The sequence below is a fragment of the Pantherophis guttatus genome, chromosome 7 (genome assembly GCF_059756535.1).
Source record: "Pantherophis guttatus breed Tessera chromosome 7, ASM5975653v1, whole genome shotgun sequence".
In the NCBI taxonomy this organism is placed as follows: domain Eukaryota; kingdom Metazoa; phylum Chordata; class Lepidosauria; order Squamata; family Colubridae; genus Pantherophis; species Pantherophis guttatus.
Window position 1 is genome coordinate 5919643 of NC_142069.1, and position 124037 is coordinate 6043679.

The window sequence follows — 124037 nt, forward strand, 5'->3', positions numbered from 1 at the left end:
CTGCCGTTTGCAATTGACTTAATGGTGAAATTGTCAACGCCCGATGATGTTCCAAGAGTTGAAGTCCCCAAGTATTAAAGCTGCCCCGTTTGAAGACCTCTGTTCCTAGGGAAGATCCAATTGCTTTAGGATTGCACCCAAGGCACCCATTACTATTGGTACCACTTTTTATTACTATTGAGTTGTTTTTTTTAATTTGATTTATATGCCGCCCTTCTCCGGAGACTCAGGGCGGCATACAATGCGTTAAGCAATAGCCTTCATACTTCTGTATATTTTATACAAAGTCAGCTTATTGCCCCCACAAACTGGGTCCTCATTTCACCTCCCTTAGAAAGGATGGAAGGCTGAGTCAACCTTGAGCCTGGCGAGATTCGAACTTACTTTAATCGCAGACAGCTGGTGTTAAATTGCAGTGCCTTGTCTGCAGAGCTATCCAGGCTCCTTGGAGTTGCGTTTCTTCCTTTCTTCCCTTCCTCCAATGCACAATCCTCGCCTTGCAGAAAGCTCGACCTGCAGCACCTCTGCCTTGCGCGGAGAAAGCAAGGCAGGGAGGAGAGGAAAAAGGCTCCCCGAGCCTGCGAGCATTTGGGCGGGGCGGAGGCGCAAAGCCCCGCGCGCGCTCTCGCCGCGATCCAAAGCGGGGACGCGCCCAAGAAAGAATGCGCTCCGGTTCTTATCTAGGCGGGTTGCGCAAAAAAAAAAAAGGGGGGGAACGGCCGGTTAGGATTCCAGCGGCGTCCACGAAGGGCCAAAGAGCACCGGTGGGGCTCCACGCGCGACGCTTTTAGCCATGCCTTTCCGGAAAGGTAAGGCTCTCACCTGGGCAAGTGGTTTGGGGGGGGGGCGCTTCTCTGCTCGGGTTGGCAGGGAAGAGGAGGGGGAGGAGGAGAGGGAGAGGAGGAGGGGGGCTGTTTTCCCGGCAAGGAGTGAAATGAACCCCGAGTTTGGACGGCTTTTGACTTCGCTCTTCGGGTTCCCCAATCCCTGTCAAAAGCGGTTGGGCTTCCCTCCCTCCCTCCCTCCCTTTGCGCGGCGTCCCTGTGGATTTGGAGCTGCGGCGGGGGCGGGCAGCGGCGAAGGCTGACCCGCTTTCTCCGAAGCGAAAGCGAAAGTTCCTTCCTTCCTTCCTTCTTTCCTTCTTTCCTTCTTGAAACCCCAAAACAAGACGTCACTGCCCTAGGCTGTAAAACTTCCTTCCCTCCCTCTCTTCCTCCTTTCTCTCTCTCTCTCTCCCTTCCTCTTTCTCTCTCTCTCTCTTCCTTCCACTTTCTCTTCCTCCTTTTTCTCTGTCTCTCTCTCCCTTCTCCCTTTTCTCTCTCTTGTCCTCTTTTCTTCCTCTTCCTCCCTCTCTCTTCCTTCTTTCTCTCTCTTCCTCCTTTCTTTCTCTCTCTCTCTCTCTTCCACTTTCTCTTCCTCCTTTCTCTTTCTCTCTCTCTCTTCCTCCTTTCTATCTCTCTCTCTTCCTTCCTCTTTTTTTCTCTTCCTCCTTTTTCTTGTCTCGCTCTTCCTTCTTCTCTCTTTTCCTTTCTCTCTCTCTCTTCCTCATTTCTCTCTCTTCCTCCTTTCTCTCTCTCTCTCCCTTCCTCTTTCTCTCTCTCTTTCTTCCACTTTCTCTTCCTCCTTTCTCTCTCTCTCTTTTCCTTCCTCTTTCTCTCTCTCTCTTCCTTCCACTTTTTTTCCTCTTCCTCCTTTTTCTTGTCTCGCTCTTCCTTCTTCTCTCTTTTCCTTTCTCTCTCTCTCTTCCTCATTTCTCTCTCTCTCTCTCTTCCTTCCTCTTTCTCTCTCTCTCTTCCTTCCACTTTTTCTTCCTCCTTTGTCTCTGTCTCTCTCTTCTCTCTTTTCTCTCTCTTGTCCTCTTTTCTTCCTCTTTCTCTCTCTCTTCCTCCTTTCTCTCTCTTCCTTCCTCTTTCTCTCTCTCTCTCTTCCTTCCACTTTTTTTCTCTTCCTCCTTTTTCTTGTCTCGCTCTTCCTTCTCTCTTTTCCTCTCTCTCTCTCTTCCTCATTTCTCTCTCTTCCTCCTTTCTCTCTCTCTCTCCCTTCCTCTTTCTCTCTTTCTTCCACTTTCTCTTCCTCCTTTCTCTCTCTCTCTCTCTTCCTTCCTCTTTCTCTCTCTCTCTTCCTTCCACTTTCTCTTCCTCCTTTGTCTCTGTCTCTCTCTCTTCTCTCTTTTCTCTCTCTTGTCCTCTTTTCTTCCTCTTTCTCTCTCTCTCTTCCTCCTTTCTCTCTCTTCCTTCCTCTTTCTCTCTCTCTCTTCCTTCCACTTTTTCTTTCTCTTCCTCCTTTTTCTTATCTCTCTCTTCTTCCTTCTCTCTTTTCCTTTCTCTCCTCCTTTCTCTTCCTTCCACTTTTTGTTTCTCTTCCTCCTTTTTCTGTCTCTCTTCCTTCACCATTTTCTCTTTCTCTCTTCCTTCTTCTCTCTTCCTTTCTCCCTTTTTTCTCTCTTCCTCCTTTTTCTCTGTCTCTGTTTCTTGCTCTTTCTCTCTCTCCCCCTCTCGCTCCCTCTCTCTCTTTCTTCCTCCTTTTCTCTCTTTCTCTCTCTTCCTCATTTCTTTCCCTCTTCCTCCTTTCTCTCTCTTTCTTCCTCTTTCTCTCTCTCTCTTTCCTTCCACTTTCTCTTCCTCCTTTTTCTCTCTTCCTTCGCCCTTTTCTTTCTCTCTCTTCCTCATTTTTGTCTCTCTTCTTCTCTCTCTCCCTTGCTTTTTCTCTTCCTCTTTCTCTCTCTCTTCCTCCTTTTTTCTGTCTCTTGCTCACTCGCTCTCTCCCTCTCTCTTCCTTCCTCCTTTTCTTTTTCTCTTCCTCCTTTCTCTCTCTCGTCTTTCCTCTTTCTCTCTCTCTCTCTTCCTTCTTCTCTCTTCCTTTCTCTCTTTCTCTCTCTTCCTTTCTCTCTCTTCCTCCTTTTTCTCTGTCTCTGTCTCTCTCTCTGTCTCTCCCGCCCGCCTCCGCTTCAGATAGAAAGTCCATTCAGAGAATGGTTAAGACAGCCAAGAACATTAGGGTTCATCTCAATCAGGATACTGCTTATAAGCGCTATGTGCTTAGATCTCAAAGCCTTGTTAGAGACCCCACACACCCACTTGTGGTTTGTTTCTGTTGCTTCCCTCTGGAAGGAAGTTTCCAAGTATTTCTAGCAGGACTCCCAGATTCTGTAACAGCTTTGTTTCCTAGGCCATCCATCTGGTAAACTCGCAAGATTCGTTTTTCTCGCCATGTACATGTATACATCCAAACTAGACCGTGTTCTTTCTCCATGCCATATAATGTATGTCGGTCTATGCATAATTTTGTATTTATTTATTTTGTCATGTTTAAGTAGTGTATATTGGAGGTGGTGAGCCTTTGAGAGCCGTATACAACATAATTTCATTTTAACGTATGCCGATTAGTGTACATTCAAAGGGACAATAAAGCTATTCTATTCTTTCTCTTTCCTTCTCTTTTTCCTTTCTTTCTCCTATCCATCCACCTATCCAATCATCCATCTTTTCTATCTATTGCAGCTAGATTTCTAGATTGCAGCTAGATTTCTAGATGCAATTTTGTCAAATGCAGGTAGTCCTTGAGAGACAACCGCCGTTGATCTCCAAATTTACGTTGCTAAGTGAAAACATTGGTTAAGTGAGTTTTCCCCGTTTTACGGCTTTTCTTGCCATCGTTGTTCAGTGCATTGGTCAAGTTAGTAACAGGCTTAGGAAGCGAATTTGGATTCCGCACTGACTTTGGTGCTTGTCAGAAGGTCGCAAAAGCGGATCACGTGACCCCGGGACTCTGCAACCGTCATAAATATGAGTCAGTTGCCGAGCGTTTGAATTTTGATCATGTGACCGTGGGAATCCTGCAAAGGACGTATGTATGAAAGTCATAAATCCTGTTTTTCAGTGCCATTGTAACTTTGAATGGTCACTGAATGAACTGTTATAAGTTGAGGACTACCTGTAACTCTGTTGACCTTTTCCTGCAATTGGGAGGGGAATGTTGATAGTAAAGTTAGAGGCTCCTGATTCCTTGCGTGGAGTAGAATAGTGTTTTTTTAATCCTGTGTGAACTTACTTAAAGATCTTTTTCAGCCTCTGTAGTTTTATCTTTAACCCGGAAATAAAAAGGAGCGTTTATTTTCACAAATGCAAGCTTTTTTTTTTTTCTTCAGTGCCTCTGAAACCGTAACAGGAAGCCATATGTCCACGCCCCAAATTCCTTCTGCATTCGGTTCTCGCTCTTGCTGTTCGAAACAAACAAACAAAAATCATTTAATTATCGGTTAACTGAATATTGTTTAATGTAAATTAGCCTTTTATAATTGCAAAAATGGTATTACATTTTCCTGAAAAAAAATACGAACTGCAATGAATATGGACAGGTATTCCTTGATGTATAATCACAACCGGAAACGGAATTTCCGTTATTTTTAAAACTTGGAGGCTCGCTTTTATACCTGGGCTTATCTCCCATCGCCTGGGGTCAGTTCAGACTTCTGGTTTTGACTTCCTTAAAGTAAAACAAGTTGGGATCTTTTTTCCCCCCTGCCAGTTGCTGGAGAACATAATTAGATAATTAAGGGGATTTAAAAAGTGTAGTGGAGTCCTTGGTGCTCTCTGAGCTTGGTCATTTTTCTTGCAGACGTTTCATTACCAAAGTAGGTTATATCATCAGTGTGTTTGTCCCAATTTGGAAACCTTTCTTCCAAAACAATAGGAGGAAAAAAAGTTTTTTTTTTGCTTACTGTTTTTCTGTCGCATACAACCTCTCTTCCTCCCACACACTCACACTTTTTGGTGCAATAGCTAATCAGAAGCACTGTTGGAAGTTTCTTTAGCTTTCCCATTGCTTGACTCACGCTTGCTGGGATTCCCTGTTCAGACAAGCCTTCTGTAATGTTGACAAACACACTCTTTTGGTATGTGCTAATACTAGATGTGAGAAAGGAGTTCGGCAAGGCTGTATACTGTCGCCCTGCCTATTTAACTGATATGCACAGCACATCATGAGAAAGGCAGGGCTAGATGAATCATAAGTTGGAATTAAGATTGCCGGGAGAAATATCAACAACCTCAGTTATGCAGGTGATACCACTCTAATGGCAGAAAGCGAAGAGGAACTAAAGAGCCTCTTGATGTGGGTGAAGGAGGAGAGTGCAAAAGCTGGCTTGAAACTCAACATTAAGAAAACTAAGATCATGGCACCCAGCCCTCTCAATTCCTGGCAAATAGATGGGGAAGAAATGGAGGGAGTGACAGATTTTAAATCCTGGGCTCCAAGACCACCGCAGATGGGGACTACAGCCAAGAAATTAAAAGACGCTTGCTCCTGGGGAGAAAAGCTATGGCAAATCTAGACAGCATACTAAAAAGCAGAGACATCATCCTGCCAACAAAAATGTGTATAGTCAAGGCTCTGGTTTTCCCAGTTGCAATGGATGGTTGTGAAAGTTGGACCATAAGGAAGGCGGGGCACCAAAGAATGGAGGCCTTTGAACTCTGGTGCTGGAGAAGACTCCTGCGAGTCAATGGGGAAGCCAAGATTCATTTCATTTTCATTTTCATTTGATTTGATTTATATAACGCCCTACTCCCGAAGGACTCAGGGTGGTGAACAGGCGCAAGATAAAACACATAGAATACAAAAATTTAAGAGCAGAAGTAAAATCGAATTAAATCGATTTAGCCCAAGACAAATTTAAAACCCCAGGTTAAGAACAAATTAAAATTTACATTAAAATTTACATTAAAAAGAGAATGGGAGAGGTTAGGCCAGACCAGCCTGGTGAAATAAAAAGGTCTTGAGAGCGCGGCGGAAGGTGCGTAGATCCGGGATCCTCCGTATCTCCGGGGGGAGTTCGTTCCAGATAGATTCACTTAACAACCGTGTTACTTATTTAACAACTGCAGCGGTTCACTTAACAATTGTGGCAAGAAAAGGTCGTAAAATGGGGCAAAACTCCCCACGGTGGAGAATTGTTCATTTCTGAGATGTGGACTTAACCTAAGTTAACTTTAAGATGTTGTGCACTTTGGCTTCCAGAATTCTGAAAGTTTGGCTGGGGAATTCTGGGAGTTGAAGTCCAGTGGTGGGTTGCTCCCAGTTCGCACCGGTTCGCAAGAACCGGTAATAAAATTTTTTTTAGTAGTTCGGAGAACCAGTAATAAGATTGGCTGGCCACGCCCCTGAACCGGTCCCCGGCCCAGTCGCCGCTCGCTTACCCCGCCCACCTCATCAGTGGCTTTGTGTTTTTTTCCTTTTAAAAGCATTTTTTCTACAACCTCTTTGACTGAAAAAATGCTTTTAAAAGTTAAAAAGAAAGCCACTCTTGATACTAGGAGGGAAATAGAATAGAATAGAATTTTTTATTGGCCAAGTGTGATTGGACACACAAGGAATTTGCCTTGGTGCATACGCTCTCAGTGTATATAAAATAAAAGATATGTTCATTAAGAATCCAAAAAAACCCAGGCAAATAAAATCTAAGGCTTAAAGCCAGCTTTAAATATAACACCAAGCCCCAATCCATCATTCTTTTTTTTTTTTAATTAAAATTTAATTTAATACATCAGTCATTCCTTCCCTGTGACATCTCGGTGTTGTCTCCAATTGTTCCTTTTTTTGTTATTTCTTCTGTCTTCCTTCTCATCGAATCAATTACAACAATTCATCACTAATAAAATATTCTAATTATAACATTTTTATACATAACTATCTCTTTTCTAACCAATAGTAAAATTGATTCCATATCTTAAAGTATTCTGAATCATCTCTTTCTTTAATCATCAATCTATTCATTTCTGCACAACCTAAACTTTTTTTTTGTAATTTTTTTTTTAAAAAAAATTATAAAAAAAATAAACATTTAAAACATCAATCATCCCTCTCCTGTTACATCTCGGTGTTGACTTCTACTTTTCTTTTTGTTCTTCTTGTTCCAACAGTTTCTTCTATCTTAATCGTCATCCAATCCACTGTAAAAGTTCATTCCTGTAGTCATATTCTTACTATCAAATTTTTATACATAGTTATAAAATTAATCATTTATATCTCTTTTCCAACCAACAATAAAAATAATTCCATGTTCTAAAATATTCTGATTCTTCCCTATCTTTAATCAAGGTTAAAAAAAAATCTAAACTTTTTTTTAATTACTTCTCCTTCCAAAGGAATTTTCCCTGCTTTCCAATGTTGTGCATAAACAATCCTTGCAGCTGTTATTACATGTATAATCAAATAAATATTTTCTTTGCTAATTTTTTTCTGGTAGGATACCCAATAGCAGGGTGGATTTGATTTAAATCAAGGTGATTTAAATCACAATTTAAATCATGATTTAAATCACTAGTAAAAAGGCTTGATTTAAATCAACTCAATTTAAATCATAATTTTTAAAGAGCAACTGTCATCTCTGCTACTCCTTTGACCCACTGTTGACTCACCAACAGTCCCAATATTGCAGAATTGCAGCCTCCTGCTACATAACTAAGCTCCATTTCATGCTGAATAAACTAAATTATTTATGTATCTTAAATAGAAAACTATCTTACGATAGTTTTTTACCCCAAAAGTTTTTTTATTAAAATAAATTCGATAAAAATCAAAAAAATCCGATTTAAATCAAAAAAATCCGATTTTTTTGATTTTTTTAAAAAAAATCATTGATTTTTATCGACCCTGCCCAATAGGAACAGTTCTGGTTTTAAATCAATACATTGTTGTATCATTTCTTCCAGCCGTATCTTAAATTTTATTCCAATAATTTTTAGCTTCTGGATCCAATCCATCATTCAAAGGCCCCATTTATGCCACCTGTTGCAAGGGCCGGCCGAATGGAGAACACTAAGATCTTTTTGGCCGGAGTTTGCTCTCCAAGCTTGTTTCAATTTAGTTTCTGAACGTCGCGTTACCGGAACTTGGGAACGTCATCATCCGGATTTTCTGGTCCTATTCTTCTTAGTTTATAAAGGTCTTGCGTGCCAGTTAGGTCAGTTGGCCGTGTGATGGATTGTTCGTTTGGAGCTATATTTAAAATTCGCACCGAGAACTGCCTCGCAGGGGCTGTCGCAACCACAAAAACCACCTGCTGCGCCATTCCAGCCCGGGCACCCTCTCCCCTGCATGACGCAGTCCCTGTACAGTACTTTTGCAAACCAAATCAACAGCTGTGCGAGGAAAAGAATCTGTTAGCTGGCATTGCAGGCGAGGGAAGCCCTTACTGGGGCGGGAGCCGCCACTAGGGGGCGGCAAAGGAGAAACCAGAACGCCGCCCTCTAGTGGCCGCCGTCAGATTGCAGCCCAGATCTGCAGGATTTTGCAGCGCTTGGCCGCTAGGTTACAACGGTGCGTGGACTTCTGCGGGGCATCGCTGGCCGGAGGGGATTCTGGGAGTTGAAGTCCGCACATCTGCAAGCTGCCGTAAGGAGGAGAAAATCTTGCTTTATTTCTATTGCAGCCTTAGGGTCTGTAGAGATTCTTAGTCATCCAGAGTTGTCCCAAAGGTGCTTTTTCAGGAGGCAACTATACTTTCTTGTTTTTTCTTTTCTTTTGAAGATGTTTCACTTCCACATCCAAGAAGCTTCTTCAGTTCTGGTGAGGAACGGAGGGATTGATATTCCTTGCGGACAGCTGGTCATTTTTTATTTATTTATTTATTTAATTTGATTTATATGCCGCCCTTCTCCGGAGACTCAGGGCGGCTTACAATGTGTTAAGCAATAGCCTTCATCCTTTTGTATATTTTTACAAAGTCAGCTTATTGCCCCCACAAACTGGGTCCTCATTTCACCTGCCTTAGAAAGGATGGAAGGCTGAGTCAACCTTGAGCCTGGCAAGATTCAAACCTGTAGTAATTGCAGGCAGCTGTGTTAATAACAGGGTGCTTTAGACCACTGTACTACCAAGGCTCAAGATTTGCATCCTTTTAAGAGGGTTGTTGAAGCCCTTGGAGGTTTATCTGTGTCCTCTGGGTCACCCGACCTGGTCTACCCAATTACCGGACGGAGCATACCGCTTCCGGCTTAGAGGTTAATACATCTACCCAATATGCAAGTAGCCTGGGTTCGAATCCCAGAATGGTATGGCTAGCTAGCTGATGAGAGCTCAATAGCTTGAAATAGATCTATACTAATCTCCTTTTTCAGTTTAAACATAAATTCAGCATTCCAAGGGTGTCCATCCCAAATTATAGAGCTAAAAGTCTGTAGAGATTCTCAGTCCTCCAGGTCGTGGTTGTCCCAAACCCAAAGGTGCTTTTTTCAGATGGCAGCTGGACTTCCTTGCTCTTTTCTTTATAGAAGATGTTTCGCTTCTTATCCAAGAAGCTTCTTCATCTTCTTTCCCCTCCATCCAGTCAGAGCTGAAGAAGCGTCTTGGATGAGAAGCGAAATGTCTTCAAAGAAAAACCTGAAAGTCCAGTTGCCTCTTGGGAAAAAAAGCACCTTTGGGAGAGCCCGGAATAGTTCTTCCCTGATGGTTCTCCCTCTCTCCCCCAGCGTGCAAACCTGGGGAGGGGAGGTGCCGACCCCTTCCTCAAATGCAACCCCTCAAACCCTTTTAAAGGCATATTTGTATGGAGAGAGAGAAAGAAAGAGAGGGGGAGGGAGAAAGAGAGAAAGAGGGAGAGAGAGAGAAAGAGGGAGAGAGAGAGAGAAAGAAAGAGGGTGAGAGAGAAAAAGAGAGGGAGAGAAAGAGAAAAAAAGAAAGGAAGAGAAAAAGAAAAAGGGAGAGAGAAAGAGAAAGAGGAAGAAAGGGAGGGAGAGAGAAAGAAAGAGGGAGAGAGAGAAAGAGAGAGGGAGGGGGGAGAGAGAATGAAAGGGAGAGAGAGAGAAAGGGAGAGAGAGAAAAAAGAGGGTGAGAGAGAAAAAGAGGGAGAGAAAGAGAAAAAAAGAAAGGAAGAGAAAAAGAAAAAGGGAGAGAGAAAGAAAAAGAGGGAGAAAGGGAGGGAGAGAGAAAGAAAGAGAGGGGGAGGGGGAGAGAGAATGAAAGGGAGAGAGAGAGAAAGAGGGGGAGAGAGAGAAAAAAAGAGAGAGAGAGAAAGAAAGGGAGGGAGGGAGGGAGAAAAAGGGAGAGAGAAAGAAAGAGGGAGAGGGGGGAGGGAGAGAAAGAGAGAGGGAGAGAAAGGGAGAAAGAGGAAGAGAAAAAGAGGGAGAGAGAGAAAGGGAGAGAGAAAGAGGGAGAGAAAAAGAGGGAGAGAGAGAGAAAGAGAAAGAGGGAGGGAGAAAGAAAAAGAGGGAGAGAGAAAAAGAGGGAGAGAGAGAGGGAGAGAGAAAAAAGAGGGAGGGAGGAAGGGAGAGAGAAAAAGGGGGAGAGAAAGAGGGAGGGAAAGAAAGAGGGAGAGAGAGGGAGAGAGAAAGTGAAAAAGGGAGAGAGAAAGAGGGAGAGAGAGAAAGAAAGAGGGAGAGAGAGAAAAAGAGGGAGAGAGAAAGAGAGAGGGAGGGAGAGAGAGAAAAAGAGAGGGAGAGAGAGAGAAAGGGAGAGGGAGAGAAAAAGAGAGGGAGAGGGAGAGAAAGAGAGAAAGAGAGAGAGAGGGGGAGAGAGAAAAAGAGAAAAAAGAGAGGGAGAGAGAAAGAGAAAAAGAGAGAGGGAGAGAGAGAAGGAGACAGCTTCCCCGCCTCCGGTACACGGGAGAGGCGGATGCTCGCCCACTCGCTGCCTCCGTGCCTGCCAGGGGAGCGTGCACGCGTCCGCTGCATGGCCCGGCGAGCACGTGAAAAAAGCGTGCTCCCCGGAGAGCCCTTCGCGTGTCTCCTCCGTGCCCGGAGGGTGATTTTTTTTTTTTTTTCATTTTCCGAGAACCCTGCGGAACACGCGGAGCTGATCAACAAGGCGAGCGAGGGAGCGAGCGCGGGGCGTGGAGCGCTTGCAGAGAGCAAAAACATATTTTGCAAAAAAAAAAAAAAAGTGTTTATATTTGCAGCTGCCGGCTGTCTGCTTGCCTGTCTGTCTGTCTGTCTGTCTGTCTGGTGTTTTGTGTGCGTGTGTGTTTTTTAAAACCACTCCGGTCGGTCGAAAAAAAAAAAAATCTTTTGCATCGCGTTTGGGGACTTTGCAAGCGGGTTGCAAAATGCAATAAATCTATTTCATAAACTGGCAATAAATCTATTTCATAAACTGGCAATAAATCTATTTCATAAACTGGCAATAAATCTATTTCATAAACTGGCCGGAGGAACGCCACGTACAGTGCTGTCTACACCCAGCCTTTCGCAGTGTTGGTTTTTTTTCCCGGACGGGGTTGAAAAAGCCAAACCTGCGTTGAGAAAAAGGGAAAAGGGGGGGTGAGAAAGGAACTTGGGGTGTTGCAAAAAACCAGGAAAAGTGGGGTCTGTGTCTTCTCTAACCCTGGAAAAGCCAACAGGTGCAAATCAAGTCTCTCCATTTTTCATACTCCCTTCTTGTTATCATTTTTTGGGGTGCATTTTAAAATTCTCAGGACCCCCCCAAAACCAGGATGGGAGGCTTTGCCTTCCTAGTTTTGTGCCTAGTTTTGATCCACTGCAGTGATTCGCTTAACAACTGTGGCAAGAAAGGTCATAAAATGGGGCGAAACGCGCTTAACGAAGGTCTCGCTTAGCAGCAGAAAATTTTGGGCTTGGCTTTTAGTCGTAACTTGAGGACTATCTGTATTTTGGGGTGAGAAAGGAATTTGGGATATTGCAAAAACCAGGAAAAAAGGGGGGGCATCTTCTCTAACCCTGGGAAAACCACAGGTGCAAATCAAGTCTTTTTTTTTTTAATTTTTTTTTTATTATTATTTGAACATTTCATCTTCCATTAAACTGTGTCATCTGGGTACAGGTATCTCTGTGCAATTAGACTTTACAATATTCATTACATTGATATTAATTCTCTAATCTTCAATAATAATAAGCATAATAAACCTATTCATTTCTCCCTCTTAACGTATCTTCTAATAAGAATCAGGGTGGATAAAAATCAATGGGTTTTTTTAAAAAAATAAAAAAAAATCACATTTTTTTAATTTAAATCGGATTTTTTTGATTTTTATCGAATTTATTTTAATAAAAAACTTTTGGGGTAAAAATCTATCGTAAGATAGTTTTCTATTTAAGATAAATAATTTAGTTTATTCCGCATGAAATGGAGCTTAGTTATGTAGCATGAGGCTGTATATTCTGCAACACTGGGACTATCGGTGAGTCAACAGTGGGTCAAAGGAGTAGCAGAGATGACAGTTGCTCTTTAAATATTATGATTTAAATCGAGTTGATTTAAATCAAGCCTTTTTACTAGTGATTTAAATCGTGATTTAAATCAACTCGATTTAAATCAAATCCACCCTGATTGTTACCAAGTGATTGGCCAACTCACAGGTATGAAGGACAAATTTTTTAAACTTTAAAACAGATCCCAACCTGGAATAAGCGGCTAATTGGCGTTTTGGAATTCAAAGTGAAGGGAAAAAAATAAAGTGGCTCACATTTATGACGGTTGCAGTGTCCTGGGGTCATATGATCCCCTTTTGCAACCATCTGACAAGCAAAGGGGTTGCACAAACTGTAATAATTTTAAATATGGTTTTTAAGGGGTTTTTAACTTGTTTTATTATTTTGTGATTTGTATTATTGATTGTTGTTGTAAGCCGCCCTGAGTCCTTTGGGAGAATGGCGGCATATAAATCACAAAAATAAATAAATAAATAAAGTCAATGGGAAAGACAGATTCACTTAACAGATGTGTTACTCGCTTAACAGTTGCAGCGATTCACTTAACAACAGTGGCAAGAAAGGTCGTAAAATACAGCAAAACGGGGCTGTCTAGTCTTTCCTTAAAAACCTCCAGCAATGGAACCCCTACGACCATAAATTCAGGAGAAACTTCCTGACAGTAAGAACAATCAACCAGTGGAACAGTTGCCTTCAGAAGTTGTGAATACTCCAACACTGGAGGTTTTTAAGAAGAAATAAGACCGCCATTTGTCTGTAATGGTAAAGGGTCTCCTACTTGAGCAGAGGGTTGGACTAGAAGACCTTGAAGGTCCCAAGCCGATTATTATTTTTTTAATTTGATTTATATGCCGCCCTTCTCCGGAAACTCAGGGCGGCATACAATGCGTTAAGCAATAGCCTTCATACTTTTGTATATTTTATACAAAGTCAGCTTATTGCCGCCACAAACTGGGTCCTCATTTAACCTACCTTAGAAAGGATGGAAGGCTGAGTCGACCTTGAGCCTGGTAAGATTCGAACCTGCAGTAATTGCAGGCAGCTGTGTTAATAACAGGGTGCTTTAAACCACTGTACTACCAAGGCTCTTATCCTGTTATATATACCCCAGGGGTGGGTTCTAAATTTTTTTACTACTGGTTCTGTGGGCGTGGCTTATTTTGTGGGTGTGGCTTGATGGTCATGTGACACAATTCTGTAGGATTTAGCAGAGGTACTGGTCTACCAGGTTTTTAACTGCTTGCAGAGCCGTACCGGTCTACCCATTTGTTTTTGGAGCGCACTGGTCTACCACCACACTACCTTTTACCGCTGATCAGCTGTAGAGTGGCCCTTTGAAGTGCCGCGGCAAGAATTTAAACAGTTTTTTCCCACTCTGCCATCACCGAGAGCATCGGAAACCGCTTTCAGGCAGCTTGGCCTCAATTGCCAATCTACCACCACCGAGTGGTTTACAAGGAGTGGATCGGTTCTAGCCGATCAGTTGGGAGGCTTCTTGGCTTCTCAATTTAAAGCTACGGTGTCTTGTTGTTGTTTTTTTCCTCTTCTTTGTCAAGTGAGCCCTGATTTTTTTCCTTCTAGCCGATCAGCTGGGAATCGGGAGGCAATGAATAGATTGGGGGTGGGGCCAGGCAGAGGTGGTATTTACCGGTTCTCCGAACTACTCAAAATTTCCACTACCGGTTCGCAAGAACCGGGGAGAACCAGTAGCAACCCACCACTGATATACCCAGACGAGAAATATTCCTGAGGCTGAACTTCTACAACTGGTTCTTCGGGTTGAAAAACAACAAGGCCGAATTAAAATATTCTTAAATAAACTTTAAAAAAAAATTAGTGAATTGAGAGGGATTTACATTTGCCACATGCAGTCATGTGGATAGATTTGTATTGCCATTCGGGAACTCCCGAGTACAAGAAAACAGAGGCGTTCATTCCCTCCAATTAGCATTTTAAAAAGTATTTATGGTTGCTGGATGACTAAGACTGCCACAGAGCTAAAAGACACACACAAAAGGAGAAAACAATACAATCTTGAGAAATGCGCACGCATGGAAACACACGTTTTTTTTTAAGGCTTCTGTAAAGCCAGAGGGCCTGAGTCACTTATGACATCACCAGGCTTGTGTAAAGTGGCTGGGCCGGTTGCCGTGGCAACGGGAGCCTTGATGATGTCATTGGAGCCTTATGAAGTCAGAGCCTTTGGTGGGCAGTTGATTCAGTTAATGGCAGCCGGGGGTGTCATCAGGCATGGATCCAGCAGAAGTGAGCAGGCTCAAGAGTCTGGTTGAGAGCTGACCCTAGAAAACCTAATCAGATCGAACCTGGTTAGTACAGGCAGTCCTCGACTTAAAACAATTCGTTTAGTGACCGTTTGAAGTCACAGCGGCACGGAAAATAGGGATTTAGCACCGTTTTTCACACTTAACGACCGTTAACGGCATCCCCACGGCCACGGGCTCAAAATTTAGACGCTTGGCAACTGGCTCGTATTTATGACAGCTGCAGCATCCTGAAGTTGTGTGACGCGTTCATACGTATGACCGTTGCTGTGTCCCGGGGTCATGTGATCCCCTTTTGCGACCTGGGGAAGCTGTGTTGCAACTGTGTTACTAACTTCACAACCACAGTGCTTCGCTTCACAAGGGTGGCAAGTAAAGGCGTAAAAATGGGGCGAAGTTGTCTCACTTAGCAACTCTAGTTCCCAACTCTAGGGGGCGGTGCTCATCTCCGTTTCAAAGCCAAAGAGCCAGCGCTGTCTGAAGACGTCTCCATGGTCATGTGGCCGGCATGACTCAATGCCAAAGGCGCACGGAACGCTGTTATCTTCCCACCAAAGGTGGTCCCTATTTTTCTACTTGCATTTTTTTACATGCTTTCAAACTGCTAGGTTGGCAAAAGCTGAGACAAGTATCGGGAACTCACCCCCTTACGCAGCGCTAGGGATTCGAACCGCTGAACTGCTGACCTTTCAATCAACAAGCTCAGCATCTTAGCCACTGAGCCACCACTTCCCGCTTAGACTACTACACTATCCCAATTTGGTGTCCTCCAGCTGCATGGGAATACAGTTCCCAGAATTCCCCCCAATGAAAACATCTGGAAAACGTGAGGTTGGGAACAGACTCCCCAAGATGGAGACGGCCTTAGACCAAGTCAGATCATTGGTTTCTGTTGATTAGCAGCCGTTCTGTAGATTCAAGCAAAAGTCTATCGTAGTTTTGCTGAGATTTCAAATGTTGGGTTGTAGGTTTTCTCATTAAGGTTTTTTCGGAAGAATTTCTTGAACTATGGAAGGTGCTGGGTCATAGAGACGTAAACAGCTAGACACACCGATTTTGGAAAATAAAAATAACTTTCTTCCTTACCAGGAACCTGGAATCCCATTTCCTGGACCAACTAGAAAAGTATTTTAAGAAAGGGCTGTTTCTTGGCATCTGCTTTGTTTTTCCTTCTTATGAACTGGGTCAATTGTTTAAAAATTCAAAATTCATTGCCTAAAACCCTTTGCACGCTTTTCCAAGAGGAAAAAGCCCCTGAGGTTCATATTTTTTTTTCCTAACAGAACGCAACTTCCTTTGAAATAATCACATGTGGTCAAATAATAATAATAATAATAATAATTTTATTTCTATACCGCCCTTCTCCCGAAGGATTCAGGGCGGTGTACAGCCAATTTAAAAACACAAGACACAACAATAATTAAAAATTAAAATAATTAAATAGATTTGGCCGATTTAAAACCCCAAAAATTAAAATACCCCAATTTAAAATTATTATATTGACAGCCCTGCCTGGCGGAACAACAGGGTCTTCAAAAGAGTTCAGAATACCACGAGAAGGTCAGTTGCTTTGGTGGCCGAGGGAATTGGTCCACTGAGTGACTTGGTTCATTGGAGAAACCGCAAGCACATATATGAAGACGGGTTGCAAGGATGTTTCCCTCCAGCCTTAAATCACCGGACACCCAATATTTTATTTGCTTGATGGGTGGTTCTTTCCCAACAGCGGAGAATATTGGTAGCTCAGGGTGGAAATGAGCGGTCCTTGATACTCTCTGAGCTTGGCTGTTTTCTTGCAGACGTTTCATTACCCAAGTAGGTAACTTCATCAGGGATAGTAGGGAATGGGGTTTGCTCTCGTTCTATAGTCCAGTAGCTTGCCCTGTCCATGTTGTTGGGAGTGATCTTGATGGCTTTTGTTGGTTCAGCTGTTTACTGTTAGCTTGTTATTTATCCTATTTGATTGTTGCCTGTATAAGGGATCAAGATCAAGTGAGGTGCTAATACCACTCTACAAAGCCTTAGTAAGACCACACCTAGAATACTGCATCCAGTTTTGGTCACCACACTATAAAAAAGATGTTGAGACTCTAGAAAAAGTGCAGAGAAGAGCAACCAGGATGATGAGGGGACTGGAGACTAAAACATACGAAGAACGGTTGCAGGAACTGGGCACAACTAGTCTAGTGAAGAGAAGGACCAGGGGAGACATGATGGCAGCCTTCCAATATTTGAGGGGCTGCCACAGAGAGAATGGGGTCAAGCTGTTTTCCAAAGCACTTGAAGATCAGACAAGGAATAATGGATGGAAACTGACCAAGGAGAGATTCAGCCTAGAACTAAGGAGGAATTTTCTGACAGTGAGAACAATCAACCCATGGAACAGAAGTTGCCTTCGGAAGTTGTGGGAGCTTCATCACTTTAGATTTTCAAGAAAAGATTGGACTCTCAGAAATGGTATAGGGTTTCCTGCTTGAGCGGAGGGTTGGACTAGTTGACCTATAAGGTCACTTCCAACTTTGTTAAAGGGGGTGAGAAACAGGTATCTGGGTATATATAACGTACTAATGACCCATTGGGATCCCCATATCAAACCAACTTACCTTATGTGCAGCCAGAATCTGAAAATATCATTCAACACAGCACACTACTTAAGCAGAATGGTTCGGTTGAGATTGGCATATGTGGGACTCATTGGGGTAGATTGTAGGGATGATATAGAAGTATAATTTTATCATATTTTATTTTGTTGTTGTTGTTAGTTGCGAAGTCGTGTCTGACCCATCACAACCCCATGGACAACATTCCTCCAGGCCTTCCTGTCCTCTACCATCCTCTGGAGTCCATTTAAGCTCACACCGACTGCTTCAGTGACTCCATCCAGCCACCTCCTTCTCTGTTGTCCCCTTCTTCTTTTGCCCTCCATCGTTCCCAGCATTAGGCTCTTCTCCAGGGAGTCCTTCCTTCTCATTAGGTGGCCAAAGGATTTGAGTTTCCTCTTCAGGATCTGGCCTTCTCAAGAGCAGTCAGAGTTGTAGGACTGACCGGTTGGATCGCCTTGCAGTCCAAGGGACTCGCAGGAATCTATTTTATATATTATTTATCTATATATTAAATTATTGTATTTTATTCTAATTTCATTTTAAACTGTATTTTATTCCCATTTCATTTTAAATTGCATTTGATCCAATTCCATTTTATATTGTTTTTATCAAATTTTTGTAATAATTTGGGTCTGGAACTCTGCACTTTGACATTTTTATTTATTTGTTATTTATTTATTTGTTTTTATTTGTTTTAATTTGTATACCGCCCTTCTCCAGCAGGACTCAGGGCGGTGAACAGCCAGAATAAAACAGTACACACAAAATTTAAAAACAGTTTAAAAATAATTAAATATTTTTGGCCGCAATTTAAAACACCCAATTAAAATCAATTAAAATTAACCAAAGCTGTGGGATCAAGCCAGCCCGGCTAAGTGAAATAAATAAGTTTTCAGGGCCCAACGAAAAGACATGGCCCAAGGGCTAATCAATAAAGTAAACTCTTACATTGTTTGACAGTTCCTTGATTGGGGCATTGTTTATTTCTTGATTGCTATGTTAATCTTGATGTTAATCTATATTCATCTGGGAATTGATTTCCTGGTGGTTTATATAGAAGATTTTAGTAACTGAACCAGGTTTCAATTGCTTATGGGATTGCTTTCCTAGACATGACCAACACTTCTACAACTCTAATGTTATTTCAAAACACAATAGTAGTAGGAGGAAGAAGCAATCAAAATGTTCCATCAGCATTGTTGCATTGTTTGGAAATAAAGAGGAAGGAAGACAATTTAATCATCAAAGCTCTTTAGCTACAGGAAGATTTCAAAACTTGGGCGCTCAATGTTTCTAGTTCTCAGCCTTATGGAGCCCCATCTACTTTTCCTTCTGATGGTCTGGAGATGCCTACAGCTAGTCCTCGACATACGACCACAATTGAGCCCAGAATTTTCTGTCACTAAGTGAGACATTTGCTGAGTGAACTTTGCCCCATTTTATGACCTTTCTAGCCACTGTGGTCCAACGAATTTCTGCACTTATTAAATTAGTAACACAAATTGTTAAGTGAATCTGGCTTCCCAATCTGACTTTGTTTGTCAGAAAGTCGTAAAAAGGAGATCACATGATCCCGGGACACTGCAACCGTCATAAATAGGAGTCAGTTGCCAAACATCTGAATTTTGATCACCTGACCATGGGGGATGCTGTAATGGTCGTAACTGTGAAAAACGGTCCTAAGCAGGGGTGAAATTCAGCCGGTTGTATCCGGCTTGGTAGCGGATAGAACCGGTAGCGGCAGCTGCGGGAGGATTCGCGTGGACGTCATGACGTCACTTTTTTGCGACATTTTAGGCCTCTGTGCATGTGCGGATGATGGCGCGCGAGAGTGAAGCGCTCACATTCGCGAACCGGTAGGGAAGGTAAGTGAATTTTCACCCCTGGTCCCAAGTCACTTTTTTTCAGTGATGATGTAATTTCCAACGGTCACTAAGTGAATTGTTGTAAGTCGAGACTACCTGTATAAACACCCAGTAAAGCTTAGATTGCATCATTTTGGCTGCATGTCAGATTTTTTTGACCATGTCCTAGGAATAGTCTGGGTTAAGCATATAATTAAATTAATTAACTTAACCAAGGGAACTAAGGAGAAGAAGACCACGATATGGATTTTATAGGATGGGTGTGTGCTTTCTAAGGATTCCATCAGAATTTTAAGCAAACAGAAACTGTTTCCTCTGTGCAATGATTATTTTCTCCTGATTTCCTGTCCCTCACCCCTTCCCACACATAACCCCTTCCCCCCCCACCCCAAGTGATTTTCCTCTGGAAGATTACTCATCCCTTGAAATTGTAGTGGTGATTTTCAGCACCCAAATCATATGGTTGAGCTTCTATTCTGAGCCAGTTACAAAAGAGGTCCTGGTGTAACATGTAGTTTGGCCCACACAGGTTAAGGTCACAGAACACCATTAAGCTTGCTTTTTGAATTATTAACCCAAATTCTCCTGCTATATAGTAACCAGATGATAAATATCCAAAGATTACAACTAAGCACATTTATTTATTTATTTATTTATTTATTTATTTATTTATTTATTTATTTATTTATTATTTATTATTTTATTTTATTTTATTTCTATACCACCCTTCTCCCGAAAGACTCAGGGCGGTGTACAGCCTGATTAAAAGCACAAAGACAGACAAAACTTAAAAATAATTAAAATTATTAAATGATAGGCTCAATTTAAAACCCCAAATTTAAAATCCCATTTTAAATTTAACATCCTTAATAAAGTTTTAATTTCTAGTTTAATGAAGAGAAGGACTAAGGGGGACATGATAGCAGTATTCCAGTATTTGAGGGGCTGCCCCAAAGAACAGGGAGTTAAGCTATTCTCCAAAGCACCTGAGGGCAGGACAAGAAGCAAGGGATGGAAAGTAATCAAGGATGGTGGCGCAGCAGACTAAAGCACTGTTATTAACATCAGCTGCCTGCAATTACTACAAGTTCAAATCTCACCAGGCTCAAGAGTTGACTCAGCCTTCCATCCTTTCTAAGGTAGGTAAAATGAGGACCCGGACATATTTTCTATATATTTTCATACAAAAGTATGAAGGCTATTGATTAACACATTGTAAGCCGCCCTGAGTCTCCGGAGAAGGGCGGCATATAAATCAAATTAAAAAAAAAAAAGAGAGAGAAGCAACCTAGAACAGTGTGAACAATTAACCAGTGGACAACTTGCCTCCAGAGGTTGTAAATGCTCCAACACTGGAAATTGTTAAGAAGAGATTGGACAACCATTTGTCTGAAATGATATAGGGCCGTGATGGCGAACCTATGGCACTCGTGCCCAAAGTGGCACATGAAACCATGTCACCCGGCCTGCATGGCCTTGCCTGCTTGTCTTCCGGGTTTCTGGTGTGCATGCGCCCGCGACGATCAGCTGTCCGTGCGCGGGGCAGTGCTGAAAACCGTTGTGCGCTTGTGTGCCGGCCAGCTGATTGTCAAGTGCGCATACGTGCCACAACCCGGAAGTTTGGCTTCTCCACAGCGCGATCCCTTCGCCCATGTGGCAGTGCCAAAAACCGGTGTGCTCATGCACGCCGGCCAGCTGGTAGTCGAGCACACATGCACGCTAGAAACCGGAAGTTCAGCTTTTCCGGAGCGTGGCCCTGACGAGCGCACACGATGTTTCCGCGCGACCTTTTGGGCACTTGGTGCCGAAAAGGTTTGCCATCACTGGTATAGGGTCTCCTGTTTCAGCAAGGGGTTGGACTAGAAGACCTCCAAGGTCCCTTCCAACTCTGTGTATTCTATTCTATTCTATTCTATTCTATTCTATTCTATTCTATTCTATTCTATTCTATTCTATTCTATTCTAATGAAGAACGGTTGCAGAATTTGGGTTTGGCTAGTCTAGAGAAAAGAAGGACTAAGGGGGACATGATAGCAGTATTCCAGGATTTGAGAGGCTGCCACAAGGAAGAGGGGGTGGGGGGTTCAACTTATTTTCCAAAGCCCCTGAAGGCAGGACAAGACACAACGGATGGAAACTAATCAGGGAGAGAAGTAACCTGGAATTGAGGAGAAATTTCCTAACAGGGAGGACCAGTGGGTTTCTACTGGTTCAGCCCGGTTCGGGAAAACCAGTAGTGCCGGCAGTCAGAGGCTCCGCCCACCCATCCAGATGTCATCACAGACGCTCTGCGCATGCATAGAAGCGCCGTGCGTGCGCAAATCAAGCACACACACACACACGGACGCTCCTGATTCCGAAACGTTAGGGAAGGTAAGTGGAACCCACTACTGGTGAGGACAATTAACCAGTGGAAGGACTTACCACTAGAGGTTTTTAAGAAGAGACTGGACAGCCGTTTTTCTGAAATGGTGTAGGATCTCCTGCTCGAGCAGTGGGTTGGACTAGATGACCTCCAAGGTCCCTTCCAGCTCTATTCTGATTCTGAACGTCTTTGCAGAACTGTCCAGCCGGAGAAAAGAACAAAGGTTTCTAAGCATTTGGCAGATTTCCATCAAGTCAGGAGCTTTGGAAATCTTCCTGAATATTCAGTTCTGGGGACCAGACGTAAGAGAAGCTTCCTTCACACTCACTCTCTCCTTTGACACCTCCAGATTTCAGGCTTTTTCAAACAAGGTTGTAGAGCCATCGACTCCAGCAAGGTGACACCCCCCCCCACTTCTCTGCCTCGGGCACCCACACAACGTTGTCGCTAAGCTTGTGTAAATCCGACGGAACATTGTGCTAGTGTCAGCTTTTTCCGTGCATGGATAAATTGCTCTTTCTCAGCATGGAATGTTGCTGGAGAGTCAAAATGCTTTGACTTGCTTTCACGTCTGAGAAAATGTTGGAGGAATTGCTTAGCATGTCCCACTTTCCAGCTACGATTTCGGGAGCATTGGCAGACAGGCCCAAAAGGCAGGCCGAATGTGGGCAAGAACGTTCTAACACCATATTATTATCCAAAGGAGGAGACATGACCCCGCCCCGCCTGTTTAATTCTTATCCTGGACCGTTCTTATGCTGCACTGATGGTATTACCTCGTGTGGTAATGAGACGTATGTAAGAAAACAACCAAGCTCAGAACGCAAGCCCCCCCTCCCTTCTAGCATTGATGAAGTTACCTACTTTAGAAATGAAAATTGTCTGCAAGAAAACCAGCAAGCTCAGAGAAAAACATCCTCACTCCTTCTAACACGGATGATGTTACCTAGTTTGGTAATTAAAGGTCTGCAAGGAATCAACCAAGCTCAGGGAGCAGCCCACTCAATTGAAGTTGTAAATCAAGGACGACCTGTATTTCAACTTATGGGGGTGCTGCAGTGGTGGGATTCACCGGTTATAACAACCAGTTCTCTTCGCATGCCCTCCGGAGGCTGGAAATGGGCCTGTTTCCGTACTTCCGGTAGGCCCGGTTTCGCCGTCCCCAGGCCCCAGGAGGCTTTCCGGGAGCCTCCAGGAGGGGAGGCCGTTTTCGCCCTCCTGGAGGCTCCCGGAAAGCCTCCTGGGGCCTGGGGACGGCGAAACCGGGCCTACCGGAAGTACGGAAACAGGCCCATTTCCAGACTTCTGGTAGGCCCGTTTTTTGCCCTCCCGGAGCCTCCACATGTGCCCTGCACTTTCCTAGCATCCAAAACGGGCCACGTAGAGACTCCGGGGAGGGGAGGGGAGGAGTGGGCGGGGTCAGCCAGTCCTTGGAACAACCAGTTCACCGAACCAGATTAAAATTTAACCTCGGTTCTCCCGAACCGGCTGAATCCCATCCCTGGTGTACTGTTTCTTCCCTCAGTCTCTTTGTAAGGCAGGCCGGAAGGCTGACTCTTATTCTGATTTGAAACAAGTGACAAATCCAGGCTAAAGCCGGGAATGGCGAATGAAACTTGGATTCGAGCAGCAGTTCACGCTGAGCACAGCTGATGCTTTGGCAGAAGTCCCAGGTAGCTGGCCTAGGTACCAACTGAAGGTGCCCTTTGCGTCAATTGGTAGAGACGTCTCTACAGGTGCGTAAGAGTTACACTAAGCAAATGGGTTGCACTGAGCAAACCTTTGTAAATAATCATTTTAAAAGCCCTGTGCTTTTTACTTAAACTAACAAAAGAGGTTTAAAGAGCTCACCTTCCTTCTCGTTATCCCAAAGGTGTCTTTTTCAGGAGGCAACTGGACTTCCTTGTTTTATTTTTTTTTTCTTTTGAAGACGTTTCGCTTCTCATCTAAGAAGCTTCTTCAGCTCTGAGTGGACAGTGGGGAATGGAAGGATTGACACTGTCCTGTCAGAACTGAAGAAGCCTCTTGGATGAGAAGTGAAATGTCTTCAAAAGAAAAAAAAAAACGAGGAAGTCCAGTTGCCTCCTGAAAAAGCACCTTTGGGATAATCCTGACCTGGAGGACTGAGAATCTCTACAGACTTCCTTCTCATTACCACAGTAGGTCACATCATCAATGCCAGAAAGGAGCGGGGTGCCTCCGATCTTGGTTGTTGCCTCGTAGACGTTTCATTACCAAACTTGGTAATACCATCCATGCTAGATGGGAATGGGTTTTGCTTTCTGAGTTTGGTTGAATTACCTTCACAAGAGGGATTTGTGTAACAGAATAACGGCGTTGGAAGGGACCTAGTCTAGTCCAACCCCCTGTTCACGCAGGAGACCTGTAGTAGGGATTCGAACCATCGAACTGCTGACCTTTCTGATCGACAAGCTCAGTGTCTTAGCCACTGAGCCACCTACCTGTACCAGAGATGGTATTCAGCAGGTTCTGACCAGTTCTGCAGAACCGGTAGCGGAAATTTTGAGTAGTTCAGAGAACCGGTAAATACCACCTCTGACTGGCCCCGCCCCCATCTATTCTCTGCCTCCCGAGTCCCAGCTGATCGGGAAGAAATGGGGATTTTGCAGTAACCTTCCCCTGCCACGCCCACACCAAGCCACACCCACCATGCCATGCCCGCAGAACCAGTAGTAAAATTGTTTAAAATCCCACCACTGACTTGTCCCTGTATTTATGATGGTTACGGCATCCCAGGGACATGTGATTGCCCTGACATCTTGATCCGACAAGCGAAGTCAGTGCGGGAAGCCGGATTGATGCAACGACCAGGCGACTCGCTTAAGGACTGCCGTGATTCACTTAACAACCGTGGCAAAATAGGGGGTGAAACTGCACACAACTCAATAACCACCTCGCTTAGCCATGGAAATCCTCATCCCCAGGTGTGCTCGTAAGTCGAGGACTACCTGCAGAGAAATTCACTGGAAAATACCGGTTGGCTGAAAATAATCATGATTACTTGTGGTCGGCTGCAGTTCAGATGCCCAGCAACACACAAGCCAGAACCAGTTAGGACTAAACTGTTTTTCACCTCCTACCTCTATCAACTTCCTCCTAAATATAGCTGCGGGGTGTGTAAATTACATGTTATTCCAGCACAGTCTCTTCATTAGCAGACTCCTGTCTTCCTTTGCTTTCTTTTTTCTTTTTAGCTGTGCCCCAACTCTGTTTTTTTCCGAGTTTAATTGTGCCTGATATTTAACGCCAACCTGGTGCTGTAAAAAGTTTGTTTACAAGGGTGATTTCCCACTGGCAGGCAAGAGAGAGTTCCTTATTGCAACAAAAACATATTTATGGGTAAGAGACAAAGTCCCCGGAATGGCTGTTACTCCTGTTTCCAGGAATTGGATTCCTAACATTTCCTGGTCAGAATTCGAAATACAGACTGTCCCCGACTTACAACAGTGACCGTTCGAAGTTACAATGGCACTAAAAAAGGGGGGGGACTTAAAGACTGTTTTTCACACTTAATGACCGTTGCGGCGTCCCCATGATCGCGTGATCAAAATTCGGACGCTTGGCAACTGGCATGGATTTGTGACGGTTGCAGTGTTCTGGGTAGAGGTGGTATTCAGCCGGTTCGTACCGGTTTGAGCGAATCTGTAGCGGAGATCACAGGTGGGCCTGCCCACCCACCCTGGCTCTATGCCGTCCTATTTAGGCGTATTTTTGAGGCTGGGCGCATGCGCAGAAGGAAACCTGTTGTGGTCCGCCAGTAGCCTGCGGAGCTGGCAGCGGAGTCGGACAGTGAGGAGGCTGAGGAAAAACATGGGCCAGTCCCGGAGGCTGGGGAAGGCCCGGATGAGAGCTCTGCGTCAGAGGCAGAGATGGGGCCAGGGCCATCAGGGAGTGATGTGCGGACTTCGGAGCCTCCAGAGGCTGACAGCAGAGAGGCAGAGGAACAGGAGGAGCCTGTTCCTAGTGCGCGCATGAGAAGAGCTGCCAGAAGGCAGGAGCAGCTAAAGCAGAGAGGACGACTCAGGAGTAAGGCCAAGAGATGATTGGCCCCTCCCATAAGGCTTAAAAGACCAGCCTCTTTGTCGGAAAACAACGCTGATAGATTTGTTTCTTGTCTTGCTGCATTTATTTCTTGTCGGTGTCTTCTGCTCCTGAACTTTTGCCAAGAAAAGCCTTTGGCAGGTTGCCTAATTATAACCAGGTTGGTGATTAGACTGAGGAATTTGTGTTATGAAGAATTTGTTTTGATTTAGTTTGGACTACGCTGAGAATGGGTTAATTCTCAGCTGTTCTAGTAAATTCTGTTTGTTTTCGAAATGTTTGTATTTAATACTAACTACTTGGGCCTGGGTCACAACAAAACCCACCGCTGGTCCTTGAGTTATGTGATCCCCTTTTGTGACTTTTGGACAAGTAAAGTCAACAACCCTGTTACTAGCTTAACAACTGGTGTGATTCGTTTAACAACGGCAAGCAAGACAGATCGCAAAATGGGGCAAAACTCAGCTCTCCCGCTTGGCAACATAAATTTTGGGCTCCATTGTGGTCATAAGTCAAGGACTATCTGTACTCTCTGCTTGTTCTTAATTTATTTTTTGCGCTTCAGTGAGTACCTTGTTTTCTTTCTAATTGCTAAGATTTCTACAGATACTTAAAAAAGAAGTCACATTTTTCTTTCTCTCCTTCCAACTTGCCTTTTTTAAAATCTTAGCTCTCCTTGTCCTGGATATTTTTTCCAGCTCTCTGGCAAGTCTTTCTTTCTTTCTTTCTTTCTTTCTTTCTTTCTTTCTTTCTTTCTTTCTTTCTTTCTTTCTTTCTTTCTTTCTTTCTTTCTCTCGCCTGAGGCTATTCAGAAACATAGGATGTTTGGCACTTCCTCTGGCCCGTACCAGGCAATTTTAGAAAAGAAATCCAGGCCGGCTGACCTCCACGTCTTATCTCCCCCTCGGGAAGGCGAAAGAACATTTATTCGGTGCCCTCTGAAGAACCGTGTCCAAGTCAACCGTGCTGGGCAAGCTGTGAGCCGCGACCCAAAATTGGCGCATCAAAACTCTTTTCAGCTTTTCATTTTCCCATCGGCGTCAGCTGCTTTCGAGGGCTTTGCAAAGCAAACTTTCGGTCTGGTTGGAATGAACGAAAGCTTGGCCCCCTCTGCTTTTCAGGAGAGTCTCTTAGGCATCGGGAAGGGCTCCAGCAATCAACCCTTGTAGGAATCCCAGCCAGATGGGAGGGTAACGTTCAGACAATGACACTGAAAAATACATTCTGGAGCTTCACGAACTTCTCCTGAAAGAGCAGGTTTAAAGTTTAAAGGTAAAGGTTCCCCTCGCACATATGTGCTAGTCGTTCCCGACTCTAGGGGGCGCTGCTCATCTCCGTTTCAAAGCCAAAGAGCCAGCGCTGTCCAAAGACGTCTCCGTGGTCATGTGGCCGGCATGACTAAACGCCAAAGGCGCATGGAACGCTGTTGCCTTCCCATCAAAGGTGGTCCCTATTTTTCTACTTGCATTTTTTACATGCTTTCGAACTGCTAGGTTGGCAGAAGCTGAGACAAGGAACGGGAGCTCACCCCGTTACGCGGCACTAGGGATTCGAACCGCTGAACTGCCGACCTTTCGATCGACAAGCTCAGCGTCTTAGCCACTGAGCCACCGCGTCCCTTCTTAAAGTTCAGGACATCTTTTTAACAGAACAGAATATTGAACAGAAATAACCGAGTTGGAAGGGACCTTGGAGGTCTTCTAGTCCAACCCCCTGATCAACCCCCACACCATTTCAGACAAAGAATTGTCCAATCTCTTCTTGAAACACCTCCAATTGTGGAGCACCCACAATTTCTGAAGTCAAGCTGTGTTCCACTGATTGATTGTTCCCCCACTGTTAGGAAATTTCTCCTCAGTTCTAGGTTGCGTCTCTCCTGTGGTTAATTTCCAACCACTAAATGAACGGTTGTAACTCTCTTTGTTCAGTTTCCATCCATTGCTTCTTGTCTTGCCTTCTTGTGCTTTGGAAAATACCGTATTTTTCAGAGTATAAGACGCACCTTGCAAATTTAGTTTGTGAAAATTTAGGTGAGTCTTATACACCGAATGTAGCCCCACCCACCCACTGGCCCCCACCCTTTGGCCTCTTCCTCCCAGCAGTTACCTCTTTGTAGCAAGCAGCAAGAAGAAACAGCTCGTTTCAGCTTCAGCATAGTCTAATTAGCACAAGTTGTTTTTTTTTTCAATTTGATTTATATGCCGCCCTTCTCCGGAGACTCAGGGCGGCTTACAATGCGTTAAGCAATAGCCTTCATACTTTTGTATATTTATACAAAGTCAGCTTATTGCCCCCACAATTTACCTACCTTAGAAAGGATGGAAGGCTGAGTCAACCTTGAGCCTGGCGAGATTCGAACTTGCAGTAATTGCAGGCAGCTGAATGTTAATAACAGGCTATTAGTCTGCTGCGCCACCAGGCTCTTTGTTGATTGGATCGGCCTTCCGACTCTCAGCTGTTTTGCTCTCGGCTGTTTTGCGGGGTCCTCTGCTGCTTGCTGCATTGAGGTAAATTGCTGGGAGCAGATTTTTTTTTCTCTTGTGCTAATCAAGCTATGCTGAAAACGAAAATGAAAGCAAAGCAGGCTGTTTGCTGCAAGGAGGCAAGATTGCTGGGAGGCAGGGGCAGATTTCTTTTTCTTGTTTTCCTCACCAAAAAGGTACGTGCGTCTTATAGTCTGCTGTGACTTATACTCCAAAAAATACAGTAGTTTGACCCCCCCTCTTCTTTGTGGTAGCCCCTCAAATGTTGGAAGATGCTATCACGTCACTTTAGACCTCCTTTTCATTAAACTAGATATACCCAGTTCCGGCAACTGTCCTTCCTATGTTTTAGCCTCCAGTCCCCTCATCATCTTTGTTGCTCTTCTCTGCACTCTTTCTAGAGTCTCCACATCTTTTTTACATCGTGGCGACCAAAACTGGCTGCCATATTCCAAGTGTGGCCTTACCAAAGCATTAGAAAGTGGTATTAACACCTCACGTGATCTTGAGTCTATCCCTCTGTTAATGCAACCTAGGATTGCGTTGGCTTTTGTGACAGCTGCAGTACATCATCTTCCTCACTTCAAGATGCTCAACGTAGAATAACAAGGTTGAAAGGGACTGTTGACTTTGCTTTTCAGAAGGTCGCAAAAGAGGATGACTGCTGCCGGTTCAGACTGGTTCTGGCGAACCGGTAGTTCTGGTGATCAGGTGGCCCCGCCCACGCACCCCTGCTCTACCCTGCCCTATATTTCCTTCTTTCTGGCTCAGCTGATTTGCGCGGCACAGCTGATTTCCGTGCCTCCGCTGTTCTACTTACCGGGGCTGCCTTAGAAGGTAAGGAGCTGAGCTTCAAATTGCTGTATTTTGAATGTTGTGCGCAAATGTGTTAGGTATGCGCGCACTCACAGAACTGGTTGCAGCCCGCCACTGGACATGACCCCGGGACCCTGCAACCGTCATAAAGATGAGTCAGTTGCCAAGCCCCCAAATTTTGATCACGTGACCTTTTGGGATGGCTGCAACTATCTCAAGTGTGAAAAATGTCATAAGCCACTTTTTTTTCAGTGCCGTTTGAATAGTCACTGAACGAATGGTTGTAAGTTTAGGATTACCTGAGTAAAAAGAGCCTTGGTAGTACAGGGGTTTAAGGCACCCTGTTATTAAGCTGGTTATTAAGACCAGCTGCCTGCAATTACTGCAGGGTTCGAATCTCGCCAAGGCTCAAGGTTGACTCAGCCTTCCATCCTTTCTAAGGTAGGTGAAATGAGGACCCAGTTTGTGGGGGCAATAAGCTGACTTTGTATGAATATACAAAAAAAGGATGAAGGCTATTGCTGAGCACATTGTAAGCCGCCCTGAGTCTTCGGAGAAGGGCGGCATATAAATCAAATTAAAAAAAAAAAAAACCCGAAAGGGGGTCTTTACTGCTTTTAAACTCTTCTGGTCCAAATCTCTTGCCCCTTCTGATCATCCTGGAAAGTTAAAAAAAAAAAAAAGTTAGACTCCTTCTTCATGTGATTCTGGAGTCAATTCACTGCTTCCATTCACATGTAAATGCCTACCGCTTTAATTAATCAGCGGAAATCTCACGCGTTCCGTCCGCCGAGCACCCGTGTTTAAGGAAGAATTATTCCCTCTTTAACATGCATACGGCAAAATCAGAAAGCCACGAAGCGCCTTTAAGATTCACCCAGCATTTAAGCTGCTGAATTTATTTATTTTTTTATTTTTTTTAAAAATCAATTAAATAGGCATCTCAGAGACTTTTATTCCTCAAAAACATATTCTTTTGGGCGCTTTCATTGTTCAGATGCTGTTGGCAACTTGCATTCAGTTTTTGAGGGTACTTTGCTCAAGCCTGCCAGCTCCCAATGCCCTTGCCATGGAAATGGAAATCTGGGTTGGTTTTTTTCCCATATTCTTCTGCCCATTGATTGAGATACAAAGAGTTCTGTGCAGTTTCATATTCTGCTTTTTAAAAAAAAAAAAGAATCTGGATTTCCTGCTGAAGTGAAAAAGGAGCTCTGGAGTTGTTGAATCACACAATTGTGCCTTTACAGGCCACACTCACAAAATCCGCTTGCCCAGCTTCATGAAAGACCTAATAGCTACATTTGCACAACCTGTGAAGTGTGTGTGTGTTTTTGCCTTAGTGTAGGAGTAGACAACTATGGCTCCTTTACGACCTGTGGACTTCAAGTCCCAGAATTCCACAGGTCGTAAAGGGACCAGGAATTCTGGGAGTTGGTCCACAAGTTGTAAAGGGGCCAGGAATGCTGGGATTTCAAGTCCACAGGTCATAAAGGGGCTGAGAATTCTGGGAGTTGAAGTCCACAGGTCATAAAGGGGCCAGGAATGCTGGGAGTTGGAGTCCACAGGTTGTAAACGAGCCAGGAATTCTGGGAGTTGAAGTCCACAGGCTGTAAAGGAGCCAGGAATGCTGGGAGTTGGAGTCCACAGGTTGTAAAGGGGCCAGGAATTCTGGGAGTTGAAGTCCACAGGCCGTAAAGGGGCTGGGAATTCTGGGAGTTGAAGTCCACAGGTCATAAAGGGGCTGGGAATTCTGGGAGTTGAAGTCCACAGGTCATAAAGGGGCTGGGAATTCTGGGAGTTGAAGTCCACAGGTCGTAAAGGGGCTGGGAATTCTGGGAGTTGAAGTCCACAGGTCGTAAAGGGGCCAGGAATTCTGGGAGTTGAAGTCCACCGGTTGTAAAGGGCCAGGAATGCTGGAGTTGAAGTCCACCAGTCGTAAAGAGGCCAGGAATTCTGGGAGTTGAAGTCCACAGGTCATAAAGGGGCTGGGAATTCTGGGAGTTAAAGTCCACAGGTCATAAAGGGACCAGGAATTCTGGGAGTTGAAGTCCACAGGTCATAAAGGGGCTGGGAATTCTGGGAGTTGAAGTCCACAGGTCATAAAGGGGCTGGGAATTCTGGGAGTTGAAGTCCACAGGTCATAAAGGGGCTGGGAATTCTGGGAGTTGAAGTCCACAGGTCGTAAAGGAGCTGGGAATTCTGGGAGTTGAAGTCCACAGGTCGTAAAGGGGCTGGGAATTCTGGGAGTTGAAGTCCACCGGTTGTAAAGGGCCAGGAATGCTGGGAGTTGAAGTCCACAGGCCGTAAAGGGGCCAGGAATGCTGGGAGTTGAAGTCCACAGGTCGTAAAGGGGCTGGGAATTCTGGGAGTTGAAGTCCACAGGCCGTAAAGGAGCCAGGAATTCTGGGAGTTGAACTCCACAGGCTGTAAAGGGGTTAGTGTGGTTGTTCATTTATCCATGGACTATTTGATTACAGTTCTAATGATCCTCTGAAGTCCGTGTCTGTCTTGTTGGGTTGCAGAACCAAACCAGACAGTTATAGAGGTGCAGATGACAGACTCCATAATTCCTCTGTAGAACTGGATCAGCAGCTCCTTGGGCAGTTGGAGCTTCCTGAGTTGGCGCAGAAAGAACATTCTTTGTTGTGCTTTTTTTGATGACGTTTTTGATGTTAGGTAGAATAGAATAACAGAGTTGGAAGGGACCTTGGAGGTCTTCTAGTCCAACCTCCTGCTTAGGCAGGAAACCCTACACCACTTCAGACAAATGGTTATCCAACATCATCTTAAAAACTTCCAGTGTTGGAGCATCCACAACTTCTGGAGGCAAGTCGTTCCACTGATTAATTCTTCTAACTGTCAGGAAATTTCTCCTTAGTTCTAGGTTGATTCTCTCCTTGATGAGTTTCCACCCATTGCTTCTTGTTCTATCCTCAGGTGCTTCGGAGAATAGCTTGACTCCCTCTTCTTTGGGGCAGCCCCTGAGATACTGGAAGACTGCTATCATGTCTCCCTTAGTCCTTCTTTTCATTAAACTAGACATACCCAGTTCCTGCAACCCTTCTTCAAATGTTTTAGCGTCCAGTCCCCTATTGCTCTTCTCTGCACTCTTTCTAGAGTCTCCACATCTTTTTTACATCATGGCGACCAAAACTGAATGCCGTATGTGTCCATTTCAGTGTCCATGTTAGATCTGGAGATAATAGAGCCTAGAAATTTGAAGGTTCATACCAATCTGAAAAGAATAAGCATTTAGAGTTTGGGTCAGTGATAATTGGCTCACAAGCTAACTGGATCCATACAGGCTAAAACGATATTGACTCTTTTGTGGCTGAGTGTGCGATGGGAATTCAACCATGGCTTAGCGTGAAGTCATGCGGTGTTAATCCTATTAAGCCATCATACCATCATTCTTTTTGGGGGGAGAATTCCATCTCCTGCAAACTTCAAGACTTCTGTGTGGTTAACACAGGTGTGTGAGCTTTTAGCGAGTTGTGTGAATAGAGCTACAAAGCAAGGGGGGGGAGGCGCATTTGTTCACTACAGGTAGTCCTCGATTTACAACAGTTTATTTAGTGACCGTTCAGAGTTACGACGACATTGGAAAAAAAGTGACCGATGACTGTTTTTCAGATTTACGACCGGAGGTGGGTTGCAGATATTCTTACCATTGGTTCGCTATGCGAACGCATGCTTGCTTCATGCGCCCCCCCCGTGCATGCACTTTGCTCATGCGCTCGCCTTCCATGCATGTGCCCAGCCCTCAAAAACGTGGCTAAATAGGATGGTATTACACTGGGGTGGGGGGAGGAGCGGGCCAACCCGCAGTCGCCGCTACCAGTTCGGTATTCAGTCCGAACCGGCTGAATACCATGAACTGCTTACGACCCTTGCAACATCCCTATGGTCACGTGATCAAAATTCGGACGCTTGGCAACTGCTTCATATTTGCGACGGTTGCAGTGTCACGTGAGTCAACGTGATCCCCTTTTGCGACCTTCCGACAAGCCGAGTTAATGGGGAAGCCAGATTCCCTTAACAACCACGTCACTAACTTAACACAGGCAGTGATTCACTTAACAGCTGTGGCAAGAAAGGTCGTAAAATGGAGCAAAACTGGCTTAGCAAATGTTTCACGTAGCCACGTAAATTTTGGGCTCAGTTGTGGCCGTAACTCAAGGACTACCCGTAATCAATTTCACCAGTGTGAAATTTGTAAGGCTGTTGTCCCCAGTTTAATGATCTCCCGGAATTTCCCAGAACACCCTGGCAATGCCTGGGAATTCTGGGAGAGGGGAAAAAGTACAGTTGGTCACAGGCTTACAACCTTAATTTGAATTCAGAATTATGGTGGTATGTCATGGCGATTTTAACTGAGTTACCATGTGATTATGCCTGATTTTATGATCATTTTTGCAGGGGTGGTTAATGCCTCAGTTGTTAAACAAGCCCGTTTTCTACTATGGGCACTTTTTTTTTTTTTGCCGGAAATCGGAAGTTTGCAGAAACTGGCAAAAAAACACCAAAAATTGAATCACGTGAGTGCTGGGCACTGAAAACAGCTGTAAATTGGTGAGCTGGTTGGCAACTGTCCAGAATGCGATCATGTGACCACAGAGGGTATGTACCACCATTGGAACTCCAGAACCAGGTTATAGACATATTTTGGGGGCTCCGTCGTAGCTTCAAACAGCTGCCAAACAAAGACTACCTATAGCTAGTTCACGGTTTCTGAACCATGGCAACTTGAAGACATGTTGACTTCAACTCCCAGAATTCCTATGCTTAAAGCAAGCCAGATGGGGAATTCTGGGAGCTGAAGTCCATCCATCTTAAAGCAAGCCAGCTGGGGAATTCTGGGAATTGAAGTCCATCCATCTTAAAGCATGCCAGCTGGGGAATTCTGGGAATTGAAGTTCACCCATCTTAAAGCAAGCCAGCTGGGGAATTCTGGGAGCTGAAGTCCACCCATCGTAAAACATGCCAGCTGGGGAATTCTGGGAGCTGAAGTCCACCCATCTTAAAGCATGCTGCCTGAGGAATTCTGGGAATTGAAGTCCATCCATCTTAAAGCATGCCAGCTGGGGAATTCTGGGAATTGAAGTCCACCCATCTTAAAGCATGCTGCCTGAGGAATTCTGGGAATTGAAGTCCATCCATCTTAAAGCATGCCAGCTGGGGAATTCTAGGAATTGAAGTCCACCCATCTTAAAGCATGCTGCCTGAGGAATTCTGGGAATTGAAGTCCATCCATCTTAAAGCAAGCCAGCTGGGGAATTCTGGGAGCTGAAGTCCACCCATCTTAAAGCATGCTGCCTGAGGAATTCTGGGAATTGAAGTCCATCCATCTTAAAGCAAGCCAGCTGGGGAATTCTGGGAGCTGAAGTCCACCCATCGTAAAACATGCCAGCTGGGGAATTCTGGGAGCTGAAGTCCACCCATCTTAAAGCATGCTGCCTGAGGAATTCTGGGAATTGAAGTCCATCCATCTTAAAGCATGCCAGCTGGGGAATTCTGGGAGCTGAAGTCCACCCATCTTAAAGCAAGCCAGCTGGGGAATTCTGGGAATTGAAGTCCACCCATCTTAAAGCATGCTGCCTGAGGAATTCTGGGAGCTGAAGTCCACCCATCTTAAAGCTGCCAAGATTTGGAAACCCTGAGCTAGCTTAACTCTGTGCACTTCCTTGATTTCCCCCTGCCTCAAGTCCAGAGTGATCCTCTCCTGTGAGACGTGCACTTCAAAATGAAACTGCTTTTCTCTTCCATTGCAGCATTTACCTTAAGTGACACAATTAACGGGCAGGACCCGCACTGAGTGACGGCCTCTTGCCGGAGGCTCTGAGTAAGACTCATCGAGGGGAAGTTCCCTTTGAGGAAATGAACTAATCAAACAGCGTGTGACCTGGGGGCAGAACGGGGACAGAAGAAGATGGCTCAGCTCCTTCTAGCCAATCTCACAGAATAACAAGAGTTGGAAGGGACCTCGGAGGTCTTCTAGTCCAGCCCCCTGCTCAAGCAGAAGACCATATACCATTTCAGACAGGTGGCTGTCCAGTCTCATCTTAAAAACCTCCTATGATGGAGCGCCCACAACTTCTGGTGGCAAGCTGTTCCACTGGTTAATTGTCCTCAATGTTACGAAGTTTCTCCTTAATTCCAGGTTGCTTCTCTCCTTGATTAGTTTCCATCCATTGCTTCATTTCCTGCCTTCAGGTACTTTGGAGAATAGGTTGACCCCCTCTTCTTTGTGGCAGCCCCTCAAATATTGGAAGACTGCTATATGTCATCTCTAGTTCTTCTTTTCGCTAGATTAGCCATACCAAATTCCTGCAATTGTTCTTCATATGTTTTAGCCTCCAGGCCCCTAATCATCTCTTTTCAGATGGGTCCTAAACTCCCGTCTCTTCTATATACACTTTTCTGTCCCGGGGTCGTTACTTCACAGTGACAAAAAACTTTCCCGGGGCGGTGATGCTTTTGGTCTCCGCTTCCTCGGCCCCCTGTTTCATTTCGTGTAAATCGGTTTCTAGGAAAGAGATGCTTGTTAAAAAAAATAACAGATTATTTCTAAAAGCTTGTCGTTTCCTGGTTTAAAAGCCCCTGAAAAGTCACCTCATTGTTCTGATCTGGATTGTGACAGAGATGCTTTCCCCCTTTTCCCCTATTCTGTCTGCGTTCGCACAACACTCTCGACCAGGGGTCTCCAAACTAGGAAACTTTAAGACTTGTGGACTTCAACTCCCAGAATTCCCAAGTTGCACGGCTGGGGAATTCTGGGAGTCGAAGTCCACAAGTTTTAAAGTTGCCTGGCTGAGGAATTCTGGGAGTTGAAGTCCACAAGTCTTAAAGTTGCCTGGCTGAGGAATTCTGGGAGTTGAAGTCCACAAGTTTTAAAGTTGCCTGGCTGAGGAATTCTGGGAGTTGAAGTCCACAAGTCTTAAAATTGCCTGTCTGGGGAATTCTGGGAGTCGAAGTCCATAAGTCTTAAAGTTTCCTGTCTGGGGAATTCTGGGAGTCGAAGTCCACAAGTCTTAAAGTTGCCTGTCTGGGGAATTCTGGGAGTCGAAGTCCACAAGTCTTAAAGTTTCCTGTCTGGGGAATTCTGGGAGTTGAAGTCCACAGGTCGTAATATTACTATAATTGCCCACTCCTGGCTTAGAGGATCTTTGGGGCTGAAAAATGTAGGTTAGGTCCAGAAAGCTCAAATCTCACTGGCCCTCTGGAAGATCATCTTTGAACCTTTAAAATCCTAACTCGCTCATATCATTGTAGACTTTTTATGAACAGGAAGCAAGCGGCTTGTATGATAACTAATCGACTAGGGCAATTCAAAATTCAAAGTGAGGAAATGCTTCCCCTGTCAGCACTGAATCACACTCGTGGAATATACTGTGGGGAAAACCCCTTTCAGACACTTGGACGCAAGACGTACAGCGTGATAGCATAAAACTATATGACACAGGGAAATGTCATCCACAGTGTCTTAATTATTCAGCTCAATCATCCACCCCATCCTTTAGAAATGGCCATTATTATTTTTTTTCCCCCAAAAAAGAAACTCAACAACTCACTAGGCCCTCCGTTGAACCGTTGCTGTTGTTAAGACGTTTCTCCTAAAATTTCTTGAAATGTCCTTCCCCCGACCTCAGGACCGTTATTTCACCAAGGAACAGGTGGTTTTAACAGGTGTCACGGAGGGGTGGTTTCAGAGGTGGGTTTCAGCAGGTTCTGACCAGTTCTGGAGAACCGGTAGTGGAAATTTTGAGTAGTTCGGAGAACCAGTAGTAAAAATTCTGACTGGCCCCGCTCCCATCGATTCTCTGCCTCCCGAGTCCCAGCTGATCGGGAGGAAATGGGGATTTTGCAGTAACCTTCCCTTGGAGTGGGGTGAGAATGGAGATTTTACAGTATCCTCCCCTGCCACGCCCACCAAGCCAAACCCACAGAACTGGTAGTAAAAAATTTTGAAACCCACCACTGAGTGGGTTCCATTTACCTTTACTACCGGTTCACAACGGAAGCTTCTGCGTATGTGCAGATTACCCATGATGACGACGTGGCGGGTGGGCAGAGTTTTACTACCGGTTCTATAGAACCGGACCGAACCGGAAGCAACCCACCACTGGTGTCACATCAGAAGTGGGATTCATATAATTTACCTACCGGTTCGCCCAGCACTGAAAATGTGAGCGTGCATGCACCCGACCTTCCGTGCATGCACTTTGCTCACTGGTGTGCCTTCCGCGTATGCACCCGGCCTCAAAAACATGTCTAAATAAGACAGCATAGGGCCGGGTGGTTGGACCACCCGCGATTTCTGCTACCAGTTTGCCTGAACTGGTCCGAACCGGCTGAATACCACCTCTGTGTCACATCAGGGGTGAAATCTACTTACCTTCCCCACCAGTTTGGAAGTGCACATGCCACGCGCGGGGACCCGCTCTGCTCACACGCGTGCGGGGCACATGTACACACAGACCGTCTACACATGTGCAAACCCTTCTGTGTATGTGCAGAGGGTAAAAGACAGTTTACTTCCTGGTTAAAACCAGGAAGTAATTGTGATCGGGCGGTTGGGCGGAGCCTCGCACTGCCGTCGCTACCGGTTCTCCGAACCACCTGCTACCATCGCTATCGGTTCAGGCGAACCGGTCCGAACTGGTAGCATTTCACCCCTGTGTCACATCGTTTGCTAAAAAAAAATAAAAAGTGATACAGGTAGTCCTGAACTTACAAACTTTCATTCGTTTAGTGACCGTTCGAAGTTACAGCAGCAGTGAAAAAAGTAACCCATAATCATTTTTCACACTTACGTACGGCCTTTGCAGCATCCCCATGATCATGTGATTGAAATGTGGACGTATGGCAACTGGCTCATATTTATGATATTTATGATTTTTTTTTTTTAATTTGATTTATATGCCGCCCTTCTCCGGAGACTCAGGGCGGCTTACAATGCGTTAAGCAATAGCCTTCATACTTTTGTATATTTATACAAAGTCAGCTTATTGCCCCCACAAACTGGGTCCTCATTTTACCTACCTTAGAAAGGATGGAAGGCTGAGTCAACCTTGAGCCTTGGAGAGATTCGAACCAGCAGTAAATTGCAGGCAGCTGTGTTAATAACAGGGTGTGTAACCACTGTACCATCAAGGCTCTATCTTGCTTCCCCATGGACTTTGCTCGTCTGAAATGGTATAGAGTCTCCTGCCTGAGCAGGTGGTTGGACTAGAAGACCTCCAAAGTCTCGTCTCTTCTCTTCTCTTCTCTTCCCTTCCCTTCCCTTTTCTCTTCTCTCTTCTCTTCTTCTCTTCTCTTCTCTTCTCTTCTCTTCTCTTCTCTTCTCTTCTCTTCTCTTCTCTCCTCTCCTCTCCTCTCCTCTTCTCTTCTTCCTATTCCTATTCCTATTCCATGACTGTAATTTTGTTGCTTGTATCCTTACAATCAGTGGTGGGATTCAGCCAGTTCGCACCCCTTCGGGAGAACCGGTTGTTAACTTTCTGAGCAGTTTGGCAAACTAGTTATTGGAAGAAATCATTAGGGCAGAGAACCGGTTGTTAAATTACTTGAATCCCACCATTGCTTATGATTTATATTGATATTGGTTGTTTCCTAGTATGATTTGATTGCTTATTTGTGCCCTATGACTATCATTAAATGTTCTACCTTAGGATTCTTGACAAATGTATCTTGTCTTTTTATGTACACTTGAGAGCATATGCATCAAAGACAAATTCCTTGTGTGTCCAATCACACTTGGCCAATAAAGAATTCTATTCTATTCTATTCTATTCTATTCTATTCTATTCTATTCTATTCTATTCTATTCTATTCTATTCTATTCTAATTCTGTTCTATTCTATTCTATTCTATTCTATTCTATTCTATTCTATTCTATTCTATTCTATTCTATTCTACAAAATAAGGCACAAGAAGATGTTTTACCCAGACACAAACATTAAGGAAAATATGAATTTTGGAAAGATATTTTCTTTTGCAAAAACTAAGAATAGTAGGTGCAGGGTTGAGACTGCTTTCCTTTGGAGCAGAAATAAAGAGAGGAGAGACCCATCTACTCTAGGTGGGTTGAGTCCTCCCTGTTTGTTTTTCTAATTTGCACCTTTTCACCCCGGAGGCATTGGATGATCTCCTGTTTGGCTGAAGCAGCTTAAGGTGTTGCCGTTTCAGCAACATCAGTTTATTTTGAGCTCCGCCGGGTGAGTCATAGGAGGTCTCTGGACGCTTTGCCAAGGTATGTCTGCTACTCCCAGCCGAAGGCGGCTTCTACGCATGAGAGGGACGCATGGTTGCATGGTGATCAGATTGAGAATGGCTGCCTGTTTGCCGACGGATGTCTGTGTGTTTCTGCAACTCGAGATGAATGCCAAGGAGGCCGGGGGAACGTGCCACAGGCACAGAGGAGAGCAGCTGATAGCTTAAACCTTTCCTCTTTTGCTGGCCTCTTCCTTCTTCAAGGTTTAACTGCTGGGGTATTTTCACCAGGCAAACACCACTCAGAGTTCGGTAGTCCAACTGGACTAGAAGAAATTCTGCAGAATGTACTGCTAAGCCAAACGCAGTCCTAGGCTGCAAAAACAGAGGGATGGAATCAGTGGTGGGTTTCAAATTTTTTTACTACCGGTTCGGTGGGAGTGGCTTTGTGGGCGTGGCAGGGGAAGGATCCTTTAAATTTTCACTCCCCCCCCCCACTCCAGGGGAAGGATCCTGTAAAATCCCCATTCCCTCCCCAATCCAGGGGAAGGATCCTGCAAAATCCCCATTTCCTCCTGATAAACTGGGATTTAGGAGGCAGAGAATAGATGGGGGCAGGGCCAGTCAGATTTTTTACTACGGGTTCTCCGAACTACTCAAAATTTCCGCTACCGGTTCTCCAGAATGGGTCAGAACCTGCTGAAACCCCACCTCTAGCTGGAATCAAGATCACGTGAAGTGTTAATACCACTTTATAATGCCTTGGTCAGGCCACACTTGGAATCCTGCATCCAGTTTTAGTCGCCACGACGTAAAAAAGATGTGGAGACTCTAGAAAGAGTGCAGAGAAAAGCAACAGTGATGGTTAGGGGTATTGGAGGCTAAAACATATGAAGAACAGTTGCAATAATTGGGTTATATTTGGTTTAATGAAAAGAAGGACTAGGGGTGACATGATAGCGGTCTTCCAATATTAGAGGGGCTTCCACAAAGATGAGGAGGTCAATCTATTCTCCAAAGCATCTGAAGGCAGGAACAATGGATGGAAACTAATCAAGGAGAGAATCAACCTAGAACTAAGGAGAAATTTCCTGACAGTGAGAACAATTCATCAGTGGAACGACTTGCCTCCAGAAGTTATGGGTGCTGCTCCATCACTGGTGGTTTTTAAAAAGAGATTGGGCAACTGTTTGTCTGAAATGATACAGGGCAGGGGTCAGCAACCTGCGGCTCTGGAGCCGCATGTGGCTCTTTCACCCCTCTGCTGTGGCTCCCTGCCACTCAAAATATGCGTCACAACCGCCAATGTGCGACACCCACCGGTGCGCAATTTATTGAGCTTTTCAACCCCCGGTAGGCCAACCATGGATAAATCCAAGAAAAGAAAAGTTTCAGAAGAAAACAAAGCGTTTAATTCAACTACATATGCTAGTTTTGGGGCCACTCAAGAAATAGTCAGGCACGGGAAGGGTTTTGTGGCTCCCGGTGTTTTCTTTTCTGTGGGAAAGGAGTCCAAATGGCTCTTTGAGTGTTTAAGGTTGCAGACCTCTGGTATAGAGTTTCCTGCCTAAGCCGGGGGTTGGACTAGAAGAGAATAGAATAGAAGTCTACTATTTTGTATATCTTTATGTGAAAAAGGGTACAAGACGTACCCTGGTTCCCCCATTACAGTATTAGTATTAGTATACACAAGATGTCACAATCCTAGGATTTTAGACTATGCGACATGTACAGCTGGATATTTTTTTTTTTTTTTGCTGACGAATTGATGTGAGTCCTGTTGCTCTTTAGATACTTCATACTGAGCCATCAACACACACTGTGGGTTTTTTTAAAAAATAGGAAGCTGAGATTGGCCTCTGCTGCCAAGAAATTATTTTCGACTGCAATCCGAGGAGTGTGTTGAAATCCTCCCATCGAGTCAATTGTGCAAGATGAAGTTGTGGTTTTTTTTTTCCAAATGCTATAACCACTTTGTTCTGGTGGAAAAGGTGGTTAACTTTCTGATTTCGGGCAAGCGGTTGTGTTCTTGGCCGTATTTGGTGTCTGAGGGGATGGTGGGGATTGAAGATTTGTATGTGGAGTTCCACCATTTTCTATTCACCGACCGGTTTTTATTTCCCAGAATGCTTTAGGACAAGGGTGGACAAATGGGGCTCTTTTACAACCTGTGGACTTCAACTCCCAGAATTCCTGAGACAGCCAGGCTGTCTCAGGAATTCTGGGAGTTGAAGTCCACAGGTTGTTAAAAGGGCCACATCTGCCCACCCCTGCTCTAGGGTGATAAAATACTGGGGGCATGATGGGAGATTTTAGATCAGCAGCTGGATCGGTGGCCATACTTAGGTTACAGGGTTGGGGGAAAGACACAGGAAGGGACCCCTAGTACGTGAGGCCCCAGCTAAGGTGTGTGTCTTAATAGCCACTATGATAGCAAAGCACAACTATTAAATAATCCTTCCTTCCTTCCTTCCTTCCTTCCTTCCTTCCTTCCTTCCTTCCTTCCTTCCTTCCTTCCTTCCTTCCTTCCTTCCTTCCTTCCATTTGTCCATGACTGCATGGACAAATCTGTTCAGGTTTTTGGAAGTGGTTTGCCACTTGCCTTCTTTCCTTGGGTTGAGAGAGAGTGATTGGCCCAAGGTCACCCAACTAGCTTTGAACCTAAGGCGGAGCTAGAACGCAGTCTCCTGGTGATCGGCCCAATGTCAGCCAGCTGGCTTTGATGTCTAAGGCGGGACTTGAACTCACAATCTCTGGTGATTGGCCCAATGTCAGCCAGCTGGCTTTGATGTCTAAGACGGGACTAGAACTCACCGCCTCCTGGTGATTGGCCCAATGTCAACCACAGCCTCCTGGTGATTGGCCCAATGTCAACCAGTGATTGGCCCAATGTCAACCACCACCTCCTGGTGATTGGCCCAATGTCAACCAGTGATTGGCCCAATGTCAACCAGCTGATGTTTAAGGCGGGATTAGAACTCACCATCTCCTGGTAATTGGCCCAATGTCAGCCAGCTGGCTTTGATGTCTAAGACAGGACTAGAACTCACCGCCTCCTGGTGATTGGCCCAATGTCAACCAGTGATTGGCCCAATGTCAACCAGATGATGCTTAAGGTGGGACTAGAACTCACCGTCTCCTAGTGATTGGCCCAATGTCAGCCACCGGCTTTGATACCTAAGGCGGGACTAGAACTCACCGTCTCCTGGTGATTGGCCCAATGTCACCCAGCTGGCCTTGATGTCTAAGACAGGACTAGAACTCACCATCTCCCAATTTCTAGCCCGATGCCTTAACCACTGCACCAAACTGGCTGTCATGTTTTGCAGTCCCAGTGCAAAACGTTACCCTGGAAAACCACTAGCTAAGCCAGGTGACTTGCATGCCTCCTGTCTGCCCCAACCTGTCTCAAGCGTCCCCCGCCCTCCCGCCCACTGAGTCCCAAAGCTCCAAAAATGGATTTTTTCAAGTGTCTTGAGATGCAAGGTTGGACTAACATCTCATGCATATGGAATTAGCTCCAGGCATTCCCTGTCCAGTTATATGACCTCTCTGGGCGATCTTAGGATCCCACCAGCCAGGGTGACATCACTTGGAAGTTCTTGAAAATTTCCCACCCTGTAATTTCTCTGGTCTAAAAGTTGCATCAGGTTTCTTGAAAGCCCCCTGGGGGGTTTGCCATCCGCAGCACTGAAAACTTTCCGAAAGCAGCCTGCATTTCAGTACCAAAAATGTGGGGTTTTTTTTCCTCCCTCTTGCCATGCCCATTTATCTTAAGCGTATCTTATCCAAAACCAAGGAGCCTTGGTGGAGCAGCGGACTAAAGCGCTCTTAAATAGCACTTAGCTGCCAGCTGCCTGCAATTACTGCGAGTTCAAATCTCACCAGGCTCAAGGTTGACTCAGCCTTCCATCCTTCCGAGGGAGGTAAAATGAGGACCCGGATTGTGGGGGCAATAAGGTGACTTTGTATAAAAAAGAACACAACTTAGGGGGGCCCGAAAGCCCTACTAAGCAGGTATATACAAAAGTATGAAAGCCATTGCTTAACGCATAGTAAGCCGCCCTGAGTCTCCGGAGAAGGGCGGCATATAAATCGAACCAATAAATAAATAGATAAATAAATAAAATCATTTCCTTAGTTTTTGATTCACAGCCCTTTTCTTCTAGTTTCTTGAGCAAAAAAAAAACGCTGACTTTTGAGAGGAGAAAAATAAATAATCTTGTTTTCTCTCTTCTCAAATTTCCCATGTTCGCTTTTTCAGACTGTTTTTCCCTCCCCTGTCTTTGTGGAAAGAGATAAGTTTTGATTTAAGGGAGCCAAAAATCCCTCAAATTTATGTTCCATCTAAAATAGTTTGTACAGAAATCCCTTTTCCTGAATTCAGTGTTCTTATTTCCTAGAAAACACTAATGTTGGCAGGGAACTATTTCCAGGCTCACATGATGTGAAATTCCAATTTGTTTACCCCACAAGCTTGTTGAATAAGCTATTGTTGGTCAGATTCTCACAACCCACCAGGCCATAAAGTGGGCCTGAAAAATATGATGAGCAGTTTGCCAAGATATTATAGAACGGGTAGTCCTTGACTTATAACCACAACAGAATCCCAAATTTCCATCGCTAAGCAAGACAGTTAAGTGAATTTTGTCCTGCTTGACAGCCTTTCATGCCAAAAATTCTTAAGTCAATCACTGCAGTTGTTAAGTTAGTCAAATGTTTGTTGAGTGAATCTGGCTTCTCCATGGATTTAGCTTATTGAAAGATCACACACGGTGATCAATGACCCCATGTCATAAATACGGTACATGCCAGTTGGCCAAATATCTGAATTTTGATCATGTGTGACCACGGGGATGGATGCTGCAATGGTCATGATTGTGAAAAACGGTTATAAGTCAGGGTTTTTTTCATTGCTGTAATTGCAGGCAGCATTTAACATCCAGCTGCCTGCAATTACTGCGAGTTCAATTCTCACCAGGCTCAAGGTCGACTCAGCCTTCCATCCTTTCTAAGGTGGGTAAAATGAGGACCCGGTTTGTGGGGGCAATAAGCTGACTTTGTATAAAATATACAAAAGTATGAAGGCTATTGCTTAACGCATTGTAAGCCGCCCTGAGTCTCCGGAGAAGGGCGGCATATAAAAATAAATAAAAATAAAATTTAAAAATTTTAAAAAAAAAATTGCTGTTGTAACTTTGGTCACTAAACAAATGATTGTAAGTCGAGGACTATCTGTATAGCATCCTGTGTGAACTTGGTTATTTGCGGCATAAAGTTAGATGCTCGCCAAAATGCCACTGTCTAGGCATTCCCTCTGTATGTGGACTGTCCTATTTCTGTAAGTTTCTCATGATTTCCTTATTTCACTGATGGGTGTGGTGTGGTGTGGTGGGGAGTGGTGCGGTGGCCTAGAGGTGGAGCTCTCGCCTCACAATCAGGAGGCTGTGAGTTCGATCCGAGGTAGAGGCAGATATTTCTCTCTCTGGGCACAATGAGAATATATCTGCTGAACAAAACTCCACATTGGCGAACAGGAAGGGCATCCGGCCAATAAAACGAGCCTTGATAGCACAGGGGTTTAGTGCACCCTGTAATTAACACAGCTGCCTGCAATTTCTGCTGGTTCGAATCTCTCCAAGGCTCAAGGTTGACTCAGCCTTCCATCCTTTCTAAGGTAGGTGAAATGAGGACCCAGTTTGTGGGGGCAATAAGCTGACTTTGTATAAACATACAAAAGAATGAAGGCTATTGCTTAACGCATTGTAAGCCGCCCTGAGTCTCCGGAGAAAGGCGGCATATAAATCAAATTAAAAAAAAAAAAAAAAAACACTCTGCCAGCTCCATTCAGTTGCCCCGACTCTACCTGGCAAGGGATTATCAGGTCATTAAAAGAAGATGACTCATGGTTACCACATAAGCATGAAAGTTCATTAAATTATAATGCAGTTTATTGCATTTTTTGTATCCATAAATGCAGCCAGGTGTCTGTCCATTGACTGAAACACCTTGACCTGGACAGGTGAACAGTATTGGGAGAAACATTGATTTAGGGGCAGTATTTCTGTTTTGCAGCACCTCAGGTCATTAATTTACAATTGCAATTGGGACCAGAATTTCCAGGGCTAAACAAGGGGGGATTGCTAAGCGAGTGGCGTCGGATTTTACGACCTTGTTTGCCGCGGTTGTTAACCAAACCACTGCAGTTGTTAAGTGAATCAAGTTGTCGCTAAACGAACCCACCTTCCCCCATTGACTTTGCTTCTGGGAAAATGAGATTGCAAAGGGGGATCAGATGGCCCCGGGATTCAGCAGTGGCCAAGTATCCAAATTCTGATCATGTACTCGTGTGATGGTCATAAGTGTGAGGACCGGACATAAGTTGTTTTTCCAATGCCTTTGTAACTTCAATTAGTCGTTGAATGAATGGTTATAAATCGAGGGCTATTTAATCCTAATTAAGTCCTTAGGGATGCTAGATGAAGGAGATCAGGCAGCAGGTAATGCAAAAACGTTTTGCTGGAGATCTGGAGAATGGCAAATCCAGAGGAGACAAAAAGGAAGTGACTTGATCTAAGGCAGCTCCCTGGGATCCCTAAGATCCTGCAGTGTGTTCCCTTTGAAATACAAGTAGTCCTTGAGTTACGACCACAATCGAGCCCAAAATTTATGTTGCTAAGCAAAACATTTTGAGTTTTGCCTCTTTTATGACTTTTCTTGCCACAGTTGTTATGTGAATCATTTAGTAACACAGTTCTTAAGCAAGTTTGGCTTCCCCCCATTGACTCTGCTTGTCAGAAGGTCGCAAAAGGGGATCACGTGACCCCAGGGACACTGCGACCGTCATAAATATGAACCAGTGGTCAAGCATCTAGACTTTGAACACATGACCACGGGGGAATGCTGCAATGGTCGTAAGTGTGGGAAACGGTCATAAGTCCCTTTTTTCAGTGCCTTGGTAACTTTGAACAGTCACTAAATGAACTGTTGTAAGTCGAGGACTACCTGTATGTGGAGAATGGATCAAAAATTGGCTTCTTAGCCTGGCCAGAAAGGAGGTTATGTGGCTTTATTCTAGAATCCCATATATACTGTAGACTTTCTGAGAGAATTCAAGCTGGGGAGGATGGTTCCTGCTTCCTGAGGAGTGGGGGAGAGAAAGAGAGAAAAAGAGGGAGGAAGAGAGAGAGAGAGGAAGAAAGAGAAAGAGAGAAAAAAGGAAGGAAGAGAAAGAGAAAAAGGAAGGGAGAAAAGGAGGGAGAGAAAGAAAGAGAGGGAGAGAGAAAAGAGAAGGAGGGAGAGGAAGGAAGAGAAAGAGAAAAGGAGAGAGAAAGAGAGAAAAGAGAGAAAGAGAAAAGGAAGAGAGAGAGAGAGAAAAGGAGGAAGAGAGCCAGAAAGAGAAAGAAAAAGAGGGAGGAAGAGAGAGAAAGGAGAGAGAAAAGGAGGAAGAGAGTGGGAAAGAAAGAGAAAGAGAAAAGGGAAGGGAGAAAGAAAGAGAAAAAAGGAGGAAGAGAGAGAAAGGAAAAGAGCAAGGGAGAAAGAAAGAGAAAGAGGGAGAAAGAGAAAGAAAAGGAGAGAGAGAGGAAGGGAGACAGAAAAGGAGGAAGAGAGAGAGAAAAGGAGGAAGAGAGAAAGAAAAAGGGAGAAAGAAAAGAGAGAAAGAGAAAAGGTGGAAGAGAGAGAGAAAGGGAAAAAGAAAGAGAAAAAGACAAAGAGAAAGAGGAAGGAGGAGAAAGAAAAAAGGGAGGAAGGGAGAGAAAAGGGGGAAGAGAGAAAGAGAAAAGGAGGAAGAGAGAGAAAGAGAAAAACAGGGAGAAAGAGAGAGAAAAGAGAGAAAGAGAAAAGGTGGAATAGAGAGAAAGGGAAAAAGAGAGAGAGAGAAAAAGAGGAAGAGAGAAAAAGAGGAAGGAGAAAGAAAAAAGGGAGGGAGGGAGAGAAAAAAAGAGGGAGAGAGAAAAAGAGGAAGAGACAGAAAGAGAAGGAAGAAGAGACAGAGAAAAAGAGGAAGGAGGAAAGAGAGAGAAAGAAAAAAGAGAGAGAAAGAAAGAGAAAGAGCGCCCGCGGGCGCACCTCCCTTCAGCCAGGCGCCTGGCGGGGGCAGCAGCGGGAAACGAAAGAAGAATCCCGCCGCCCCTCCCAGCGGTTGCGGCGGCGGGGGGGGGGAAGGAGGGGAAGGTCGGTGGGGGGGGAGGAAAAGAAAGCAGGGCGGGGCCACCCCCGTGACGTCACAGTGCCGGCCGGCTCCTAGAAAAGAGCAGCGCAAGGGCGGCCGCGCTTCATTTCTCCAGCCACGCCGACCCAGTTCAGTTCAAGGTCCGCCGTCCGATCTCAGCCCCCCCTCCCCACCTCCTCCAAGAGACTGAAGCCGTTGCGAGGCTTCCTTCGGCCCGAGCAAGGGGACCTGTTGAGGATCCCGGATTCTAAGGGTCGATTTTGGGGGCTTCCCCCCCTCCGACGCCCCTTCCATTTCTTGCAAAAAGGATAAAGCAGACGGGGGAAGCCCCCTCCCCAATAAATCACCCACCCCCCCAAAAAAAACCCACCCGATCGACCGATCACCCCCCCCTTTTTTTTTTGGTGCCCCTCCTTCCCTCCCTCTCCCCCTTTCCTCGCCCCGCATCCGCAACGAAGGTGGAGTCGGAGCGCGGCGACACCTTGCTCGCCAAGATGCCCATGGAGCTGACGCAGAGCCGGATCCAGAAGATTTGGCTGCCGCCCGACAATCACCCCACGTTGCCGCGCCGATGTGAGTAAGAAGGGGTGGCTGGTGGGAGGGGGGGGAGGAAAAGGAGGACGGAGGGTCCCGGCCGGATTTGATGGACGGAGGGGGGGAAAAAAAAAGAGAGAGAGATGCCGGCTTTGCAGCCAAGCCAAACCAAGAGAGGAAGGGTGGAGAGAAGAAGAAAAGAAAAAGAAAAAAAAACACCCCAAAGCCGGGAAGAGGCATTTAAGTGCCGGGAATCATCAACGCCGATCCCCGGGGAAAAGGAGAGCAGATCGGGTGGGAGAGGCCGATCTTCCGAAGCGGGAGAGAGATCCAAGCGGGGATCAGCGGCATCATCTCGGGGCGGACGGACTGAGCCGCTGCAGCGTCTCCAGCGGCCGCTTCCTTTCTTTTTTTGGTAGCGCTTTGCAGGCGAGCCGAGCTGCTGCTTGTTGCACGAAGCGTGCTTGGGGTTTTATCTTTTTTTTTTTTTCCCCCGTTGCAAGAGCTCCGTAATCGCCGCCGCATCATCATCATCCTCCTCCTCCTTTTTTTTTTTGCGGACGTTGCATGCAAGCTCCGGGCGGATCTGGCTGGCGGAGCTCGGTCTCTCCAGCATCCCGGCTGCGGAGCGCTGGTTGGTTGTTTGGATGGCTTGGCTGGCTGGCTGGCGGTGGTGGTTAGTGGTGGCGATGCCGGGCATGGCACGCAGCGCATGGCGGAGGGAAGGGCGGGTCGTCGCCAGCCCTGTCTGCCGCACGCGGAGGGGGTGGGGGCGGTGCTGCCTCCCGGGCTTCCCCAACCGGCGCCCTCCCTCCCAAGCCCCTCGCGCTGGAGCGCTTAATCTCCGGGTTGAAAATGAGAGGGGGTCCCTCCGCGGGCTCTGAGCTTTGGTGGTTTTCTTGCAGGCGTTTGGTGGCCCAACTAGGTACCATCATCAGTATTAGGAGGGAATATGGTTGAAGGAAGAGAAGAAGGAGGAAGGAAGGAAGGAAGAGAATCATCATGAGGGTTAGGAGGGAATATGGTTGAAGGAAGAGAAGAAGGAAGGAAAGCAGAGAACCATCATCAGTATTAGGAGGGAATATGATTGAAGGAAGAGAAGAAGAAGAAGAACCATCAGTATTAGGAGGGAATATGGTTGAAGGAAGAGAAGAAGGAGAAGGAGAACCATCATGAGGGTTAGGAGGGAATATGGTTGAAGGAAGAGAAGAAGGAGGAAGGAAAGCAGAGAACCATCATCAGTATTAGGAGGGAATATGGTTGAAGGAAGAGAAGAAGGAGAAGGAGAACCATCATCAGTATTAGGGAATATGGTTGAAGGAAGAGAAGAAGGAGAAGGAGAACCATCATCAGTATTAGGAGGGAATATGGTTGAAGGAAGAGAAGAAGAAGAAGGAGAACCATCATCAGTGTTGGGAGGGAATATGGTTGAAGGAAGAGAAGAAGAAGGAGAACTATCATCAGTATTAGGAGGGAATATGGTTGAAAGAAGAGAAGAAGGAAGAAGGAGAACCATCATCAGGGTTAGGAGGGAATATGGTTGAAGGAAGAGAAGAAGGAGGAAGGAAGAAGGAGAACCAGTGTTAGGAGGGAATATGGTAGAAGGAGGAGAGGAAGGAAGAAGGAATGAAGGGGACGGAGGAGGAGAGGAAGGAGCTGTGGGGTCCTCGGTGCTCTCTGAGTTTGGTGGTTTTCTTGTAGATGTTTTCTGGCCTAACTAGGTACCGTCATCAGGGTTAGGAGGGAATATGGTTCAAGGAAATGAAGAAGAAGAGGAAAGAAGAAGGAGAAGGAATGAAGGGGAAGAAGGAAAAGGAGAACCATCATCAGTGTTAGGGAATATGGTTGAAGGAAGAGAAGAAAGAGGAAGGAAGGAAGAGAACCATCATCGGTGTTAGGAGGGAATATGATTGAAGGAAGAGAAGAAGGAGGAAGGAAGAAGGAGAACCATCATCAGGGTTAGGAGGGAATATGGTTGAAGGAAGAGAAGAAGGAGGAAGGAAAAAGGAGAACCATCATCAGTGTTAGGAGGGAATATGGTTGAAGGAAGAGAAGGAGGAGAGGAAGGGAGAAGGAAGAAAGAATGAAGGGGACGGAGGTGGAGAGGAAGGAGCTGTGAGGTCCTCGGTGCTCTCTGAGTTTGGTGGTTTTCTTGTAGATGTTTTGTGGCCTAACTAGGTACCGTCATCAGGGTTAGAAGAGAATATAGTTTAAGGAAGAGAAGGGGGACGAGAAGAAGAGGAAGGAAGAAGGGAAAGGAATGAAGGGGAAGAAGGAAAAAGAGAAAGAAACTGAGGAGAAGAACTGTGTGGTCCTTGGTGCTCTCTCAGCTTCTTGGTTTCCTTGCAGGCCGTTTCATGGCCCAACTAAGTACCATCATCAGTGTTAGGAGGGAATATGGTTTAAGGAAGAGAAGGAGGAGGAAGGAAGAAGGAGAACCGTCATCAGGGTTAGGAGGGAATATGGTTTAAGGAAGAGAAGGAGGAAAAGAAGGAGAAGGAATGAACGGGGACGGAGGAGATGGGGAACAACTGTGGGGTCCTTAGTGCTCTCTGAGCTTGGTGGTTTCCCTGTAAACATTTCATGACCTAACTAGGTAACATCATCAGTGCTAGTGATGGGACTAGCTTGGGTTTGCAAGAAAACCACAAGGTTCAGAGAGCACCAAGGAAGCGCTTCTGGTCCCTGGGTGAGGTTGTGTGGCCCGTTGATGCTTTCAGATTGAGTGATCCGCTGCAGCTGTGGAGGGTCCCACCCACCCAAACTATCCCGGAGACGTCTGTGGGGAGGCCAGGAAAAAGTACACTCGGTCTCCGGGATGCTCAAGTTGGGAAAATGCCCTGCAGCCTGCAAGAGTGGGGCGAAGGGTGGGTTGCCTTGCCTACGTTGCCCCTCCTTCCCTTCTCCCCTCCCCACTTGTTTGATTCTGCGCCCCTTGACTACAAGTAGTCCTTCCCTTGTGACCGCAATTGAGGCTCAAATCTTCTGCTCCTAAGCGAGGTGAGGGGCGAAGTGAGTTTTGGCTCGTTTGAAGACCTTTTTGCCATGGTTGTTAAGCGGATCGCTGCGTGGTTGTTAAGCGATTCATACGTTGGTGAAGTGAATCCTCCAGCTTCCCCCCCTTGGGCTTTGTCAGACGCCGTCTGGGAAGTGTACAAATTGGCAATCACACGATCCCAGGAAGCTGCAGTTTGGATCACTGATTGCATTGCAATGGGCAAAAGCGTCAAAATGTCACTTTTCCCAGTATCTCCGGTCACTAAACGAACGGTTTTAAGTCAAGAACTACTTGTTGGGGAAAGGGTACAGATTAGACCCCTAGGTCCTCCCCGCTTCCCCTCCAGTGACTGCTTTGTGATTTGGGGTGCCACTTTTTCTGCTGTTTGGCCAGCCCCTGGGCCTTTTAAGAATCTCCTGGCCGCAATGAAGGTGAGCCAAGTAAATGAACCTTTGCTGTCGGGTGATAAGGGCCACTTATTTGTTTTCTTGGATCCAAGCTGTTGTGAAAGGTACGAGCAGGATTAGATTACACTTGGCTACGGTCCTGCACTGTGTAGTGCTGATTAAAGGACACGGATGCTCGGCTGACATGGCTTAATTTATCCTACCTTTGCCCAGACTTTTATCTGCAGAGGAGAAACGATAATTTTTTTTGCAGTTATTTTATATTCTGGGAGATTGCCAAATACAGTTAGTCCTCAACTTACAATCACAGCTGAGCCCCAACTTTCAGTTGCTAAGTAAGTCACTCGTTCACCGAGTTTTGCCCCGTTTTTGCGACTTTTCTTGCCGCAGTTTTTAAGCGAATCACTGCAGTTGTTGAGTTAGTAACACAGTTGTTGAGTGAAATCTGGCTTTCCTCATTGATTTTGCTGGTCAGAAGGTCGCAAAAGGGGAATCGCGTGATCCTGGGGCACTGCAACCGTCATAAGTCCATGCCAGTTGCCAAGCGTCTGGAATTTTGATCACGTGACCATGGGGAGGCTGCGACGGTCGTTAAGTGTGGAAAATGATGTGTCTCTTTTTTCAATGGTGTAACTTTGAACAGTCCCTAAACAAATGTAAAGTCAAGGAGTTGCTGTAATCTTATATTGTGCAGAAAGTATATTCACTTCTTGGATTTGATGTATAAGCATATATATGTATGTGTATATATAATATATTTGTGTGTATATGTATATGTGTGTGTGTATGTATGTATATATGTGTATGTGTGTGTGTACATATATGTATCTGTGTATATGTATATGCATGTATATGTATGGTACTATGTGTATATATGTATGTGTGTGTATGTGAGTATATGAGGGTGTATGTATGTATATGCATGTATATGTGTGTGTGTGTGTGTGTATATATATATATATACACACGTATATATGTGTGTATGTATATGCATGTATATGTATAGTACTATGTGTGTATATGTGAGTATAAGTATGTATATATGTGTATGTATGTATGTATATATGTGTGTATATGTGTATGTATATGTGTGTATGTGTGTATATATGTATGTATATATCTCTCTCTGTGTGTGTGTGTGTGTGTGTGTGTGTGTGTGTGTGTGTGTGTGTGTGTATGTATAAAGAAAGAAGCAGACATCCTGCGAGCTCCGGAACTTAATTATTTTAAAATTTTAAGTTCCGGAGCTCGCAGGATGTCTGCTTCTTTCTTTACTAATATACTTGGAACTCGTATTTTTAGAATAGTTTGTAATATGTATGTATGTATGTATGTATGTATGTATATGTATGTATGTATGTATCTATATGTGTATGTATGCATGTATATGTATGGTACTGTGTGTGTGTGTGTATCCCTTGTGTGTGAGTTATTAACTAATTATGTAAGTACCCTTTTGGATGGGCCGCAAAGCTGTGTGAATGGGTATAACTGCACATTGCTGCTGGTGAAAGGCTGGGTTGCAGCTGCAATCCTCGAAAGCCGCCTGTCGAATCAGGAGCCGGTCCTGCCAGGTGACTCGGGACTGGAAAGTGAAGCCCCAGAGATGGAGGCACCTCCCAGAAGACCTTACTTCGCTCAGTGTGAAAGTTGTGTTTGTCTCGAACCAAGCAGCCCAACCTTTTTCATCAGCTCTTATCCAAACAGTTGTGAACTTAGCTCCTGTTTTCACACAGGACCTTGAATCATAACCAGACGTAGTGCGTTGGGTTGGCCCAGACCTGAGGCCACCCTAAAAGTTTTGTCAAGTTTGTTGTTGAAAGACCAGGATAGGGATAGATCATCATGAAAAAAAAATTATGTGGTCATTAAGAATTAACAACTGTGAGGTCCTTGGTGCTCTCTAAGATTGGTTGTTTGCTGTCTGCAGACGTTTCATTACCAAACTAGGTAATATCATCAATGCTAGAAGGGAGTGAGATTTGCAGAGTGGAGGAAGAGCAAAACACCTGTGGGGTCCTTGGTGCTCTCTGAGCTTGGTGGTTTTCTGAAAACATTTCATTAACCAAACTAGGGAACATCATCAGTTCTAGAAGGGGAGTAGAGTTTCTGAGAGGGAGGAGGGGAGGAGAAGGAGGAAAAGGGCGGGGTGGGGTCGTTGGAACTGGTTGTTTTCTTGCAGACGTTTTATTACCAAACTGGGTAACATCATCAGTGCATCATCCGTCTAGCACTGTTGATAATTACCTAGTTTGGTAATGAAACATTTGCAAGAAAGATAATTCTCTTCTATCCATTATACACTTCCAACTTTTTAAAAAAAGAGCCAGGGATGAGATGCAACAGACCCTAATACAAATTTTATGATGCTGCTGTCTTAATTGCGTTTCTAGGATTTCTCTTCTGGTTTCCTGTCCTAATATGTACCTGGGCAGGCGGGGAAACAATACTTAACACTGTGTTAATCCATTTATTTCTCCATTTCCTCCTTCCCTTTATTGTCCTTAAAGGCCACCAAGGGAGAGGCAGATGTCACCAGCAGTTCTGCCCAGTATCTTATCTTGGAAGGGCTCACAATTGTGTGGGTGTGTGGGTGAAATACTTGTTGGAATGATGCAAACTCTTGATTGGAGGCAACTTCTTGATTTAACTTTGGATAGCCTTAGATGGGGAAAGTCAAAAGACCTTTTCAAATCCTTCCTGGCCACCATCCGTCTCTTGAAACTAATTTCTGCAGTGGCTCAGGGAAGGCGAAGAAGAAATAATAGGTTGTAAATTCTCCTTTGTTCTCCTCTTCCTCCTCCTCTGAATTATTTGTGAAAAGATGCGCTCAAAGAAAACTGCCAGGGGAATCCCTATGGACCTTTCTCCTATTATGCTTGGAAGAAATCACTTGGGGTTGTTGCAGGCTTTTGTCATTCATCAAAGAACTTGAAAAGACCGATAAATCTCCAGAAATCTGGGCCCATCTAGCTAGAATGGACTTCATTTCTAGATTTGCTAATTTTGTAAATCATCACAGTTGTGTTCATTAAGAGAACAATGGTTTATTGTGTGAAGCACGTTTTATTTGGGTTCAGAAGCGTGCCAAACTGGGCTTTAGAAATACCTGGGTTGGTTTGTTTTTATTTTAAAATCAATTTCCAGTCTTTTACTTTGCTGCAAAAAACATAATCTCTTCATCCCGACTAAATACACCAAGATATCCCCTCCGTTTAATCCTAATCAGGGTGGATTTGATTTAAATCGAGTTGATTTAAATCATGATTTAAATCACTAGTAAAAAGGCTTGATTTAAATCAACTCGATTTAAATCATAATTTTTAAAGAGCAACCATCATCTCTGCTACTCCTTTGACCCACTGTTGACTCACCGATAGTCCCAGTGTTGCAGAATATACAGCCTCATGCTACATAACTAAGCTCCATTTCATGCTGAATAAACTAAACTATTTATGTATCTTAAATAGAAAACTATCTTACGATAGATTTTTACCCCAAAAGTTTTTTATTAAAATAAATTCGATAAAAATAAAAAAAATCCGATTTAAATTTAAAAAAATCTGATTTTTTTAAAAAAAATCATTGATTTTTATCCACCCTGATCCTAATACTGTATTCCTCTCTACCACCTTCCGTAAGAAAACTCTGCTTTTTGGTGAACGCAACATAATAGTTTTATGCCTATTTTCTGCAAAGGCAGCAGAATTAAGAGATAGCAATTGGGCAGGCCAAGGAGATTCCTGTTTGTGTTGTGTTATCTGAAGGGTGTGAATTCTTTTGTGGCTCAGATCCTCTCTTCCCTTTTAGGAGGTGTCAATCCAGGGCCATTGACAGGAGAGGCCAAATCATAGAATTGTGGAGTTAAAATGGGACCACAAATGTCCTCTAATCCAGCCTTCTGAAATATGCGGAAGGACCAATTAAACCATCTTTGATAAGTCTAGCTTCTTAAAACTCTGAAGTTTAAAGCGGTTGCCTTTTTTTTTTTTAAAGGGTTGATATCTTTTGTTTTACAGGTCAGGTCATTCTGATAAGATTAATGCATTTGTCTGGTATTGGCTTAATATGTTGTGTGAAAACAGTTTGAGCCATGACTTTTGCAAATTAATAGAGAAAAATCCCTACTGGGTTTATTTAAATATCAACCTAACATGGATTAGTAGTAGTAACACCTCCTCCTCCTCCTCCTCCTCCTCCTCCTTCTTCTTCTTCTTCTTCTTCTCCTCCTCCTCCTCCTCCTCCTCCTCCTCCTCCTCCTCCTCCTCCTCCTCCTCCTCGAAAATTGCCTTGAGCTACTCAGATAATCTCTTTGTAAGTGGGTTTTGGGTGGGGGGGGGACTTTTGAGGACAGAAGGAAAAGTGGAAGAGCTGAAGATCGTAGAGACTTTATTTTAAAAGAATGAGTTTTCTAACTAGAGTCTTTCATCAGATTCGTTAGGCATTCAGAACCACCACGAAAGCAAGTTATTTAAAAACAATCTCGGATCCCTTGTAGAAGTGTTGTATTCTTGTCCGAATGCAAAAAAAAAAAAAAAAATTGTCCTTTTTTCTCTGGAGGGTTTTGTTAAATCTATAGCCTCAGCTCGGAAGCCAATCTCACCAATATTTTTTTGCAAATTGGGGCTGTCTCAGACACTTAAGCCCCGGGGGCCTTAATCACAAAGGAAATTCTTTCTTTTGTGTCTTTAAATCATCCTTCCAGGATCCACTACCCTGATGCTTCTTTTGTGTATTTCAGTTCTCTGGGTTTGATTTTTTTTTTTTCTGAATGGGTAGCCAACTAAGCGAAATTCTACTCAGCTTTGCAGGAGGAGCACATATCTGCTGCTTTAAATTAAAAAAGAAGAAGAAGAAGAAGGGGAGGGGGAGTTGCAAATAGCTATCTTGGATGCAAATAGCTGCCTTGGCGTGCGTGCATTTGTGTGCATCTCCAATGCAAATAAGAATGGAAAACCCACAAGGGGGCGGGTGCGTGGCTTCTCTCCTTTTCCAAGCACCCCGAAGCTGGCCTTGGATGCCTTTGGATTCGTGAGTGTGTTTTGCATGCCACCTCCTCACCCTCTGGCTCCTCCTCCAGGGAAGAGGTGGGCCCCGGCTGCAAAGGGATGCTTCAGCTAGGATTCCGAAGGGCGATCCATTCGTTTTCTGCCAGATGGCACGTCCACCACGTAAGAGTCTCTGGAGCTTACATTAGGGCTGGCTGAGGATGGAGTTAGGGAAAAGTGGCAGCGTGAGTCTCTGCACGCAGGGTTGGGCGAAAGCTTTGCACGGTTTCTAATGCATAGACACTTCCCTTTATCTTCCTGAGTCTGAGTTGAGCAATTGCAATAATGTCTTCATATATAGATATAGTTATAGATATAGATATAGATATAGATATAGATATAGATATAGATATAGATATATGCATTACTGTTCTAGCCAGGGTTTTTCCTACGTAAATCAAGATGTTTGTATTGCCATAGTTAAGCGACATCCCAAATCACTATTTTCTAGGCTTTATCAGACATTTAAGTAGCATTATGTTGTCTGCTGTAAGACTTGAGGTAATGCTACTTAAATGTCTGATAAAGCCTAGAAAATAGTGATATGGGATGTCACTTAACTATGGCAATACAAACATCTTGATTTATGTAGGAAAAACCCTGGCTAGAACAGTAATGCACATATAGACCTACGAAAAAGAACTATATATATATATATATATATATATCTTTGGTTATTCGGGTTTTCTCCCGCGTAAAATTGGAAGTGTCTTGGCGATGTTTCGACGAAGTCTCATTCGTCACACCAGCCTGAAGATGACGAATGACGAATGAGACTTCGTCGAAACATCACCAAGACACTTCCAATTTTACGTGGGAGAAAACCCGAATAACCAAACACCTACCTACCTACCTACCTACATACATACATACATACCCTTACGATCTCTCAAATGTTGATATTTTCTCTTGTCTCGTTTGTAGGGTGTAAACTTTGAGGGTGTTTTAATCCGCTCCGTTAGTCACAAAAGGGGTCTGTCTACCTCTGAACTTCATAATCTACCGTAAAGGGGACAAAATACATTTCGTACAGGATTGTTGGGGTTTTTTGTTTTTTTTTTAAATTACTATTTGATGCAAAGATTCAAGATGCTTTCTGTGAAACCGGCGGTTTTGGATGCTTTCAGGTTTTTTCTTCTTCCTAACCTTGTTATAAAAGGATTTGCTCCCAAATAAAGCTGCTTGTTTGTTTAAGCGCGACTGCTGGTTTGTAAAATAGCTGCATTTTGGAAGGAGCAAAAGTCCAGAGGGTTTAAAGCCTGCACATATTCAGGTTTTATTCAAATTCCAAGCAAATCTCCTACTGGTTGCAGCAGGTTTCTTGCTAAAATGGAAGAAAGTGTTCTTATTTTGGAGACCGGCACTAAATGTGCGTATAACTCTTGTCTTGAAATTATTTAAAGTGCCAAGGAGAAAATCTTGATATCAATAACCACTGTTTATTCATGATTGTTTTGCCACCGATAAATCATTCACCGAATGATTTATCATTCACTACTACACTTAGTAGTGTAGCCTTCGATTACCATGTGGAAAACAGGGTTCCATTCCATGCGCTTTTCGTGTTATTTATTATACTAATCCAACAATATTTATAGCATTGACTCAAGAATAGTAAATGCCATTCCTGATCTTTTAAAGTTTTAGATGCAGCCATGCGAGGAATACTTATTCACGTCACTCCTTTTCACTCTGTTTCTTGCCCGCCTTCTCCACAGGCCAGGTTTGTTAGGTCTGCAACAGAATTTACTGCAAGCCATGAATCGTGGTTTATAAAGCACATTATGGCTTAGCGTGATGCATGAAAGCAAATTGTGCAGTCCCAACGTTCCTTGTGTGATTCAGCTTCACTTTGCCATTGCCGTATCAAAAATCTGACAGCAATGAACATATTTAGCAGTCTTGACACATTCATTTGTCATTCAAGAAACAGGAGCCAAAATACCATATTTTTCAGAATGGATGGCTGAACTGGACACAGAAGCTTTTGGATGGAGTGAGAATGTAAATCACAGGCCCACATTTGATTCGAAGGCTGTTCTGGGTTTAGCAAAGCCATTAATCTAGATTTATAAGACAGCAAGTATAGACTTAAGGTAGTCAGGGTAAGATTTAATTGCAAGTTACTCTTTTTTTTCCCTTAACCTAAAAGATTTTTTTAAAAATCTTAACTTTTCCAAAAAGATCAGTTTTTAAGTCCAGTGGTCTAGAGAATGATAGGGTGGGCCTTTAAATGCCATGTGGGTATGTTGTGTGGTGCTTTAGAGATCCCAAGAATATTTTAAGACGAGTCTCGGCCAGGGGTATTCAAACTTGGCAACTTTAAGACTTGTGGACTTCAGCTCCCAGAATTCCCCAGCCAGGCAACTTTTAAGACTTGTGGACTTCAGCTCCCAGAATTCCCCAGCCAGGCAACTTTTAAGACTTGTGGACTAGCTTTGCTGGCTAGGGAATTCTGGGAGTTGAAGTCCACAAGTCTTAAAGTTGCCAAGTTTGGAGACCCTTGGTCTAAGCCACACTGATTGCTGGCATATTACAACAGCCATCCTGGCTGAGCTTGATGGGAGTTGTAGTCCAATGCATCGTGCCTGGAAAGTTTATTTTAGGACAATTGCCTCAGCTTTGCGATGCTGAAGCCTAAAAACTTAACCTTGTGGAGAAGAATGATAAGATATCCAGGCAGTTGTCATTTCTGGTGTATGTTTTATCGCCGAGGTGCATTGTGGTTTGTTGCATTTTAAAGAGGGAGGAGGAAAGGATGTGGTTTGACCAGCTTCCTTGACCAAGGCTCTCGGATCAAGATTCTCCGGGCCGCAAAACAGCATTTTGCATTTCGATTTTGACTAAGTGGAGCGAATTTGATTAGGAGAGGGGAGAAGGTTAAAATTGGGGAATCCCGTGATTCGTGCGGTTAAATGTAGGTCCTTCCTTGATGGTACTCACAATGTGCCTTTTATTTATTTTTTTAAAATTTGTCGGTTGCCCATCTTCTCCACAAGGCAATAATTCTTTTTGCCAGATCTAACAGGTGCTTGCTGTTTATCAACCTGGTCTGTATTATTTGTGGCATTAGCCCCATTCTGTGGATAAGGAAGACTGAGGCTGTGAACCTGTGGCATTATTTACAGCCAGGGTGGATAAAAATCAATGATTTTTTTTTAAAAAATCAAAAAAAATCAGATTTTTTTTATTTAAATCGGATTTTTTTTATTTTTATCGAATTTATTTTAATAAAAAACTTTGGGGGTAAAAATCTATCGTAACACAGTTTTCTATTTAAAATACATAAATAATTTAGCTTATTCAGCATGAAATGGAGCTTAGTTATGTAGCAGGAGGCTGTATATTCTGCAACACTGGGACTATCGGTCAGTCAACAGTGGGTCAAAGGAGTAGCAGAGATGACAGTTGTTCTTTAAAAATTATGATTTAAATCGAGTTGATTTAAATCAAGCCTTTTTACTAGTTTTTTAAATTATGATTTAAATTGTGATTTAAATCAACTCAATTTAAATCAAATCCACCCTGTTTACAGCTGTTCACCAAGATGAAGAGTTTGGATTTTATAGTAGTAGCCTTGTCCATTTGCAAGTTATTGCTTAACGCACTGTAAGCCGCCCTGAGTCTCCGGAGAAGGGCGGCATATAAATCAAAATTAAAAAAAAAAAAAAAAAAGTGAGCCTTTTAGATCATTTCAGCTCACCAAACTTCCTCTTTTTTTTTGCTATTTAATTATGTTTGGGTATGTATATATTCGACATTCATCATTATCATCATCATTTAACGATGACATTCATCCTCATCATAATCTTTTAATGACCCCTAAAATCCCTTGCGGGGTTGAGTCTGGGCAACTGAATGGAGCTAGCAGATTGTGTACTGGCCGGATGCCTTCCCTATCGCCAGTGCGGAATTTTGTTCAGCAGATATATCCTCATTGTGCCCAGAGAGAGAAATACCTGCCTCTACCTAGGATCGAACTCACAGCCTCCTGATTGTGAGGCGAGAGTGCCACTTCTAGACCACCGCACCACTCCTTATGTATATATTCGACATTAATGTGGAATATCAAACCCATCTCTCCCCAAAAAAGTTTTTTAACTATCTTTTTTTCTTTCTTTCTGCCTTTCTTCCTGCAGTATGTGGTCCGCAGCTCACCAATTCCCCCACCGTAATCGTGATGGTTGGACTGCCGGCTCGCGGGAAAACCTACATTTCCAAAAAACTAACCCGCTACCTCAACTGGATTGGCGTGCCGACGAAAGGTGAGCTCTGAGGCGAATCGTTTTTTTTTAAATGGGTGGTGCGAAATCAAAATGCTTGTGAGCGTCAGGTTGGAGGCCTTCAACCTGAGGGGATACAGGTAGTCCTCGAGTTATGACCAGCGTTGAGCTCAACATTTCGATTCTTAGGTGAGACCATCGGGGAGTTTTGCCCCATTTTACGACCTTTCTCGCCACAGTTGTTAAGTGAATCGCTGCTATTATTAGCTAAGTCACACGGTTGTTAAGTGAATCTGGCTTCCCCAGTGACTTAGCTTGTTGGAAGGCCGCAAAAGGGGATCACGTGACCACGGGACACTCCAACCGTCATAAGTGTGAGTCGGTTCCTAAGCGTCTGAATTTTGATCATGTGATTATGGGGATGCTGCAGTGGTCGTAAGTGTGTGAAAAACGGTCATAAGGGACTTTTTTCAGTTCCATTGCAATTTTGAACAGTCCCTAAACCAGAGGTCTTCAAACTTGGCAGCTTTAAGACTTGTGGACTTCAACTCCCAGAATTCTCCAGCCAGCATAGCTGGCTGGAGAATTCTGGGAGTTGAAGCCCACAAGTCTTAAAGCTGCCAAGTTTGAAGACCTCTGCCCTAAACCAACCGTTGTAAGTCGAGGACTACCTGCCTATGTATGGAATATGTGTGGCGACAGTTATTGAAGTGGGGTGCTCTTAATGTCCAAGAGTGGATTCTGTGGGTGTATAAACCATGATCTCAGCTTGGCTGCAGCATCTAGCAGGCCTTGGTGGTCTCTGGATCAGGCCAGGCAGGATCAAATCTGGATGGGGAACCACCCCCAGGAATTCTGAAGAGGGCACAACAAGTTTTATAAGAAGCTTGATTGACGTCTTCATCTGCTTTGGCAGTGTTTAATGTGGGCGAGTATCGCCGGGAGGCTGTGAAACATTACAGCTCTTACAACTTCTTCCGTCCTGACAACGAGGAGGCCATGAAAGTCCGCAAGTAAGTCTCAAATTTTCTTGAGTTGGTCTGTCTTTCTTTCTTTCTTTCTTTCTTTCTTTCTTTCTTTCTTTCTTTCTTTCTTTCTTTCTTTCTTTTTCTTTCTTTCTTTCCTTCCTTCCTTCCTTCCTTCCCTCCCTCCCTCCCTTTCTTTCCTTTTTCTTTTCTTTCTTCTCTCCCTTCTCTCTTTTCCTTCCTTTCCTTCATTCCTGTCCTTTCTCCTCTCCCTCCCTCCCTCTCCCTCTCTTTTTTCTTTCCTTTCATTTCCCTTTTTCCCTCTTTTCTTTTCTTTCTCTTTCTTCCTTTTCTTCCTTTCCTTTCCTTTCTTTTCTCCCTCCCTCCCTCTCCCTCTCTTTTTTCCATCCTTCCATTTCCCCTTTTCCCTCTCTTTTCTTTCTCTTTCTCTTTCTTTCCTTCCTTCCTTTCCCTCCCTCCTTTCCTTTCCTTTCTTCTCTCTCCCTTCTTTTTCTTTCCTTCCTTTCCTTCATTCCTGTCCTTTCTTCTCTCCCTCCCTTCCTCTCCCTCTCTTTTTTCCTTTCTTCCATTTCCCTCTTTCTTTCTTTCTTTCTTTCTTTCTTTCTTTCTTTCTTTCTTTCTTTCTTTCTTTCTTTCTTTTCCTTCTTTCCTTTTCTTTCCTTACCTTACCTTACCTTAAGCAGAGGTGCATTTGAAAGCTTAACAGACTAGATTTGAATGGGAGGCCACCAGGAAATAATAGGATTATGAAGTTGGGGGGGGGGGAACTACAGGTAGTCTTTGAGTTACAACCATAATGGAGCCTGCCCATCATAATTTTTATTACCTTTTTTTTTTTTTTTTTTTTGCTGCGGTCATAAAGTGAACATGGCAGTCATAAAGCAAACATGACGGTCCTTAAGCAAACCCATTGCTTCCTATGGCACGGTTCTGATGAAAACCAGAAGTCCCAGTTTCGGGCAAAACTGTTGTAAAACACGATCATATCACCACGGGATGCTGCAAATGTGGCTTTATTGCCAAATGCCCAAAATGCGATCACGTGACTGCGAGGGGGGGGCAGGTGGAACTTTGGACCCAGATGAGATAAGTCCCTTTTCCCAGGATGGTCGTAACTTTGAACTTCGACACTAAGCGAGGACTACCTGTATGGTGGGTAGAATGTTTCCAAGCATGTGAAAAGGCCTTTTAAAGATCTTAAAAAGATCTTTAATCTTCCTGCTTTCGGCACTTGAGAGAGGCTGTCCTTTTGAAAAATCCGCAGACGTATTCTTAAATTCGTAAATGGGGACTTTGTCCTTTGTTGACTGTTCCAGCCGGCTGTTTGAACAAGACACAATCGCCTCCTTCTCCTAAGGAGCTGGATTGGCACCCAAACGCAGGTTTTGTGGCATACAAGCCCACAACAGATTCCATGCAACCCCATGGCCTAAAATCTTTGCCTTCGCCGGGCAAAGAGAAAGCAATTTCTTTGCAGGAGTCAATCTACCAGCAACCTCAGCTGCAGTGATAAAAGAATTTTTTTTTAAAATTGCTAACGGACTCATCGCCTTTCCAAAATCGAGGCTAAGATTGCTTTATGTGTGCGAGCTCCTACCTATGTATCAATTAAGGTGCTAGTCCTCAGGGCTATGGATGAAGCTACACCTACACATACCTCTACAGATAGTCCTGAACTTACAACCGTTCGTTTAGTGTCCATTTTGAAGTTACAACGGACAGCCCTACTAAAATAGCTGGAGGCTTGCTTCTAAACTCTTGTGTGATCTAAACAGGCTTTAATCGGCGTTTTTGTGCTTTCCTTACAGACAGTGTGCCTTAAGTGCCTTGAGAGACGTCAAACTCTACCTGTCTGAGGAAGGTGGACAGATTGCAGTAAGTGACATTCCTTGAAGCACCTCAGAGAAGACATCTTGTGAAAGGTGTCCTTGTTCGGGAGAGCCCAGCCTGGTCTAATTTAAATTGTCTTAACGAACCTCCTCCAGATCTATCCTGTGGTTTTTAAATTTGCAGGAATCCTTAAAGATCTCTGAGTCCAAGCTTAATGATTCCAATAAAGGAGAATATTTGTGACTCAGCGTTGACATGAGGGGTTCCTTGGTGGTCCCTGAGTTTGGTTCAGGGGTGAAATTCAGCAGGTTCTGACAGGTTCTGGAGAACCGGTAGCGGAAATTTTGAGTAGTTCGGAGAACCGGCAAATACCAACTCTTGACTGGCCCCAGATTGTATCCTTCCCCTGGAGTGGAGTGGGAATGGAGATTTTGCAATATCCTTCCCCTGGAGTGGGGTGGGAATGGAGATTTTGCAGTATCCTTCCCCTAGAGTGGGGTGGGAATGGAGATTTTGCAGTATCCTTCCCCCAGGAGTGGGGAGGGAATGGAGATTGTGCAGTATCCTTCCCCCAGGAGTGGGGAGAGAATGGAGATTTTGCAGTATCCTTCCTCTGGAGTGGGGTGGGAATGGAGATTTTGCAGTATCCTTCTCCTGCCACGCCCACAGAATTTGAATTTCACCACTGGTTTGGTTGTATTCTTACAGACGTTTCATAACCCAACTAAGTAACATCATCAGTTCCCGTTACTTAGTTTGGGTAATGAAATTCTGCAAGAAAACAACCAATCTCAGAGAGCACCAAGGACCTCTCAAATTTATAATTCTTAGCATCTTGATAGCTAAAAATATGTGGGATGGTAGTCTGGCTTTTCTGAAGAGGAGAAGAGATAAACATTGCCCTGGGGACCTTAAGGATGTGTCCCATCTTAAAAAAACCAAAACTCTTAATTATTCCACGCATCCATCCCATGTCCACGCTGGAGGAATTGCTTTCAATTATGGAAAGCAGAACAATTGTGCTCATCTTAATTTAAAGATGGTTGGGAAAAGTTTATCTCTTTCTTGAAAACCAACCGACAAAAATGAGCTGTCTGATGTCTTTTTTTTTATCTTTCTTCCCTTCCCAGGTTTTTGACGCCACCAACACAACCCGCGAGCGAAGATCCATAGTCTTGCATTTTGCCAAAGAAAACGGATATAAAGTGAGTGACATTCTTGAACCAAAAACGTGAGGGGATTTTAAGACTTGGCCTACTGCTGTTTGTACAGGTTCCCTCCCTCTGGACGTAGCCGGCACCTTGCCCAGACTCAGATCTTTCCCCAACCCAATTCCCTACAGGTAGGGCTGGCTTACAACTGCCATAATTCCCAGCAGGGTAAGGTGTCAGCACTTCGACCTGCATTTACTCTAGTGCTGACGTAAGAAGGAGAAGAGGGGGTAGCTGGCAAGAGGACGCTTGACTTTTCACCTATTTACTTTCCCTGAAGATAATATCCCCTAGGAGATGAGATGGGAGGGGGGGGACATTCCTGGGAGCTGAAGTAGTAGATATGGGGAGAGTGATTTGGAAGATGGCCAATGAGACGCAGAGAATTGGGGAACGGAAAGGGAAGGTTTGGGGTCAGGAAGTCAGTGTTGGCTACGACATAATCGGGGACAGATGGTCGTGCTTAATAAATGAAAGATTTCACCAAAGACTATTTGTTTGGAAATGCAATTTATTTTATTTGAGACGACATCGAAACCTGACATAAGGTTTTTGGGCCTTTCCGCCCAGCACATTTAATAGGAACCCTTTGGAGAACATTGGTGTAGCTGTAGGTCTGCTTCTCGGGACAAACGGGTAGTTCTCGTTTTACAACCATTCGCTTAGTGTGGTGCGGTGGCTAGAGGTGGAGCTCTCGCCTCACAATCAGGAGGCTGTGAGTTCGATCCTAGGTAGAGGCAGATATTTCTCTCTCTATCTGGGCACAATGAGAATTTATCTGCTGAATAAAACTCCGCATTGGTGACAGGAAGGGCATCCGGCCAGTAAACACTGCTCCATTCAGTTGCCCAGACTCTACCCCGGTGCAAGGGATTATGAGGTCGTTAAAAGGAGATGATGTTTACTGTCCATTCAAAGTTATAACAGCAGCCCAGAATTTCATTCATAAGTCACTAGCTGGTAGTGACTTACGACCGTTTTTCACACGACTGTTGTAGCATCACCCCCCAAAATTCAGACGCTCGGCAACTGGCTCGTATTTATGACGGTTGCAGTATCCCGGGATCACGTGATCCTCTTTTGTGACCGTCTGACGAGCAAAGTCAGTGGGGAACCCAGATTCACTGAACAACCGTGTTAACTAATTTAGCGTTCTGCAGCGATTCACTTAACAACTGCGGTAAAAAAAGGTCGTAAAATGGGGCAAAACTGAACCGCTGTCCTGCTTAGCAACGGAAATTTTGGACTCGTAAGTCGAGAAAAATCTGTAGAAGTTGGAGAACTCGGATGAATTCTTAGGAGAGTGGGAGATTGGAGAAGGTGGGACAATCTTCTTTTACGGTGCCCATAATAGTTAATATGCAGAAGAGGCTGTCATGGAGTCCTTGTTGTCTTCTGCTTGAAGATTTGAGGAAGACTTTTCTGCAGGAGCTGTAGTGTTTAATTGCGTAGAAAAATGTTGGCGGGATCCTTCAACCTTGTATCCAGCAAAGTCATACAGTCATTAGTAAAATACATTTTTACTGGGTGATAAGATAAGATACAAAATACAAAAGTAAATAGGAAAACGGTGGGGAGGAAGAGGGGGAAAAGAAGTGAGGAAGGATAAAGAAAAAGAAAGATTGACTTCCAACTCTCTCTGTTCCAGTAAAATAAGGCATTCACATCAAATCACAACTTTTTGCTTTTTCACAATAATATCAGAAAGCCGTTTCTATAAAGTTCTATCAATCTACTCGGTAAAACTCAAAATCAAAGTTCCATTCTTTTCCACTTCACGCACAAAGTTCAGAAACTTTGTGTCCATATGGAAACAAAAGTACTTACAGTAGTAGCCAAAATTGTGGAAACCTTTTGGGAAAAGTGTATTTTCTAAATCTAGCTAATAATACCACTTTTTTTGTAGTAGTAGTAGTACCATAAAATGATATATCAATGGAAAGATAATTTAATCAAGAATGTAATGCAATAATTTTTAGGAAGGATTTGCTATTAGAATAGCAGTTGCAGTATAAAGAAGAAAAGTGAAATACGTAGAAAAAACGAGGTATACAAAAATTATCACGATGTCAGTTAGTTGGGTAACCTTTAGCATGAATGACGGCCTTACAACGTCTTCCCATAGAGTGAACCAAGTCTTTGAGTTCTGCAGATGTTCTAATGTGAAACCAAGATTGATTGAATGATGGCTTCTATTAACTAGGTTTTATTGCTGGGTCGCTTCTGACTAACAAGTTTCTTTAGTCGGCTCCATAGATTTTCCATTGGGTGAAGGTCTGGGCTATTCCCAGGCCATTCCAGCAGTGGAATAGGATTATCTTGAAACTCCAAAAAAAAGTGGTGTGATTAGCCATCAAACCTCCAAAATACACTTTTCCCAAAAGATTTCCACAATTTTGGCCACAACTGTATAATATTCTTTTCTTTAATCAAAGTGGTCAGTTTCGCCATTTCAGCCAACTCCATCAACTTCTGCAACCATTCCGTCCATGTTAGGAATCGAACTGTCCTTCCATTTTTGCGCATAGAAAAGTCATACGGTCATGATACCTTAATTCTAATGTCTTCTCCTTCTCTCAGGTGTTCTTCATAGAGTCCGTCTGCAACGACCCGACTGTGGTGGCGAGCAACATCATGGTAAATATGAAGAGAGTTTCCTGTCCCTGAAGTCCTGTCTGGACCCCAGAAAATCCTTCAGATTGGGCTGGAGAAGAATAATATTTCTGGGAAGGGATCAGTAGTTGGATTCAGCCGGTTCGGGCGAGCCAGTAGTTAAATTACTGGCTGGCCCCACCCCATCCCTTCCAGGAGTCCCCAGGTGCCCCATTTTGACTTCCAGGAGGCTACAGGGAGGCCTACTAGGGCCAAAACGGTGCAGGGGGGGGGCGCATCCCCCCCCAGCGGCCCATTTTTGCTCCCACCATGGCCACACCCACCTAACCGTTAGGGCAGAGAACCGGTTGTTAAATTATTTGAATCCCACCACTGGAAGGGATCAGAGTTGAGTGAGAGAACATCTCTCACCAACTGATCAGTTTGTTTGGTGATTGTTCAAAGTTACAATGACCCTGAAAAAAAAAAAACCCAGTGACTTACGACTGTTTTTCGCACCACGGCAACCTCTCCATGGTCATGGGATCAAAATTCAGACATTTGGTGACTGACTCATATTTATGACGATCGCAGTGTCCTGGGGTCACGGGATCACTTTTTTTGCGTCCTTCTGACAAGCAAAGTCGATGGGGAAGCCAGATTCGCTTAACAACCTGGGTTACTAACTTAGCAACTTCAACGATCAACTTAACCACTGGTGGTAAAACGGGGCAAAACTGCCTCGCTTAGCAATGGAAACTTGGGGCTCCATTGCGGTCCTAAGTCGAGGACTTAGCCACAAGACAGATTGAACACTGTGGACTTTATTTTGTTAACGGTGTTTGTCAACCTGGCCAACTCTTAAGATGTGTGGACTTCAACTCCCAGAATTCCCCAGCAGGCTGGCTGGGGAATTCTGGGAGTTGAAGTCCACACATCTTAAGAGTTGGCCAGGTTGACAAACGCTGCTTTTTTTAACATCGCTAAAACAGACTTGATATAACGATGGGCTTGTTGCTATTTTTAACCTTTCCTATTTTTTAGGAAGTCAAGCTGTCCAGCCCAGATTATAAAGACTGCAACTCAACGGACGCCATGGAAGATTTCATGAAGAGAATCAGCTGCTATCAATCCAGTTACCAGCCTCTTGATCCGGATGGATACGACAGGTCAGGAAACACCGGGATTACTACTCCTGGTTCAGCTGGGTCCAGATTTGCATTCAAGCTACTCAAACTAGCTGCTTCTTTGCTGAAAATACAAGCAGTCCTCAGTTAACAGCCATTCATTTAGTGACTGTTTAAAGTTACAACGGCGTGGAATGAAGGGACATACAATCAGTCCTTGAAGTCTCATGGAGTGTGGTTTGCGGTGGTGGAGGAGGACTTTAGAGTCCTTGGTGCTCTCTGACCTGGGTTGTTTGCTTGAAGACATTTCATGACCCCACTAGGTAACATCATCAGTGCTCTGAGAGAGTTGATCTCACTTTGAGGGCTATTTCACGCTACCATGGTCATCCTGTGTGTTTTCGTCCCCTAGAGAGTTGTCGCTCATCAAAGTGATCGACGTTGGTCGAAGGTACCTGGTGAACAGAGTCCAGGATCACATCCAAAGTCGGATTGTCTACTACCTGATGAACATCCACGTGCAACCCCGGACTATCTACTTGTGTCGGCACGGCGAGAGCGAATTCAACCTCAAAGGGAAGATCGGTGGCGACTCGGGGCTCTCCAGCAGAGGCAAGAAGGTATGGGTGTCATTTACTTCTGAGTAAATGGACCTGGGAGTGGGGTGGTAGGAGCGTAAGCCAGAATTGCCTTCACAAAGAAGAAGGGGCGACCTTCACAGAAAGCCAGCGAAGGTCCACTGAAAACATCTTACAATGCTTGTGGTGACCACCAAGGTTAACCAATTTCCAAAAGTATTTCTTGAGAGATCTTGCTTTTTGGAAAAGACAAACTTCTCTTTAGTTTGTTCCTCCATAAAACCATTTTGGAAGACAGAGGAACTCTTCAGGAATCGTGGAGAACCTTGAAGCTTCTGGAGAACTTTGTGGTGGTCTAGAAGACATTCTTGAATGAGTTCCATCTTCCCCAACCCTTTGAGGGAAGATCTCCTTTGAATAGTTCAGTTTCTGTTGACTTTCTTTGTCACGTCTTTGTAGTTTAATGGAAGTAATTTTCAGAATTTATTTTTTTTTCAATTTTTCTGTCTGGCCCACAGCTTTGGGCTAGAGTCTAGACCAAATACTTTGGCCCTGACAAACAGTTAGTTAGCCCAAACCCACAGGAGCTGAGTCATCATTTTCTGTATATTTCCTTTCTTTTCTAGTTTGCCAGCGAGCTGAACAATTTTGTCAAGGAGCAAAATCTGAATGATCTCAGAGTCTGGACCAGCCATCTAAAGAGGACAATCCAGACGGCAGAAGCTCTTGACCTGCCCTATGAGCAGTGGAAGGCTTTGAATGAAATTGATGCTGTAAGAACCACTTTTTTGGGGGAGCATTGCAGAATAAACCAAAGGGTGGGAATGGGACGCAGCGGCTCAGTGGCTAAGATGATCAAAAGGTCGGCAGTTCAGTGGTTCGAATCCCTAGTGCAGCATAACGGGTTGAGTTCCCGTTACTTGTCCCAGCTTCTGCCAACCTAGCAGTTCGAAAGCACGTAAAAATGCAAGTAGAAAAATAGGGACCACCTTTGGTGGGAAGGTAACAGCGTTCCGTGCGCCTTTGGCGTTTAGTCATGCCGGCCACATGACCACGGAGACGTCTTCGGACAGCGCTGGCTCTTCGGCTTTGAAGCGGAAATGAGCACCGCCCCCTAGAGTCGGGAACGACTAGCACATATGTGTGAAGGGAACTTTTACCTTTACCTATTGGTGGGAAAAGCTGTCCATTCTCTTCCTTCCCCCCTCCATCTCACTCTCTCTCCAAAAAGAGACCCTCCTGGCTCTCCAAGGAAGGATTGAGAAGAATTTGGCTGACCATTCTTAAGTTACTGGAGAAAGAAAGGCCCCCTTCATTTTCCCGTCCGTTCTGAGTGTGAGAATTAAGTTTCCACTCAGTCTGTAAACATGAGATAAGAACAAAGGTGGACAGGTGCCAAGGGCACGAGACCGGCCTTTTTGGAGAGAAGGGGACAAGAAGTTCTTGCAAAAGTTGGAAGGAAAAAGAGAATGCAAGAGAGTTTGGAACTTATTTCCACATAGCAAGGGTGGCCAAATCTGGCAACTTTTAAGACTTGGGGACTTCAACTCCCAGAATTCCTCAGCCAGCCAATTGATCTGAATAACCAAGGTGATTATGTAGAATTCTAGGAGTTGAAGACCACAGAGCTGGAAGTTGTCCAGACTGGCAGAGACACTCTAGGACAGGGGTCCCCAAACTTGGCAGCGTTAAGACTTGTGGATTTCAACTCCCAGAATTCTCCAGCTATGCTGGCTGGAGAATACTTGGAGTTGAAGTCCACAAGTCTTAAAGCTGCCAAGTTTGAAGATCTCTGCAAAATTCCCCAAATAGATATGAAAATACAGCAGATGTTGAAATTTGTTTTGAGTTATGGCTGCTGAGCACAGTCTGGTGTAAAGATTGGCAGAAGTTTGAGAAAGCGCTGTAAAGTGGATTATTTCTTCTTCTTCTCCTTCTCCTTCTCCTTCTCCTTCTCCTTCTCCTCCTTCTCCTTCTCCTTCTCCTTCTTCTTCTTCTTCTTCTTCTCCTTCTCCTTCTCCTTCTCCTTCTCCTTCTTCTTCTTCCTCCTCCTCCTCCTCTTCCTCCTCTTCATCTTCCTCCTCTTCCACTCCTTCTCCCTCTCCCCCTCCCCTTCCTTTTCTTCTTCCTCTTGTTCTTCCTCCTCCTCCTCCTCTTCTCCTTCTCCTTCATCCTTCATCATTTTTTTTTTTTTTTTTGGTAGGGTGTGTGTGAAGATATGACTTATGACGAAATCAAAGAAAAGTATCCGGAAGAATTTGTTCTACGTGACCAAGACAAATATTATTACCGCTATCCATCAGGAGAGGTTTGTGTTTTGTCACACCAAGTGTGTTTTTAACCGTTGGGTGGGATGGATGCCCAAGCAATATGCTAGTGCTGACCACCTGAAATCGGGAGCCTTAACATTTCCTCCCACCCTGTGTGGCTCTTCGGCCAATGTTGGAATTATTAAAACAATTGTGTACAGGTAATCCTCGACTTGCAATCGTTTGTTTAGCGACTATTTGAAGTTAACACCTGCGCTAAAAAAAAATACGACTTAGAACTGGTCCTCATATAGGTAGTCCTCAATTCACGACCACGATTGGAGCCAAAATTTCTCTGACTGAGACATTTGTTAAATGAGTTTTGCCCCATTTTTCCACCTTTCTTGTCACCGTTGTTAAGTGAATCACCACAGGTTTTAACTTAGTAACGTGATTGTTAAGTGAATCTGGCTTCCCCATTGATTTTGGCCGTCAGAAGGCCTCAAAAAGGGATCATGTGATGCCAGGGCACTGCAACCGTCAAAGATGAGTCAGTTGCCAAGCATCTGAATTTTGATCATGTGACTGTGGGGATGCTGCAATGGCCATAAGTGTGAAAAACGGTTGAGGACTCCCTGTACTAAAGGAGGCCAGGAAATTCCTCTTACAGGATCCAAAAGATTGCCCATTTCTGGCACTGCATAGTTTTTGCTTCCTCTAATCGGGGATCTCCAGCCTTCCTTGACAACTTTAAGATTCGTGGACTCCAATTCCCAGAATTCCTCAGCCAACCAATTCATTTGATGGGCATTTCTCTAGAATTCTGGGAGTTGATGCTGGCGGAGGAATTCTGGGAGTTGAAGTCCACAAGTCTTAAAAGTGGCCAAAGTTGGAGATCTGGGCTCTGCGGCTCATTAATTTCTGCAGAAAGACAAATCTGTTTCTCATCACCTTCTCTTGGTCCTTTTTTTTCTCCCCCGAACCCCTCAGTCCTATCAAGATCTGGTGCAGAGATTGGAACCGGTCATCATGGAGCTGGAAAGACAGGAAAACGTCCTTGTGATTTGTCACCAGGCCGTCATGCGTTGCCTCTTGGCTTACTTCCTCGACAAAAGCGCAGGTGGGCCTCTACGCTCTCTGCAACTTCCCTGACGCAGGAATGGAAGAAATGAATTTAGGATGGGCGCTGTGATCCTTGCAAGGGGGGTGTTAACTGACTCCCCCCACCATCCACCCCCCAAGCAGGGGAGAAAGTTTCAAGCAGGATCTGGAACCGAAGAAGCTTGTTGCACGAGAAGTAAAACGTTTCAAAGGACTTCAAGAAAGTCCAGTTGTCTTTTGGAAAAAATAAATACCTCTGGGATTTTCCCAAAGGTGCTTTTTTTCAGGAGGCAACTGGGCTTTCTTGTTTTTTCTTCTTTTGAAGACGTTTCGCTTCTCATCTGAGAAGCTTCTTCAGCTCTGACAGGATAATGGGGAAAGGAAGGATTTATATTCCTTGCAGACAGCTGGTCCTTTGCATCCTTTTAGAGGGTCATGGAAGCACTTCGAGGTTTCTCTGTGTCCTCAGGGTCACCTGAGTGGTGCTCCTGATTCCTGTAGTCTGCAATTTTTTCCTCTGGATAGCCGTTCCTACTCCCACACTATTCAAAGAGTATCCGTCCCAAATTGTAGAGTTAAAAATCTGTAGAGATTCCCAGTCACCCAGGTTGTCCCAAAGATGCTTTTTCAGGAGGCAACTGGACTGTCTTGTTTTTTCTTTTGAAGACGTTTCGCTTCTCATCCAAGAAGCTTCTTTGAATCTTTTGGGATTTCGAGCAGGGTTTTTTTTTTTTTTCCTGTTCAAACGGGACAATTTCAACTCCCAGAATTCCCTGGGCACCATTCTGAATTCTGGGAGTTGAAGTTTGAAAAGGGCTGGATTAAAAGGGAGTTGTAGAAGCAGGATGGGGGGGTACCGTTTGTGTCCAGGTGTAGCATGAATCCAGTCGATCGTTTTTAATCCTTTATTTTATTTTGCCTTTCAGAAGAAATGCCCTATCTGAAATGTCCTCTCCATACAGTCCTGAAACTGAGTCCTGTAGCTTACGGTGAGCAAATATGTTTCGTAAGAGAACAGCTGTGTTCGCACAACACGCTCGGCTTGGCTGAAATCAGGCACACGAGGCGATTGGTGTGGTTACAGATAGTCCTTAACTTACAACCATTCGTTTTGCGACCGAAGTTGCAAAAGCACTGAAAAAAGTAATTTATGACCGTTTTTCACACTTAACGACCATTGCCGCATCCCCGGCCGAAGAGGTTGTAGGAAAAAAAATGCCTTTAAAAGCCTCTGACAATCCCAGCTGGGCTGCCTGATCGTCAGAGGCTTTTAAACCCTTTTTTTCCTGCAACCACTTAAGGTAGAACCCACCCCTGGATCGCACTACTAACTTAAAACAACTGCGGGGATTCATTTAATGACTGTGGCAAGAAAGGTCATAAAAGGGAACAAAATTGAACTTAACAGATGTCTGGCTTAGCTAGCGAACAGAAATCTCGGGCTTCATTATGGTCGTAAATCGAAGACTATCTCTATGAGCAACTTGACTGGGGAAATCTCCCAAGCTACAAGGGAAGAATCAAGAACTGTGTCTGTTTAGCAAGAGAATGGAAGGTTTACTGCCTTCCCTTCCCCGTCTTTTACTCTTATCTAGGAGTTAAGATAAGATTGAAGACAGTTCAGCTCAAGAGGTTCCACAGAATGCAAAAGTCAATTTAGCATTGATTGTATAAGCCCCGATCAATACCCCATAATGCTACCTTAGCTGATTTGCATCCAGAACAGATGGTTTAGCTCAGGAAAATTGCCCTGTGCCTCACTTCCTATTTGCTTTACCCATTTTTTGGTCAACATAACCAGCGTTATCACAGAGCAGTGCATATAAAACTCCCAGGGTTGTCCCCTAATTAAATAATAATAATAATAATAATAATAATAATAATAATAATAATAATAATAACAACAACTGCTGCTGTTCTCATACTTTTGACTTGAATTTGACTATCTTTGCTCTTCTCTCTGGCATTCCTGAAGGACAAAAAAATGCTTTTTCCTGGGTGCTGTTTGAACCCCTGCAGGTTCAGTGCTGCTTTTAAGAATTAATTGCTCAACTGATTTAATTTAAGTTACATTTAACACCCCACCCCACCCCCAAATACTTGAGTCTGTTTTAATCTCATAATCGGATTAAAAGAGCGCAGCTGAAGCGCTGACATGTTCTTCATCCTGCCACATCCTCCTTTCCTCTTTCTCTAAGGTTGCCGAGTGGAGTCCATCTATCTGAACGTTGAAGCTGTGAATACTCACCGGGACAGGCCAGAGGTGAGTGCAGCTGGCTTGCTAAGGGGCCATTCTCTCTCTTCCCCCCTCACCCCCAAAATACATCATGAGCTCATAGCACAGGCACCTATTCCCCAAAAAATGTTCAGCATTGGATGCCCCTTATTTTACTCTGCAAAGGATTCCCAGTTCAGTTATTGGCCTTTCCAGCTGCAGGGCTGGAAATTTTATTTACAGTCTTGTTACTCATCATGCCTTGGTATGGCCACACTTGGAATAGTGCATCCAGTTTTTGTCGCCACGATGTAAAAAAGATGTGGCGACTCTAGAAAAAGAGTGCAGAGAAGAAAGAGCAACAAAGATTATTAAGGGACTGGAGGATAAAATCTAGAAATAAAGGTTGCAGGAATCGGATATGTCTAGTTTAATGAAAAGAAGGACCAGGGGTGACATGATAGCAGTCTTCCAATATTTGAGGGGCTGCCACAAAGAAGAGGGAGTCAAGCTATTCTCCAAAGCACCTGAAGGCAGGACAAGAAGCAAAGGATGGAAACTAATCAAGGAGAGAAGCAACTTAGAACTAAGGAGAAATTTCCTGACAGAACAATTAACCAGTGGAACAACTTGCCTCCAGAAGTTGTAAATGTTCCAACAGTGGAAGTTTTAAAGAAGAGATTGGATAACCATTTGTCTGAAGTGGTGTAGGATTTCCTGCCTAAGCAGAGGGTTGGACTAGAAGACCTCCAAGGTCCCTTCCAACTCAGTCTAGTCTAGTCTATCACTGTGGCCAGTAAATAAGGAATAAGAATTGATTCAATCAGAGGCCTTTTTTTCTGTGGCTTAAAGCCAGGCTGTGCCCCCTTTAAAATGATGTGTATTCAACAGCTTACCAATGTAGGAATTTTGAGCTGAAAAGGCAAGCTTTAAACTGGGTTTTGCATAAAAGCAACTGGATAATTTTACAAGGCTTTAAAAGTGTTGATAAAGATAAAACAGTGGTCAGATTTGATTTTCTGTGCCTTCACTTTGCTGTCCAGGTACCTTCCTCCTCAGTGAAAGCAGCTGATTCTCAACGATCAATGTCATCAGCTATTTATCTTTCAAATTTTATTTCTAAATTTATATATTACAGCTTATCTCACTGTTGAAGCTAAGCGCTAAATGTTTCACTAGGGTAAAAAAGCTGTTGGCTTCCATCCCACATTTTGTAGGTAAAAAGATAGTTAAGTTTAATGGAACGTTGATTTCAGTCTGGCTCCGCCTACCTCTTTAGTTTGACCCCACCTCCTTTTTTGGGGGGTAGGACACCCCTCTCTGGATCAAACAATGACCTCAGACCTCATCGCTGAGTTCTCAATTCCCCAAATCTTTCCATCCTCTTCATCTGCTTGCAAAAAAATAGAAAAAAAATTCTGGTTCTTCTTTGGGCTTCTCAAATCCTGTTTCCCAGAAACCGTAGAACGTCCGGCTTGGAAAGCACCTCAGAGGTCATCTAGTCTGACCCTCTGATGAAAAAAAATTGTCTTTTTGCTTTCGCTTTTGTGTGTGCGACGATGACCTCATTTTGTTTTGTTTTTAAATGCTCTCTTTTTGTTTTTCTTGATAGCTTTCATCTCTCTTTATTATTGTTGTTGTTATTTTTCTTATCTTTCTCTCGCTCCGATCTAGGACGCAAAGAAGGGACCACATGCGCTCATGAGGCGTAATAGCGTGGTCCCTCTGGCCAGTCCAGAACCCGTCAAAAAACCTCGCATGAACAGGTTTGAGGAACATGCCGCTGCTTCAGCCGCCTTACCAGTCCATACCTGCCTCTCTCCGGAAGGCCCCGTACAGCTTCCCGGACAAGTTGGTTCTTTTTTCTTTTGTTGGTGTTGTGTTTTTGTGGTGATGGCTGATAGTGGGTCGTAATTTCCAGCATGCCTGACCGTCCCATTTGTGTGACATCTTAGGAGGACATGCTTGGTCTTGCTTAATTTTTGTTTGAACGGACACACTTCCTCGCTGACCTTCTCTTGGTATCATTGGAGGGTTCAAAATGTTTTCGGCTAGCTAACCTAACTAACTAACTTGCACGGGCGTGTGTGAGGGTGTGAGCGGCTTAATCTCGACTGGGCAAGCCCTTGAGTCGCCACGGGGATCAGTCACGCCGAATACAGACAGTCCTCGACTTACAACCAAGATGGCGACCAGAATTTCCGTTGCTTAGCAAGGCAGTGGCTGGTTTTGCGCCCCTATTTTGCCGCAGTTGAGCGAATCCCTGCCGTTGTTGAGCGAGCCACTGCAGTCGTTAAACAAATCAGGCTGTCGTTAAGCAAATCTGGCTTCCCTTCCCCCCCCTCCCCATTGACTCGGCTTGTCAGAAGTCAGCCGGGAAGGTCATAAAAATAGCGATCGCACGACCCCGGGATGCTGCATCTGTCATAATGACGTGCTAATTATTAAGCACTTAAATTTTGATCGCATGACCATGGGGATGCTGCTACTTGCAGTTGTAAGCGGAAGGACCGGTTGTAAGTCCCTTTTTCCCAGCACCGTTGTAATTTCGAACGGTCACTAAAACAGATGGTTGGAAGTCGAGGACTGCCTATAATCCCAGAAAGGCATTTTTTTTCCTTAAACGTTTTTTTTTTTTTTTTGAACATGCATTGAAGAACGTAGGTTTGGTTTGCACGTTGCTTTTTTTTAATCATCTCCACTAACCCTTCTCAAAAGTTTCTAATAGGCCCTGATTGTTTGTAGAGATTCTCAGTCATCCAAGTCATGGTCGTCCCAAAGGTGCTTTTTTTCAGGAGGCAAGTGGACTTTCTGGTTTTTCTTTGAAAAGGTTTCACTTCTCATCCAAGAAGCTTCTTCAGCTCTGGCAAGATAGTGGGGAATCTAAATGAATATAATATTAATCCTTCCATTCCCATCTATCTATCTATCTATCTATCTATCTATCTATCTATCTATCTATCTATCTGTTTATTTATTTAAGCTTATATGCCGCCCTCTCTCCGGAAAGGACTCAGGGCGGCTCACAGCAATAAAAACAGATAAAATCAATATTAAGTGTTAAAAACCATTAAAACTCCCCTTAAAAACCCCTCCAGTCCAATCTGGCCCAGCGAAATAACCATGTCTTAAGGTCACTATCCTGTCAGAGCTGAAGAAGCTTCTTGGATGAGAAGCGAAACGTCTTCAAAAGAAAAAAAAACCCAAGAAAATCCAGTTGCCTCCTGAAAAAGCACCTTTGGGTTAGGCCCTAATTAAGAGCCAAGGATTTCAGGGGCATCAGATCAATTACCGACTGAGGAAAATATTTGTAGCTCAGGGTTGAAATGTGAGAGGTCCTCGGTGCTCTCTGAGCTTGGTAGTTTTCTTGCAAACGTTTCGTTACCCAACGAGGTAACTTCATCAGTGTTAGTAGGTGGTATGATTTGTTCCTGTCACTCCCTTGCAGCGCTGATGAGGTTATCTAGTTGGGTGATAAAACGTCTGCAAGAAAACCACCAAGCTCAAGAGAGCACCAAGGACCCCTCCTCAGATCAATTGCTCGTCGTATTTATTTGGGATGTGTGTGTGACTCTTTTGAGATCCAGGCCACCGAATGGTTTTAGACAATGAAAAATCAAAAAAAGGAACATTTTTGCATTCGACTGCCGGCAGGCTCCATGAGCCTCAGTCTGGAGAAAGTCTGCAAATATTTTGTCTGTTGGCTCGTAATCTCTGTCCCAAGGCTATTTTAGAGGGCCAAATGCCCTGACGCGACCCATATTTATTTATTTTTTTATTTTTAAATAAGACAATTTTTCTGTGTTTCTGCCAGCTAGAGAGCAGTACAACAATGGCTTCATACTAAACTGCCGCGTTTTGAATCTTGGCCATTTTATGAGGGGTGGACTTCAACTCCCAGAATCCCTCAGCTGCTGGCTGGGGGATTCTGGGAGTTGAAGTCCACCCCTCTTAAAATGGCCGAAGTTGAGAAATGCTGTTCTCATAAAAAGTCTGAAACGATCTCAATTAGCAGCCCTTGTTTGAAAAGACTCCGAGTTGCTGGTTTTTTGGTGCTGCTTCTCCATGCACGAAGGCTGATCCTGAATCAGCTGCTTCATGTCTCTTGATTTATCTGCTTCTACCCCATTGCTTTCCATCTCTGGGCTGCCATTTTCTGATTGCTAAGCTTTCATGCGCCTTCACTGATTTCTTTCCCTTTATTTTATTTCTTTTCTCTCTCTTTTTTTCTTTTGTCTCTTTACAGCCATTACTGGGGAAGGCTTGCCTGTAAGTAACTTTGTGCGTGTGTGTTGGTTTAACCTGTTTCGTTGCTGCCTGGCTGGCTGTGTCTTTGTTTCTTAATCATTTATTAAATTTATATGCCACCCATCTCGCCGATATGGTGACTTTTGGTTTTGCTGGCAAGAATCCATGTTGAGCTTTTGATTTTCCATCTGGCTGTTGCATTTCTGTCATTAACCGTTAGAAAATCATTTCCTGTTTTCATGCACCAAGAGAATAGTATTTTGGCCTAGGTTAGCAGATGGATGGATGGATGGATGGATGGATGGATGGATGGATGGATCCTAGATAGATGAGGGAGACTGGATGGATGGATAGATGGATAGATAGATGATGATAGCTAGCTAGCTAGCTAGCTAGCTAGCTAGATAGATAGATAGATAGATAGATAGATAGATAGATAGATAGACCGACCCTGTCTTATATTTTTTTTGAACCCCAAAATAAGTGCTTGGCCTTATTTCCGGGGAGGTCTTATTATTTTGGGGCACATGGAGCAAGATGGGGCTCCTCTTGCCATCTTACCTGATTTCCAGCTCTGCGTTTAAATATTTTCAGGGAGGGCTTATTTTCAGGGGGAGGCTTATTTTAGCGCATGCGCTCAAAAGCCCATTGGGCTTATTATCTGGGGATGTCTTATTTTCAGGGAAACAGGGTAGGTAGGTAGACAGACAGACAGACAGACAGATCCTAGATAGATAAGGGAAATTGAATGGAGAGAGAGAGAGAGAATAGATAGATGGGAGGGAGGGAGGGATCCTAGATAGATGAGGGAGAGTAGATGGATGGATAGCTAGAGATAGCTAGATCAATAGATAGATAGACAGACAGACAGATCCTAGATAGATGAGGGAAATTGAATGGAGAGAGAGAGAGAGAGAATAGATAGATGGGAGGGAGGGAGGGATCCTAGATAGATGAGGGAGAGTGGATGGATGGATAGATAGAGATAGATAGATAGATGAAGGAAATTGGATGGAGAGAGAGAGAGAATTAACAATAGCACTTAGACTTATATACTGCTCTGTACTGCTTTACAACCCTCTCCTAGCGATTTACACAGTCACTCTGTGTCCCCCAACAATCTGGGTCCTCATTTTACCGACCTCAGAAGGCTGAGTCAATCTTTAGCTGGTCAGGATCGAACTCCTGGCAGTGGGCAGAGTTTGCCTACCATACTGCATTCTAACCACTGCGCCACCATGGGAAATTAGCTCACCTAACTGTCTCGCTTAACCACAGAAATGTTGGACTCAATTGTCGTTAAATCGAGGACTACCTCTGTTCCTGTAATGCAGCATGGGAAGTTAAGAAACCGAATTTTCTTTGGAATCAATTCTGCCACCGTCTTTTCCTGGGTTAGCAAAGGGAGGGCAAAAGGGCAGCAGAGAAGACTTGTCTTAAAGGTAGTTATGGAAGCCAAATTTAATGTTGGGGTGCTGGTGAAGCATCTACATCCCTACTTTGAGCAATGCTGGGGCAAGCCTTTCCTTCTGCCCCATGACAGGTGGCCATCTTTTTTTTTTGGCTGTACACCGCCCTGAGTCCTTCGGGAGAAGGGCGGTATAGAAATAAAATTATTATTATTATTATTATTATTATTATTCACCTCCTTGTCTTTGTTCTTCTTGTACTGAAATGCGGATGTGGGTCTTTCAGCTTCACTTCACACTTTCAGCTTCATTTTTTTCCCCCCAAAGGGAGTTTGCTGCGTTGTGTGTGACATTTGGACTAGCTAGCCTCACTTCTTTGTAATGGAGTAACAGGTGTTGCAAACATTTTGGGTTTCTCTCCTTCCCTCCCTACTCCATTCCCTTCCTCTCCTCTCCCTGACCTCCTCTCTCCACCCCTCCCCTTTTCCCTCTCCCCTTCCCTCCTTTCACTCCTTCCCTCTCTCTCTCTCTCCTCCCTTCCCCTCTCCTCTCTCCTTCCCTTTTCTCCCCTTCTACATCACCCCTCTCCTCCCTTCCTCTCCTTCCCACTCCTCTCCCCTTCCCTCCTTTCACTCCTTCTCTCCTCTCTTCCTCTCCTCAATTCCCCTTTTCCCTTGCCTTCTGCATCTCCCCTCTCCTCTCTCTCTCCTTCCCTTTTCTCCCCTTCTCCATCACCCCTCTCCTCCCTTCCCCCTCCTTCCTCTTCTTCCCTCTCCTCTCCCCTTCCCTCCTTTCGCTCCTTCTCTCCTCTCTTCCTCTCCTCACTTCCCCTTTTCCCTTGCCTTCTCCATCTCCCCTCTCCTCTCTCTCTCCTTCCCACCCCTCTCCCTGGCCTCCTCTCCACCCCTCCCCTTTTCCCTCCTCCCCCTCTCCCCTTCCCTCCTTTCGCTCTTTCTCTTTCCCTCCCCTTCTCCCTCCCCTCCCCTTTTCCCTTGCCTTCTTCATCTCCCCTCTCCTCCCTTCCTCCCCTCCCCTCCCCTCCCCTCCCCTCTCCTCTCAGGGTTGAATGGTGGGGTCTTTGGTGCTTTCTAAGCCTGCTGGCATTCTTGCAGATGTTTCATTACCAAGCTAGGTAACATTGTCAGTTTTATGTGAGTAGGCAGGAAGCTTCGAAACGCAATCAATTGTCTGCAGATTGCAGATGGTTTGACTGTTTTGTAGAATTCGGTCCAAGAGACATGGACAAGCCTAACCTTTGGTACAGAGAAACAGGACCTCTTGCACGCACATCTAACAAACTTTTTTTCTCCACCTCCCGTTTGTCCCCCTCTCTAGATCATTTTTCTTACCGTGACTGTCTCTTCTGCATGTCTAGTTCTAGTTCAGCTGCTTCTCCACCCCTTTCTCCAAACCCAAAGCCACCATCTCACGTTGGTCTTCTTCTCTCTTTTTTTCTTCCTTTGTCGGCAGAACCTGAATCCTCCACACACCCAACCTTGAGAATCTCTTTCGGCGGGACTTCGGGAACCTTGGTGGAAGCCAACCGCCGTGCCATCATTCATCTCCGAAACTTGGCAGCCTGCTCCACAACATCTCCGTTCGACTCCAGTTGATTTGTTGATGATCTCCATCGCTGGTTTATCTTGCCTTCTTGGACTTAAGAAATATGGAGCGGCGGAAGGAGGAAACACCAGAGAGAGAGAGAAAGAAAGAAAAAGAGAGAGAGAGATGGAGGAAAAAATAAAGGAAAAGAAAGAGACTTTATTTCATCAGCATATAAACTGTGGATCTGAACCTGATTTTAAAGCTGGGTTTGGTTTTTTTCCCCCCATCTACTCCAATTTGACTCCAGCAAGCACCAAAGTGCTTCTGTTACACACCATACGTCCTACAAGTTTTGGTCATTGTTATTCTGTTTTGTTTCGGTTTTAAAGCAGCGAGCTTGCCTTGCGGAAGATTACTATGTTGACCCCCAGCATCTCTTTAAGATAAAAGGGTTAGGGTCAGCTTAGGTGGGCTTTGTAGCTAAGACAGAAGCGAAAGGGGAGATGAAAAGTGTGAACATTCGTGAGTCTGTCCCACCTCTTCGTTTCCACCTTAGATGTTCACTGAATTTTAGCTGTCCTTGGCGAACTGGTCCGAGACAGAGCCCGATCAGTTGCTCCCAGACTAGGCAGAGAAGAGAGATAAGAGGCCATAAAACAATTGTGAAAAGTTGGTCCGCACTTTTTGTAAGCGAGGGCCTCTCCTTTCTTCTATAGGGGTGCATTAAAAGTTCCGTCCCCCTGAACATCCGCGTCTGTACAAGGACTGTGTCCTGACCCTGCTTTGGGATGTTTGTGTGTGTGTGAGAGAGAGAGAGAGTGATGGGACACGACACTTGGCACACCCTGGCTTCTTTTCTAGTTGGGTGGGAGACTTCCCACTCAGGAAAGGCCCATTTTTTTAAAAGTCCGGTGTTAAGAGAGAGGCACTGGTCTTCTTTTCAGACCTGGGATGTGTGTGGGGGATTCTGCCCCGCCTTGCCTTTCCCCCACCTTTGTGTGTGTGGCTTGTGGGAAGGTCTCTTTGGAGACCAGTGAAGTCATAAGATGCATCGTTTACGTTACAAGCATCTCGTGGTGCAAACAGGGTATGTTCCTACCGACCGACAACGAATGAACTTCCAGCAAACCGAGTCACTCGTGGATATCTGCAAATTTACAGCCGGCAAGGCTGTTTTTTTTCCAGCTTTCCACTCTTGTTTTAGCCACTGGAAACGGATTTTAGACCCTCGCCGTGTATCCAGCATAAATCTGCAAGTTTTCATATCAAGGAAAAGGGAGAGAGGGTTCCAGGGCTAGAGTTTTGTCCTAATCATGTGTTGCCAATAAAAATTGCACAGTTGAAGAACGGCTGATGTAGGTGCTCAACGCATTAGAATAGCATGTTTAGGAACAAAGTTAAGGTTAGTTTCATTCAGGTGGATTGATTTATTATGGGCCTCCCCCCCTTTTTTTTTTACATGTTGAAATAACTATTCTTAGCAGTAGTTGTAGAGTATTATTTTTAAATGATTGTTTTTGCTAGTTTTGAAGGACATCTGAGTAAATAAGCTTGCTTTCCTTTCTGACCAGAATTTCTCCTGGTGACTTCTCAGCCTGTTTCTCCTGTTTCCCAGGTGTGCCACTCAATTCACAGTCCTCAATTCGACAGCGGGCTCAAATAAAACGAACGCTTTTTAAAACAAAAACAAAAAACCCAACGTAATTTAAAATACTTGAACGTAATTAAGTCTTTGGGAACTTTGAGGGAATTTGGGCCACCAGGCGCGTTGTCGCAAGTTGATGCCAATCGCTTGAGGATGATTGTGTGTGTGACGGACAAAAGTAACAATAAGTCTGGTTTCGAACGCAAGCCCTCTTTTTTTAAGATAGAACTGTTCTGCCAAAGTTGACCCTGGAAAAGCTGTCCAGGATGATGAGATAGGAAGTAGACAACTGCTGGGCGAGGATGAGGTCCCCAAGGCGGACGGTTGCAGGGCGATAAAGGTGATTTTTATTTTCCAAATAAAGGATTGTTTGACCCAAGGCCCAAGCGTTGACTTGCTAATCTGAGAGGGTTTATATGTTTATAATAAGACTCCATGTAGATCGGCGGTAGGGGACTGATGGGCTCCTTTATGGCTGGTGGACTTCAACTCCCAGAATTCTTGAGCCAACCGTGCTCAGGAATTCTGGGAGTTGAAGTCCATAAGTCATAAGGGGACCATCGGGCCCTTACTCCTAGTGTAAACAAAAAGCTTTTTCTGCTTGTTAAGATTAACTTCTTTGAATTTTGTTTGGTTTTTAAAGACATTTTTTATTATTTTGAATGTTTCTTTTAAAAAAAAAAAAAAAACACTTTTACCTAGGTGTGAATGGCCTCATCTCCCACCCTCAAATATTTCCTTTTGAAATTCTGTGGCAAATATTTCCTTTTGAAATTCTGTGGCAAATATTTCCTTTTGAAATTCTGTGGCAAATATTTCCTTTTGAAATTCTGCCACGACAAAATAGAGCAAATGGGGGCAAAACAAAAACTTAACACTTCCCATCCTTACCCTGCCCCCCCCCCTAAAAAGCCGCCCCCCCCTTCTCTGGACAAAGTGCATTTTGCAATAATGGTTTTAGGCCAAATTGTTTTCTTACAAATGCTGTCCACCTTGAAAGAGACGGAAATAAGGAAATGGGGGGGATGAAATCTCAGAACGAAATGGATTTTTCCTGTTTGAAAGGAGGGAGAAAGCTTAAAAGGCTGTTAATTACCGTATTATTGTGGGATTGTGTAACGGTTTTTGTGGTTGCAGGGTGTGGGGCATGGCATGGAAATCCTATTTAAATGCTATTAAAAATTCTAGCAGTGGTGATTCCTCGCGTTGGTTGGTTGGGGCTTTTTTTCCCCTTTGATACTTGAAGTTAGATTTTTTTTAAACAACCATTTTTAAGAGCAAGAGGCTATTTATTTATTTAATTGATCTCGCAGAACCACGGAGTCTCCCCCCCCAAACTCGCTGTTCCAGTCTTCATAAATTTTGTATTGAAATTTTAAGTTTTATGTGTCTGTACGGGATGATTTTAATCTATTTTCTTTCCCCCTCATCCCTGAAGGTGAAGAGCTGCGTGGCTTATAAAACAGGCCTGCCCCTTTTTTGGAAATTTGTATATTTTGCAATTGCCGGACCAATTAAAATACCATCTTTAACTAGAACTATCGGAATTGAGAGTTGGTTTTTTTTTTGTTCATCGAATTTCTCCTCTCTTGTGGATAGTGGACGATGGGTTGGAGTTGGGTTGGATCGATCGGTCTTTAGAAATCAGGATAGGTTATTTATTTATCATAATTTTATTTGGGCCATGTTAACTTTTGGCTAGAATTGGGTATGTCTAGTTTAATGAAAAGAAGGACTAGGGGTGACATGATAGCAGTATTCTGATATTTGAGGGGCTGCCACAAAGAAGTCCAAAGCACCTGAAGGCAGGACAAGAAACAATGGATGGAAACTAATCAAGGAGAGAAGCAACCTGGAACTAGGGAGAAATTTCCTGGCACAACAATTAATCGTTGGAACAACTTGCCACCAGAAGTTGTGGGAACTCCCATCACTGGAGGGTTTTTAAGAGATTGGACCTCCCATTTGTCCAGAATGGTATAGGGCAGGGGTGGGCAAATGTGGCTCTTTTACAGCCTGTGGACTTCAACTCCCAGATGTCAGGTTTCAGTGTCGTCTCAAAATAAATTGCATTTCCAAACAAATAGTCTTTGATGAAATCTTTCATTTATTAAGCACGGCAATCTGTCCCCGATCATATCGTAGCCAACACTGACTTCCTGACCCCAAACCTTCCCTTTCCGTTCTCCAATTCTCTGCGTTTCATTGGCCATCTTCCAAATCACTCTCCCCATATCTACTACTTCTGCTCCCAGGAATGTCCCCCCCTCCTATCTCATCTCCTAGGGGATATTATCTTCAGGGAAAATAAGTAGGTGAAAAGTCAAGCGTCCTCTTGCCAGCTGCCCCCTTTTCTCCTTATGTCAGCACTGGAACGAATGTAGTTTGGAGTGCTGACATCAGAATTCCTGAGCCAGCTTGGCTGTCTCAGGAATTCTGGGAGTTGAAGTCCACAGGTTGTAAAAGAGCCCACATTTGCCCACCCCTGGTATAGGGCAGTGACGGCTAACCTTTTTGCCATCGTGTGTCAAAAGCATGGGGGGGGGGTCGTGCGCGTGCATGCCCACACCTATAATTCAATACTACCCCTATGCTCCCCCGCTTTTGGCACGTGATGGCAAAGAGGTTACAGGTGGGCCTGGTAGGCCCGTTTTTCGCCCTCCCCAGGCTCCAGAGGCTTTCTTGGCGCCTGGGGAGGGCAAAAACAGCCTTCCCCACCCCCCTGGAGGCCAGAAACGGCCCGTTTCCCAACTTCCAGTGGGCCCAGAAGGCCCGAAAATCGACTGACCGGCTCGCACATGCACACTGGAGCTGAACTAGGGCAATGCTTGCGTGCCCACAGATATGGCTCTGCGGGCCACCTGTGGCACGCGTACCATAGGTTCACCATCATGGGTATAGGGTCTCTTGCTTGTGCGGGAGGTTGGACTAGAAGATCTCCAAGGTCCCTTCAGGTCTAACGAGATTCAGGTCAGGATTGTCCCAAAGGTGTGTTCCAGTTGCCTCTTGAAAAGGCACCTTTGGGTCTCTTCGAAGTCTGCTATTTATGCAGGGAAATTCCCTGGAGAAAACAATTATGCGTCAGCACTTCAAGCTGCATTTACTCTAGTGCTGACATAAGAAGGAGAAGCGAAGGCGTTTGGAAAGGGACATTTGACTTTTCACCTACTTATTTTCCCTGGAGATAATATCCCCTAGGAGATGGGATGGGAGGGGGGAAATTCCTTTGAGCTGGAGTAGATTAGGGGTAGAATGACTTGGAAGATGGCCAATGAGTGCAGGGGAGTGGGGAACAGAAAGGGAGGGTTTTGGGGCTGGAAGTCAGTGTTGGCTTCGATGGAGTCGGGTTTAGAATGCCGTGCTTAATAAATAGGAGTTTTTCTTCAAAGACTGTTTGAAATGCAATTTATTTGAGACGACCTCAAAACTTGACATTATGCTTGGAAGAGTTAGCGGTAAAGAAACCAGGCCACCAAAGAATATAGCAGCTGGACACCATCAAAGCTGACACCAGCCAAAGCTGTTGTGGCCCACCCGTGGAGCTGGCAGCAGGCTTGAACAGGGAGGAGGTTGGGGAGGAACATGGGCCAGTCCTGGATTCTGGGGAAGGCTCTGATGAGGACTCTACGTCGGAGGCAGAGATGGGGCCAGGGCCGTCTGACAGTTATCAGCTGCCTTCGGTGTCAGATATCAGTGGGACAGAAGAACAGCTGGAGCCTGTTCCTGATGTGCGCATGCGCAGAGCTGCCAGGAGAAGGGAACAGCTAAGGAACAAGGGCCGACTCGGGAGTAAAGGCACAGGTGGACGGTGAATGGCCCCTCCCAGAGGGAATAAAGAGGAGTGAAAGGGGAGTGGAGTTTGCAGGAGACAATTAGTTCATTTCACTAGTGTGAAGATCTGTGACTCTCAGAGACTCCTTGCCAAGTCTTTTCTTGTACAGCGTTGCGTTTGGAGGATATCGGCCTGACAGCTCTCCAAGCCTCATAAGGTCTGTGGTTGTAAATTCACCCTGGAAAGACTGTTTGCCGGGACTTTGCTGGATGTGAATGAGAGGAATTCACATTCGCTTAATAAAAAGGGGTTTTGTCGGGACACGGAGCCTGCTTTGTGAAGCCTAGGTCAGGACAAAAGCATAGAACAACTCAAAAAAGTAAGGCAAGATCAGAAAACATGGAGAGACCTGGCTCATAGAATGGCCAAGAGTCAGACACGACTAAATGGGTAACATCATCAATTTTATTATGTTTATCAAGGTATAAAACACAAAAGAAAGTGAAACTAGTGGGAAAGAGAGCCTTGGTGGCGCAGCAGACTAATGCACTGTTAAGTAACACCAGCTGCCTGCAATTAAAGTAAGTTCGAATCTCACCAGGCTCAAGGTTGACTCAGCCTTCCATCCTTTCGAGGCGGGTAAAATGAGGACCCGGTTTGTGGGGGCAATAAGCTGACTTTGTATAAAAAAGAACACCGCTTTGGGGGGGGCAAAAGCCCTACTAAGCAGGTATATACAAAAGTATGAAGGCTATTGCTTAACGCATTGTAAGCCGCCTTGAGTCTCCGGAGAAGGGCGGCATATAAATCGAACCAATAAATAAATAAATAAATAAAACGAGGGGAGAAAAAGGGAAGAAAAAGAAGTGTAAGGTACAGAGGGAAAAGAAAAGAAAAGCATTGACTTCCAACTCTTTCGTGCCATAGAATAAAATATAGTAGCATTACAGTCTCAAGATGTACTTTTACATACTTAATATGCACTAATCATCTCTATAACAACGTATGTATCGAATTGACAAAACCCACAGTCAAAATTTCATTTCTTTCCATCTCGCACACAAAATCCAGATGTCTATGTACAGGTAATCCTCGATTTACGGCCTTTTTTTCAGTGGTGTTGTTCGAATGGTCACTAAATGAATGCCTGTTAGTTAGCGGGCTGTCTGTAGAAAGCACAAAATGCAGAAGTGGTTTCCCAATAGAAACCCAGATTTGATGTAGGTAGTCCTTAATTTATGACCACAGTTTGAGGACAAAACTTCTGTTGCTAAGCAAGACAGTTGTTAAGCGAGTTTTGCCTCATTTTGCAACCTTTCTTGCCACAGTTGTTAAGTGAATCAGTGCAGTTGTTCAGTTAGCAACACGGTTGTTAAGCGAATTCTGGCTCCCCCATTGACATTCTTTGTCAGAAGGTCGCAAAAGGGGATCGCATGATCCCGGGAACAGTGCAACCGTCATAAATACGAGTCAGTTGCTCAGCGTCTAAATTTTGATCACGTGATCATGGGGAATGCCGTGACGGTCATAAGTGTGAAAAACAGCCATGAGTAACTTTTCAGTGCCATTGTAACTTGTCATTAAATGAACTGTTTTAAGTCAACAACTACCTGTATCATAAAGGAGAGGAGGTGGCTATGGTTAGATAGAATTAGAATAGAATAGAATTAGAATAGAATAGAATAGAATAGAATAGAATGGAATGGAATGGAATGGAATGGAATAGGAATGGAATAGGAATAGAGTGGAGTGGGGTAGAATATAGCATAGCATAGCATAGCATAGCATAGCATAGCATAGCATAGCATAGCATAGCATAGCATAGCATAGCATAGCATAGCATAGCATAGCATAGCATAGCATAGCATAGCATAGAATAGAATAGAATAGAATAGAATTCTTTATTGGCCAAGTGTGATTGGACACACAAGGAATTTGTCTTTGGTGCATAAGCTCTCAGTGTACATAAAAAGACAAGATACATTCGTCTAGAATCATAAAGTACAACACTTAATGATAGTCATAGGCTACTAATAAGCAATCAAATCATACTAGGAAACAATATCAATATAAATTGTAAGGGTACAAGCAACAAAGTTACAGTCATACAGTCATAAGTGGAAGGAGATGGGTGATGGGAACGATGAGAAGATTAATAGTAGTGCAGATTTAGTAAATAGTTTGACAGTGTTGGGGAAATTATTTGTTTAGCAGAGTGATGGTTATTTTGGGAAAAACTGTCCTTGTGTCTAGTTGTTCTGGGGTGCAGTGCTCTATAGCATCATTTTGAGGGTAGGAGTTGAAACAGTTTATGTCCAGGATGGGAGGGGTCTGTAGATATTTTCACAGCCCTCTTTTTGACTCGTGCAGTAGACAGGTCCTCAATGGAAGGCAGGTTGGTAGCCATGGTTTTTTCTGCTGTTCTAATGATCCTCTGAAGTCTGTGTCTGTCTTGGGTTGCAGAGCCAAACCAGACAGTTTTTTTTTTTTATTTGATTTATATGCCGCCCTTCTCCGGAGACTCAGGGCGGCTTACAATGCGTTAAGCAATAGCCTTCATACTTTTGTATATTTATACAAAGTCAGCTTATTGCCCCCACAATCCGGGTCCTCAATTTACCTAACTTAGAAAGGATGGAAGGCTGAGTCAATCTTGAGCCTTGGCGAGATTCGAACCTGCAGTAATTGCAGGCATCTGGTCTTAATAACCAGCTGAATAACCGGGTGCCTTAGGCCACTGTACTACCAAGGCTCTTGGTAGTACATAGTTACGTGGTAGTTATAGAGGTGCAGGTGGCAGACTCAATAATTCCTCCCTGCTTGTTATCTTGCCGTGTTTTGATACACACAGAGACACTCTTGATTGTGTGCGTGTGTTCCAATTTTACTTCCTGAGCCTAAAGAGCGAAGACAGACCCCAACGTTTTTGTTTCTAGCCCGCTCTCAAATTATCAGAAAAACAAGTTGCAGGCTCAGTTTCAGGACTGACAATAGGAATGGTTACTCCGTTCCATTTTGAAGAGGGAGGTGAGATCCGAACTGTTTGCTTATGGCTCGGTTACCATCTTTCATCTCAAGGGCCGGGGTTTTTTGGCAGGACAAAGAGTCCTTCAAAGGTATTCTCGATAATCTTCCAAAATAGGAGCATCTTTGTTCTCTATAAACCTTTGCTGATCAAAGCTGGGTTTTAAAAGCAAGCATGCTTTACAACTGGGATTTTCCAGCAAAGCAAACCAAAAGTCCCAGCAACCCCAGAAATATATATTAAAAAAGGAGTCATCTACAACTGTTGTGGCCCATCAGCGGCCTGTGCAGTTAGTAGCTGATTCCGACAGCGAGGAGGCTGGTGTGGTGCTGCGCCAGCAGCCTGTGCAGCTGGCACTCGAGTCAGATAAGGAGGAGGCTGGAGAAGATGTGGTGCCAGAGGCGGAGATTCAGCCAGGGCCTTCAGAACCTCCAGAAGCTCCCATAAGTGAAGAGGATGAAGAGGAGGAACCTCTTCTCGATGCGCGAGCGCGCAGAGCTGTTAAAAGGCAGGAGTGGCTTCTCAGGAGGAGGTCTCCTCGAGAGTAAGGCTTGGAGCTAATTGGCCACTCCCTTAGCCTATTTAAGGAAGGATGACGACTGATGCAATTTGCAGGAAACAACTTCGTTCATATTCCTTCGCATCTTGATTCCAGAAACGTTTAATTTGGCTCTTGTTTATCTCTTTGTCAGTTTTCCTGCAAATTGCTTCTGGGCATTCTGCCAACCACAGTAAGATTACGGTTATCTGAAAGACTGTGCCTCAGAATTGAGTTATTCTACTTTGGATTCTTGTCGGCTGTTCATGAAGTTAAATTAACAGCCCTTGTTCAGAAAAGACTGATTTAAACTGTACTTGTGTTCGAACAACTACTAAGAAAGCTCATTAGTAGTCCTTAATTAGTAAACTAAGGTTTGTAAGGACTAGGTGTATGCTGCGTTCTTTGGGGTCCGTAGCTGGGGCAGAACAACAACATAAGACCTGCAATAACCACAACAGCAATAGTACTTAGACTTATATACTGCTTTACAGTGCTTTACAGTCCTCTCTAAGCGGTTTACAGAGTCAGCCTATTGCCCCCAACAATTTGGGTCCTCATTTTACCCACCTCGGAAGGATGGAAGGACGAGTCAACCTTGAACCTGGTGAGATTCGATCTGCCAAATTGCAGGCAGCCGGCAGTCAGCAGAAGTAGTCTGCAGTACTACACTCTAACCACTGCGCCACGGTGGCTCACAATGTAGGACGAACTGGTAGAAGACTGGACGAACGCATTCACGAACGTCAAGTGGCAGTCAGAAGACATGATGGAAATTCTTTAATTTCCATCACGTATAGACAGATTGAACCGTAGTTTCCATTGGGGAAAATGTGAGCATCCCAGACCAGCCCAAAATTTCTAGAAGCCTGGCACACTCTGACCAATCAGCCATCAATAGACACATAGACATTAACAACATCTATAGACTATGCAAAAGAGACAATCAACCAGCCCAAAAAGGCCCCATCAGCAATCAGATCCTAGATCAGCAGAGATTAACTCCAAGGTCAACTTCACACCAATACTCAAGTCAAGAAACTGCCAAAGAGCCATCCGTAAAAAGCCCAACTAAAAGAATCACTTAAGGCCATCCCTACCCATATAGACAGGCAAGACACCAGAATATAAACTGACAGCAAACAGCACTCCTTACTGGCACTGATAATGTTACCTAGTTGGGTCGTGAAACGTCTACAAGAAAACAAGCAAGCTCAGAGAGCACCAAGGAACCCACGGTCCTTCTCCTCCTCCTCCTCCTCCCCCCCATTCTCTTTCTCCTCTACTTTGTAAACCCCACTCCCTCCTAGCACTGATGATGTTACCTAATTGGGTCATGAAACGTCTGCAAGAAAATGAGCAAGCTCAGAGAGCACCAAGGAACCCTCATTTTCCATCTCCTTTCTTTTTTTTTTTTTTGGTAATTTTTTTTTTAAAGACAAACAAACATTTAATACATCAATCCTCCCTTCCCTGTGACGCCTCGGTGTTATCTTCTAGGCTTCTTCTCCATCTTCCATAAGTTTCTTCTATCTTCATATTCATCCAAACCATTCTAACATTTCATTTCTAAATCAATATTATAATCATCATTTGTACACAATTATAGTATCAGTCATTTATATCTCTTTTCCAACCAACTATAAAAATAATTCCATGTTTTAAAATATTCTGATTCCTCCTTATCTTTAATCATCAAAGTTAATCTATTCATTTCTGCACAGTCTAAATTTTTTTTTTATTAGTTCTTCTTCCAACGGTATTTTCTCTGATTTCCAATTTTGAGCATACACAATTCTTGCAGCTGTTATTACATGGATCATCAAATATACATTTTGCTTACTAATTTTTTCCTGGAAATATTCAAGACTTGCCTGGGTCAGGTTTATGTTGCCCGAACTACAGGTAGGCCTCCACATTTACAATACTTTGTTTAGTGACTGTTGGAAGTTACAACAGCACTGGATACAGTGACTTAGGACCGTTTTTCACACTTAGGACCGTGGCAGCATCCCCGTGGTGATGAGATCAAAATTCAGATGCTTGGGAACGGATTCATACTTATGACAGTTGCAGTGTCCCGTAGTCGTGTGATCTCTCTTTTGTGACCTTCCGACAAGCAAAGTCAGTGGGGAATCCCAGATTCACTTAACAACCGTGTCGCTACTTTAACAATTAAAGTATTGTTTTGGGCTCAGTTGTGGTCGTACGTCGAGGATTGCCTGTATTTCTGCAAACCAGCCAACCCATTTTCAGCTGCAATGGGACATTTCAGGATCCAGAATCTCTTTTAATGGTGGATTAGCTTGGCTTAACATCAGGACTGTCCTGAACTAGAACGGGAACGGAACAGAACAGAACAGAACAGAACAGTTGGAGAGGACCTTGGAAGACTTCTAGTCCAACCATATTCCCAAAAAGATCAGAGAGTTGAAGTCTATGATCTTAGAATTGTTGAGGCCGAGAATCATTGTGCTGGCTGAGGAATTCTGGGAGTTGAAGTCCACACATCTTCTAGTTAGACTTCAACCTTGGACAACTGGCCCACCCAAGATCAAGAAGAGACTGTCGTACAAATCAAACTCCATGGCCCTGTTTGAATAAGGACTGGTGACATTGCTTGGGTTTGAATTTAATTAATTAAATTTATAATTTAATTAATTACATTTATATGCCGCCCCTTTCCGAAGACTCAGGGCGAATTCTCAGACATAAACCAGCCAACACCTTGGACTACTGAAAAATCTTAATTCTCGAGAGAAGAGCTGTTCAAACTTTCCTTGGTTTTTTCCCCCCCCTCCTACACAGATACCCAAGAGGTCTCTCGGTTTGCTTGTGTGAAGTATTACCTCGTAGCTATTTTGAATTCTGCCTTTCGAAAAACCTTCCTTAGACGCAGCCAGCACACCCTTAATAAAGCATCTGTAGCAATGCTTTTGAATCTTTTCTTCCTTTTTTTTTCTGATCTTCCTTATTTATGAAAACCCAATTACATATTATCACTGCAAGGCGGCGCGTCCTTCTAAAATCCCATTTTTTAAAAGGAAGATACAGTCGCTTAAATACCCGCAATTTTATACTGGAAAGTTAATTTTGGATGAAGTAGAAAAGAGACCACCAGGAAATTCAATGGCTTAACTCGAAAGTAACAGGATAACAGAATAACAGTGTTGGAAGGGACTTTGGAGGTCTTATAGTCCAACTCAGGCTGGAAACCTTATATCATTTCAGACAAATGGCTGTCCAATCTCTTCTTAAAAACTTCCAGTGTTGGAGCATTCACAACTTCTGGAGGCAAGTTGTCCCACTGATTAATTGTTCGAACTGTCAGGAAATTTCTCTTTAATTCCAGGTTGCTTCTCTCCTTGATTACTTTCCATCTGTTGCTTTTTGTCCTTCTGGTGCTTTGGAAGAATAGCTTAACTCCCTCTTCTTTGTGGCAACCCCTGAGATATTGGAACACTGCTATCATGTCACCCCTGGTCCTTCTTTTCCAGCCAATTCCAGCAACTGTTTTTCATATGTTTTACCCTCCAGTCCCCTCATCATCTTTGTTGCTCTTCTCTGCACTCTTTCCAGAGTCTCAACATTTTTTTTTTTTACATCGTGGCGACCAAAACTGGATGCCGTATTCCAAGTGTGGTCTTACCAAGATGTTATAAATTGGTATTAACTAGTATATTATAAAGTGCTGAAATCTGAACAGAAAACACAAAAAGCACCAGTATAGGAAGGGAAGTATACATGTGAAAGGAACTGGGTGTCCTTCACAACAACAAATTAAACATGACTCAGAAGAGAGATTCTGCTGCTAAACACTTAATTAGAATAGAATAGAATAGAATAGAATAGAATAGAATAGAATAGAATAGAATAGAATAGAATAGAATAGAATAGAATAGAATAACAGAGTTGGAAAGGACCTTGGAGGTCTTCTAGTCCAACCCCCTGTTTAGGCAGGAAACCCTACACCACTTCAGACAAATGGTTATCCAACATCTCCTTAAAAACTTCCAGTGTTGGAGCATTCACAACTTCTGGAGGCAAGTTGTTCCACTGGTTAATTGTTCTAACTGTCAGGAAATTTCTCCTTAATTCTAAGTTGCTTCTCTCCTTGATTAGTTTCCATCCATTGCTTCTTGTCCTGCCTTCAGGTGCTTTGGAGAATAGTTTGACTCCCTCTTCTCTGTGGAAGCCCCTGAGATATTAATTAATTAATTAATCGGGCTCCAGCACAAATCCGAACGCTTGGAAGAATAAACTTTTAGTCCCAGTGATCGATTCAGATTGTATCCTGCAATCTTGGGAGAGGCACAATGTTGTAAGCAAGATAACGGTAACAGGGGGGGGGGGGAAGTTCAACTGAAAACAAGGAAAGATCAACAGCCTCATTAAAGTTGATTGGACCATGCAGTCGATTGAAAATCAAGGACAAAGGTTATCTCTACGTTGAGATAATTCGAGATATTACTTATCTCTAATATGATAATGGAATGGCACTGTGGATTGTGGTTCGGCTGCGATTTCACAGTCCATCGAACAAAGAACTCGCCAGACTCCTTTTAACACATATTGGGTGAATCCAGTTTAAGGTTATCAAAAATCACAGCAGGCAAAGGAGGACACAGGCAATTGGACAGGGAGAATGGGAGGGGGAGAGAGGGAGGACACATAAACGATCTAACTTTCTGGGTACTCGTGAGAAAAATTTTCTTCTCAATGATCATCTACTTCAACGTAGGCCTTCAGGTTCTTGCTGTAACCAAATCCGTCCATTTTGTGTGTGTGTGTGTGTGAGAGAGAGAGAGAGAGAGAGAATATGATAACAGAATACCAAGATATAGGTAGGTAGGTAGGTAGGTAGGTAGATGATAGAGATAAGATATATGTATGTACATATGTAAATATATATAATCTCTATCTCTATGTCTGTCTGTCTATCTATCTATCTATCTATCTATCTATCTATCTATCTATCTATCTCTTGGTATTCTGATAGATAGATAGATGATAGATAGGTAGATAGATAGATAGATAGATAGATAAAGATGTATGTATGTATGTATGTATGTATATAATCTCTATATCTGTCTGTCTATCTATCTCTTGGTATTCTAATAGATAGATAGAAAGATAGATAGATAGAGATGATAGATAGATAGATAGATAAAGATTATGTATGTATGTATGTATGTATGTATGTATGTATATAATCTCTATCTATGTTTGTCTGGCTATCTATCTCTTGGTATTCTAAGATAGATAGATGATAGATAGATAGATAGATAGATAGATAGATAGATAGATAGATAATCTCTATCTCTATGTCTGTCTGTCTGTCTTTCTATCTATCTCTTGGTATTCTAATAGATAGATAGATAGAGATAGAGATAGAGATAGATAGATAGATGATAGATAGATAGATAGATAGATAGATAGATAGATAGATAGATAGATAAAGATGTATGTATGTATGTATGTATGTATATAATCTCTATCTCTATGTTTGTCTGTCTGGCTGTCTATCTATCTATCTCTTGGTATTCTAATAGATAGATAGATAGAGATAGATAGATAGATGATAGATAGATAGATAGATAGATAGATAGATAGATAGATAGATAAAGATGTATGTATGTATGTATGTATGTATGTATGTATGCATATAATCTCTATGTCTATGTTTGTCTGTCTGTCTGTCTGTCTTTCTGTCTATCTCTTGGTATTCTAATAGATAGATAGATAGATAGATAGATAGATAGATAGATAGATGATAGATAGATAGATAGATAAAGATGTATGTATGTATGTATGTATGTATGTATGTATGTATGTAATCTCTAACTCTATGTTTGTCTGGCTGTCTATCTCTTGGTATTCTAATAGATAGATAGATAGATAGATAGATAGATAGATAGATAGATAGATAGATCTATCTCTTGGTATTCTAATGATAGATAGATAGATAGATAGATAGATAGATAGATAGATAGATAGATAGATACATAGATAGATAGATAGATAGATAGATAGATAGATAGATAGATAGATAGATACATAGATAGATAGATAGATTGATCGATCGATCGATCTTGGTATTCTGATACCATATTCTGTCTTCTGGTGCTGATCATCCTTTTTTCTCTTTCCTTCCACCTTTCCCAGTATTACAGTTTTTTCTAGAGAATCCAGACTATCCAAAATAGGATAATTTGAGCCTGCTGATTGAACACTGCTGTCATCAGGACAACCGACAAACCCACCAATCGTGGTAAACAATAGCTGGATTCACACAACCGTGTGGTAAGAGAGACTACATTTTGCTTCAGTGAGTTCTGTGGTGTTTTGGTTCAATTTTTGGACATAGAAATTTAGTTTACCTTATCAAGAACTCTTTAAGTAGAGGCCATTTTCCAAGGCTGCTGTGTTCCTGACATCTGTATATTGCCAGGAAATTCAAAAGGTGAAGCTTTTATTTTCTAGCCAGCAGCCAGCTAAAGCGAGGGGCTTAAAACTTCCACTCCTTAAATTCCTTATCAATTCCAGTGAAGACACAATAGATTAGTATTAATTGCATGAAGAGTTAAACAATAGACGGTCAGTCAGGAGGTAAACAAATCTTATCATTTTCTCTCCATTTGCCAAGGATTTGGCATCCAAGATAAGTCCCCACTATGCCTTTGTCCTTCCAATGATCACAGATCCGTGGAAAGCTGGAAAAAAGATAAAGATTTATTCATTTGTTCTATTTTTATCCCTCCTTTACTCCTTTATAAGTAACTCAAGGTGAAGAAAATACCTAATTCTCCTTCTTCTATTTTCGCCACAAAACTAACCCTGTGAGTTTGGTTGGGTGGAGAGAAAGTGAGCGGCCCAAAGTCATCCGATTGGTTTTTATGGCTAAGGCAAGTCTAGAACTCACAGTCTCCTGGTGATTGGCCCAAAGTCACCCAGCCAGCTTTCAGGCCTAAAGTGGGACTAGAATTCACCGTCCCCTAGTAATTGACCCAAAGTAACCCAGTCAGCTTTCAAGTGTACGGCAGGACTAGAACTCACCGTCTCCTAGTGATTGACCCAAAGTTACCCAGCCAGCTTTCAGGCCTAAAGTGGGACTAGAACTCACCGTCTCCTAGTGATTGTCCCAAAGTTACCCAGTCAGCTTTCAGGCTTAAAGTGGGACTAGAATTCACCGTCCCCTAGTAATTGACCCAAAGTAACCCAGTCAGCTTTCAAGTGTACGGCAGGACTAGAACTCACCGTCTCCTAGTGATTGTCCCAAAGTTACCCAGTCAGCTTTCAGGCTTAAAGTGGGACTAGAATTCACCGTCCCCTAGTAATTGACCCAAAGTAACCCAGTCAGCTTTCAAGTGTAAGGCAGGACTAGAACTCACCGTCTCCTAGTGATTGACCCAAAGTTATCCAGTCAGCTTTCAGGCCTAAAATGGGACTAGAACTCACCGTCTCTTAGTGATTAGCCCAAAGTAACCCAGTCAGGTTTCAGGCCTAAGGTAGAACTGGAACTCAAAGTCTCCTGGCAATTGGTCCAAAGTCATCCAGCTGGCTTTCATACCTAAGGTGGAACTAGAACTCACCATCTCCTAGAGATTGACCCAGCCAGCTGTCAGGCCTAAAGTGGGACTAGAATTCACCATCCCCTAGTAATTGACCCAAAGTAACCCAGCCAGCTTTCAAGTGTAAGGCAGGACTAGAACTCACCGTCTCCTAGTGATTGACCCAAAGTAACCCAGCCAGCTGTCAGGCCTAAGGTGGAACTAGAACTCAAAGTCTCCTGGTTTCTAGGCCAGCACCGTCACTAGTACACCAAACTGGTTCTGATGCTGAACCAACTTTAAGAAGATGGGGTCAACCTATTCTCCAGAGCACCTGAGGGCAGGACAAGAAGCAATGGATGGAAACTAATCAAGGAGAGAAGCAACCTAGAACTGAGGAGAAATTTCCTGAGAGAAAAATTAACCAGTGGAACTACTTGCCTCCAGAAGTTGTGAATGCTCCAACACTGGAAGTTTTTAACAAGAGTTTGGACAACAACCATCTGTCTCCAGTGATAGAGCTTCCTGCTTGAGAAGGGGGTTGGACTAGAAGACCTCCAAGGTCCCTTCCAACTCAGTTATTCTGTTAGGCAAGGAAGAAAAGGGGAGGGAAATGTATTAGATTAGTAACATGCCAGTAAACGGCCATGAAAATCCTTGGAGGCTGTTTTTGTGTATGTGTGTCCTTTTCTTCTCCTTCTGAATAATGTTTTTATGCACCTCCTTTCAGCTCCTTCTTTGGGGAGCCAAATTGCTTGTCTCGTCGAAATGTTTTTCTTCTTCTTCTTCAGAAAGCAACTTTCCCACGGCTTTAAAAATAAGTCACTCCGAAGGAGAAAAAGCTGGGAGGGTTGGGAGACATTGTGCCCAATTTGGAAGCCTCCGGAGAGGCTGGCATACCATCCCCTGCAGTCCCCAACCCCCTTTGGGAGATCTTCCGGCCAGGCCTTCACAAGGAGGAATAACCTGAAAACAAAACAATTCTGTTAAAGAGAGTTCGTTGCTGGCTGTTGAGTTCTCACAGCTTTTTCTGCATCTGCAGTCAAGATATTACACCCTACAGGAAGTCCTTGACTTACAACCATTCGTTTAGTGACTGTTCAAAGTTGCAGCGTCACTGTGCAGAGTAACTTATGGCCGTTTTTCACCGTTATGAGACCTTTGCAGCATTCCCATGGTCACGAGAGCCAAATTCGAATGTTTAGCAACTGACTCATATTTATGGCGGTTGCAGTGTCCCTGGGGTCGTGTGGGCCCCAGTTGCGACCTTCTGACCAGCGCAGTCAACGGGGAAGCCAGATTCACTTAACAACCGGGTTACTAACTTATCAACTGCAGTCATTTACTTAGCGGCGGAGGAAAGAAAGGTCGTAGAATGGGGCAAAATTCACTTTTAAATGTCTCACTTAACAACAGAAATTTTGGGCTCAGTTGTGGTTGTAAGTTGAGGACTATCTTTATATGGGGACTTATATAAGTATAAATATATAGATGCTATTGCTAAGTGCTAAGGAAGGAAGGGAGAAAGAGGAAAGAAGGAAAGGAAAGGAAGGAAAGGGAAGGGAGGAAGGAAGGAAGGAAGGAAGGAAGGAAGGAAGGAAGGAAGGAAGGAAGGAAGGAAGGAAGGAAGGAAGGAAGGAAGAGCCATGGTGATACAGTGGTTAGAATGCAGTACTGCAGGCTATTTCTGCTGACTGCCAGCTGCTGTCAGTTCGATCCCCACCAGCTCAAGGTTGACTCAGCCTTCCGTCCTTCTGAGGTCAGTAAAATGAGGACCCAGATTGTTGCGGGGGGCAATAACTGACTCTGTAAACCGCTTAGAGAGGGCTGTAAAGCACTGTTAAGCGGTATACAAGTCTAAGGGCTTTTACTATTGGTATAATGAAACAAAACCAAGGGAATTAATTACAAGCGCGTCACAGAAATTATTAATTTTCCAACGTATCATTCATTGATGGTAAATCTCTAAGTATATCATAGCCTTTTAAAGACTTTGAATCATGACATGAATCATAGCATGAAATTATAAACAATGGTAAATTTTATCCTTGGTGCTAAAAACCTGTTCTAATTTAGGAAGACTTATATAACTGAAATATTAAGATAGAACTAAAGAGAAATCCTCATTTTCCTTGTGGAAAATTCCATGTATTAAATTGTAAAGTATTTTTTTCAATTTCATCTCAATTCCATGTCAACTTTAGTTTAAGACAGGAAGTTATCTGGATATCCAAGCTGCCACAATTTAGTTAATCCAAAGAAAGATTCAAGCATGCTTTGCTATAAGAAGTATAAAATACAGATAGTCTTTGAGATATGACCATTTGTTCAACAACTCCAGGACTCCACACCCCCCCCCCAAGGAAACCCATGTTCCACATAATGACCACAACAGGAAGAGCTAGGATTGCATGGACACCTCGCTTAATGACCCCAAGATTTATAATTCTGGATTCAATTATGATGGCAAGTCAAGCACCACAAGAATCCTCGCCTCAAACAGCATGGAGAAATCTAATTCAGCACATTTTTATGGGAATCTATACAGAAGGGACACGGTGGCTTAGTGGCTGAGCTTGTTGACTGAAAAGTCGGCAGTTCAGCAGTTCGAATCCCTAGTGCCGCGTAATGGGGGGAGCTCCCGTTCCTTGTCCCAGCTTCTGCCAATCTAGCAGTTTGAAAGCATGTAAAAAATGCAAGTAGAAAAATAGGGACCACCTTTGGTGGGAAGGTAACAGCGTTCCATGTGCCTTTGGTATTTAGACATGCCGGCCATATGACCACGGAGACGTCTTCGGACAGTGCTGGCTCTTCAGCTTAGAAACGGAGATGAGCACTGCCTCCTAGAGTCAGGAACAACTAGCACATATGTGCGAGGGGAACCTTTACCTTTACCTTTATACAGAAGAAGAAATCTCACCAGGCTCAAGGTTGACTCAGCCTTCCATCTTTTCTAAGGTAGGTAAAATGAGGACCCAGACTGTGGGGGCAATAAGCTGACTTTGTATAAAATATACAAAAGTATGGAGGCTATTGCTTAACGCATTGTAAGCCGCCCTGAGTCTTTGGAGAAGGGCGGCATATAAATCAATTTTTTTTTTAAAAAAAGAACAAGGTAACAGACTTTCATAAAGTTTAGTAAAATGATTGTGGCTTAAAAAAAAGAAATTAGATGTTTGTTTCATTAGGAAAATCTTTGAGATATGTTGACATATTAATCCGGGTAACTATAGAAAGCAGGTTCCCTATCCTGGCCTTTTGGTTTTCCATTAGGAATAAAATACAAAGGGCAGAATCAGCCTGGAGAAAAATGCATGTTTTTCCCACCCCTGGATTTTATCCAGGGCATTTTGAATAATTCTATTTTTTTTATGACTGAGAAAAAAGATGCACAGTGGTTGCAAAGTAGGATGGAAAATCCGAATGCTGTTTTTGTTACTCGTGTAAAATGTAAGCTTTGGAAAATAAAAATCAGAAAAACCAGTATAGTGTCTACTGTTCTGACCTTCAGCTTTATTTCTTTACGTATTGTCTCTAAATATTAGACACAATAAATGGCTTTCAGGGCATGTTGTGAGATGTTTTGGATTTGCCAGTCGCTGGAAAATATTTCATCCTTTATCACATAAAGCCAAGAATCTTTACTTTTCTAATTGCCTGGCCTTGCTCTCCTTTGCATTACCCTCACCCTAAATTGCCCTTTTCTCCAGAGTTTGGACAGAGAGATGACAAGATTTCTAGAAGGAAGGTTTCGAAGGAAATCTTGAAAGTTGAGTTCATGGTTACCCATGGAAGATAAGCTATTTTCCAAAGCACCCGAAGGCCAGACAAGGATTAATGGATGGAATCTGATCAAGGAGAGATTCAACCTGGAAATAAGGAGAAATTTTCCGACGGTGAGAAGAATCAACCCATGGAACAGAAGTTGCCTTCGAAAGTTGTGGGAGCTTCATCACTGGAGGCTTTTAAGAAGAGATTGGACTGCCATCTGTCAGAAATGGTGTAGGGTCTCCTGCTTGGCCAGGGGGTTGGACTAGATGACCTACAAGGTCCCTTCCAACTCTGTTAATCTGTAATTTAAAAAACTATCTTTTTTCCCCCTTCCGATTCTGTTTTACGGGCAGACGGCGAACAGAAAGCAAAAGCGACTCGGATTTTCCCTCTCTCTGCCAATCTCTTAAGGTGCTTTTAGTCACATCTTCTCGTTCTCGTGACTCATTTCTCCAACAACTGTAGGGGAACCGCAGAGCTTCGTGCAAAACCTGTCCTGGGTCACATAGACAACATTCTCATTCAGGCAACACAACTTCCCACAAAAGGCAGACAGAAACCCAGCTAATTGCAGGAAGTTGGGCAGAGAAAAAGGAAGGTGGCCTTGTTAGCTCTTTCCAAGGCTTCCCTCTTGAATTAATCAATTTTTTTCCCTCTATGCAATTGTTAGAAGAAATATCCTTCTGGGTTCAGCTCCAAGTGGGGAAAAAGACACTGGAAACATGGAGACTGCTTGGAAAGATGGTTTAATGGTGGACAGGATCACATGGCTTGAGTTCCTGAACAGAAAAGGGCCGAGATGCTGCGAGTTTCCAGGTTTTATGCCCTCTCTGGCTTTGAACTTCCTGGGGCCCAGAAAGAGTATCCTGATTGGTTGTCAGACTCCCAGGGGGTGGGGGTCTTAGCTAGCCTTGCTGGCTGATGTAATCTTCCCAGGTGCCATGTGGTGAGTTTCTGTTGCTAGATGGGTCCTATTGTGTTAGTTTCTGTTGCTAGATGGGTTCTATTGTGTTAGTTTCTGTTGCTAGATGGGTTCTATTGTGTTGCAGATGATGGTCCATTGACAAAGATGGGAAGGAATTGAGTTTCTGTCTCTGGCCCATTGACAAAGGGTGGTGGGGGGCCCAAGAAGGTGAGAGCTGCTTCGTCTTTAAAACATGTTTCTCCATTTCTCATCCAGGGAAACATAATATTCTGCCCTTTTAATATTTCCTAAAATATTTCATTCTTCTAGGAAAGGGGTGGGCGCTAACTTCCTACACAATGAAGGCTTGGAGACTAATGAATCAACCTGCCTCGTGGCTTGTTGGTTGATTCATTTATTTAACAGAACAGCAGAGTTTTTTTTTTATTTTTATTATTATTTTTATTAATCATATTTCTATGCCGCCCACTCTCCGAGGACCCTGAGCGGCTTACAACAATGGACAGTATACTAAATAGCATAATGCCCTCAACAATCTGGCTCCTCATTTTACCCACCTCGGAAGGATGGAAGGCTGAGTCAACCTTGAGGCAGTGAGATTTGATCCGCTGATCTGCTGAACTAGTAGTCAGCTGAAGTAGCTGCAGTACTGCACTCTAACCACTGTGCCACCTCGGCTCTTTTTAAGAGTTGGAAGGGACCTTGGAGGTCTTCTAGTCCAACCCCCTGCTCAAGCAGGAGACTCTATACTATCTCAGACAAATGGTTGTCCAATCTCTTCTTGAAAGCCTCCAGTGATGAAGCTCCCACAACTTCTGGAGGCAAGTGGTTCCACTGGTTAATTGTTCTCACTGTCAGGAATAGAACAGAATTTTTTTTATTGGCCAAGTGTGATTGGACACACAAGGAATTTGTCTTGGTGCATACGCTCTCAGTGTACATAAAAGAAAAGATATGTTCATCAAGGTACAAGAAATTTCTCCTAAGTTCTAGGTTGCCTCTCTCCTTGATCAATTTCCATCTGTTACTTCTTGTCCTGCCTTCAGGTGGTTTAGAGAATAGCTTGACTCCCTCTTCTATCACCCCAGTCCTTCTTTTCATTAGACTAAGGCAGTGATGGCTAACCTTTTTGCCGTCACGTGCCAAAAGCGGGTGGAGTACGGGGAGGGGGGGTTGCATACCCATACTTCAATGCGCCCCCCCGGTGCATGCCTGCATGACCCCTCCTGCAGTCCCCCCACTTTTGGCATGCGATGGCTCGTTGGGCCTGGTAGGCCCGTTTTTCACCCTCCCCAGGCTCTAGAGGTTTTCTAGGAGCCTGGGGAGGACAAAAACAGCCTTCCCAAACCCCCGGAGGCCCTCTGGAGGCTGGAAACGGCTCGTTTCCCAACTTCCAGTGGGCCCGGAAGACCCGAAAATCAGCTGGCCGGCGCACGCAAATGAACTGGAGGTGAGCTAGGGCAACGCTTGCGTGCCCAAGATATGGCTCTGCATGCCACCTGTGGCACGCGTGCCATAGGTTCACCATCACGGGACTAAGGTATAGGTAAAAGTAAAGGCAGCCCCAAAACAGGCCATTTTTCGGGCCAAAAACAGCCAGAAAACGGCCTGAAAAACAGCCAAAAACAGGCATGCACATGCTGGCCAGCTGATCTTCAGATTTCTGGTGCACTGGCACGCACACATGCACACTGTCAGGGTTCCAAGTAACCTGATCGGTTGGGTTCACACAAGGACACACGGACATGCACGATGAATTAACAGAGGGATAGAATCAAGATCACGTGAAGTGTTCATACTACATTATAATGAATGCCCTGATAAGACCATAGTTGGAATACTGCATCCAGTTTTGGTCGGCAAAAATTACATAAACGATATAAAAAAGATATTGAGATTCTGGAAAAAGTGCAAAGAAGAGCAACCAAGATGACCAGGAGACTGGAGACTAAAACCTATGAAGAATGGCTGCTGAAATTGGGTATGTCTAGTCTAATGGACGTGGTGACTCAGTAACTAAGACGCTGAGCTTGTTGAGCGAAAGGTCGGCAGTTCAGCGGTTCGAATCCCTAGTGCCGCGTCACAGGGTGAGCTCCCGTTACTTGTCCCAGCTTCTGCCAACCTAGCAGTTCGAAAGGAGGTAAAAAATGCAAGTAGAAAAATAGGGACCAGCTTTGGTGGGAAGGGAACAGCGTTCTGTGCGCCTTTGGTGTTTAGTCATGCCGGCCACATGACCACGGAGACGTCTTCGGACAGCGCTGGCTCTTCGGCTTTGAAACGGAGATGAGCACTGCCCCTTAGAGTCAGGAACAACTAGCACATATGTGCGAGGGAAACCTTTACCTTTACCTTCACCTTAGTCTAATGAAAAGAAGGACTGGGGTGAGATGTTAGCAGTCTTCCAGTATTTGAGGGGCTGCCACAAAGAAGAGGGAGTCAAGTTATTCTCTAAAGCACCTGAAGCCTGGAAAATGATCCGAAAAACAGCCTGAAAACGGCCCGAAAAATGGCCTGAAAATGGTCTGAAAAATGGCCCAAAAAACAGCCCGAATATGGCATGAAAAGAACCTGGAAAGAGTCTGTTTTTTGGAAGTTTTGGGCCATTTTCAGCCCGTTTTCTGGTGCTTCGGTGTCCGTGAAGACCGGCTGGCCGGTGCACATGTGCCCACAGAGAGGGCTCCACATGCCACTTCTGGCACGCGTGCTATAGGTTCGCCATCACAGGTATGGGGTCTCCTCCTTGGGCACGGGGTTGGACTAGAAGACCTCCAAGGCTCCTTCCAACCCTATCATTCTATGTTCTAACGTTAAATCAAATGATACCGATCTACATTAAAACAAACATTACAGTAATTACTTCTGTTTGTGGAATCTGATCTAATTTGGCTTCATTGTTTTTTTGTTTTTAAATTCAACAGCGACCCGAGTTTATCGTGATGGAAACGGCTTTGCGGGAGGGGATAAATCTTCCTAAAGTTTTGCAAAGACAGAAGTCACCTTCAAAAAATTTGGGGCATAGAAAAAGCAATGAAGTTTGTGTTCGTTCCGAGAACGTTAAGCACATTAAGGATTCTGATCAACGAAGCCCCTGTATTTGGAGGGAAGGCAAGGTATTAAATGTAAGGTTGAAATGGAAAACATGACTAAGAATGCCTTCATTAGGAGGAAGCAGGTTATTCCAGGTGCACAGAGTCACATGCTGCAGAATCTGATCATTCCTGAAACTGGTAGATATGATACGCGTGTTTCTTGAGTTGTAGGCATGTACTGTCCTATCCGGTTATGTAAGCTGGAAACACACCCCGAGGGTTCCTAACAGGATCTGTTCCTTGCTAAATAGCAATTGCATAAGCATATGATTATTTTGTGATCTACATCCCTGATGAAGTGCCTGACGACATAAATATACCAGTAGTCTTTGAATTACGACTACAATTGGAACCGAAAAAAAGCACCCTTCGGATAACCATGACCTGGATGTCTGAGAATCGCCAGCCCTCGACTGTTTTTGGAAATGGTTCACGAGGGAACACACACACACGCACACACATGAGACACAGATAGAAAGAGAGGAGAGAGCGGGGAGAGAGAGAGGGAGATGAGAGAGAGACAGAGAGAGAGGGAAAGAGAGAAAGAGAGAGAGAGAAAGAGAGAGATGAGAGAGATGAGAGTGAGATGAGAGAGGGAAAGAGAGAAGGAGAGAGAGAAAGAGAGAGATGAGAGATTTTGCTATATCCTTCCCCCAGGAGTGGGGTGGGAATGGAGATTTTGCAGTATCCTTTCCCTTACCATGCCCACCAAACCATGCCACGCCCACCAAGCCACACCCACCGAACCGGTAGTAAAAAAAAATAATTGGATTTCACCACTGGTTTACACCCCAAGCAGGTTTTTGAACCGCAGCAAGCAATCCATACATTAAGAAGAATTAACTTATAGAATTAATTGTCCCAGCTGAACTGTCGTTTAGACCAGTGTTTCTCAACCTTGACAGTTTGAAGATGTGTGGACTTCAACTTCAACTCCGGGTGCTCCCCTTGAGGGTGATTATGGGAGTGACGTGGCGCTCCCATGTAACACCTCTCCTGCGCAAGCTGCACTGGCTCCTGGTGGTCTTCCAGATGCGCTTTAAGGTGTTGGTTCTCATCTTTAAAGCGCTCCATGGCTTAGGGCCAGAGTACTTACGAGACTGCCTGCTGCTACCGATAACCTCCCACCGGCCAATACGCTCTCACAGAGAGGGCCTCTTCGGGGTGCCGTCGATCAAGCAATGTCGGCTGGCGGCCCCCAGGGGGAGAGCCTTCTCTGTGGGGGCACCCGCCCTGTGGAATGAGCTACCTCCTGGAATACGACTGATCCCGGACCTCCGGACCTTCCGTAAGGCCCTGAAGACTTATTTATTCCAGCAAGCTGGCCTAGCCTAAATGGTTTTTTTAATGGGAATTTTAAAAAAATTTTGGACTTTGGGTTTTAAAATGGGAGGCTGATTGATTTAATCTTTTTTAATTATCTTAACTTTTGTACTGTATGTATTTTAATTTTGGCTGTTCACCGCTTTGAGTCCCTTTTGGGAGAAGGGCGGTATACAAATTAAATAAATAAATAAATAAACTCCCAGAATTCCCCAGCCAACTATGCTATGCCAGTCCCCGTGTCTGTGTTATGCTGGCTGGGGAATTCTGGGAGTTGAAGTCCCCACATCTTTAAACTGTCACGGTTGAAAAACGCTGGTCTAAGGGACAGTTCAGCTGGGACAACACATCCTGCAAATTAATTCTTGCCATGGTAGACTGTTTGGCTAAGAAGCTAGACAAAATTTATGGAGATCTAAAGCCATGTTTTTCAACTTTGGCAACTTTTCAGAAGCTATTTGGTTATTCTGCCTTATTATCAGTAGCAGAGCTGCTGTCTCTAAGGGACGCCTGGGTTTCTTGCAAACAAGAAGTGATAAACCAGCCGAGGAGCGATGTTCAGAAGACTTTGCTTTATCGCTAATGATAAGTAAGGATGACCTTATCTGCCCCCAGGCCTCAGCTTGGCAAAGGCAATTCAGAAACTCTTTCCATTCCGCAATCTTTTAGCGGGATTGGATGGTTTTGACTGCATTCTCAAGGCACAATGATAAGTAAATAAAGGCCAGGTTATCTGCAGTCCTATCTTGCCTTGAGGGTTGCTTCGATGTGTTATTTCCACCCCAAATCCTTCTTCCCTCAACTTCCTTATTTACAAATAATGCAGAAGTTTGGAAGAGGATGTTTCTCCTTCGTCCTCAGCAAAGGGAATTCAGAGGTTTTCTCCTCAGGTTACAAAGTTTGGGAAGGTTGTCCATTGTTTACTTTTCTCTGCTGCACGCAGGCGTGGGGGTTCGCAGGATTTCAGGAGAACCTCTAGCTAAGATTCTGTGCAGTTCGGAGAACCCCCAAATCCCACTCCTGTCTGGCCCCGCCCACCCCTCCCCTCCCCTCCCCTCCCAGGAGTCCCCATGCGGCCCATTTTGGATACAGGTAAGTGCAGGTCGTGCGCGGAGACTCATGGAGGGTGAAAAACAGGTTTACCAGAAGTTTAGAAAACAGGCCTGTATCTGGCCTCCAGAGGGCCTCTGGAGCCTGGGGAGGCTATTTTCACCCTCCCGGAGGCTCAAAATAAGCCTCTGGAGCCCAGGGAGGGCAAAAATGCCCCCCCCCACGTGGTACAGGAGGCTGACTAGGTCACACCTACCACAGTGGTGGGTTCCTCCCGGTTCGGTCCGGTTCAGCCGAGCCGGTAGCGGTGACGATATGACGTCACCGAACCGGTTCTTCCCAGTGGTGGGTTCCTCCCAGTTCGGTCCGGTTCGGCCGAGCCGGTAGCGGTGACGATATGACATCACCGAACCGGTTCTCCCCCCCGCCCTCCCACCCTCTCCACATTATTCTTACCTTTTATTTGGTCCCACCCCCAATCTATTGCTGCCTCCTGAGTCCCAGCTGATGACTAGAGGGAAAAAAACTGTTTAAACTCTTGCCGTGGGGCTTCAAAGGGCCGTCCTACAGCTGATCAGTGTTAAAAGCAAACAAATGAGTCGGGTCGTAAGTGCGAGGACTGGTCGTAAGTGCGAGGACCTTCCAGAAATGACTCTGGCCAGCTAGCCACGCCCACCTAGTCACATGACCTCCAAGTCACAGCCACAAAATAAGCCACGCCCACAGAACCAGTAGTAAAAAAAATTAGAACCCACCCCTGACCCACCATGACCACACCCACTCAGTAACCGGGCAGAGAACCCCTTGATAAATTTTTTCAAGCCCACCCCTGGCTGCATGCAAACCTTTGCAACTGTGAAAAGACAGATTTGTCTAGATCAGGGATGTCCAACCTTGGGAAGTTTAAGACCTGTAGACTTCAACTCCCAGAATTCTAGGAGTCTGAAGTCCACAGGTCTTAAAGTTGACGAATTTGGACACCCCAATCTAGATTGAAAGAACAGACTATCCAGCCTGCAGGCAGAGGACATACCCACAGAGTCCTCGACTTAGGACAACAGTTGAACGCAAATTTTCCGTTGCTGAGCGAGACGGTTAAGGAGTTTCGTCCCAATTTACGACCTTTCTTGTCACAGTTGTTAAATGAATCACCGCAGTTGTGAAGTGAATAACATGGTTGTTAAATGAATCCACCTTGACTTTGCTTGTCAGAAGGTCGCAAAAGGGGAATCACACGATCCCGGGACGCGGCAACCGTCATAAATGTGATCCAAGTTGCCAAGTGCCTGAATTTTGATCCCCGGGGATACTACGACAGTTGTAAGTGTAAAAAATGGTCATGAGTCACTTTTTTTCAGTGCCGTGTAACTTCAAGTGGTCACTAAACAAATCGTTGTAAGTTGACAATTAGCTGTTCTCCTTCCTGTGGTAGAAATACTGGGTGGGTGACTTTGGGGTGGGTGATTTTGGGGTGGTTGCCCCTCTCCCAAGGGTGGGCAGCTGGTGGTTGGCAGGGGTTCGGGAGAACCCCTAGCTAAGATTCTGTGCAGTTCAGAGAATCCCCAAATCCCACTCCTGGCTATCCTCGCCGGGATACCGCGTCCCCACGTGGCCCATTTTGGATGCAGATAAGTGCAGGGCGTGCACGGAGGCTCGGGGAGGACAAAAAAGAGGGCTACCGGAAGTTCGGGAAGGCTGGAAACAGGCCCGTTTCCAGCCTCCAGAGGGCCTCCGGAGCCTGGGGAGGCCATTTTCGCCCTCCTGGAGGCTTTAGGAATGCCTCCAGAGCCTGGGGAGGGCAAAAAGCCCCCCCCCCGTGCCAATGGTGCAGGAGGCCAACTAGGCCACGCCCACCATGGCCATGCCCACCCAGCAACTGGGCAGAGCCTGAGTGGCGTAGGAGGCTAATGCCTCCTACTAAGGCAGCATTTAACATGCAGCTGCCTGCAATTACTGCGAGTTCAATTCTCACCAGGCTCAAGGTCGACTCAGCCTTCCATCCTTTCTAAGGTGGGTAAAATGAGGACCCGGTTTGTGGGGGCAATAAGCTGACTTTGTATAAAATATACAAAAGTATGAAGGCTAATGCTTAAGGCAGTGTAAGCCGCCCTGAGTCTCCGGAGAAGGGCAGCATATAAAAATAAAATAAAAAATAAAAAAAAATAGAGAACCCCTTCCTAAATTTTTTGAAGCCCATCCCTGCCCCTCCCTTTTCTCCCTCTCTCAGCCAACCTGCCTCACAGTCTTATTATTTATTTTATTTATTAATTTAATTTTTATACTGCCCTTCTCCCGAAGGACTCAAGGCGGTGTACAGCCAAAGATAAAACAAGTACCCATATAACATTTAAAAACAATTTAAAAATAAAATCATTTGGCCCCATCATTAAAACAGAAAACATTATCTTGTTGTTATGGGGAAAAATAAGAGACTGGAACATTATTTATATTCTGCCTTGAGCGACATAACGCTGTTGTAAATCGAGGACTTTTCTTTTGCAACAAGCGCGTCCTTTCTTGGAGCGATCCTGTCTGCGTTTTGCTGGACGCTCTCCAAATTTTGGCTCTGCAACAATTCCACCCACCCTCACCCCCTCCAAAGTGCACAGCCTTCCTGTTGCATTGTGCTTCTGTGTGAGCTTGCTCTTAAGTCAACACAATTCAGACAGACTTCATTGTGCGATCCTTTTCAGCCACACCGGATTTTTTTTTTCTCCAGCGCACACATTTTTGTCTTGGAATCCGATGCATTCTTTACCTGTGTGAGTCACCCCAGACAAACACGATCTTCTACCCAGCAGGTTTCAGCAGGATGACGGCAACATTTCCCATTCAGCTCAAGTGGGAAATATTTCTCCTCATGTGATTTCAAACAGAGGCTGATTCATCCTTTCTCGTGACATTCACTTTGAAGCCAAGAAACAAGGAATAGCGTCCGATCGGCTCCTTGTGGCTGCAATGCTAAAGTTTTGTTGCAAAAAAAAAAAAAAAAAAAAAAAAAACCACCAAAACACCACAAGCAAATTGGCAATATTATGGGGGCAGGCTGGCATTTTTGGATGTAATAGTTTTTTTTTTTTTAATTTGATCTATATGCCGCCCTTCTCCGGAGACTCAGGGCGGCTTACAATGCGTTAAGCAACAGCCTTCATACTTTTGTATATTTATACAAAGTCAGCTTATTGCCCCCACAATTTACCTACCTTAGAAAGGATGGAAGGCTGAGTCAACCTTGAGCCTGGCGAGATTCGATCTTACTTTAATTGCAGACAGCTGGTGTTAAATTACAGAGCTCTGTCTGTTGAGCTATCCAGGCTCTGGATAGCTCTGGATAGTTGCCACTCACCTGAATGCAACAGGTTGCAAATGTCTAATTCCTTCCTAGATCTTTCTTCTCTCTGAGTTTGATAAAGACTCTTTCCCTGGTGATTCCATATCTGGGCTGCGGGAATTCAAATGGCCACGAGATGGCAGCAAAGAGAGGCAGAAAAAAAACTGGCATTTTGATGCCACCTAGTGGTTTTATGGAATACTGCAATCCAAATTATCCTGTAGGCTCAGTTTCTTAAAGTTGTAGTTCTCAGGAAGACTTTCCCACTTTTAAAAAGTATGAAAAAAAACCCCAAAACAGTTTTTAACATAATAACAGAGTTGGAAGGGGCCTCGGAGGTCTTCTAGTCCAGCCCCCTGCTCGAGCAGAAAACCCTATACCAGAAATAGTTGTCCAATTCTCTTCTTAAAAACCTCCAGTGATGGAGCACCCATAACTTCTGGAGATAAGCCGTTCCACTGGTTAATTTTTTTTACTTTTCTTTGTATGGATTATATTGATCGCAAATACACTATTAAAGGTTTTTTTTTAAAATGGCACATTTCTAGAATAGTTCTTTAGCAAAGACATGTAAAAAGAGCAAAGGATGAAAAGAGCCTTGGTGGCGCAGGAGACTAAAGTGCTGTTAGCTGCACTTTAGTGCAGGCACCAGCTGCCTGCAATTACTGCAAGTTCAAATCTCACCAGGCTCAAGGTTGACTCAGCCTTCCATCCTTCTGAGGGAGGTAAAATGAGGACCCGGATTGTGCGGGCAATAAGCTGACTTTGTATAAACAAAGAACACCGCTTAGGGGGGGCCGAAAGCCCTACTAAGCAGGTATATACAAAAGTCTGAAGGCTATTGCTTAACGCATTGTAAGCCGCCCTGAGTCTCCGGGGAAGGGCGGCATATAAATTGAACCAATAAATAAATGTAAAAAATAATAACTTTGAACCTCACTCCTTACTGGCACTGGTGATGTAACTAGTTTGGGTAACGAACTGTCTGCAAGAAAATAACCCAGCTCAGAGACCATCCAGGAGCTCTCAATATTAAATGAATCTGACATTACATTAAAAAAAACACTTTTTGTTCTTCCCCCCCCACCCGGCCCAGGATAGATTGTCTTGGAACATGGAGGCTTCACTGAGTTAACAGTCTCAAGGAGGAACTTCAAGATCTCTAACCTTAGAGCTGCCCAACAACCTGATAATGAATACCCTCTGGGCTGTGAGCAGAGGATCAGCTGACTTCACCATAAAGGTGAGAGCATCTGGTGTCTTTGTTCCCAGCTGAAATCCTTGCGGTCACATGCGATGAAATTCAGGAAATGGCTCTGCAAGAGGGAAATGTGTATTCTGAACGGTGAGCAGAGTTCACCCCTCTTGCACGCTCGCTCAGAGATCGGGAGGAGATCTTGGCTGTGGATCTACCCTCAGCTGATCTCCCGAAATGATTTTGCTCTCCTTCCTGTTTCTCTCCAGATACCCAATCTGGATCTGATAAGGCTTGTCTCGGAGTCTGATTCCTGCAGGAGAGGCGAGGTGTGCTCAGGGACATTGGCAGGCGGGGCAGAAAAGTCGACAGAGTCACCTTAGAGGAAAGATGGGCTGCAAAATTTAATAAATAATGATGATGATAACATGGCAGCCATGGTCACACAAAAGAAGCTTTCTCTCTCTCTCTGTCTTTCTCTCCCCCTCTCTTTTCTCTTTTTCTCTTTTTCTTTCTTTCTTTCTTTCTTTCTTTCTTTCTTTCTTTCTTTCTTTCTTTCTTCCTTTTTTTCTTGCTTTCTTTCTTTCTCTTCTTTCTTCTTCCTTTCTTCCTTCCCTCTTTTTCTCTTCCTTCCTTCCTTCCCTCCCTCCCTTTTTCTTCTTTCTTTCTTTCTCTTCTTTCTTCTTCCTTCCTTCCTTCCCTCTTTTTCTCTTCCTTCCTTCCTTCCTTCCCTCCCTCCCTTTTTCTTCTTTCTTTCTTCCTTTTTTTTCTTGCTTTCTTTCTTTCTCTTCTTTCTTCTTCCTTCCTTCCCTCCCTCCCTTTTTCTTCTTTCTTTCTTTCTTTCTTTCTTCCTTTCTTTTCTTTCTTCCTTTCTTTTTCTTCTTTCTTCTTTCTTTCTTCCTTCCCTCTTTTTCTCTTCCTTCCTTCCTTCCTTCCCTCCCTCCCTTTTTCTTCTTTCTTCTTTCTTTCTACCTTCCCTCTTTTTCTCTTCCTTCCCTCCCTCCCCTTTTCTTCTTTCTTTCTTTCTTTCTTTCTTTCTTCCTTCCTTCCTTCCTTCCTTCCTTCCTTCCTTCCTTCCTTCCTTCCTTCCTTCCTTTCTCCCTCCTCCTTCCTTCCTTCCTTCCTTCCTTTCTCCCTCCTCCTTCCTTCCTTTTTTCTTCCTTTCTTCCTTTCTTCCTTTCTTCTTCCCTTTCTTCTTCCTTTCCTTCCTTTCCAGTCTTTATTATTTTTATAAATAATTCAGGGCGGCATATCCAACACACCAATACTTTGGATAGCCGAGAAAACAAAGGAATGGATTGTAGAACAAATCAACCCAGAGATGTTACTTTCGTATTATTTATTTATATCCCATCTTTTTATTGTTTTTCAAATAACTCACAGTGGCGAACCTATCCAACACACCTTCCTCCTCCTAATTTCTCCACAACAATCCTGTGAGGTGGGTTGGGCTGAGTGCGAGGGATTGGCCCAAAGTCACCCAATTGGCTTTCACGGCTAACACAGGACTAGAACTTATAGTCTCCTAGTGATTGGTCAAAGACAACCAGTTGACTTTCCTCCCTAAGGTGGGACTAGAACTAGAATCTGCTGGTGATTGGTCCGAAGTCACCGAGCTAATTTTCATGCCTTTAGGCGGGACTAGAACTCAAGAGTCTCCCAATGATTGGCCCAAAGTCACCCAAGCCAGCTTTCCTGGCTAAGGTGAAACTTGAACTCATGATCCCCTTCCTTTCTAGCCCGATGCCTTAACCACTACTAGACTTACATGCATTACAATATTTTGATATCCCCCCTCAAAGATATCTCCACTCTGTATTGCTCAAAAGAGGGGGGGGCGATCGGATGCATCCAGATGCGTTAGATTACAAAGACCATAATTCCCAGCCAGAACGGCCAATGGGAACTTCAGTGGAAGTTGCAGCTTCATCTGCTAGGAAGTTGAACGCCTGTAGAAGCAGTTGCATTGCCCAGAAAGCAAGTTTGAGATGAAGCAGGATTTATTTCCTTTTTTTAATTTAAATATAACACATTAGCAGGCTTCATACAACACACTTAGGTTAGACTAGCATAAAGTTGGTCATCTATGGTTTATGGGTTAGAAAAACCCAGTCGGTTGTGTGAATCAGCCTATCACATGAAACGGCACTATAATCTTTTCCCTGTTGAGACAACAGCCCACTGCACAAACAGAATCTTTGTGTGCTTTGTTCACCTAACGAACAAATTAAGTTAGTCTTAAGTGTGTCACCTGAAGTCTCCTCTTTAACCTGGTTACTAGGGTAGCACAAGACCCTGAGTCACAGTTTCCGCCCTGGGTCTGATATCATACAGCACACAAATCTGTCCCGAAATCTAAAGGGAACATTAAACTAAGCTTTCCTGGTAACAGAAATGTTGTGGCTGGCTCTTTACCACACCTGTGTGGTACATGTTTGTAGTACAGGTAGCTAGGAAACTATCTGTCCTATAACCAGTAGATATAACCTAGAGGTGGGTTTCAGCAGGTTCTGACCAGTTCTGGAGAACCGGTAGTGGAAATTTTGAGTAGTTCAGAGAACCGGTAGTAAAAATTCTGACTGGCCCCCACCCCCATCGATTCTCTGCCTCCCGAGTCCCAGCTGATCGGGAGGAAATGGGGATTGTGCAGTATCCTTCCCCTGGAGTGGGGTGGGAATGGAGATTTTACAGTATCCTTCCCCTGGAGTGGGGTGGGGAATGGAGATTTTGCAATATCCTTCCCCCAGAAGTGGGGAGGGAATGGGGATTTGGCAGTATCCTTCCCCTGGAGTGGTGAGGAAATGGGGATTTTGCAATATCCTTCCCCTGGAGTGAGGTGGGAATGGAGATTTTACAGTATCCTTCCCCTGGAGTGGGGAGGAAATGGGGATTTTGCAATATCCTTCCCCCAGGACTGGAGAGGGAATGGGGATTTTACAGTATCCTCCTGGAGCGGGGTGGGAATGGAGATTTTACAGTATCCTTCCCCTGGAGTGGGGAGGAAATGGGGATTTTGCAATATCCTTCCCCCAGGAATGGGGAGGGAATGGGGATTTTACAGTATCCTTCCCCTGGAGTGAGGTGGGAATAGAGATTTTACACTGTCCTTCCCCTGCCAAGTCCACCAAGCCACACCCCCAGAACCGGTAGTAATAAAATTTGAAACGCCCCACTGATCTAACCATTCATTTATTGACTGTCTGAAATGATAATGGCACTGAAAAAAAATTGACTTAGGATTGTTTTTCATACTTACGTCCATTGCTGCATCCCTGTGGTCACGAGATCCAAATTCAGACGCTTGGCAACTGGCTCTCATTTATGACGGTCGCAATGTCCCGGGCAGTAGTGGGTTCCTCTTATGTTTGCTATAGGTTCGCAACCGGGAACCTTCTGCGCATGTTCAGAGCGTCTGTGATGATGTCCAGGCGGGTGGGCGGAGCCTCCCGCTGCCACCGCCACTACCGGTTTGCCCGAACCGGGGTGAACTAGTAGAAACCCACCACTGGTCCCGGGGTCACATGATCTCCCCTTTGCGACCTTCTGACAAGCAATGTCACTGGGGAAGCTGGATTCACTCAACAACCGTTGTTATTAACTTAACAGCTGCGGTGATTCACCTAACAGCGGTGGCAAGACAGGTGGTAAAATGGGGGGGGGGAAACTCACTTAGCAACGGTCTCGCTCAGCGACAGAAATGTTGGGCTCGATTGTGGTCGTAAGCCGGGAAACTGCCTGTTTCTTTTAAAAACGAGGGGATTTGTTGAAAGGAAATCCTTCACAAAAGGGGCCCTATCCTTATTTTACCTCTTAAAGCTCCAGACATGCATTGTCTGTGAATATTATCAGCTGCTTTTAAGTGCCTAAAAGCTGGAGCTCTCAAGGAGCCTTGCAAATTTACAGCGGTGGCCAAAATTGTGGAAACCTTTTGGGGAAAATGTATTTTTGAGATTTGATGGCTAATAACACCACTTTTTTTTTTTTGGAGTTTCAAGATAATCCTATTCCACTGCTGGAATGGCCTGGGAATAGCCCAGACCTTCACCCAATTGAAAATCTATAGAGCCGACTAAAGAAACTGGTTAGTCAGAAGCGACCCAGCAATAAAACCCAGTTAACAGAAGCCATCATTCAATCTTGGTTTCTCATTAGAACAGCTGCAGAACTCAAAGACTTGGTTCACTCCATGGGAAGATGTTGTAAGGCTGTAATTCATGTTAAAGGTTATCCAACGAAGTATTCACTGACATAGTGATCATTATTTGTATATCTCATTTTTCCTACGGTGATAATTTTTGTATATCGTTTTTTTTCTACTTGTTTCACTTTTCTTCTTTATACTGTAAGTAACTGCTATTTTAATAGCAAATCCTTCATTAAAGTTATTGCATTACATTCTTGATTAAATTATCTTTCCATTGATATATAATTTTATGGTACTACTCCCCACCCCCCCAAAAAGTGGTGTTATTAGCTATTTTTAGAAAATACACTTTTCCCAAAAGGTTTCCACAATTTTGGTTACTACTGTAGCAGCTGCAACTGATGGCACGCAACTTAAAAATAATAGCTTAAAATAAATGGTCAAGTATTTATTTTGGCTGCTAATCCCACAGCATATTTGCAGATTTCTGGCCAAGTAGTTTCTATTGTGCTAGTCTTGAAGGATGAAAGACTGATATGATTTTGAAATAATAGAAAATATTTGTTGCGTGGGTTTTAGATTTTGGCCGTGGTTTGCTCGCCAAGCTTGTTTCAATTTAGTTTCCGAACGTTTCGTTATCAGTTTAGATCACATTATCAATGCTAACTGATATGATATGTGATACGATTATATCGTACAGGAAATGCTCAATTTACAGCAGTTTTGATTGCCTCTTTTGAGTGATATGTAGATGTTGTTTATCTCCATGCATCTGTTGATGGCCGATTTGTCTTAGTGCCAGATCTCTAGAAATTCTCTGGCATTCTCCGATTTGGCTCTGTCATTGATACGTCTAAACCTGGGGGTGGAGGGATTGTGATCAACCAAGATTGGCAAGATGCTTGGGAGATTGATCAAAAAGTCAATAAGAGTTGAAATACTAAAAAGGGCAGGAGATGATGGATAGAGACAGAATACCTCTTAATATGGGATTTGTTTCACTAAAGATTAGAAGTTAGAGCTAGAAATTAGAAACTGGGAAAATGTTATTATGTATACTGTCACATGATATAAGTTACTATAATTCCTACGGTATGTATGCTATACATAATTGTTAGAAGTTGAAAGGCTACTACTATGTATGCTTAAAAAGTAAAGGGTAAGAGATGATGGATAGATACACAATACTTAATATGGGAATTGTTGTATTGGGGGTTAAAAAAAGAGGTAGAAAGTAGACATTGGGGAAACATTACTATGAATACTGCTACAAAATATAATATACTATAATTACAATGTATTTGTAAGTCTTAGAAGTTGAAAGATTACCATCATGTATACCTAAACATATAGGGGATGCGGTGGCTCAGTGGCTAAGACGCTTGTCGATCGAAAGGTCGGCAGTTCAGCAGTTCGAATCCCTAGTGCTGCGTAACAGGGTGAGCTCCCATGACTTGTCCCAGTTTCTAACCAATCTAGCAGTTCGAAAGCGCATAAAAAATGCAAGTAGAAAAACAGGGACCACCTTTGGTGGGAAGATAACAGCGTTCTGTGCGCCTTTGGCGTTCAGTCATGCCGGCCACATGACCATGGAGACATCTTCGGACAGCGCTGGCTCTTCGGCTTTGAAACGGAGATGAGCACCTCCCCCTAGAGTCGGGAACAACTAGCACATATGTGCGAGGGGAACCTTTACCTTTACCTAAACAATATTATTATTGTTATTAAATGAGACCTTAAAGAAGCAAGGGATATATATAGATTGGTGGCCCTACCTGCAGATCAGATCGCGATACAGGAAGGACAAGCAGGATGGCGGTATAGAAATGGGGACCAATAGCTTTGATAAAATATGGATGGGAGGTGAGAACAGATTATTAGCTAAATTATATTCATATTTGCTCGAATATGATAGAGAAGGAGAAATACTTAAAGACCAGATGATTGCTTGGGGAAGGAATACGGGATCGAAGATGAATTTAGACGATTGGGAAGAAGTCTGGAACAGCAACCTCAAATTGACAAGGGCAATAGCATACAAGGAGAACCAACTATTTGGTTCTATTCTATTTTTGCTAGAATAGCAAAAATATATCCGAACGCGAGCCCAAAATGCTGGAAGTGTGGTCATGGTCAAGGTACCTTCTACCATATGTGGTGGACGTGTCCCGAAGCGAGGGAATTTTGGAAAATGATACAAAAATGCATTCAAGAAGTGATAGAGGAGGACATTAATCTGCTACCAGAAATATATCTCCTGGGAGTACTGAAAAGGGCTTACGGGAAGAAGATTTAATTATACACATCATCACTGCCGCCAGAATGTCTTACGCTAAGAATTGGAAAGAGAAAAGTTATCCAACTGAGCAACAGATAGTTAGTAAAATACTGGAATGTGCAGAAATGTGCAGGCTAACACATGTGCTAAATGAGAACGAGGATTCAGAATTTTACACGGTATGGGATCTGTGGTATAGGTGGTTAGAAAAGAAATGCAAAAATTGACTATTAAGGGGGACAACACTTAACTGTATATTTAATTTATGTATTATGGTAAACTTTAGTCTATGATGTAATAAGCAGTATTTACCCTGTACTTTAACTGTAAAATATTTATATAACCTATCAGATACTATTTACTTAGGCATATAGAATGATCGCACGTTGCCAAACCGAAAATGTTGAATTGTAATATTATGTTCACTTAATAAATTTTTTTTAAAAAAAGTATTATTATTGTTATTAGTATTCTGTGTGAAGTAAATTGTCTCAGACAATGTACTGTTCACTAAGCACTTTTTTCAGAGATTTCTCAGCCTGGTCTTGCTGTTCTCATTTCAGTAATAACCCTGCTTAGTTTATTAAGTCCTTGAAGGTCAGCTACATGATAGATGATGCAAGAAGCAGTAACTTTCCTTCACTGCAATGCATGATCATGATTAAGCGTGCAAGACAAATGCTTCACTTGGTATTTTGAACAAAATGTTTTGCTTTCCCAGTTATTATCCAATCTCTCAGGTATTGCCTGCCTTTGGAAGTTTTCTTAAGAAGCCATAAAATAAAATAGTAAAATAAAAGTAAAGTAAAGTAAAATAAGGCACAGGTAATCCTCGACTTACATTCGTTCATTTAGTGACCATTCAAAGTTACAACATCACTGGAAAAAAGTGACTTATGACCGGTTTTCACACTTATGACCGTTGCAGCGTCTCCATGATTACGTGATCAAAACTAGGATATTTTGCAACTGGATCATATTTATGATGGTTGCAATGTCCCAGAGTTACGTGATCACATTTGGTGATCTTCAGACAAGCCAAGTCAACGGAGAAGCCAGATTCACTTAACAACCATGTTACTCATTTAACGACTGCAGTGGTTCACTTAACGATGGTGGCAAGGAAGGTCGTAAAAGGGGGCAAAACTCACTGAACAAATGTCTCGTTTAGCAATGGAAATTTTGTGCTCAGTTGTGGTCGAAAGTCAAGGACTATCTGTAAAGTGATAAAAAATAAAATAATAAATAAAATAAAATAATAATAAAATAAAATAAAATAATATAAAATATAAAACAATGTAAAATATAAAATAATCTAAAATCTAAAATATACAATATAAATTATAAAATTATAAAAAAATAGAAAATAATATTAAATATTAAAAAATATAAAATACAATACAATACAATACAATTCAGGCTCTTTTCTTGCAACATCTGATACCTTCTTTTTCTTGCTTCAATCTTGACATCAAAAACGCTGGGCATTACCTTAATAAAAAGTTACCTGGCTGCAAATCTTTCGTAGATTCTGCTGCATTGTTGAATGCATTATATCCCACCCTCCACCCCTACCCTTCACCCCAATTGTTGCATGTCAGATTTGCTGGCAGGCAGGCAAAACAGTTCGAGATCTGGTCAGTTGCTCTGCCTATTTTCTCCGCAAGCAAACCCCCTGCTTCGCTGCAGCAAACACCCTCTGATAATCTGGCCTTTTGCAAATTTCTAAAATCCCACTTTTTTTTTTTTTTTTTTTGCTACCAGGGCATTAGGGAGGGGCCCCATTGGGAGCGGGGGAGGGGGAATGCTATGCGAATTATTTTAATAATGTAATTGGATGCTGGAATCCAGGATCAAAAGTGGGTCATTTGAGGATAAAAGCAAGCTAAGAAAAAAAAAGAAGCATTCTAGGCTCCCGTCCATAAAAACTGTCTCTGTTTCTAACCAGCTCAGGAACAAGGCCCTTATATAACCAGTCCTTCAGCCTGTTTGCATAATTCTTTGCAGTTAGAGAAATAACCTCTCTGGGGGAAAGACGCTGCTAGCTTTCAACACCAAGGGATGTCGCTGTTTTGAATTTATTTTATAGGAAGGTGGCAGAGACATGGTCACCCTCTTCCATCAAGAAGAAATGTCTTGACAGTGAGAAGAATTGACCAGTGGAACAGCTTGCCACCAGAAGTCGTGGCTGCTCCATCACTGGAGGATTTCAAGAAGAGACTGGACAGCCATTTGTCTGGGATAGTATAGAGCAGGGGTCTGCAACCTTAAATACTCAAAGAGCCATTTGGACCCGTTTCCCACAGAAAAGAAAACACCGGGAACCACAAAACCTATGTGGGGCGTGGCCAACTCAATGTCACTCACTTACACCAGTCACATGACCCCCGTAGCCATGCCTACCCAGCCAGTCATTAGGGCAGAGAACTAATTGTTAAAAAACACCAGGAACCACAAAATCCTTTTGACATATCTCTCTCTCCCCTCCCTTCCTCTCTCCTCCCTCTCTTCCCCTCTCTCTGTATCTCTCTATGTCTCTCTCTCTTCCCCTCTCTCTGTATCTCTCTATGTCTCTCTCTCTCCCCCTCTCTCTGTATCTCTCTATGTCTCTCTCTCTCCCCCTCTCTCTGTATCTCTCTATGTCTCTCTCTCTCCCCCTCTCTCTGTATCTCTCTATGTCTCTCTCTCTCCCTCTCTCTCTGTATCTCTCTGTCTCTCTCTCTCCCTCTCTCTCTGTATCTCTCTATGTCTCCCTCTCTTCCCCTCTCTCTGTATCTCTCTATGTCTCTCTCTCTTCCCCTCTCTCTGTATCTCTCTATGTCTCTCTCTCTCCCTCTCTCTCTGTATCTCTCTCTGTCTCTCTCTCCCCCCCTCTCTCTGTATCTCTCTATGTCTCTCTCTCTTCCCCTCTCTCTGTATCTCTCTATGTCTCTCTCTCTTCCCCTCTCTCTGTATCTCTCTGTCTCTCTCTCTTCCCCTCTCTCTGTATCTCTCTCTGTCTCTCTCTCTCCCCCTCTCTCTGTATCTCTCTATGTCTCTCTCTCCCCCTCTCTCTGTATCTCTCTATGTCTCTCTCTCTTCCCCTCTCTCTGTATCTCTCTATGTCTCTCTCTCTCCCTCTCTCTCTGTATCTCTCTCTGTCTCTCTCTCCCCCCCTCTCTCTGTATCTCTCTATGTCTCTCTCTCTTCCCCTCTCTCTGTATCTCTCTATGTCTCTCTCTCTTCCCCTCTCTCTGTATCTCTCTGTCTCTCTCTCTTCCCCTCTCTCTGTATCTCTCTCTGTCTCTCTCTCTCCCCCTCTCTCTGTATCTCTCTATGTCTCTCTCTCCCCCTCTCTCTGTATCTCTCTATGTCTCTCTCTCTTCCCCTCTCTCTGTATCTCTCTCTCTCTCTCTCTCTCCCCCTCTCTCTGTATCTCTCTATGTCTCTCTCTCTCCTTCTCTCTGTATCTCTCTATGTCTCTCTCTCTTCCCCTCTCTCTGTATCTCTCTCTCTCTCTCTCTCTCTCCCCCTCTCTCTGTATCTCTCTATGTCTCTCTCTCTCCTTCTCTCTGTATCTCTCTATGTCTCTCTCTCTCCCCCCCCTCTCTCTGTATCTCTCTGTCTCTGCCCTGGCCGCTTCTCCATCCCTCGCTGTCACCCTTACCTTCTCAGGCCAGGCGAGGAGTGACTGGGAGGGCGAGGGGCGGGGCCAGCCAGTAGTGGGATCACCTGACAGGGAGCCACAGCAGGGGGCCCAAAGAGCCACATGCGGCTCCGGAGCCACAGGTTGCTGATTCCTGGTATAGGGCTTCCTGCTTAAGCACGGGGTTGGACTAGAAGACCGCCAAGGTCCCTTCCAACTCTGTTATTTCATCAATCAAGGAGAAAAGCAACCTAGAGCTAAGGAGACATTTCCTGACAGTGAGAACAATTGACCAGTGGAACAGCTTGCCACCAGAAGTCGTTGGCTGCTCCATCACAGGAGGCTTTCAAGAAGAGACTGGACAGCCATTTGTCTGAAATGGTATGGGGTCTCGACCCACTCATGCAGGGGGTCAGACCAACCCTGTTATTCTGTTCCGTTACAATTCCATTTTTTCCTCAATCTTTCTTAAATTCCCTTTAAGGGCTCCTGTTCAGTTTCATATTGTGGTAGCCATTCTGGATTTGTAATTGACAGATGGATGGACATCACACTTCCTTGGAGATCTCCTGTTGGCCCAACGCCTCTGAGGACCAACACCAGGATTCTGATCCTCCCCACTACTGCAATTATCAAGCGTGGCTGGGAATGATGGGTTTTGTGTCACCTTCGCTCATCCAAAGTATGACAGATTGGGGGAAAACGTGCCATCGACAACAATCCTTGAGTTGTTGGCCAAAGGACATAATCTCTCTAAATCCTTGGATCAGCACATATCTCTATGGATTTAACCTTGGATAGGAGCTCAGTCAAACAGGGGTGTTTGTAAATATAACCCACTGGCATTTGGGTTCATGTCCTGTAATTTAAACTAAGTGTTTAATGTGTTCGAAGGCTGGTAGAGTTTTTCAGATGTTGACGTGGGCGGCATAGGAAGTTCAGCCATAAGTGAAGAGATTCATTAGTAACTACCACCAAGTTGAAAGTCTGAAATACTTCTCAAATACTCAGCGTCAAGTGAGGCGATCCAAGGTGTTGGGAATATCCTGTAATTTTTTTTATCAGCTGGGCTAATATATGTTTTCTGCCGCAATACATTTTGTCCTTCTTGATGCAATAAAGCTCTGATTACCTCAACAACCCTGAATAACAGATTAACAGAGTATTTTTTTAAAACTGTAGCTCTCAGGACCCCTTTCCACTTTTAAAAGTATAGTATAGTAAAGGTAAACGTAAAGGTTCCCCTCGCAAATATATACTGGTCATTCCCAACTCTAGGGGGCGGTGCTCATCTCCGTTTCAAAGCCGAAGAGCCAGCGCTGTCCGAAGACGTCTCCGTGGTCATGTGGCCGGCATGACTCAACGCCAGAGGCACACAGAACGCTGTTACCTTCCCACCAAAGGTGGTCCCTACCATAAAATTATATATCAATGGAAAGATAATATAATA

General features: G+C 44.0%; 1 protein-coding gene across 7 annotated transcripts; it reads left to right on the top strand.

Moving 5' to 3' along the window:
- Nucleotides 1–624: 624 nt before the first annotated feature.
- Nucleotides 625–84509, top strand: PFKFB3 (6-phosphofructo-2-kinase/fructose-2,6-biphosphatase 3). Of its 7 annotated transcripts, XM_087873572.1 has the most exons (16): nucleotides 47092–47598; nucleotides 60152–60277; nucleotides 61152–61248; nucleotides 63030–63096; nucleotides 64182–64256; nucleotides 66843–66899; nucleotides 67899–68023; nucleotides 68394–68601; nucleotides 69186–69332; nucleotides 70763–70867; nucleotides 71799–71928; nucleotides 72836–72898; nucleotides 74108–74172; nucleotides 75799–75975; nucleotides 78371–78393; nucleotides 81252–84509. In XM_087873572.1, exons 1-16 carry the CDS (start codon nucleotides 47520–47522, stop codon nucleotides 81256–81258), a joined length of 1551 nt encoding a protein of 516 aa, XP_087729698.1. In that variant the 5' UTR covers nucleotides 47092–47519; the 3' UTR covers nucleotides 81259–84509. The 7 variants fall into 7 exon arrangements, with proteins under 7 accessions (XP_034292532.2, XP_087729701.1, XP_087729698.1 ...); XM_034436641.3 differs by lacking the exons at nucleotides 47092–47598; nucleotides 78371–78393 and adding an exon at nucleotides 625–809; XM_034436639.3 differs by lacking the exon at nucleotides 78371–78393.
- The last annotated feature ends 39528 nt before the right edge of the window (nucleotides 84510–124037 follow it).

Coding starts and splice junctions, on each gene's coding strand:
- PFKFB3 (XM_087873572.1), top strand. CDS start 47,520: ATGCCCATGGAGCTGACGCAGAGCCGGATCCAGAAGATTTGGCTGCCG. Junction 60,278..61,151: donor GATTGGCGTGCCGACGAAAG/GTGAGCTCTGAG, acceptor CTGCTTTGGCAG/TGTTTAATGTGGGCGAGTAT. Junction 75,976..78,370: donor CCGTACAGCTTCCCGGACAA/GTTGGTTCTTTT, acceptor GTCTCTTTACAG/CCATTACTGGGGAAGGCTTG.